Genomic DNA, 123,196 nt, shown 5'->3' on the forward strand with positions numbered 1-123,196 from the left:
TAAGTTTTGTGACAGACTTCCATTTCTGATGATATTTAACTGAAATCAAGCGATGCCCCATGATGTAGCTGATACAACACTCGAAGTGTAGCAGAAACAATCCAGGTGGATTGTACAAATAAATTACAAAATTATACATTTTTTTGCTGTATCTGTGTCATACCCAAATTTGTCTATCTCTTACAGCATTTTCTTTTTAAAAGTGGAAAAAGGCTTTCTTATCTTTGATCTGATGGGTATAATTGTTTTTTGAATGAGTAAGGCACAATTTTGACGCAACAGGCTACCAGGCTAGTCTGCCATGAAACTATTTAGTGTTATCATTAAATCAAGCATATTATATGCAATTATTATGCATATTATTATATTATTATAGCAAATGTGACACCAATCTACAAGAAGGGCCGGAAGGAGGACCTGGGGAACTACAGGCCTGTCAGCTTGACCTCGGTACCGGGAAAGCTGATGGAGCAGATCATCCTGAGTGCCATCACATGGCTTATAGAGGATAACCAAGGGATCAAGCCCAGCCAGCATGGGTTTAGGAAAGGCAGGTCCTGCTTGAGCAACCTGATCTCCTTCTATGACAAGGTGACCCACCTAGTGGATGAGGGAAAGGCTGTGGGTGTTGTCTATGTAGACTTCAGTAAAGCCTTCGACACCGTTTCCCACAGCATTCTCCTGGAGAAACTGGCTGCTCATGGCTTGGACAGGTGTCCTCTTTGCTGGGTAAAGAACTGGCTGGATGGCCGGGCCCAAAGAGTGGTGGTGAATGGAGCTTACTCCAGTTGGTAGCTGGTCACAAATGGTGTTCCCCAGGGCTCTGTGTTGGGGCCAGTCCTGTTTAATATCTTTATCAGTGATCTGGACGAAGGGATCGAGTGCACCCTCAGTAAGTTTGCAGATGACACCAAGTTGTGCGGGAGTGTTGATCTGCTTGAGGGGAGGAAGGCTCTACAGAGGGACCTGGACAGGCTGGATCGATGGGCTGGGGCCAATTGTATGAGGTTCAACAAGGCCAAGTGCAAGGTCCTGCACTTAGGTCACAACAAGCCCATGCAATGCTACAGGCTTGGGGAAGAGTGGCTGGAAAGCTGCCCAGCAGAGAAGGACCTGGGGGCGTTGGTTGACAGCCATCTGAATATGAGCCAGCAGTGTGCCCAGGTGGCCAAGAAAGCCAATGGCATCGTGGCTTGTATCAAAAATAGTGTGGCCAGCAGGACTAGGGAAGTGATCGTGCCCCTGTACTTGGCACTGGTGAGGCCACACCTTGAATACTGTGTTCAGTTTTGGGCCCCTCACTACAAGAGAGACATCGAGGTGCTGGAGCATGTCCAGAGAAGGGCAACGAAGCTGGTGAAGGGTCTAGAGCAGAAGTCTGATGAGGAGCGGCTGAGGGAACTGGGCTTGTTTAGTCTGGAGAAAAGGAGGCTGAGGGGAGACCTTATTGCTTTCTACAACTACCTGGAAAGGAGGTTGTAGAGAGGTGGGTGTCAGTCTCTTCTTCCAGGTAACAAGTGATAGGATGAGAGGAAATGGCCTCAAGTTGTGCCAGGGGAGGTTTAGACTGGATATTAGGAAATTTTACTTCACCGAAAGGGTTATCAAGCATTGGAACAGGCTGCCCAGTGGAGTGGTTGAGTCGCCATCCCTGGAAGTATTTAAAAGATGTTTGGATGAGGTGCTTAGGGACATGGTGTAGTGGTGATATTGGTAGTGTTAGGTCTACGGTTGGCCTTGATGATCTTAAAGGTCTTTTCCAACCTATACGATTCTGTGATTATATTGGCCTATCCCACACCCTCCTCCAAATCAGCTACACTGGAGGTGAGGGGTGACCTGAAAGAGGTATTCTGCTGATCTTTTCCCTGTGACATAGTTTTTATACCCAGCCAGATTCATTCCAGGACTCAAAAACAGCAGCATAGCTGCAATATCTTCTTGTGTATCTACAGCTAGGATTGTTATCTTTGTCTGGGTAAACAGCCAGAAGCTCTGTAGACTTTTCTCAGCCTGAAAATACATCCCCAATGTTCATTACAATTTTTTTTTTTATTTTAAATAGCATTTTTTTGTTTGGAGGGACGTAATAAACTATCAAGCCATACTTTCTATTGCCATTTCTTCAACCTTTTTCTCACTTTCTTGGGGAAGTGGCTATTTTGCTTTAGCTAGCCCATAAAGATTCCAGGTTTCTAACCCAAGAATGGAGCTAATTCCTCAATCCTGCTGAAGAAGAAAGTGAATCTCTTCTACAGTACTTATGTGATGCACATCATGGCTCTAACAATGGTGGTTTAAAACGCTATTTGCCTGTATTTTGAGTCTATTTCATTGTTTTTCTTAAAGCACCCTAACTACTTTTTGCTAAGACATAACCATAGTTTTGACTTCTAATTGTTCAAAAAGTGAAATGTATTAGACATGTGACATCTCCACACTAGAGTATTACTTCTATCTAGTGGAAGTACTCCTATGAAAGCACCACAGAAGACTTACAGCTTTGCAGATAGTCATTATGATCAGAGATGAGGAAAAGTGTCTTAATGAAGGATTCTATTGAAATTAATTTTCTGTATGCAAAGTAGGATCAATGTTTTACTGTTAATTTTATAAAGAGTTTCCACAAGTCATGACTACAGAGAGATTTTCATTAGAATGGAAACAAATAATAATGCATGTGAAGTGTGATAGCAGTTTGGGAGTTCCTGCCAGGAACCAAGATTTCATGACACTATTGAAATTAGTCACCAATTAAACTAATGTAATTTCATGACATCGTTTTGTACCAATGTAACAATATTCCACACAGGAAGAAAAGAAGGGCTGTTTGCATTTTAGGGCAATATTTAAGCACATTTGAGAATTTATTTTTTTCTTTGGTCATGATTTGCTGACAGTTATCTATATATGGGCAAACCCTTTTGATGAATGCCATTTGGACTCGACCTTTGCATTGATGCTTTCTCTATGCCACATCCAATTTAACTGGCAGCCAAAGCAGTAACAAAGTTGTTACTCAGCAACTCATGAAATTGTACTTTACAACTTGTGTTAAGATTGAATGCAGTAGTGATTCCAGGTGGATTTAATTTACTAATAGATAAGTTTATTAGCCAAAAATAAAAGCCGAGTCTTGTACAGCTAGATAAAATTCACTGCTACGTTTTGATTCCATTTTACATTGAAGAGATTACAAGTTTTCTTGACGGATCTTTCTTCCTGTGTTTGGAAGAAAGTGTCTGACTTTTTTTTTTTTCCCTTTTTTGAATTACACTAATTTATGATATTATTAAGTCATTGTTTATAACTGTATTGTTAATTTTTCAGTGTGACTAAGAGTCTAGCTTGGAGTGTCTGCCCAACTAGAATTAGTACTATGTCTTGGGCAATATTGTTCTGTGGTTACTTCTTTAGGACACACAATACTCATTGTGTATATCTTACCTACCAGATGGTAGATTGTATTTGTATCTCCCACTTTCCATTCAGAAATCTTTTACTGCCTACTCTTAGGCAGTTAATATACAAATACAAGATACTAATTTGTCTGTAATAATTGTATAGTAGGTATTAAAAAACAGTGTATTGTGGTATATACCCACAAGATGGCAGATTAACTTTAGCATATGTGACCTTCAGCATTTGCTGAATTTTCGTTTTAGACATGAAGCCTTAATGTTTTATTGATGCCGGAAAGACTCTGCCTGCCTGTTAAATGGGTATATGTTGGAGAAAGAGTGACTATAGGCAAAGTGCATAAGCACCTCCCCTTTGTGCAGTGGTAAGGATTAGTCAAAATTGAACCAATAACATATTTGAGGGAACTGAACCACTCTCTTAATTCTTCCTGACTTCATCAAAACTGTCTTCTCTGCTAACCATTTGAAAGATAAATGTTTACTGTTTACAAATGATGTAGTAAAGGATGGAAGAACATCTTCCATGCTGCCTTCCACACTGAAAGAAGTCACCCACAGTGATGGGAAAGCCAGTGCATGTGAATGGATCCATAGGAGCTCTGGGCGTCCAGTAGCTCCTGTGCATTTAGGGAAATAGAGGTCCAACCCATTTCAGCAGCGCAGCCTCTGGAAAATCTACATACGCTCTCTGATGGTAAATCTAAACCACAAGATGGAGAATTCTGCAGCTTGCCATTTAGTCCTCGCCCTTCAGTCACCCATTTCAGGGAACCTGTTGAACACTGAAAATCCCTACCAGCCTGCATTTCTTTTCTGGGGAAACCCAGTGCGCTGGGAAGAGAGAGGAGATACTCACTGTGTCTTGCCCGGTGTAAGGTCAAGCTAAGGTAGGAGCATGCACCCACATCTGAGAGCTGTGAGGGGCTCCCTAATTCCACAATGTATGCATACCCTATGGGATAAGAAGGACAAGTTCCTCTGCTCCCATTCTGTTTAGGCTGTCTCCTATATGTGCTGGGATGCATTTTGCCTGCTTATTTCATTGTTTATACTGTTTACTTCCTTTCACTGAGTGGTACCATGATAGTAGTTTAGCCACTTTCTCTGTTTTTGGTCAGCTGATGCTTAGAATCTCATAAACTGGCAAAATGCTGCAAGCTGGACACTGTTCACTACAGGCAAACAGTATATAATCATCTGCGTGCACTTCCCCTGGAATAAAAGCAATGTGTAGTACAATTGCAGCCCACTGTAAAATCTGTTTCTGTAATGCCTGCATTTTAGACTTTCGGACATAAAGCATCCTTTTTATGATTTTATTCTTAAAATTGCATTTTGAAGAATGTGAAACGTCCATTCGTGTAAATTTTCAAGCCACTGTTTGTTTTATTGATTCATTTTCATAAGCCTTTAATAATAAATCTGGAACTTTCTTCAGATTTTATACTTTGAAAACTGTTTTCATTTTCTTTGGTTTCTGTTAGGATCAGGTTATTTGTAAATGTGCTGTATGCACCCAGCAGCAGGAAAACAAAGCTTGGTATTGTGGCTCATCGCCTCTGTTGCAAGGGCAGACAGGTGGTGGTGTCCTGTCGCCATGACTACGTGCAGCCCTTAGGGGAGGGCTCTTGTAAGATGATAGTAATTCCTGAATGGGGGGAAGGGCATCAAGATATGCTCCTTCTAGCTGTGGGTTCTTTTGTATGGGTTGCACTTGATTACACGCCTACCCTGAAATGCAGGAATCTGAAAGAATACGTCCTTGCAGACAGTGTGACCGGGGCTGCTCACATTTACCATTTAAAGTCTTTACACAGATTAGAAAGGCAAAAGGACGATTACAGTTAGACTGCCTGAGTTTCTGCATTGTATTGACTGTAGGTTTTCCCAGAGTTAGGCACTTCAGAAGGAAAGGTATACCTGTGCTGAGGTGAAAGCAGGTTAATATGGCAGCAGTTTAGGGCATTGGTCTGAATGGGAAGGGAGGGCTCTGTGGCTGTGACCACATCTGGTGACAGAAAGTAGACATGCCGTGGTGGGAAATGTTAATGAGAGTAAATGGAAAAAGTCCTTCAGCTCTATCTTCCCTCAGTATGTCCCAGCAATTTAAGTAAGTAGGGTTAAGAAGCTGGACTGTGCCTAGCACACACAGACCACCAGCTTTCACTTGTGAAAGAGGTCTAATAGCATTTTCAGTGATTAAATGCGGTTTGACCTTGTTGATGTCACAGCTGAAAAATGGGCTTGCATCATCTTTGGCTTTGGATTCGAGTAGCTCAAAAAGTGCCACCCAGTGAATTGGCAGTATTTTCCTTCTGCAAGCTTTTCTGTGGCCTGACCTGGCATGGCCTTGTTTAAACTTCTGAGATCTGCCAAGACCGCAGCTGGAGTTGGTGTTGCTGCAGTATACTTGTTTCAATTCCACTCCTCCTTTGCAGCAGCATGGGTAAATGTCTCTGCTACTGGAGGAAGTAATGTGTTTGAGTAAGGAGAGAGAAACTTGAGAGGGCTGTAAGAGGGTTAAATAATATAAACTGAAAAATGGTAAAGGACTGTCAGACTTGAGGGGATAGAACAAGCTAAATGAAAGCTGGCCTTGTGGTTCAGAAGGGATTTTTTTAGTTGTTTACATGTTTGAAATTTTACTTTAAGGACCACGCAGCTGTCACTCTGTATGTCTGCATGTAATACCTGGTGAAGATGAATTGTGGAAAAAAGTTTGTAATCTGTGATGTTACTAACATTATTCAGTGTCGGAATTTTCAGCCTAAAGTTCAGCCAGGAATGCTGTACACAGACAACAGGAAGGTCTCCCTGATCAAATTTAATGTGGGCTGACAGAAAGGAGGAGAGTATAGATAGTGCATGAGGAGAGTAAAGATGGGAAGAAACCCTGCCTTTTAAATGGGGAATTAATTAGAGAAAATTGGCTAAATGGAAGAAAAGACTCCAGCTAGTACTTCCTTGAAGCGTTAGTCCCTGTGGTGAGTGAATGAAAGTTGCCACCTGGGTCTTAGTTTCCCAAGAGAAAAGACTCTGTATGTTTTCAGTGCTGTGGAGGAGTGCGGGTGCAGTGGCAAGCTGCGGAGAACGATTGGTCTCCTTTGTATTCCATCTTCAGATGCAGCAGTTCCTTCAGTCTGCTGTTTGCTCCTAATGATTCAGGAACAGAAAGAAGCAGTGACCTAGAAAATACAGAAATATCATTTTACTGTAAAATATTTACAATCTCTAGCTTCACCTAGACAAATTCTGCCAAATGATGAATTGGGAGCAGCCATGCTAGTAAACTGCATTGTCTTCCAAAATTGTCAGTTACATATTTTAATCTGAAGTACAACAAGGAGCATTCTTGTGTATACATACAATCTGTAAAATAGAAGTAGAGTGGTTAGAACAAGAAATACAGGCTTGCAAAATTGCTTTGAAAATTTACTAGCCCAGCCATCAAATTGCCCTGCCTGCTCCATTGACAATTAAATAGCATAAATCACCCAGCTAAAAAACATTACTTGTTCTGGGCAAGTATTCTGAGACTAATAAAACAATGGGGGCTTTGTATTTTAGCTACCTAGTAAGTTTTAGGACTTGTTCTTGTATGTCAATCATGAAGACATACAAGGTGTCAATATCAGAGTTCTGATGAACTCAGATCACGGTATGCAAAAAGGCTATAATCATGCTGCGTCTGGGAACTGAGAATTCCCGTATAGGGCTGTCCACTGGAGGACAAGTACCCCTTAAGGCTCTTTGCACTCGGTATATATTTACATGTATATGGCCAGCAAGTGGGATGCTGCTTCATGTCCCCATTTGGAACTCTTGAAATTCATCTGCTGTGTAGCAGAAACCTGGAGGGCATAGGCAGAGGATGCAGGTAATTTAAATACCACTGCTGCCTTTCTGCATTTCCTATTGCACAACTTGGATGAACCAGATAATTTGTTCTCATTCTTTGGAAGAAAAGAAGGAAAAAAAAAAAGAAAAAAGTGTGCTAAGTAGAGCAGTTACAGGTTTTTATGTCTAAAACATATAATTGAAAATACATGTGTAAATTAAGCATTTAAAAATATAGACTCTGGGTTAAAACACTGCATTATGAAATGAAGATAACAGTAAAATAAAAATCATTGCTTGTCCTCATTTCTGCACAAACTCTGCAACACATGAATTAAGGATGTGCCTGGTGCAGATGGGAGATGTTAGTAACATCCTTTCTACACAGCGCACATTCATGGAAGTAGCATATGCTCTGCCAGTTTTGTCCCTTGTCACTTTCAGAGTTTGAAAAGAATGTGCTGTTCCCTGGTGCCTGGAGTTGCAGTAGCAAAATCCCGTCCAAAGAATAAATGATACCTATGATATGTGTCCCACATGTTAGGATCTGACTATGCCAATTAAAGCTACCATCCCTTTTTTCTTCTGTATCTTTTTGTGCTTATGTATTTCATTTAATGTTTCTTAGTTGAGAGAGAGAATTTATACAGCTTTCCTGTTTTATACTTTCACATGCTTCTCAGATCTTTCTCTGCTTATTTGCATGAAGAGGTAGGATAAGGCCTTGGGTATTCAGCAGAGACAAAAAGCTGTTATTTTTTCTGGGTCAATCAATTTCCTTCCTTAGATCAGAGCTGGGATCTCTGAAGTGTATACCAGAACTGAACTTCCTGCAGAGTCATAAAATTAGACCCATCGCTGTCATCCCCCTGTAAGAGCAACAAGAGGAAAAAATGTGAAGAAGTGTAAATTTTTGTGGCTGTAGAACTCAGTCAATCAGTTCCAGTTCTCTGGGAAAGAAACTCATAATACAACCACTTACAGTGTTTGTATGACATAATTAAAAAACCTGCGCATGTTATCTTTGAATATAGCTGCTATTATATGGCATGTTGTTAAACTGCTTCTTTTGGTTTGCTGGATTTGATATCACTTCATTAGACTGAGGGGAAAAAACGGCATGACCCACTTTGATTTAGGATGGCCGATTTCACTCATTAAGACTGTACTTTGCTGTAAGCACATACCTGGGGCTGTGGTTCTGAAAGCAAACCCAACATTTCTACATTAGGAGACTGGTGGGGCAGAGTGTTTGTGATCCATGTACAGGCTGTAAGGGTTTTAGAATAAAAAGTAAATACCCCTCTGATACTGAAATTCTCATGAGAAGCTTATAGTTTTATAAAAAAACAGGAATGCCATGTAAGGTCTGGTAAATACTTTTGTATTTTTTATGTGTTTCCTATAAGAATGAAGAATACCTTTCAGGGCTGATACCATTTTCCCCCTTACCCCGTAATGTAGGTTATGAGAAAAAACATTAAATGGCTTTTATTATACAGGAAATGTACTTGAAGTGTAGAATGCTTGGGAACGGATGCCTGCTTTACCGCTATAAATTGTTCATGATATGTCTTTTCTTATATGCATCAAACATAGCACTTGCTGCAGAGATGCATGTGATTTGTCTTCTCTCCTGAGAGATGGTAATTGGCTTCAGTTTACTTAGGCTACTGCAGTACAATTTATTTTCTTAGCTTAGCTGAGGTTCATGTTGCAGCATGTTTTATTCTATGAGAGTGAAGTATTTAATTTGTAAAGTGGTGGAGAGTATGCGTTGCATTACAAAGACAAAGCACATCCCTCTCTGTGGTGTTTAGTGGAGGCAGACCACAGCACTCCACCATCCCCCTTTACCTTATCCTGTCTTGTTATTAAATTGTACATAAACTAATAATGATCTTTTAGAAAACATCCATTGTAACTCGCTCAGTAATTTGAACACATGACTAATGAACTGTGGTTACTATTTGCTTTGTCTATTTATAGTGAATTATTTCTGTGGTTTTCAGCCTCAGTCACATGGTGTTATTTCTCTTTTCTGAGTCTTATCTCTGTCTGGATAACCAAACATTCTTCAAACAGGCAACAAATAGAAAATAATGAAAACTTATTTTAAGTATAAGGTTTTGTTGTTAGTTCAGTGATCTTTTTTCCTGCTCAGATTTCTTTATGGTTTTTCAAATTTATCTACCTAGATGAAGAGCTAAAGAGATGAACATAAAAATCACAACAAATGGCACTTCAAGAGAGTTAAGCTCTTCAATGTAAAAGCATTCACACAGTTGTAACAATTCATGTAGCAATAATAATGATGTAACATGTAAATCACGTACTGGAGAATGAACCCTCTGAGTGAGGGCTTTCTTGATTTTATTAATTCCCATAATAATTTTACCTTCTAAATGATTGACTTTTTTTGTTTCCAATAAAGTACAGTATGCCATTCATAATGGACTAAGAAGTGCTGAGTACTCACAATTTGCTTTAATGGACTAATGAATTTCACAGTAAATACATTTGACTACTGGGGATCCTAACTTGCCATAATGGCAGTCCCACTTATCGTTATTGTGGCCAGTCTGTTCCTTCTTGGAGGAAATGTGGTTTGGTTTTTTGTTTTTCCACCACACACTGAGCTTTCCTCCTTTGGTAATATTACTTCAGTGCTGAATTAGCTTCAGTTAATTCTGCAAGCTCATTACTCTTTTATGACTGTACACGTTAGTACTCCTGCATTAGCTCATGTGAGGCATTAGGACTTCTGGGAACACTTGCTTGGGAACAGCATTAAGCTGTGCTGCCCTATGAATTAATTTGCAATGTACTGAGTAAGAATATGTCTCCTTTCTGGGCATCCATGTGGAAATTTTTTAATCTAAAAACTCATTAAATAAAAGCAGCGAGTAATGAACTTGTACTACGAGAGTGACCTAGCTCTATTGTCAGCATTACTAATACTCTCGTTTTGGCAATAAGTGACAGGTTAAGAGGTTTAATACATAGTGGAAGGCATTTTGTATGTGATTGGACACATTGAAAATTCACCTGTTCATGGACATGGATCACTATAGCCATACAACAAGGACTTTAGTAGCCAATAAGGGATCTTCCTTTGACTGGAAACTGCAGAGGGGAACTACAAGCACAATGTGGTACGAATATAAAACCGTGCTTGACTAAGATAACCATCACTACTGGCTTGCCTAGTAGCATGTAGGGAGTTCTTTCAAGTGGCATTTCTGTTCAAATGCTCTGGAAGCATAGGAGAGGAGTGTGTAATGTGAGATTTAAATTATACAAACTCCATTGATTTCTGTGGAAAAAGGAATAGGTAGAAGGGAAGGGGAAGTTCACAGAAGCAGCAAAGGGTAATTAGGAGGACATATGTGCCCTCAAAGCAGTGAGCCTATTTCCAGTCCAGGTTAAACCAGGGCCCTCAGCCATTCCTGCTGATCCTGGCCAAAAGCATTGTCAATGTTTTCCCACATACAGCGCTTGGTAATGAAGCTGGGTACAGTAATCTTACTTTTACAGAGTACTGTAAGAGACTCCAGGTTCCTGAAAATGAATGATTAACTGTCATTCCTCATCAGAACACTTGCCAACCTGTTCACAGAGCAGAAGTTCTGCAGATTTTAGGTGCTGTTTTGAACAGGTAATATGAATAGGTATGAGTAAAACACAGTTGTTAGATGTGAAGTCAGGGACCAAAGAAGCAGAAGAGCTCCAAAAGCCTCTGGAAGTAAATTGAGTCATTTATGAGGTTAGATAAGGTAATCAGAGGAGTGGTGGAATAAATAATGTACATAACTTTGACTTCAAGGATTTACATATTGACATTAACACAATGTGATTAGAGGATTTTCTCATTTGGGCCTGGAGGACAGGTACTTGTAAGGATTCCCAGACAACTGTGGAAGGCCATGTGTTGAGCTTTAACCCCATATTCTAAGAGGGCCAGGGACCAGCTCCAGGAACTAATGGTATGAGCAGGCTAGACAATTCTGTCTGGTTTTGGTAAGGCATTTTTTCTGGTGTAGCTAAAGCCATTCCTGTAAGCAAATATGGCTTCCCTATTGCATGGTATACCAGCTCAGAGACTCTGCTGCAGCGATTGCTGATGCTCATCATATTAGAGATCTTAACAGATTGTAGTGTTAGAATATTCCATCAGTTATTTCATGGCTATCCAAGCAATTTAATATTCGGCCAAAATATGGCTAACATGGCATAATATCCACAGATGAAGAAAACACTGAAAACATGCCGGTGAGCAAACTCCAGGAATATTGTATTTAATGCTGATTTTGAAATATAATATTTTAAATTCAATAAGATAATACTGTGTTTCAATGTACTGTATCTTTCTGCCCTTGAACAGCATGAAGACATCCATTGTAAGTCAGAAGTTACTACGTAACACCTGGGTATTATGACTATGTACACTGCTTAATGCAGCAGAGTTTCAGTGCAGTCCCTCTCTTGTGAAATCAAGTGAAATGGTATTTATTACTTTTGAGAATTACTGGAATAAAAGGAATCACTGTGTAATCAAAAACAACTTCTATCTGTTTGTGATGAGCCCTTTGGCTGAATGTTATACAGGACCAAACAGGGCCACTTTGCTGGAGAGTTTGTTTGCATATTTAAGACTCGTAAAGTGTGGGCAGCTTTGGTAGCAGCAGTGTGGCAAACTAAATACCTTAGATACTGAGCAGTTCCTTTATGGTTCAGAAGGGCTCTTGACGGTTTACAGAAAGGCTGTTGGAGCAGAATGCATAGATGTCCTGTGTTATCCCTAGACAGTATGCTGGTGACAAAGAAGTAGAAATCAATGGGGTGTGCTCAAAGTTATCAGATTTTTAAAAAAATTGTTTTACATAAAAAAGTTAAAATGTGAAGAATAAGGTATTTAGCTCTAGTGATAAAGAAAGCATTCTTTATTTCTACCAAAGCCAGTTTTTATCTTGCTTTAACCAACAGAAAGATAGAGACAAAGAAAAATAAATACAATAAAAAATGAAATCTTTATTTTTTGGCTCATTTGTAATATTGTTTACGTTGTTTATGATAGTAACAATTTCCTGCATGCATTTCACCAACACATTACAAGTCAAAAGCATTTGTAAAAGAAAGATTCTACATTTAATGTTAGCTTGTGTATGAAACACAAAATGTCCTGATGTCCTTGATTATACAAATGTACCATTTTGTTCTTGGGAAATATTGTGGATCCTATTTGTACAAGTCTAGTGCAGCGTGATTCAAAAAGAATAAGAATAGGCTGTGTAAACAGACACTGCAAGATAGCAAGGATTTCATGAACAATGAGACTATCTTGGAACTTCTGATGCAAACAGTGCTAGAAATTCGCACATTCTCCTAATACTTTCCTTGCTATGTCCTGTTACCAGATAAAACTATTTGGAAACAAGCTGGGTTCCAGATTTACACAATTTACTTCACATTGAAATATATGCAAATATAATATTAAAACAAGATAGTCTACAAATACTCACTTTTTTTCTCATAGCGTGATGATGTCAGTTTGAAATTACCATGGTTAGAAAGTAAGCCAAGTGAATGAGGAAAGAAATATAAGAAACAGTGATCTAAACTTGAAAAAACTGTTACCAAATGGTATTTCTTTACATTATTTATATATGCTAACCACATTTCCAACAGGTTAAAGAGTTTGCAATATGGCCTGTACAGTCTGATTCTACACCATATAGTAGCCACTTCAAATTTAAAATGCAAAACTAAAGAAGCTCATAAATAGCTGCAAACTATTGCTTAATGGTTTGAAAGAATGAGGTCTGGTTGGACAATTTGATTCACTTCACCACTGACACATTGCTTCCTATAGTGGAGACTGTGGACAGTGGAAAGAGCAAGATATAGCAGCAAAAGCATTGACATGCATCAGTGATACTCTCCAAACTATCTATAATGACAAGAATACAATAAGTCCTGTTGAGCTCTTGCAAATTACCCATACTGTGGTACATATCTGATGCAATTCAATGTGGCAAAGCCGTTTAATTCCATGCTCAAATATGCACGACAGTATGCCATTAAGATTTATATGGAAAAGGTTATTTTTTTTGATTCATTGGATGTTGGCCATAATGAGAGAAGACAGTAACTAAAGAACAGTCTAGGAAAAAATTTGAGTTGTTTTAAAAAAAAAAGAAAACAAAAGAACTCCCAGGTATATTTTGGTGAGGCTATTTTTCCAGTGCAGAAACTGCACAATATTTTTTAAGCTGTGAATATTTTAACAAAAACAGGAACTTGTTCATGTTTAATGATTTGCATAAAAATAAGTCATTGCAGATTCCTGTAAATTAGGGGAGACTTTCCAGGCACATTAATCTGGATGGACATAATCTGGATGCAGCCATACAAGTAGTTAGAACACCTCAAATTTAAGAGCAACCCTGAAACATGGAAGTTCTTAAAATCTTTATCTTTGTGCAATGTCATATTTTTATTTAGGCATGATTGACAAGTGCAGCATGCCTATGCAAATCACTTCTATCTGTCCATTATAGAGAATCTGAGAGTAGAACACCTGGTCCTCATACCTCTTTCCCCAACATAAAACCTATTACAAAAATAGTCACATATAATAATAAACAACCTGTGAATTAAAAAATGATAAATACACTAATACTGATTTTGTAAAAATATGACATATGTAGCAGTTGCATTACAGTGAAGAGAATTACTGTTCTACGTGTTTTGCAGTATGTGAAACACAAAAAAGTATCGCTTTGCACTCATTTCATGCCCCGTGTTCTCTGTGGAGCCACTTTTTCCCTCATTCTTAGCAGTGTCAGCTGTAGTGAAAACAGTAACTTTTTGTCAAGTTTGTTACCCTGATTCACAGAGTCACAGTTTGATGATGAAGGTTCACTGTTTTGTTATAGGCACTGACCTTAAGTATATATATAACGTATATATACGCACACACACGCGCGCACACACACACACATATATATGTGTAAAAACTGTCAGTTTGGCATAAACCTCCTGCAGGAGTCCAGTTGATGCTTCATTCTCAAAGACTGTAAACAAGTTGTCCCACAAGCAGAATTCTTAGATCTTTATTTTTTATTTTCCCTGACATCTTTTCCTTTGTAGTTCTTTTCTGCTTTATCTTTTTCATATTTTTCTTTGTCTGGCTTTGTTACACTGTCATAAGAAGGTGGGGAAGTTGTAGAGGAACTCTCATCTGTTTTTTCCGGAGTGGAGTTCCCATTTAGTTTATCAATAATTATCTCTTTTATAACTGGTCCATCTCCTTCTTTGTTTTTATTTCTGTTATATATACTAGACACCTTTTTAACTTTTTGCCTTAAAAGGTAATGCCTGTAAGCACGCTGAATAATGACAGCAGATACTTCCTCCTGTTTTCTTTTCAATGTGGTTGTAATTGGTTCGTAGGAGACTTTTGAAGGATTGGCTGCCATAAACCGATCTTCCATCTGTATTCTGAGGGCGTCCATCTCCCCACTTTCCCCCAAAACACGCTTTGTGAAAGCAAACAAGATGTCAAGGCAGTGAATTCTGTCGCCGCTTACCATGGGCAGATCCATTGCAATAAGCTGGACTTTGTTTGGTTTTGCTATAAGAAGAGGAGGATCTAACGAAGCTGCAAAATCTGATAGCTTACTGTATTCTATGAATTGTGTTGCATCGGGATCGAACTTCTCCCAGACTTCATAGAACATCTCAAAGTCATCCTCACTCAAGGGTTCAGCGCTTTCTTCAGTAGCAACACTGAAGTTCTCCAAAATCACAGCGATGTACATGTTCACCACTACCAGAAATGATATGATAATGTAGCTGACAAAGAAGAAAATCCCAACGGAAGGGTTGCCGCAGTCGCCTTTCACAGAGCTCCCCGGATGATCTTTATGGGGGTCACAGTCAGGCTCCCCACTGTTAAGAATTGGGGCTAGCAAACCATCCCAGCCAGCAGATGTGGTAATTTGGAATAGGCAGATCATGCTGTTGCCAAACGTTTCAAAGTTGAACATGTCATCAATCCCAACTTCCCTCTTAACATAGGCAAAGTTGGACATGCCAAATATCGCATAGATAAACATGACCAGGAACAGCAGCAGACCAATGTTGAACAAAGCAGGGAGAGACATCATCAAAGCAAAAAGCAGAGTGCGGATTCCCTTAGCGCCTTTAATGAGACGCAGGATTCGACCGATTCTGGCAAGTCGGATGACTCTGAATAGTGTGGGGGATACAAAATATTTCTCAATCATCTCAGCTAAGAACATACCTAGAGAAACAAAAGTGAAACAAATTTATTTACTGCTGTCTCCCAAACAATCAGTATAGGGAGTCTATGTTATAGCAAAATGTCATACAAGTTATTACATTTTATTGAAAGCTGTTATTAAGGTGAAAGCACCTTCCTTTTGTTGAAATGCTATGTAGGAGAAGGGAAGTAAGTAAAATAAAGAAGACTGCTTTTGGCAAGGTAGCTTGTCTAAGCTTTCAGTTATTCCTAAAGCAACCTGGAAAGAGACGTTTCTGTCTTAGATATAATTAGTTCTTGAAGCTGAGCCTGTTACCACTGTCTTTTATGAAGGACTATATTGGCTTAATTTCTGCAAATTAGTGACTCTTTTTACCTGAGGATCTACACTGTATCAGCACAGCCTCTCTCAGGTTGTATCACTCTTTAAGACTTAAGTTTTGTCACTCTAATTTGCACCTTGGAGAGTGTCGTGGTTTAACCCCAGTTGGCAACTAAACACCACACAGCCACTCACTCACCCTCCCCCACCCTGGTGGGATGGAGGAGATAATCGGGGGCGAGGGGGAAGTAAAACCCATGCCTTAAGATAAAGACAGTTTAATAGGACAGCAAAGGAGGAGAAAATAATACTACTACTAATAATGATGATAAAAGAATGTACAAAACAAGTGATGCACAATGCAATTGCTCACCACCTGCTGACCAATGCCCAGCCCATCCCTGAGCAGCAATCGCTGCTCCCCAGCCAACTCCCCCAGTTTATACACTGAGCATGAGGCCATATGGTATGGAATAGCCCTTTGGGCAGTTGGGGTCAGCTGTCCTGGCTGTGCCCCCTCCCAGCTTCGTGTGCACCTGGCAGAGCATGGGAAGCTGAAAAGTCCTTGACTAGTGTAAGCACTGCTCAGCAACAACTGAAAAATCAGTGTGTTATCAACATTATTCTCATACTAAATCCAAAACACAGCACTATACCAGCTCCTAGGAAGAGAATTAACCCTACCCCAGCCAAAACCAGGACAGAGAGTCATTAGCTTTTAGTTGACAGAAATCTAAATATTCACCAAGAACTTAGTTAGCAAAAGCAATTAAAAATCTCATCCTCTTCACATACTTTTCAGTTTTAGTACTGAAAGCAAATTTGTGGTTAGTTCGCATATACCACTAAACATTCCTTTTTATATTTGTACATGTTAATCTAATGTGCCAAAAGTTCCTTTATGTCTTTTGATGTGGAAGATGACAGTGAATGTAATGGGAGAGATAAAAATCTTACATGCAACATTTCATATATTGTATGCTATAAAGTATGAAGATCTGAATCAACACGTAAGTCATATAGGAAACTGAAAATTTCATATTCACTATCATAACATTCTTGAAACAAATGTTCCCTTTTCCTTCCACTAGTTCTTTCTTGAAAGGGACTTGCTCTTACCTACTATGGAGAGAATCACAACCACAAAATCAAAAATATTCCAGCCTATAGTGAAGTAGTAATGGCGAAGTGAAATCAATTTCAGGACACATTCTCCAGTGAAAAGGATAATGAACACAAGGTTAATCCGGGATAAAATTGTTTCCATTTCTTTACTCTGGTCATCTGTTTCTACCATCATTGTGACCATGTTAAGGCAGATGAGTATCATGATGCTGATGTCAAATACTTGTTTGGTTACAAAATCAAAGACCATGCCTTGGAATTTGTTCTGCAAAAACAAAGACGGAATGCAGTTTATACTCTGAAAATATTTGTCTTTACAAATGCTAAATGGGAAAGCAAGTCCCCACAAGATTTAGGAGTGCAGAGCAAGACACATTCACAACACATCTGTTAATATACACCCAACACGTGCTGGTTTGCGTCTCATCCTGTTAGAGCGGATCAAAAAGTGTACCACTGTTGGCTGAAGGGACCGAAAGGGAAACAATGCAATAATAATAGTAATAACATTGACAATTGATATTATTGGTGTAAAAAAAGTGGTGTAACTTGATACCCAGCAAGAGTACCAGCCAAATAGAAACTTATTTTCTTATCCTTATTCTTAGCTGGTTTTAGAGTACTAACCCCCAGAGATGTCTCTCTCTTCCTTAAACTAATTGTGCTTGGTGAGATCGTTGGACCGCTGAAGTTGCATGACTCAAACACACCATGACTGCAATATTGTAGTTTTCCTTTAGTACTTAACTAAATGTTTATTGCCATATGTCTCTCCCTAGAAAGTCTATTTTTAACCACTCGGTGCATAAGGTGCAACAGGTATTTTTTCCAAACACTGTAGGAGTTCAGTAAATAACAGAATAGTTTCTAATTTTAGAGACAAATTTATCGTAGTTTATACTTTAGTCCCTAGGGCATTCTTTTATTTGGTAAGATTATATCTGCATCTGTCTTTCTCTTTCACATTGGGTGACCACTGCCCCCTTCTGTCTTCAGCAGCAAGGGCTAGTGCATCCCCATTTCCTACAAATTCTCTGGGAGGAGAAAAAACAGAAAATTAAGTTTATCCATGGGTCACAAGAACCAATAAATGATCCAATCAACTCTACTTTTGTAGGACTTAGGCAGGGAATTATGAAATTTATCACATTAACCTTATTCAATCCTACAGTTCATACTTCAGAGTGTATGTTTTTAAATGAAACATGAACGATCTAGTCTGCTGCATTAAAAAAAAGGGGGATGAATTCTACCTTTACAAGAAAATAAATGGGAAAAATATTTTCTTTCTAGACATAGAACCTTTTCTTGTTGGCTAAAATCATATTCCCAAATAAGTATTTAATATTACTGGTATTAAAATCAAATCACTCTTACCACTGGCCTCGGGATAGGTTTCTGTGGCTTTTTGGATCCCAGTTTTTTCATTGCATTGTAATATTTCTTCTGTTCTTCTGTCATAAATATATCCTGACCTCCAAAGTAAAGAAATAATATCAAAACTAATTACTATCATGTCCACACATACAACACTTAACTACAGTATGTCTCTCTGTAATATAATATTACATTTATATTTGATTTATATAACAAAAGTGATTTTTTTTTCCAGGTATTTATAGTGTGGATGCTCATATACATTCCTAAAACACCAAAAAAACCCTTACTGGTGCCTTGTCAGGCTGACAGTTGACTTTTTTCCAGTGTCTTCATGCTCGCTTTTGCCGATATGGCTAAAACAGTTCTTACTATACTGATACTGTTAAATAACTTGCTGATTAGGTTATGTTTAGTGCATAGGAGCCTGACTGGTGCCTTACATGTCCTAAATTCTAGATAGATTTTTAGGATTACAGCTAGCCAGGTCTAAAAGTGGGGTAATTTTGAGGGAGAGGTTGTGTCCAGGGAGAGTATTTAGGTCTAATCTGAGGTATTTAATGACAGCAAAAAAAATCACCCTTGATATAAACTTAAGAAAAGTAATCCAAATCATGCCACAGCAAATTATTAATTAAAACATCACTAGAACCTTGACTAACTCAAATGAGCCTTTGTTTGCAGATGCAAATGCTGCCAGTCAGATGTGCAGCTGACTGACTGAATTTCAGTATAAAGTAAATTGTGCTTATTGATGAGTCTGAACTAAGTCAGATGGAAACGCAATGTCAAAGTCACTGTCTGCTAAACTGGATATTGAAGCCCAAAGCTTGGCATAATCGATGGAAACTGAGGAAGTAACCCCAGACGTGTTTATGGCTCTTTTAAGAAGCTAAAGAATGTTTTCACAAGGAAAAATTTCTGTAGTTCACAATTGACTTTTACCATAGCTTCTGTTTGGCACTGCTCCTTTTTATTTGGTGATCGGATAAAACCAAATCATATCAAACTGCTTTTTCACAGCATACAAAGATTTAGAATGATCCTGAGGTTCTAGTTCTTTTTGGCAGTTGAAGGCTAAGAATCGCGAGATTTCAAAATATTTTAAATGTGCTTATTTGTATTTTTAAAGTTATTTTAAGTAAAACTGTATGCATTATCAATATAATTATTTTAAACATACTTGTATGTCAAATGTATACAGAAAAAAATATCCTTCCTTTTATACCTTTGCTATATTACTGCTAATAAATTATAGGTTGTATTTGTGTCTAACAAGTTCATCTCATTTCTCCCAAAAGTGTTAGAAAAACAGAGCTTTTTTGTACACATTTTTACTTGTATCTTTAAGCCTATTCATGTGAGGTGTATTGGACTTCCTCTTTACCCACTGTTTAATCAGTTGGCAGAACTATTATCTATTGTATGAACACAGTGCCATATTGTATCTTCATTAAGTGTCAACAGTTTATAAGATTAATTAAAATTAATTTATCTTAAATCTTTAAAGTTCATTAAAAAGGAAACTCCTCCATGGCAGACGTTATTACATCTAATCAAAAGAATAATGCACATTCCCTTTTTGCATCATCATTTTAGCTCTTACACAATTTGCAAATTATTATGAACTGACTCGTGATTTGTCCCTCTTCGCTTGTCAAAATGCTGAAATGCAAAGGTCATATCACATCCGTAGATTTAACACAGATTATGTTAACAAAAGAGACATTTCTATTCAAGGACTTGAAATAACTTTTGATTTTTATTAGTTTTACATAAATAAATTATTAATTCATGATAGCTAATCATTTATAGGACTATGGAAACATTTTAAATACTTATCTTCTTTTTTTGTTGGTTGAAGTTGTCTATAATGACACCAATGAAAAGGTTCAAGGTAAAGAATGATCCAAATATGATAAAGATGACAAAATAAAGATACATATACAAGTTGTCCTCATACTTAGGCTGATCTTCTACCTACAAAATATTATAAATTTTATTACGCATGAGAATGCTAGATGTAAAAAACAATGTATATAATTTATGAATAGGTATATGCTATCTCAGCTAGAAAAGCTATAAACTGCACTCAGTTATTAAAAAGACCTGACATGTCCATTCCAATCAATATTTGGAGAACTGGAAGCTGACAGAATCATTACTCATATGGAATTTTAAAGTAAATGTGCACACAGATATGTTTATGTGTGTACATATACACAAAGTTCCTCGTATAGAAGGAAGAAGCAATGCAGGACTGAGAACAGTCATTAGCACTTAAAATTTTAACAACACAAATCTAAATATTTTATATTGTGTTCAGTATATTTTCATGCAACATTTCATGCAACAGACTCAATCATTTTTACTATCACCTAAATCTCCCTGGAACTCTTCTGGTCTTACATGAGTGCTCTTAGGTCCAGCTAAGAACAGATGCTTTCAATAAATTTCTAGTGAGTATATGTTTTGTGAAATCCATTAAATTGAGGTAAATTTCTAAGGAGGATTTTGTTATTGTCTCAATTCTTCCAGATTCCACATCTCAATGCCTGCACCTCTACTGCACAATGTGCTAGAGTGTAGAAGTGCTGAAGTTAATGAAACAGGATGTATTACTCTGGGAGACAAATATCACTGTGTGATGATGATATCACTAATGTGACTATAACCTAGGTTGTATAGACTAGTTGAGGTGTCCATGTTGCACTTTGTTGTACAAGGTAAACATAGTTTTAGTTTTGTAGCCAAGATAAAATTCTAATCCCTAGAAAACTTAACAGATGATCTTCAACCTAAAATCTAATTGCACTTAAATAGCTAGATAACATAAGTGCTCAACGTAAAGAAACAATGAAATGCACAGTTACAAATTATAAAACAAGGTTAATATGTTCAATATGTAATAATTACATTATATAATCTTAAATTAACTCATACTCATAATTACCAAAAGAAGTGGTTAAAAAACCTCTGCTTTGTTTTTTTCATTAACATTAGCTTTTCCAAAAAAAGTCCAGTTAAGTTAATTTAACTTATTTGGCTAAACAGAAGGAAGTGGGATTAATTCTTTCCACTACAAATTCTAAGATTCATGAAGTTACATAAAAGTTCCTTTCTAGACTAAATGTATGTGGAAAAAATATGTATTGGTGCTGATTATAATTCTTCATGTTATTGTATGTGTAGCTGTTTAAATTCTATACTCTGTATCAGAATATAACCAAGGGATGATCTTTGAAAGTCAGACTTACATCTCGTGAATCAACAGCAGCATACATAATATCCATCCATCCTTTGAAAGTAGCCTAGAAATAAAATAAAAATCTTCCCTATAAAAATTCATAATGTAGAAAATAACTAGGTCACAGCATTTGGACCTTAACTTTTAATAAAATCATATCTAAATTTATAAACCACCTCTAATAACACAGGCATAATGAAATATTTTTCATAGTAATACTAGGCTTTTTGAGAAATTATTTTTCAGGTATTCAAAAAATATTAAAAATCAGGCTCTGAAGGTCTCAGCAAGGGCACAGTGTGCTTAGAGCTGCAGATGCTTACTTTGCAGATGAAGAATGGTAGACTCAGATAGACATTAATGGTGGAGATGTTCAGGTAGAATCTACTAGAATCACTCACGGAGACAGCCATTTTATCAAGTTTACAGCATGAATTGATGGAGTCAGCAATACAACTTCTGGACAGATACCAACATGCATCTGAATGTTTTTGCTATGGCTAAACTGACAAGGTATTTTTAGAAATGTTTTAATCCCGTATAACTAAATGGAATAGACTCTGTTCATAATCAAAATATACATTGGTTCTTGAGTGATAATATTTACAGAAGATCAAGAAGTGAACTGTGAAAGAGCTGTGATTGATTAACTTTTATAAAACTTTGGGCTGAGTTCCTATAGAGACCTTGTCTAGATAGAATAAAGAGTAAAAAAGATCTGCCATCATTGCTCTAAGGAGGTGATTTTCATGGACAGGGAATGTCTGCTTTCTGAGGAACACCAAAGGGTTGGTGTGACATGATAGTTGAAGGTGTGAGTGCCTGCTCACTAGCCAGATTTCCAAGCTTATTCACAATAAAGAAAAAAAGAGTTAACAAGCCTGTGAAATGAACAGATAAAGAGCATCCCTCCCGAGGAGATTCAGGAGAAGAACCATCCCAAGGAGTATATTTGCATCTGTGCTTGCCAGAAGTGAGCTCTGGTACTTTGGTACAGCTGCTCGTTTTCACAGCAGAAAACTTGTACTCCGGGAGTGTTCATATCCTCTTGAATCTTGCAGTCCAATACAAATTTACTGAAAAGGTGTGCTTGGGGCCAGGCTTCATAGTTGTTTCTGGCTCAGTTGGCAATTGACAGCTCTTTGGTGTGCTTTGCATAGCACCGTTAGAAGAGGAGCAGAGTTTGATAAGAGCAATAAATACAGAAGAGCAGGGGGAGAATGTTAATGTGGACAATCAGCTGAAGAGGTGACATGATACATGCTCAAGGATCCCTTAATCTCTGCAGGAAAAGTAAAGGGTGGAAGGGAATATTTGAAAGGGAAAATAATGAAAAATCAGAACAAAAAGAAATAAAGAAAGAGAAGAAGAACAAAAGGTCCACAGTAGTGATGGAGTAATTAAAGACCAACACTGTCTAGATGGGTGACATGGATGACATTCAGACACAGCTTCAAGAGACTAGAAGTTTTCCTTATACAACTTCAGAGGCAAATATTGGTAATAAGATGGGTCACTTTAATCTCTAGTACAAGGATAGCAATGAGATCTGAAGTCAGAGAATTAGAATCATTTAGTACTACTACTCTGCACATGAGAGTCACATTGCCTTTAGAGGCAAAACATTTTAAGCCAGGTAGTTAATTTGGGAATCAAGGTCAGCTAGGGATACTGACCTGCTCCGGGATAGAAAGGACAAGCATATCATTCTTAGATAACTTGGTGATACCAGAGCAGAAACAATCCCATGATATTTCTGACATCTTTTCATACAGTGAAGCTGTATATCAAGTTATAGACAAGTGATTCTACAGAGCTCAATCATCTAAGCATAATTGCTTGCTTTCCTGCTTGTGTTTTGGATCAGATATCAGCTATCAGAAGCTCCGTTCTAAGCCAAGGAGCCTGTAAAGAGCTAAGGTCTTTATTCCTCTGGCATAATTAAAAGGTATGCTAAGTACTAGAACAAAGACATTTCTGTATCACAGTGCATAGGAAATGGACTTGAAGGGGAAATACAATTGACAGACTTTGTATAAGTAGCTGTAATTAATAGAATGAATATGCCTGCAATACAATAACATCTAATACTTCACAAGTGTAATACTGTAAGTAAGATAATATTTATTTAGTATATTATAAAGACTCTTTAACAAGCGTTAATGGAATATGATAGTTATAAATCATGAGTATTTTTTGTGATAAAAGTATTTTACATTTTCCTATTTTACCTAATTAGCATCTGTGTATCAGTAACTATCCATATTTTTCCCATGGGCAGCTCCTACTTCTCTCAGAGGATTTCAGAACTCTTACACAAGTGTTATGATAATAAAGAATTGGCTCCATGCTGCATGAAACACTTGGTGCCCCAATCTCAGATCTTGCATTATTTATGATTCCTTTCCCTAAACCCACTTCCAGGTCTGGAAAATCAAGCCCCTGTTAAACAAATATCTGCACTGGAGACACGAGGTTGATATATATTTATTTTTACCATCTAACTCACAAACTGGTTCTTTAAATGAGTATAGACATGAAGAAAAATCTAGTCTACCTTGACCAGGCTGTCAACAAATGAAAAATTATTTCACAGTGCCAAAAGTGCCTAGATTAATGGATTTTGACTGAAAGATGTTGCTGTGGATGTGTAATGATACCTAGGAACAGATTATGTGGGAGGCATTGGCGGTAGTTGCTCACTTCAGACCAGACAGTCCGTTAGGATGTCTGCCCTCTTTTAAGCTGCTGTCTGCCCTTCTGTCTTACAAGGTAACTGAGCTCATAAAGGAGAGGAGAGACCTTTTTAATAATTAGAGGGACCTCTGAGCCTTATCCACCATGGCAAGACTCATGAAATGCATTCCTGAAGTTTATATTGTGCACCACTAAAAAGATTCTTGTACGTCTTTCACTTATTATTTTCACATTATTATTATCATGATGAGACGGTATTCCCTAGCCTTGGAATGGAAAGTTACTCTACTATCATTAACACAAAAATTACAGGTAACAATACAATAGAGTTGTGTAAGCTGTACATCATTGCTATGAAGAAATTATTCCACTACTGAACAGTCTTAACTTGCCCATTTTTCCTAAACTTCTTTAAAAAGAGCAAAAAGAAAATATATAAATTTACTTACTACTTGAAGCAGAGCAAGATATCCAGCTCCTACATTATCAAAGTTTACTTTCACATTTTTCCATCGGGCACTTTGATTGTTTTTTATGAGTTCCTCACACTGAGTATAATTGTTGACATCACTGACATCAAACATCTCACCAGTTGTGGTGTTGACACAGTGATAGAATTTGCCAGCAAACAGATTTACTCCCATGATGCTGAAGATGAGCCAGAATATAAGACAAACCAGCAATACATTCATGATAGATGGAATTGCTCCTACAAGGGCATTTACAACCACCTAGTGTACAAATTAGACAAAATAGCCACTTAGTTTATGAACAGAAAAATAAAAATACTTTAAAAATGTTAAAACAGTATTAATATGGAATGGACAGTTAAAATATTACATTAAAAATTTAAGGAGGAAACATTATTTAAGGTTCAATAAAACACTAATGAGATTGCAAAAAGCAAGAAATAAAATTATATGGAAACCAAGACAATGCAAAAGTCTGAAAATAACTCCAAAAGCAAAAGAAAACCTGTTAGTAGCAAGATGGATTCTTAGAATTTGTGTGCTCTAGAGAAAAAGAGAGAAATAAAGGTTAAATTCCAACAATACAAATCAAAATCTATAAATAGAAAATAAACCAGGAAAAGATCAAAGAATGATGATGTGGAAGACTGAATACAAATGTCTGCGTGTGAAACTATCATTACTAATAATTTTATTCTCAGAAACTTTATGTATATATTGGCGCCAGTGTATTTTCACATCTACATACAAGGTAACATAATTAAGCACATCTTATTTAGTTTTTATTAACAGCATCTGCTATAAGTCTTGGTTTTAAATTGCCTGGCTCATGATAGTTGCTTTTACACTTATCCATTAGGGGTTTTTTTTTATTGTCTGCATTTAATACAATTGAGCTACTCTATATGGGCAAGTGGCAGTAAAAGATCAGATGAAACCCCTTGACAAAAATTTTCTTTTACTTACTTATTGTGATTGAACTAAAAGAAAGCTGCAGATATTCAGACAATAATTTTCTACCGAATCAGTAGAGACTGCAGTAGTTTTTTGTGTACGGGTTTGAAACTAGTAGTATTTTTCAATTCACTAATTTGCCTGAAAGTAGTCGAAGATCAATAGAGGTTTTGCCCATTTATTAGATAGGGACTTCCATGTTGTTTGCAATGCCAATCATGTAAAACATAGTGGAGATGGTGGTGTGCCACAGGACACACTCCCCTACACTGGCTAGTGTGGCCACCTCTAGAATATCAGCAACCTCAACCCTGACAGGAACCACACTATTTATTTGGAAATTTAAGACCTATGACCAAACTATAAACATGTATTGCAGCATCTGGGTATTTTGAGGTGAAAGATTAAAAGGAGATTTCTCAATAAGATTACCTGGTTAATTTTTTATGCATCAGTTTTTCCAGGAAGTAACATAGTCTGCATTTTCAGCAGACAGCTTGGAATAGTTTGGGTTGGTTTTTTTTTGTCAGACTGGCAGAATATGAAAATAATAATTTCCTCAACAGGAAGGATTTAGCTGTGTAGGAGGAGAGGTAAGATGGCAGCAGATGCATTCATATGAAGTAAAGGACACTAGCTGAGAAAATGATTTCCCATTTCTCCCCTTCTATACTTCCAACCCCATCCTTACGTCAGGTATCTGTTCAGAGAACCTTTCCCTAATACTACAGCATTTATTGTGGGATTTTTTTTCCCCAGGCAGGTAGACAGGGAGCCACAGGGAGGCTTTAGTTTCTGGTGTGTCACTGTTGTCAGCTTCTTCACCTTTTTTTGTTTTATTTTGTTTTGCTTTGTTTTATTTTCCGGCTAATCCTGTTCCACCCTGAACCACTGACAAACTAACAGAGAATAGAAGTTAGCTACAGAAATTTATAAAATAAAGTCCCCAGCTAAACTGGAGAAAAAAAACCCAACCCTCTGTTCTAAAATTTCTCATGTCCTTTTACTTTTCTATATAGGTCCACAAATCAATGGAAATTTTAAGAGTTAGGGGGCTGGGATAACACAACTATGCAGCAGTGAGCAGGCAAATTTAATGAGCTCAAAGTCTAATCTCCAAATGTAAGCTGTACACGTCTTGTGTATAAGGACATGTTGGAAGGCCTTTTTTCCACACATGTTTGCATGCATTCCCATTCTGGAGTTCTTTGCAGAAGGCATGAGTGTCGCCCTTCTACATTAATTTTTGTATGCATACATTCATTCAGACTCATTCACTTTATCTCACCCTCATTCCTTCAAATCGTGACAAGGCTCTTAAAGGTCTTAAAGCTCTTAATGTCCGAAGCGATTTAATGGCACCAAGTTCAGAATAGCCCAAAGCATTGGCTATTAAACTAACCAATGAGACCTATAAACATACAGAAAAAATATTATTATAAAAATTGTTCTACACTGTTTATTTTAAAAGAATACAGATTCAATCAACAGAAAGGTCAACAGTGACAAATGGAAGAACACCACTCTTGCTTATACTGATATTGGAAGCCCAATCCCACAATTTTCATACTTGCTGGAAAGGCAAGAGGTCATATGAAGGCCTGTTTGAAAAAGGAACATATGCTATTAAATGTCTGTTATAGCTGGATAAAGTTTAACAGTCAGATGGAAGCACACTGTCGGTGAAGGATAAACTTTTCAGAAATATTTAAAGACAAAATAGCCATACTTTCAGTAACTTCATTAAGGTTCAACCTTCCAAGCAATTTAAAATTCTGAATACATTAAGATAGTTTATTAACTACTGACAATATTATATTATCTATAATCACTAATAATATGCTAAATAATGTAGTGGTTAATTAGCTTTTGTTATAAATATTACTTCTAAGTCAAACACTCAGTTCATAGCAACAATAGCCAGGGTATCTATGAAATATGTATTGACAGAGGTGGTACTTTATCACTTGCCTGACAACTCTCTCAATAATTTTTTTTTCTCTTCTAAGTATAGGAAAATATTATGGGATAGATATTAACAGGTGCTAACGTTATACCAGTAAGTGCTTTATTATCTACAACAGTAGTGAGCTCCTGATTCACATTACGGGGATTTTATTATAACCCAATCCACTTCAGGAAGGAGCAATTAATTTGCTTCTCAAATGAAACAGAGTTTTAAACAGTGGTAATGTGAAAGAAATTAATTTACTTACTTTGAGCAGTTTTGGCAACAGGAGTGGGGAAATATCATACCTTACTCATATTTTATTCAGTTCTACCACCACAAGCATAGAAGACACATAAATGAACATAGGCATATTTCAGTCCTTGAAAAAATCCCTCAAATGTTCATTTCTGCACCTCCATCTAGAGAGGTCTTCAAATAATTGGCTGTACAGAAATAGGCATTCACCAATAATGGTGGTAAGATTTTGCCCATTATATGAAAAGGTGGTTTCCTATGTTACTTGTATCCATAAAGAACAATTAGATGAATCATAAACACATGAGTTACAAGATCATGTCTCAAAAGGACAATCTGAGAGCAGATAGAAATCAATTATTCATTACTAAGTTGCTATGTAAATTAATCTAACAGAAAATAGTATTTTAGTGAATTCATATCACTGTACCTTTCAACTGGATTACATGTAAGGATGTAATTCTTTTTATCAAAGGAAAGGCTTATTTTATTGCTGTAATAGATAAGTTTGTAAAGGAACTTGCTGTGATTTATAAGCATATTAAGAAGAAAACTTACTGATTTTCTGTAGTCTGTAACTGAAGTCTGTTTGCTTAGAAGAGATAACATTCTTTCTGCCATTACATTAATTATTGTCATTGTTATTAATAATTGTCATTAATAAAATTTATTTGTCCTGTGATTCTACAGTGAGAGAGTTCTTTTTTATGCTTAGCCACTCTTAATATATTACAGAGATAACAAGACATGGAATTCTCTATATTTTTAAGAGAATATTCATTGATTCACTCACATCAACAAGATACCCAGACATGACAATAAACCTTAATGTAAAGACAGCACATTTTACAGATTAAAAATAAACTATGAAATATATATGAAAAAAAAAATGTCTCTCACTGGGAAAGCAAGACATTTCTTTTAAAATTTAACTCACATTAATGGCTCCTTCATTTTATATTTTTCTCCCCAAACTAGCACTGTGCCTTAGTTATCTTTCGCAAGCAAGACTCCATACAAGCTAGTTACATAGCTGTAGCTCCTGTAACTTCAGTGGCACTGTGTATATTGGCAGTTTTTAGGGTCTGATTGTAAGTCATTCTCCAGCCTAGTTTGTGCGTTCCATTTCAACCTATTTGCAGCCTTCATACCATGGTGCTAGTGCTCTTACATCATAAACCTGAAGTTGTTTCACAAAGAAATACTTTGTCTATTGTAAACAACATGTTTTCCTCTGAAAGACAGTTCAAATGCGAGGCAAAGATTTGCTTGGAATATTGTATATACAGCATAAGTATAGACAGCTGTTCTGTACTGCTCTGGTTTTCTCATTCTTAGCTTGGTCTTCTGTCATCTGTTCCACCTGTTTTGTAGCTAGTAGGTGAGAAAATAAATGTCTCTATACACTGATAAATAGATACATTTATTTCTTTTGAGACAAGAAGGCATGCAGATGCAGTAATTTTAAGAAATGAAAATGAACTCCAAAAGGCGGAAAGAATTTTTACATTCATCTCCTAAAACTGGAGAGTTGTGTGTACACATTTTTGTGTACGGATCTTCTAATGTAGACTATCTGTTGCAAAAAATGTTTTGAAACTTAGCAGTCACAATTAGCCCTGCTCAAGATCTTCAGTCAGGGTTGTCATCTGCGCCAGATCATTGGTCATACAGCTCCACATTGACTTTATTTCTATTTAGGCCTAAAATTTTAATCCATATGAATTCTGTCTTACTTGCTGAGGTGGCTAATTTATGTGATTTGATTCCAGGTCCTCAGTGGCATATTGCCCTCCTCACTTCCAACACTGCTTATCCTATCTGTTGTGTAGTTTAAGTGTTCAGGTATTACACTTAACTAGGAATACTAATAAAATGCAAGATTTGGGAAAAAAAATCCAAAGATTTTTCTTTCCATTTAGAAGTTAATGATTTTTCTTATTTTTGAAAGATAGATACTATATTAGCAGTTTTCCAGGCAGGCATTTTTGACACTCTTGGAGACAGGACATTGGACCCAATGTAGCCTTTCTTACACCTTATGTAGCCTTTCTTATGTTATGATCCTATGCTAAGATAATATCACTTTTTCTATATGTACTTGGTGAATAACTCTAATTTATGGTATTTTAGTGGCAAGTATTCAAAATTCATTTTGTTTAGATGCCTAATTGCAAGCATGATTCTGTTCCCTAACTTGCTGAACAAGAGCCTTAGGTTTCATGCATATATCATCTGAATATCCCTTTGAATTAATTAATTAATTTCATTAATTTGTGGATTATCCAATGTTATTATAGTGTACCATGTTAGGATACACATAAAGACATATGAGACTGTCTAGGAAGACAAAGTGATGTCTCTTTCTGTATCTGTTTTCCCAACACATCAATATGCTCATCTTCCTATTTCTTCTTATTTTTATGATTAAGTTGTCAGGGCAGCAGTTGCCTCTAAATGCCTCTGTGCATTCAGCGTTTAGTATATTAGTATAATGTGACCCTGATCTTTTCCAGAATATTGCTGCTGAGTTAATTGTTCTGAAAAGCTAATAAAAAGGTTGAGAGCACAGTTTAATTAAATTACTTTAACTGTTTTAACAAATAAGCATGAAATATTTTTAGCTATATGAAGAAATATTATATAAGCCATCAATATGACCAGCTTCTAATGTACTATACAACAAGCCCAACTGGAGGGTTGTTTTGCTACACTTAATTGCTCAAAAACTGTACCCACTGGAATTTTATCAGGCATGAGCAATTTCAGGAAGGTCAAAGATTTCATTCCACTTACAGATTCATTACTGCCCCACAGTATTTGGCAAATACATGATTTGTTTTAAGTGTTACGTATTTCCATTTCATTCAAGTACAATTTATTAACACAGTAATTTAGAAATAAAGTGTCTATACCAAATTATAGGACTACCTTATAAAGTTTAAAAATATACAGCATAAAACAGTATCCACTTAAGATTATCTAAGATTACATATCATAGCAGAAAACTATACAAACAAATTTAATAACTGACAAACTCATTGGGTATTCCCAGATTCCCTATCTCCTTCCCTGATATACTATCTCCTAGCTTTGTATGAGGTAAGGAGTACTTAGAGTCATTACAGCTGTACATCAAAACCTAGATGTAATAAACTCATGACAGATGGCTTCTGGAAAAAGGGGTAAGAGCAAAAACCAAGGTACAGGATGACATGCTCTATAGCATCTAGTTGTCCTGGGTTAAGATATTACTGTCTCAAGCCTTTACTGGATAGTTCTGCCAGAATTAGTCTCCCCCAAAAAAGCAAATACGTCCCTGCTTCTCAGCTGCCTGCATCCAAAATCCAGTCTCTTAGCTTAAACCACTGATAAATGTGTTTGAACTGATTTACCAGATTGTGATTGTGGGTAGATATAGCACTCCACCCAAATATCTGCTCCTTGCTACAGATATTGTTGCATCCAGCAGAAGAGTGGCACGGAGAGGTGGCATGATAAGGTCTTAAACTGAGGTAGCCAGATGTACCAAGAGTCATCTGTCATGGCTGTAAACCGACAGAGCTGAAAATTGCCATTTCTTTGTGTAATTATTAAAATCTAATTTGGTCACAATCACTGAGAGCAACTATGGCTATTTCTCACACTGAGACACTCAGGTATGTAAGATATTAAAGGTCAAAGCCCTAAAGGACTATCAGTGTTTACTCTTGAATAATTTTAGAGGATGGAATTAAACAATTTGATTAACTTTAGTCTCTTCTAATGAAGAAGGGCTCACTGGTGTTCTCACTGGGAGGATGCCACTGAATCACACCTGTTTAAACTGCCTGTTAAAGCAGTGTAGATTCTCTGCTTTTCTATAGGAAGATAACATGAGTTCATATATTTCTTTCAAGTGCTGTCTGGTGGTGCTAAAGGAATTGCTGAATTAGCCTTAGATGCAGTAAGACATTTTTTACCACTTTCTGGAACATTGAGTATCATTCTTCAAAAGTAGAAGGTTCCAATCTCATTTAGTCATGCTTTTGTTTATAAAATTAAAAATTATGGGTAAAAATTTGGCAAAATAAACTGCTTTATTTATGATGATGTTCTTTATAATTCTGAGAGCCTGCTCAGATAACAGCATCTCTGAGGCTGAACTATGGTTAAGAAACCATGGAGTATGGCTTAGAATAATCTGTTTAGGTTTATGTTACAAAAAGAATAATTAAAACATGAGTTGTAGTTTATCTAAAAAAAAATCCCTTCTTAACATAATCCTGGAAGGGAGCATCCATCTTCTGCATTAACATCCTCTTAAGAAAACCATTCACACTGTTCCATTATAGTGTAGATTTTCAGGACAGAGCTAGAGATTAGCAGTATAACAAAACTAAATTGGGCAGGTTAAAAAAAAGATAAGGTCTTCCATTTTGAGTTATGGGCCAATCTAGCTAGGTTTTTCCTCTGGGAGTCACAAATCTGATATATTTCTATTATATTTTCATAAGGAATAAGTATTTATGGAACCAGGATTTATGCAAACTTCTCAAGAAATATGGTAGCTTAGGCAGAAATTACTATAAATGCACATTTGCCCTGAGATGCCATCTCTCAGTTCCACACTGAGGACATGTATAGCCAATGAACTGGGTCAGATAATGTGTGAAGGCAACAGACCAAATTATTCTGGGAGTAAAACCAGCTTTGATCCCTTCTGACAACATAAGCAAGGCCTTTGCACAGAAGTATATCACAGCTGGGAAGGCAGCCAAGAAACCTTGTATTCTTTTCTATCATAAACCCTGCCAAGTCATAGCTGATTTAACTATTGTAGATTGTCAGCCCATTAAAACTAATTAATTTTTAGTCCAAATAGCCACTGTCTTTCTGTTTCACTAAAAATGATGACAGAATAGTTTGGTGGGACGAAGTTCTGAGAACTCAGAGGAAATCTGGACCAAATGTATTGTTTCACGTGCAAAGCTGCAATGTTTGTAGAAGAAACTTGCACTATGTAGTGTATTATTTGCTAAGGAATAAGGTAGTATGATCAGAGTCCATTAAAAATAGCATGTTTCAAAATTAGGTTTTTTCCTCATAAAATCTCAAGTTTGATACATCCTGGCAACAAAATTATTAACCACGAAGAATGAACAAACTGATGGCCAGCAATCCTTTTCCTTCTGGCATATAAATGTACTTTAAATAACACATCCAGATCACTGCAGGCTATTACTAATGCAGTATAACTATACAGTGTGAATTATTTTTGCATGTTTATAAGAGGATTACTTAGTAGTAATGAGTTTTACAACATAATGGACTTTACTATAGTGAATTTTACAATATTAAAGACTGTGTACTTACATCAACAATCAGGAAGTCCAGCCAGCACCAGGCATTAGTAAAATATATTTGAAAACCATATGCTACCCATTTTAAAAGCATTTCCAAAATGAAAATATATGTAAAAACTTTGTCAGCATATTCCAGCATGGTCTTGATAGTTTTGCGCTGTTCAATATATATATCTTCAAAGGCCTATGAAAAAAATATGTTCAGGTATTACTAATGTTTCACAGAATATACATGATAAAAAAAAGGAATAAATAATAAAAAATAAATAGGTCAGAGCTAATCTTTCCCCTTGTTCTTCTGCATCCTCTTATTTTACATATTTCCCATCTTTAACCATACTACAGTTTGGAGCAACTTTATGTATTCTGCCCTGTCTGGGGTTGAATATATATATACATTGTATTTTCCTAATGAATGAAGAAATAAACTTAAAGCATGAAGTTTTGCCCACTGTGGTATTAAGAAACTTTCACATACACACACAAAAAAACCCCTTTCTTATACAAAATCTGTTCCAGATATGGATATTCCATTCTAGAAAGCAGTTAGGGAGATTACATTTCTATGCTCCATCAATCAAACTTATGTCTAAAAGTCAAATTAAAGAGCAGTGTATTTGCCAGAATGTGCACTATGCACATTGATACTGTAGCAAATGTTCAACTTGAGTAAAGCTGGAAAGGTGGGTAATGTAATCTTGTTGGAAAGTGGTTGTTAGGTTTAATTTGCTGTCACACTCTTCCCTATCTCCTGCCTCCAAAAAAGGAAAAGAATGAAGTCATCATTCCATTTTTTTGTAAGGTCTTTCGTAAGCAGAATCCAAGGAGTGGCTGAGCCTAGAAAGAATTAGGGACTTAAAATCATACATTTAGCTATATATTCACAGTTAACAGTGGTCCTTTGTACTCAATCTCTTGACGAACATGCTGAAAAGTGGCAGGCAATTTAAATCTTGAGTAGCTGTGCTGGCTTAAATAAAATTGCGCCAGCTTTACAGCAGTAAACCAAAAGTATCACTAAAAAAGTGCATGTGAAATTTAACAAACTTTTTCAAGTTTGGGCCAAGTTGCATTCCATCCTGAAATGATGGAATGCAGGTGGTTTTATACAGCTCCATGCAAAACAAGTCTTTCTGAAGCAAATCTGAATTTTGCTGTTGCTTCTAAGGAGATATCTAAATGTTTCAGCATCTGCAATTTTTTTCTACTTACTAGTGCTCCACTGCTGAGGAGAATCATGAAGACAATGAAAGTCTCAAACCAGTTGTGCTCAACTATGCTGTAGCAGGTTTTTCTAAGATTCCACCAAATTTTTCCTTTGCCATCCTCTATACTTACTTGACAACATGGAAATTTCTGCACACAACCTACATTAGATTAAGAGAGATTAGGATCCAAAAGCAAATTATTTCAAAGTCAATATTTACTGTGGTATCAACATTGTTAGAAGCTTTAACAAATTTTGTAATAATTTTTTAAATTAAACACTGGAGTCTTATTTTATAGGATGCTGAATATCTGAATTTAGATAAGCAATCTGGAGAGAAAACAGACAGTAGTAGACATAATTATGAGTATGGCGTGTAACTGTTCCATTTGTTGATGGAGTCTCACAAAAATTAATTTGTTCCAAATTTCAAGGGCCTTTTCAAACAACTGAAAAGCATTTTAAGAACAGAAAAGTTAATAAAGTTTCTTAGTTACAAGATGTATGCAGTGGCCAGGCAGATAAAGTTACTCAAAGTCTCAGGAAACCTTGTTTTGGCATCTGATTTCCAGCTTCCTAGGCTAAGAGTATTTTCTTTTGATTGTTGAGGTCATGAACGTCCACCAGATTTGAAAGTCTCGAGAACTTAAATATGCCTAGTAATAATGCCATTTTTCTAATACATTTCTTAAGTCAACAGTTATTCTACAACCTTCTGTAAAACAGGCTTCTGGTTCAAGAGCTTCTTCACTTTCAATTTCTGCTTGCTCGCCCTCTCCAGGAGGAGCAATATCAACTGTGCTGCCTTCTGATGAACTGGATGCATTTAGTTTCTGCAAGTAAAGTTCCACAGAACAATTTTTTCTCATTAGATACATATTCTGTAAAAAATGATACTGAATCAAATCATGCCAATCTCTGACTTTTGAAGAATGCTAAATTTATACTGATAAATATGCATCACCATAAGTAAAAACATAGTAATGACATGTATGTTGTATAGTTCTGTTTCCCAGTTTATCTTCTCATAGGGAACAATTAAATATAATTTGGCTACTAACCTGATCCACGTATAAGACTTCTGAAGTATCCTCAGTGGTATTAAAACTGGAGAGCATGCATGTACCACACTCTCGAGTTATTTCATTTTCTTTACTATACTGGATTACACTGAAAATGTGTCTTAGTTTTCCCAGTGAAATGAACTAACAGAAAGCTCCACACATATCTTCATGTCCACTAAAGATGGTGTTTTCACAAATATACACCATATCTGGATTAAAAAGTTGTAAATTTAATGGCATTTAATGGCAAATTTCTGCACAATTTAATTTTTGGAGAAAGCAAAAATTACCGGATCCGAAATATCGTCTTTGCTTTCCAGTCTCCTGTGCATATTTAGAGACCTCCTGAGGTCCTTTCCATCCCGATTTTTTCTATCATTCTACTACTTTTGTGTACAGTGAAATACTATGGTCCTTACTACGGTAAAAGCACTTCTAGATCTGATAACTGCAAGAACTGGAGAGTGATATAAAGGAACTGAAATTAAGTAACTTTTTACCAAGTACATTGAAATATGGATCAGGTCAAGCTGTTTATCAGTCATGCAAGACTGCCCATAATTTTGTCCTTTTAAGAAAGCATATTTTGAAAGGACAAACCTGCTAAAGATGCACACAACTAATGCAATAATTGGACATAGAGTTTGTAACTTTTCAGTTGTCAATACTGTTTGCGTCTTTAATTGCTTTAATCCAAAATACATTCTCTTCTACTGTGAAATAAGGCTTGTAATCAGAAAACAACATTACAAAAAGCATGGCAGTGAAATACTTCTGGTTTATACCATGTAGCAGTAATGCATAGGAATTTTGAGGGGGATCTAGAATGCGCCTCTAACTTAAATAAATACTTTAAATTGTACAGGCACTGATGTAACAAAAAGGCATTTGGTCACAGATTGGATTTGTGGTTTCAGCTGAGCAGATCTGGTCATGCCCTTTGACCTGTATGAAGACCCTTCTATACAAATTTTTGAGAGAATGCTTAATACCCATTACTTTTCACATTTAGTTTTCAAGATAGTGACATTTTTAGAATATTAAAAAAAATACTGTTCAGATGATTTGAATGATTTTGCAACAAATAATAAAGAATAACTTTTTAAAAAGGCATTTCCATGTATTCTCTTCCTCAGAGACACTGCTGCAAATTAAAACTAGTTATTTAACTTTTCAGTTAAAACCCAGTCCCTTCAGGAAAATGCATTGGGAGCGAAGGGCTTTTTTCTGCCAGAAATGAAGTAAATGGCACATATATCTTTATATAGTTTGGTAAGCAGTTCTTTCCTCATATTCTACTCTTACATGAGATGAATGAAGTTTAAAAAAAAATTCATGTTGGGTGATGGATAATTTCAGGGTTAAGTTTCAAGAAGCTGCCCTTCACACACACGTGCAAATGTAGTCAATATAGGGTCACTCAAACCTCAGGTTGCATGGCTGTTACTGCATTGTGGCCAAAAAAAAAGGACTTGTCGCATAATAGAAAATATTTCTGACAAGCACACAGGTATGAGTTTGAAAACCATTATTTGCCTTTTTAAATATAATGATCTGTCATACATGGAAAAACACACTGACAAATGTGAAAAGATTTGGATAAATACATTGAGATTTGGATGTTTCAATGGTTAATTTTTGCTTAGTAAACGTTAAAATATCATGTTTCCTTTTTCATACTGCACTTCCTCTGTGATTTCCAAAATCTATATATATAAAATAGTTACAGCCGTATTGCCTCTAAATTGAATCATTTTATTACTGGTCCTGTAGATCAGTAAGTCTGAAATAAAATATTGTGTACCTCATATAGTGAGAATATTTTAAACTTCGCTTTCTGTATTACATTTACAGACCAAAATGCACATTAATGTACACAATATTAAGCATTATTAGCACACCACCTTATTATCCACACATCCTCTTTTAAAAAAGAAATAAGACTTGTGAATTAACTCTCTTCTTATATATCATTGTAATACAAAGAAATAAGAAGTCTGAAACCTGTCACTGAAATTATAGGCAGTTTCTTCATTAAATAAAAAACAAATATTGTAAAAATAATAATCTGTCACATTCAAGTTAGGAAAATTAAAACTAATTCATGGCCTGATCCATCATCATTAAATCAATTACTGACTTAATAGTAGCAAGATAAAGGTTCATAGTAAGTGTCAATTATTAATCTATATGAGTGCCAATTAAAAGGCAGTCAATTTTTTAACTGCATCTTCCCATGTATACTGTTGCAGATAGTCCTGTCATCATAGTTGCTAAAAACCAAGTGACAGAAGTGCAATTTATAATCAGTACAAACAAAACCTACTAGAATTCTCTTCATTATTTTTCACAGAAAGTATTCTCTTCATTATTTTTCAAATTATCTCAAACAATTGCATTATAAAAAAAACCTCATTAAGTTAATAAACTCCTCTTCTTTGCTTCAAGACCCTAAATTAGGAAAGAACCATTGCATTTTAAATAAGGTGACTTTAATGATCTTTTTTCCTAGCAATAAAACTAATACGAAACTCAGATACATGATGGATTAACACAATCTTCTTTTCACCTCATAAATGTGATTATCAGCCTCTAGAACACGCCATGCCCTGTAAATACTTATTTGCATCTTCAGTGATATCACATTTTCCTTTACAAGGATACATTTGAAAGCAATTGCTTATGATGCAGCATTCTCAAGGCCTGAATCAGCAAAACAACATGCTTGACTAGAGCAGAAGCCCGAGCAATACTGTGGAAATCACACACAAAAATAAAATAAAAAATAAGACTACCTCAGTGGGATTATATTTTTCTGAAAATAGTATTATAAATATTATTGTATAGGATATAACATAAAAAAATGCTTCATCACCAACCCAAATACTTGGTTAACATATGTATAATCAGCCTCCATACTGTCCTTTCAGAGCAGTGCATCTCTTTTCAACAGCTTAGATCATTAAAACAAGCTTTGACCAACAGCATGTTAATGTGCCCATTTACAAGAAAATGCATTCACTTAACACCTGGTCTTGCTCTCATTTGATTTTATTCTAGATTTCAGTAAGAGCAAGAGCAGGCTACTAAAATTTTAAGCTTTACAAACGGCTTCATGATTCAAGTGACAATAAAATAAAGGGATTCAGCCATTACAAATTGTCTTTAGTAATTCAGCCATGTGGTTTTATCCTTTGAATCTTGAAAGCTGCACTGTAATTGAGTGAAAAAATATAAAATAATGGCAATCAATGATCCCAAAGTGATTCTAAACTGACTTTAAATCTCAGATCTTATGATATTTGACTTTTATATTATATTAAGAAAACCACTTTAAAAATCTCTTTCCTTAAGAGTTTTATTTGATATTTGAAGCATATCTTGGTTTAAAATTTAATCCGTAAAATCTGAGAATTTTCAGAATACACACCAATATGAATTTCTTTTGGCATCTCTGGACAATTTATACTACGATATAATATAGGTAGCTCATACTACCCTATAATCAATGGTACAAAACGAACCATTTGGTTATCCTTTTGAAGCCAGTGTGAGACTCTGCCTGAAGGAAACAGCTTTGAATCTTGCTATAGGACGGAAATCTCAATCCCAACAAAATTTTGATGCCTAGTTTTACCAGGATAATTTGACCTCCTTAGTTTCATGTAACTTTGGCTCCTGTGCAATATTTGCTGTCCCTATTCCTGACAGCTCTGCCAATTATGCATCAATGGAAATTATACTTGCCTATAATGAAAAAAACCAGGGTAAATACACATGGAATTTTATAAAAAAGATGCCAACTACTCCATAGTCTTTCTAATTTACACCAAGTAAAGTCCCCCAACTCATTCACAGACTGCTATCGTGAAACACATTCCAAAATACCACTATTTATGCAGGAGTTTAAAGTTTAAGAAAAGAGTATTAAGAGTATTTGTGAAATGCTTTGCTTTGAGAGTTTTTTAAGGGGGGTTATTTGCTAAGTATAATTTTAGCAATTACGAAACTGCTCTGCTTACAGTTTATAAAACTCAAGATATGCACTGCCCAAATGAATACAGCATGTAGTTTGTAGCATCTTGAAGATCTGCATTACAGTGCATTGTAGATTTAAAAGTATAAAAGTGTAATTTTTATGCAAGTAGCTACTGCAATTGTTTAAATGTTATTCATTAAGGAGCTGAAGTTGTGACAGTAATCATTACATAAATCACTTAACACATTTCATTAAACATTTACATTTATAAGGGCTGAATCAAAAAGGGTTGTTTTTATTTTTTAAAAACTGTGCATGCTCCCTTTTTCTTTGGCCTCGTTAACGTATAACATTCCAGTACTTTTATTATCCATACTTCAAAACCTGTAGAGCATGCAGTTATTGCTAAAGACTGTATTAAAATATCCAGAAAAATCACTAGCAGAGTTAAAAAATGTATGTCGGGGTTGCCAGTCCCACCTGACCATGCTGTGATGTGAGTCTCATGACTCAGCAGAGAGCAGCTGTGCATTTTTCTACTGTCTTGCAATGGATAGGGAAGGTACATAGCTGAATAGCATGCAGGCCAGTCAAAATCCATTAAAAAGTGATTATATATATATATACATATATATGTATAACTTGCTTAGGTAACCTGTGTGAAAGTGGTGACACGTTGCTCTACCTGGTTAAAAAGCACCAGAGCTGCATTCTTGATTGCTCCAGCTTGGTTTTACCCCTGTGAGAAGTAAGAATGGTAGGTAGTGAAGTTCAAGACACAGGATCTCTAGTTTTCCTCTTTTTGGAATCTCTAATTCAAACATGGCTTTAATAGAATTAAAACATAATTATTAAATATTTTATGATCAGTTGGCAAAAAGGGAAATACATACCACCGGAAATGTTCAACAAACTTTTCTACAGAACTTGTTGGTTTATTTTAGAGAAATAAGAAATGCAGAAGCTAGACCTAATAATCCGCACTCTGAAATTGTGATTCATAAATAAAAATGCAATTAATTAAATTAATAAAGACACGGTTAGCAGATTTGAAATGTATTCCAGTATTTATATAGTGCTTAATGCATATTAATGAAAATTTTAAGGGTTTTTTTTGTTTAATGTTCTAGTCTTCATTTAACTGACTATGTGATTATCTCTTTTATTTGCAAAAAATGTACGTACAGTAAGCAAAATACTTTGAAGGTGTATGTCTTCCCATTCCTCCTTCATCCTCTAATAATGGTGGTAGAACTTATAGATCTCTATGAAAATAAACCTCCTTAATTTCTGTTCAAATTAAATGTGATGAAGTATTATATTGTGTAAGTTTCTAGTTTAGATTTAGTATGCTATATAATTCGGACTCTATAATCTCTCTCTCATTGTTTCAAAAGAGGACTGGATTGGTGTCTGGACAGTGGCCCATCAGTGTATCCAGAGATATGGTTTCATTCATTAGTTATCCACAGCTGGTCCATAACTTAAAGAATTTGTGACTTTTGAAGATAGTATCCCAGAATTGGTCAGTTTTAGAAAAGGGGAATTTAGATTGTGGGATATTTTAAAGGAAATGTGATAAAAAATCATCCAACAAATTGATCAAATCACTACTGGGTATGTTTTGGCTAAGAAATTTATTGAAGCCCAATGGCAATGCTTAACTTTTGGGAATGCAATAACTGTGTTCCTGTCTTTTTACTTCACCTAGTCACAAAGGCACTAGTGAAGCCAGTCAGAAAACTGAACTTATTCCTTGTTTTGAAAATTCAGTGGATTAGATGATGAAGGATATTTTTAATTTTATTAAAACCATCTGTTGTGATTTCAGAAGTTAATAGAGCAGCCTTACTTCTCCAATCTGAATTTGTACTTACTGTACATATACTGTAGATAGAAAGCCTTTTGGAATTCTGAATTATAGAGACCTGGAGGTATATGTATTTCTTTAGTTGTGAAATAAGCTTTCCATAACTTATGAATATCTTTGAAATTACTTTTCCATGTTTAAATTCAAACTTTATTCATAAAGTTGTGATTCAGATATAATGAACAGTTGTTAAGTGGTACAGAAATACAATAGTTAGGAGTCATATTTGGTAAGATTAACATAGTCTGTTCATTTCACTGATTAGCAGGCATTTTTTATAATAGAAACAGCATTCACAATGCTAACTTTAAAAAACACCAAATTGTCCCCTTTAGTTACTTCTAATTTTCTTATTATCTTCAAAGTTAATTATCTCGAGTATCTTGTTTTCAGAGCAGAAATCTGTTATTTCTGATGGTTATTTCATTGGGTATTGCACTTCTGTTTTCTGATAGTAGATATAAAAAAAATCCTCCTTCAAACTATCAATAAAATGTTCGCCTCTTTCAAGTACTTACAGACAACTATTACTCTAAAGCAGTGGGTAACTTTTAAATCTAATAAATGTTATTGTTCTGTTTCATCCAAACAGAGACTTCCCAAATTTCTAGTGATATGTATTAGAAAGATCTTGTTTAGGCCTGGAAATTGCAACCAGGTTTCAGAATAGATTATGGCAGATTTGGGAAGTTATTAACTAGCAAATTAATTAGAAAGTGTTTTTATGAAAGGGAGAAGGGAAAAAAAGGAACCAGCCTCCCAAAAGAAACTTGGTAGCTAGAGTTATTTTGTACCATAGTATATCTGATAATAAAAATAGGACAAATTACAATTTGTTCCTCAGTCACCCACAGTTACAATTTCTATAGTAATTACCTGTTCTTGGCATATTCCTCAGGGGCATACAGCCCCTACCCCACTTCTAGCATGACCTGTTATTGCTGACAGACTTTAAATAATCATTCTGCTCTTAACATCAGTGACGGTCAGTAAGACACCAGAAAAAAATGGTTCATTTTACAGTTCCTGTGCAGATCTAGCTTCGCACAGCTCTGTTGTTAAATAAAAAGTTATTAAAGGAGATACCTCCTGAGGGTATTTTAAGTGCTAAGTACTGCCACAGTTAAGGCAGGGAAAGTTCTGCCCCATCTCTTACCCCTCCTTTTGCAGACCAGGCCTTCTAGCAGGAATGTTGTCTCAGTGGTATCCCTTGAGAGGCAAAATAAAGCAAATGATGGTGTACTGTTCTAGAGAGGTAACTTAAACACTGCACCAATATACTCTTTATCTTCCTCAAAAGACAGTCAAAGGCAGCAATCAAAGATTCAACAGTACTGTTGACTTGGTAGGAGAAGATTGGAATTCTTCACAAATTCCTGTCACACGTCAGAACATCTGTTCATATATTACCAAAGCAGGTGGATTTTTATACACACGATTAAAAAAAAGCACTTTATCCTTTCCCTAAAAATCATCCAGAAGGAATGGAATAAGGAATCCAGAACAGAAACTGCAATTAATATAGAATTCACCATTTTCAGGGCACTGGTAAGAAATTCCTGTCTTATTAGATACTGTTCACAATATGTACACTTGCACTGTACAAATACACGTCAAACAGTTAAACGCTAAACAGTTGTGTGTGAGCAGAACTTGAGGGAAGCACTATTGCTCCAGCTTCGCAATGGTAGTGATTATTACATTCTATGGAAATCTTGAGGCTCCACAGAAGTCCTAAACTTATCCTATCCCCACTGAAGATTTCTCCACGAGTTCTTAATATAAACACCATCCACCATTTACTGGTGGATTTCCCACAGTGACCTGAAATTTTCACTTTCAAATTGCTTATACAGACTTTTGGATTTGGTTTCTCTTCCTAAAGACATATGGATACATCTAAAGTCCATAAAAAAAGGCAAAATCCCTTTTGATTTATTACGGTCCTGAAACTTCAGGATGGCATTAGAAGAAAAAAGCATGATGCTTGAATCAAGCAAAGATGGGAATGAACAGAGCAATTGACTTGTGAAAGTCATCTTGACATTGGTATCATTCAGAACTTCTCAGCACAACAAGGGCTTTTACTCCATTTACTTGGGATGTACTTACATCATATATTCACTTGGAAAGCAGAGGAGTTTCTGCCTTTGCATTGCATTCTGTTTTGTCCTCAGCTGTTCTGATAGAATATATGGCAGTACACTGTAAACTGAACCATTCAATCTATCTTAAAGAAGAAATGAGCAAATAATACCTATGGGATGATGTTATTTAACTTATATGACTCCAGTGACATGCCTTATAGTATAGACCCACAAGCAGTACAGCAGAGAAAGTGGTAAAGACTGCCAGGGGATCAGGAGGTGGATGGGAACTTCCCAAGCCAGCTCTGCTGCTGAGGCTAACATGTCGCATAACCACACATTTAGCATCTGCACAGCTCATAAGCCTCCCAACTTCCTACTGCATATTACAAACTTTTTAAAAAAAGTAATATATTCGGGAAATTTTTAGGCATGTAACTTGATAAGATGGAGTTACTAGGAAGGCGTTCATCACTGTATTTATCAAAACTAAACACAAGGAAAGCAGAAAATTTATAGTAAAATGTCATTTTAAAGAACATCAGAATGTATAAGAAGACTTAGAAGACTTTGTTAAAGGTTCATTGGAAAAGACAATTAACTTTTATTAGATCAGCTTACGTGAAAAATACTTAACTTTCAGACCCAGAGTCACTCTGAAAGCTTTTTTTTTATACTAGTTGATCTCATAAATTACATCACTTTACACTTTCTGTATCTCATAGTCTTAAATCGTCATGGATAAGCACTACTGCTATACTGTCTTATACATCTGCATTGAAAATGTCTCATAACTGAGCAACTCAGATGATAGAATATCTTGCTCTTAATCTTACAATTGTTATGCAGAGTAACCTTCTTTGCAGTTGCAAATAAACACACACTCTTTATGTTCCTGTATGTTCTTTAGCAAAAAAACCGTACTATGATTAACTGGATCATGGCTGTCCATTAATGTTATGTGGTATAGTTTGGTATTGCTGAGGAATAGAGCATTATTTGCAAATATGGCAGCTATACAGCTATGATACAGTCATGAATGCAGGGCTTCTTTATAGAACTTTCTTTATGGTAAACAAACCCTGTTGTATTAATGAGCTATCACACAACATCATAGCTTCTAATCTAATTGAAAACATATTTATCCATGGTTCCTGATCCCTTAAACCTCACAGTTCCTACATTTCTAATGGCATTGAATATAATTATATTCTGCTAATGCATTTATTAGCTTGTCATTGATCATTACTCCAACATACAAAGTTTTCCTTGAATACCATTATCACCTCTTCATGATCACTTCTGGTATTTGAGCCACGTATATTTTGAGACACATGGCTTCTGGTTTTTAGACCAACTTCTGTCTCTTTGCACAATAACAATAGCATAAGGCTTTCAAGTAAACTGTTTCCACATGCATCAAGATTATTCTGCTCTTCAGGATAACTTGAGATACTGCTTTACCATGACATTGATTGGTATCTGGATTACTTTGATTCAGCCAGCCATAGTCTCTGAACCCAAAATCTATACGAATATTACTCACAAAACTTCTTAAATAATCCAGAATACATCATTGATTTATGATGTCTCAAGGTTCATTTTTAGAACTACCCTAAATATAGAAAAACATTTTTTTTCTCCACTTATATTTGATTGGGTATGCAAAGCTGTATACTCTTGATTATTCCTTAGCCTTCTACAATACTTTTATTCCATAAATCCTGATCGCATTATAGGTACTACAGAAAGAATGCTTTATGAAATGTGTGCTAGTCCTAAAACCTCATAAAATTGTGAAAGAAATAATCATACTTAAAATTATACACTTCCAAATGCTAATAGAGTATTAAAAACATAAACGCTAAGGACCCCCTAGTATACCATCATGTAGGGTAATTTTTTTCTTGAATTATAATTACATATAATAATGAAATATATATTTACATGGGATAAGACGGTTTTTAAACAATTCTAAATATGCAATTAAGAAATATGTAAATGCATGACTACAATTTAATTGTTAAGATATGAAAAATTCTACCTGTTTGCTTTCTTCCATATCAGATTCGCTGCTAAATTCTTCTGTATTTAAATTTTCAAAATCTGATTCTCCAACTGCAATTGGCACTGTCACAGTGAGGCCTGGGTTGTTTATGAATGACATGTAATCGTTTTCATCAGTTACGTATTTTTCCACACTGCTGCCTGTGCCTACACCACTAGTGGTTCCATTCCCATCTTTAAGATAATTCAGATCTTTGCTTATTTCAACAGCAGTATGATTGGAAATGCAGCTGTCTTTCTTGTTGTTTAGCTCTTCAAGTGCTTTGATTTCCTCTAAAGCTTTCTGCTTTCTAATGAAGGCTTTTTGGATGAACTCCTGTATCTTTTTTTTAACATAATCTATTCCCTTCTGAATCCTTGCCACAGCAATCTGTAGATTGTTCATTTCATTATCATCATCGGTAGCAGCAAGGTTGTCTGAACTAAATGAGCTCAGCAGCAAGGCCAGAAATAGGTTCAACACCTAAAAGATGAGAGAATACAGCTGTATAGTAAATACATACATATAAGAAGTGAGTATTTTTACAGGTTACTGTCAAATAGCACACACTGTTTTGAAAAACAACATTCACTAATTTTAGACAACCATATAGGACCTTAAATTACAAAAGATCTCCTTACTTGTTTTGATCATATTCACTCAGAAGATGAAAACAGACAAGCTAATACTTAAATATTTTAAACTGTTGATATTTGTTTGAAGCAGCATGGTTGCTTAGACTCTAAAATTTAAAAAAAGTTACAAAAATGCTAGCTATACACATACATCAGAGGTTTGAAAGGCTTCTGTCTAAATCTCTTAAAATCTCTTGGAATTTAAGTAGACTTAAATAAATTCATAAAATTAGATGGGTTTCTGTGATGCAGATATTTTAGAAACTTATATCAGTTAATGCTATAATAACCTACTTACACTTTCTAACTACTATTTGGAAGATTATACCATGAGACTGTGATTTTCTGTTAATTCTGGGCTTGTCTCTCAAATTGTATAAAGCTTGTCATAAAAGGATAAAAGGAATATTTAAAAATTAATTTTACACTTTAATCTCTATTATTTATAATACTACTATATTATTTGTAATTGGATTTTTTTCCTTTTTCACTTAGCAAAAAATGAAAATTTTGTTTGCTCTTATGTAGGAATTCAAAATAAAACAGACTTCTTCCATCAGCAGTTAACAATCTTAGCACCAGTATTGCCTGAGAACTGTGGGGTTTTGCCTCAGAATTCAAACATCATTATTGTTGTTTTAATATAATCTCCTATAAACTGTAGCTATTTCACTAAAGCTTACAAACAGTTAATCATTTCAAACTTTCATTCTGATATACCACCAGGCATCAAAAGTTGTCATGATATGGCAAAACAGTGTAAATAAACTTCCCCATTGTTAAATGTGTTAGGTCTCTCATTTGTACTCTCTATGAGATTTAATTCTGCAGACTTTCACAATTCCAGAAAAGAACCTGAAGGTAAAAAGACACTTGGAAGAAAGAAGACAATATGAATCTGAAACAGTATTTCTATGCTGAAGCTAATGCTAAAAAAAAATAGTAGAGCAGGTTACTGATCATAAATAGCTTTCTGGGGCTCTGCACATTTCTGCTGATATAATGTCGAGATTGCAAGGTCATGGAAACGACTAGGATACAAACATTTTGAATTCTATTTTATAAAAATTTAAATAATGTTAAAACATATCACTAAAGGAAGAGAATTTTGAGCAGTAATGAAATATAGTTTTTAGGCATATCAGAATGAACTGCAAACATTAACAGTAAAAGAAACTTTAAAATAAAGTAAAAATGGTGCATTCCAATTATAATCCTGATTTCTAAGAAGTTCTCACCAATTCAATATTTATCAATTGAACCTTTGGCATTTTAACTTGTCAGCTTGAATTAAAATTTTCTATAAAGGTTTCTTCTATAATTTTGAGTTAGAAGCTTTCAAACACCTTTTTAGGATGGACGTCCAATCACTCTGTATTTCGTTTTTGTTTTTTACACCTACACAGGCCAAAAAGTTCAGTACTTAAATTCAAGATATTCTATATAAGAACAGCTACATTATACTTTGCTTTTATTAAGTCAGAATTATTGGTGCTGGAATTAGCTGTAATGGGTGTAAGAAAGTCTGTTAGATTTTCTGTTTCTGTAACAGAAAGTCTGTAACAGATTTTCTGTAAGAAAGTCTGTTAGATGTCTGTTTCTCCAAAGAAGCAGCTGCCCAGGAGCTGGTGCAGCATAAGCTTTATTATTTCAAGACTAGTTAGGAAGACATTTGGATTTAAACAGCACCTCTAAATTAGCTGCAGCACTCCCATGATAGGGTGTTTGATTTGACATTTTGGTGTATTCCTAAATTCCTGGACCCATAGTGAGAGTACTTCAGTGTATGGAAATGAGTGAAAAGGGGGAGAAGGGAATCATCATGTGTTTTTACCCCAAATCTAGCACATTCAGATATATTTTTTAATTCTAAGCAGAAGTATGACAAAAATTCTCTCATTGCCTAGCTGTAAGTTATGTACATTTTGCATTAGAATTAATGTTCAAAAATGTTCATCACGTACCACTAGGTTTCCAATCACCATGACCAGCATGAAAACAATAAGGCACATGGTTTGGCCTGCAACCTCCATGCAATCCCACATTGTTTCTATCCATTCTCCACACAGTACTCGAAATACAATCAGGAAAGAGTGGAAAAAGTCATGCATGTGCCAGCGTGGAAGCACACAGTCACTGGAGATCTTGCAGACACATTCCTTGTAGCTTTTCCCAAACAGCTGCATGCCAACCACAGCGAAAATGAACACGATGATGGCCAGCACGAGGGTGAGGTTACCCAAAGCCCCCACTGAGTTGCCAATAATCTTAATCAGCATATTTAGAGTTGGCCAAGATTTTGCTAACTTAAAAACTCGAAGCTGAAAAACAAAATCGCAGAGGAATCATTAGTGTTAGATATGAAATAGAAGCTAGGTCCAAGTTGTTTAGCAGAGCATATCAGTTTCTGTAGATTAATTTGTTCTTCAGTAGGAACATATTATTATTTTAATGGAAAGCAGGGAGCATGGAGTATTTGCCTAAACTGCAGTGTTCAGCATTTCATCTTAGTGATGCACACAGAAAAAACCTCATAATCTGTTTTTGTAGTAGATTTGATTTTAATATTTTTAAACATCCACTTACAGATGATTACTGAACAATTCTTAAAGATATTTTAGACTTTTGTACTCTTTTCATCACCTTCACTACACCCTCTTTGCTGGCTTGGTTCCACATTTCCCTCAGCACCACATTAGGTCTTCCAGACTTAGTTAGAGGACAATTTTTGAAGCAACAATTTGATGCTGATACTGTGATGCCCATTCAAATCATAAACACTACCTTAAAAATAATATTCAGTAACCAAACTATGGTATGTGAAGTTGGGTACCATTGCAACTGGTGCTAATAAACTAAGTCACTACTTCCTGCTCTATGTATTAGGAAATAACAGGTTTTCAAGTAATGTGATAACTATTAGTAATACAGACTTCTAAATCATGAATCTTGTGCCTGCAGTAAACATACCTAAAAATTACTTTGTGTACAATACTAATTGCTATGAAAAAGACATTTCTAGTAGAAGCTGTTCAATTTAAGTGTTATCCTAAAGTCAGATTGTTATGACTCAGTTATATGTAATGGAGTTACTAAATGTTTAGTCTTGGTGCCCATTAAAATAAGTGTTGTGAAGAGAGGATCTACTTAGGGGCTTTATGAGTAACACAAAGTAATGTTCACAATATAAAGACAAAAAATTTTATGATTCTTTATGGTGGTGGCAATATGTATGGTTTTAGAGATATTCAGCTTTGATGAATGTTCATAAAATCAGTATAACAAAGATTTATGAAATTCTCAAAAGGTAGCAGCTAGTCTTATGCTGGCAAAGGATATCAGTAGGATAGGATATCAATAGGATAATTTTGTACCAAAAGATATAAAAGGATATCAATTGACAAACACCTTAAACTTGTACTTATCAAATATGGCTTGCAAATTAGGCATATATGAAAAATAGTGTGAGCCATTTAAGCATATAATATATCTTTACAATACTGGTAATTATTATAGACATCAGCACATTTTTTGAGAGTGAGACAATTGCATGCAAATATTTAATTATCAAGGTATTTACCAATCTGAATGACCGAAGAACAGATAATCCTTCAACATTTGCAAGACCAAGCTCCATTAAACTAAGGCTAACGATAATACCATCAAAAATATTCCAGCCTTCTTGGAAATAGTAATAAGGGTCCATGGCAATTATCTTTAGTACCATTTCTGCTGTGAATATCCCAGTGAATACCTAAAACAAAATGTAATTATTAGTTGAGTTGTTATGAGAAATTTATATACCTGAGTAAATTTTTCTGATCCAGCTTTCTAATCCATACCTGTTACTTGTACCTGTTACTATAAAAAACAGCTGATTGCTATCTCCAAATGGCATCTAAGTATTTCTAAACACTGAAAACTGATAATTAAAAAACAAATTACTAAATCAGGACAGATATAGGAGGGCAGAGGTTTGATAAACCTATAAAAAGCTATTCACCAGTCAGCAGCTCAGCTCTGGTTCATATTTGACTGATATGTGCTGGACTATCCATCCAGTAGATGATGTGATATGATCCAGTGTTTTCAGTCCTGTTTCTACAAGATAGTCCCAGTAAATCAAAAGAAGACTTGACAGCAATTTTTTTCCTTGCCCACAGTCTAAACAGAAGTGTTAGAAGAAACTCTCTAAGGACAGACTCTCTAAGGTCTGTATTTTAGGTCAGAGTTGAAGAGTATGGGTGGAATAGACAGGGGAAGTTGGAGTTTCTTGGACCGGGCTTTTGTAAGGATATAGAGCTTTCACGTACAGCTACTATTTTGTGTGATAGCTGTTTCCTTTTGGGAAAAAGAACTTCATGATGGTAATGTTCTTTGAAATATCTAGAAGTGCCAACTGTGAAATTATGAACGCTCCTTAGTGTTTTAAAGTGCAGAATTTAACCCAACACTTTCTTGCAATGAGCAGTGATCAGTGGTTTGTGCAGCATAATACAGAAGTTTTTGAGCATAATGCAAAACCACTAAAAACATATGAATATTCTTCACAACACTCAAAAAGATATCCTAGATGATCCAAAAGTCTAATAAAGTACACCAACGTACTCTGCCATTGCCTTATGATAGTTCTTTATGCAGCTTGTTCTCAGTCCTCCTACAGCAAGTTTTATGGAAGCAAAGCTGACTTTTTACAACACTATATAACTACACTCATGGTTATCTTTTAATTTAAGAAGGAGGTGGATATAATGCTGTGGAAACATTCACCATTATCAAAGTGTAAATATTAACATTTTAAAAAGTGTATACTTTTGAGAAATTAGAAATATAGCAAGAAACACTATACTATTAAATTGATATATGAGAGATGTTACCATATAATCAGAAGAATGTAACAGGTGTTGCTATGTGTGGTAAAGAGAATGCAACAAAGAAGATTATTCTTGATGAAACTGTCATATTTGTCAAAATAATTGAAAAAAAAAAAGCAATGAAAAACATTTCATTTTAAAATATTTCCTTCACAAAATAACCCATTCCATCCACAAAATACTTTTTCTTGAGCATAACTGCATCCCCAAATACACAAAAATACATTTTAACAGAAGTAAACTCAAGTTTTCTTATAATTACTTAGGACTTTTGAATACTGAATGAATTTTAGTATTATGAAAATGAATCATTGCATTTTAGAACTATTTCTTCCTTCTCATTAAAATGCTACAGAAAAGGCAGAGTCATATTTGTCATATTTAATTTATCCTCAAAAAGACCGTGATGTCACAAGCAAAGAGTACATTAACATATTTTGAAGGGAAATCAGAAAATTAAGGTTAATAGATTAATACAGTGAGGAACAGAGAATTTAATTGAAACCAGCAGGAATAGTATTCACTGCATATATATAGTCCTAATTAGGGATACTGGATTGTTACAAAGGTAGTTAAAAATATGACTGTTGCTAGCTTAGAGTAAAGAAAATAAAAATATGAGATGGGAAAAGGCAGAAGACCTTGTAAGTATAAATGGTTGGAGAGAAATAACTCTAACAATATGACAGACCAACAATATTTTGGTAATTTAAAATATGATATTCTGTAATCTGTGATGAATATAAGAATATGCCAGCAATTAGAACTTTGTCCAGGAGAAAGGAAACTGTAATGCACACAAGAACACCTAGGTAGCAAATTCAATTTTAGTTCTTATTTTTTAAAAAAGTCACAGAAGGATTTATTACCAATACATATAAGGAAAATGTTTAGACTTTAAAACATACTCTGACTGAGAAATCTATTACTGCTCCATTTAAATATTAGCAGACTTTTCAAAACTAATCTTTTTGAGTGATTAGTTCAGAACAGTTGGTTGGTTGGTTTTGATTTTCAGGACTGCATGCTGTGTGAGTCAATCTAGACCTCTCCTGTGTAAACTACAGGTAGTTTTGTGAGCTGGCAAAAAATTAAAAATGTATGAATCTTCTGAAACAAACACTTGCAAGGTTCAGTCCTCTGCTTCCTGAGCATTAGAAGCAAATGGAGAGAAACAGACAAGAACATGTACGTGTTCTGCCACATTTAGGTATCTGCTCAGAAAAGGAATTACATGTAACCCTATATCTCTGAACCAGGTTAAAATCGGCATCACTAATAAACTTACAGATACAAGGTTCCTTTTGGTAGAGAATAAATAATAATCTTCTAGTTTATTAAGTATTTTTAGTTACCTAAAGTGGCAAAGAGTTACTGCTAACAAGATATATGCCTTTCTTGGAAATGTCCTTTCATGGTAGTGTAACTGAAAAAAATTCAAAGATAAATTCTGACGTCTGAATATTTCATCAATTTCTTACAGAAGAAAAATATTTTCTCTGATGGAATATCAGTACCATAGTAAAAATTAGATAATCTACCTTAACATTTTAAAGAAAAAACCCAAAGTAAACCTCAAGAAATCTGACAATCCAGTGAAGACTCTACTTCCACACATACTCAGTTATTTCATTATAGTAGATACAAAATAGATTCATGAAAGTTAAAGGCTCCAGCAAAAGTCACTTTATCTATGAAAATCATATATACAGTTTCTAAACTGATTATAAAAACCAACCGGGAATAAATTTAAAACCAATGCAATGCATTTATGTGTTTCTTCTTTTAGAAAAGGGTATTTTTACATGAAGTAGTGCATGACAAACCACTTACCAGGTTCCCCACAGAAAGGACACTGCTAAACTGTTCTGTCATTGGGTAATGTTCCATGGCCATAAACAAGGTGTTTAAAACAATGCAAATAGTTATAGCAAGATCAACAAATGGATCCATCACAACTAAATTGACGACGTGTTTTACTTTTAACCATGGGCTCCAGCAATCCCAGATCAAGAAAGTATTTGCAAATCTGTACCAGCATGGTGGGCATTTCTGTCTGGATTCTTCAAGCTCTGAAAAAAATTAGAAAAAAATTAACAAATAATGAATATTCCAATTATATCATCTGGAATTTCTTTTTTAAAATATGTAAAAAGATTAAATGATTCAAATAAACAGCTCACACTAACATGGGATTTCCCTCACCTATATTTAGGCTTCTTAAAGTTAAGCTTCTAATTTATTTAAGCTCCTCTACAACCACGTCCTGGTTTCAGCTGGGATAGAGTTAATTTTCTTCCTAGTAGCTGGTATAGTGCTGTGTTTTGGATTTAGTATGAGAATAATGTTGATAACACACTGATTTTTCAGTTGTTGCTGAGCAGTGCTTACACTGGTCAAGGGCTTTTCAGCTTCCCATGCTCTGCCAGGTGCACATGAAGCTGGGAGGGGGCACAGCCAAGATAGTTGATCCAAACTGCCCAAAGGGCTATTCCATACCATATGACCTCATGCTCAGTATATAAAGTGGGGGGAGTTGGCCGGGGGGACAGCGATCGCTGCTCGGGGACTGGCTGGGCGTTGGTTGGCAGGTGGTGAGCGGTTGTATCGCTTGGGCTTTTTCCCTGGGTTTTGTTCCTCTCTCGCTCTCTTGTTGTTTTCATTCTCATTACAATTTATTATTATTATTATTATTATTATTATTATTATTATTATTATTATATTTTATTTCAATTATTAAACTGTTTTTATCTCAACCCATGAGTTTTCTTACTTTTGCTCTTCCGATTCTCTCCCCCATCCCACCGGGGGGAGGGTGAGTGAGCAGCTGTGTGGTACTTGATTGCTGACTGGGGCTAAACCACAACAAACCAGTGGACAGTGAAGTGACCTCTAAAGAGTGAATCATCTCAGACATCTATCTAAAGAGAGAAATGTGTTTGTCTCTTTCCCATGAGAGTAGGGAGAGTCTAGACATGTATTTTAGGTTAGTTGACTTGCCTACAGCAGATGTCTTAATTTTGGATATTAAAAGTTAACATCACTCCATCGTCAGTGAGCTGATGGGTATAATTTGTATAAGCTTCATAAAATGTAAAATTTTTGTGTTAAGTATGTAACTTGCGTACATATTTTGATTTGTGCTACTACAAGTATTATATTTGCTACTACACTGAACCACTACAATATCATAACAGATAAATGACTCAGTGCACATACCTATCATTGCTTATTTGAATCAATTATTTTTAATATACAGAATGCCTGTTTTCTTATTTTGAAAATTATCATTTGACTTTGAAAATGTCTTGTACAGTTGCAGTGTCTATCAACTGAGAAACAGAACAATCATGTTAGCATTAGCAGAACAACTCTGCTCTCAATCAGAATCTTTACAAACTATTTTTTCTCCATTTTACTGTCAATATTGTCAAAGTTACGGAAGAATGCTAACTTCTACTGAGTTAATAATAGCAAGGATGAATGTCTAATGTAATGGGATGTTTGAGGACAGCCCAAAAGGAAGATGGGTACTTGCTTAAGTGAGAAATACTTGGACTACAAAACATGTAAGAAATTGCTACAACAGTTTTGATAAAATTTCTGCATAGTGGCATCAACCCAAATCAGAAATTTGCCAGTTTTCAGACATCCCTTAGAGCACAGGGAGGTCTTGATCATCATGACACTTATGGGTGATTTTGCTAAAATAGCAAACATGCTGTTTTACAGTATTTGCTAATAAGGATTTAGTGCTTAACTCTACACTTTGAGGACCAGTGGATTGATTTTTGCCTCTAATATGGTCCTATATGGGTGGAATTACAGGAAGTTAAAAGGTCAGTTGCCACAGTTCTCAAACTCATCGAAACTAACAAGCTCTCCCGTTACATCAGACTGTAGCCTCCAGGCAGAAAAGGGTATCATAAGTAGCAAAAGTCTTCTTTAATCTTCATAAACCATAACAAAGACAGTACTTCCGAAGAAATATATGGATTGGGTGGAATAATCACATTTCTGAACATGTAACTCAGAATGCTGAGAGGTAGGATGGCAGTGGCCTTGAACAAAAGTGGCCACTCACACTGGACGCTGAGTTGGCACAGAAGACTCCATTGCTTGCACTTCGCAACTTCTGAAATAATGGAAACCAGATGTGGGTAGGAGGTGACTATCAGGACGATATAGTCTACATTGACATGTTTTTCTTCTGGCCAGAAGAATGGAAGGACAGACTATTCAGCTGGATGAAGAGAGCAGCACCCTCTAAGGGGATACCCTCTCTACCCGGGAGGAGAACTAAGAATTGCACACCGAGAATCAAGAGGTACCAACAGTTCACGCTTGCACTAAAGTAGGAAGATATACTCAGAAAGATACATGCTTGTGAGAATGGATTGTGAATATTTTTAGAAGAAAATAGGTGGTATAAGCCTTACATTTCTGACTACAATTAGTTTGGGATCTATTTGTTTATCTGAGAGCAAAGGGCTTCAGAACTCACCTTAAAAAATATATTTCAATTCTGACTTAAAGTAATCTTAAGAACACTTTAAATTTTCTTGGTAATTTCTTGTCCTTTTAGAATATGTGTTGTAGGACATCCGCAGGGTTTGTCTTACTGTAACAGCTGTCACACTGTGCCAGTATACAGTAGATAGATCCTTTAAGCTCATAAAAATATTTTAATGGCATATGCATGAAGTGTGAGTGTACTCCGTTTCCCTTAAATAAGCAAAGCAATTCCAACAATGTATGCTTTTTCATATAGTAAATATAATATTTTTTTATCTTTTATATACTTACCTAAGAAAGTTTAAGAAATGCTTGAGGAAGGCAGTTCATGTGCATTGGCACGGGTTGATTACAGTTGGTTGTTTTCTTTAAAACTATCTTTTTCATTCCAATTTCCTATTACCTATCCTTGGATTTTAAGTCTAAGGGAAATGACTGTTCTAGCACATCACTGCCTTTATCATAGCTATTCCTGTGTATCTTGATTGGTTTTTCCTGTTGATGTCTTATAGGAAGAAAATCCCTGTATTCTCTGTTTGGGGTTCTGGCAATCCCCTAGCTATGATTATTTTGTCTCTGTTAGTCCACTCAGTAGAGTAATATTTTGGAAGGTCTCACGAAAAATAAATGACTAAGCATTTAGAATGTGTAAATGATCTTAGAAATGCTCAATAGCCTTTTGTATCTGATGTTCAGAGATTTCACATGTCCCGTTTTACATTTACAAAGGAAATTATGTAAATGATTGCTCTGTACATCAGTTAGCAGAAATTCACTGAACTGCCTGTCAGATAAAATGCATCAAATACCTTCCATTGTATTTGTAAGTATGCTGGCTATACTCATTGCTCTTTGTCTTGCAGCAGAATCTTCCAGCATTTCCATGGAAATTTGATAAGAACTCAGTCTTCTTTTTCTTATTTCTGTTTCTGTAGTGGTGCCCTGTAAATGAAATACTGAGGAATTAAACCATCCTCTTCAACAGCCAATTAACAATATTTATTGTATAAATACTGTAGTGATAATCAAATTCAGCTTTGTGCAGCATACCAGACTTTTCTTACACACTGAAGGTTTCTGTTCCTGTAGGAATTTCTTTGTTCTTTATTGAGGAACTTAGTGGCAATTTTGTACAGTGCTACAAATAATCAACTGGGGGACACAATACCAAGGCAATGTGGGACCAAAGGCGGTTCTCATTTAAATGACTCAGTGAACAAAATTTTGGCTAGGTATCTTTTTGCTAGTGATTATTATTATTCTTTCAAGAAAAAATGATCAGAGTTGAAACCTGTCACCTTAATTTCCAGCAGCTAGTCATGTTAAATAATTAAACTGTGAGTACAGAGAGAGGTGAACTATTATTTAAGAAAGTAACTTTGATACAAGAAACATGAGTATAATTCTAGGAATTAATTATTTCTCTAATACTATGTACTGCGTTCCTAACCTGATAAGTGTGGCTGGAAAATTTTATATGAGAAAAAAATCACATCTTATTTAATATTTCTTCTCCCTAATTCTCACCCACCACAATGCTCATACAGAATTTGTGGTATATTCTTGCAATGAAAATGCAAGTCCTCTCTGTTTTGTATGGCTTCTAATTATATTTTCAAAACAATAATACCTGGCTCTGATTTAAATGTGCCTAATATGTCACTACTCTGTAGCATGTAGGTGCCCTTACAGTTGCTTTGCTTTTCTTCTGGTGTGTGGCCTAGGGATCTAAACACAGGAGTGGGATTAAAAAGTTCCTAAATCTTGGTTCCTGCTCTATCACTGATTCTGTGATTCATGGAAACCACTCACTCTTTTTCTCATTATTCTGTCCCCATCCAGAAAAATAATAAAAAACCTGCAGAACTCATAAGGGATTTCAAGGTTATCTTAGTGTGAAGATCTAAAACCATTTTCAGAATTCACTAGTGCTATTTCTTTAGAGAAGACTTTTGAGTTAAATGGCTAAATCTTTTTTCAAGTGAATGTATTTCTGAAATAGAACTATATACGCATAACCTCTGAGGTAATCTGATTGAATTTCTGGTATGAAGGTCTATATCAAGATAGGAGAGAAACAAAAATAAAAAGAAATGTGTAACAGTAGTAATTAAATCTCAATACTTATTTATAAAGAAAATATTTTTCAGGTTAAATACAGTGCTATTATAGCCACCAAAATACCATACTGAATCCATATTAAAATACTGTGTATGAAAAACTTGCTTTTTTGAAAGTTTGAAAGAACATCTTAGCTTACAGAAGTCTAAAACTGACACCAAAATGTAATGTAATTGCAAAGGTACATAGGAATTGTATGTATTTTTCTCATTAAAGTTATGAGAAAAATTTCTTCAAGATAAATTCAGTAAGGGGTATTTCTGTTAACTATCATGGGAGTAGTAACTGCATTCTGCTTAATTTTGCAGGTGTTTTCCTATATGTATTTCCTAGTTATAGCCTTAGTTATATATCACATGTCTACCTTTGTTGATGAGGTGAAACTATATACAGATTGTCAAATTCAGTTTATGTTTTTTCTTTCTATGTGCAGATCTCTTGCTGAAGGCAAGAAGAATATAATACTTTACTGAGGCTCAGACATAGGAAGTTGAGGACTTTTTTTCCCTTATGTTCTGTTATTTAGAAGCTATTGCAAGTTATTTCTCACAGCTCAAAAAAATGGTAAGGCATGCAGATGTGAGCAGCAAGAAAAAATTCCATGCCTGAACCAAAATGTAATAATTACTGGTTTACTTATAATTACCTCTGGTATAAGCTGACCAGTAGGTGAAGTTAGAATTGAAGGTCCTCCAACCAAGGAAACTACTCCATTGCAATCCACAGTGCTGTGCATCTTCCCATTTACTGGAAGGGCTGGTACCATTCTAGAAGACACACTCGCTTGACTAATATTACTGTTGCGCCGTTCTCCATGTCGATTTGGAACAAAGAGAGAATCTCTTCTGCTCTCATTGTCTTCAAGAGTGCTGTGCTCATCATCAGCAAAGTCATTTTCAGATCCTATATCCTTTGCACGACCTCTGAAACTGAAAATGCTTGTTTTGCTGTTGCGCCTTGGTGAGAACAGGGAACCACGAATGCTTAGCAAAGACTGTAAAAGATTTAAAACAAACCAAAACAAAACAGCATTAGAACTGAAGTTCAAAGTTCTTGGCTTTTCAAATAATAGTTACAGGAGGAAGGATAGTCACTTTTTTCTTCAATAGTATCAGTGTGTCTATTAGGGGAATGTGCTTATTAGGGGACCTGATGTAGAGGGGAAAAATTATTTTTAAGGTAGTGTAGCAGGACTGAGGAAAAGTTATGCAGAAGACGTAAGGTTGGACAGTTTTGATCAAAGAAGGCAGGTTGAATTGGTATGGACCCATGACTGTGCTGGAGACAGTTCTCAACATCACTATCAAAGTTTTGCAGATATTTGTCTTTTATTCCTTATTCTATTAGAGAACAGAGCTAAATATCTTTTATTTTTCTTCCCTTCTTCATCCCCTGGATTCCTAGGGATAACAACTGATAACGCTCACTGATCATTGTTTTCTATTCTATTTGCTAGAGGCAGAAATGGTCTTAAGCTTGGTATTAAATTCAGTCTAAGTTGACGTAAAGAACTTGTCTGCCCTCTTCACAATAGGCTCAATAGTGTGGGAACAACATACACAGTACTCTAAAACTAGAAGACAGAGGCAACAGCTTGGGGAAGCTCTGGAGGTACAGTGTGAACATGACTAGTAGCACTCTTGGGCATAGCACTCTGGGGGCTATAGCAGGCTGCACACCTACCAGAAGGTATCACTTGGCCATCAGGCAGCTCAAAGCAAGAATTCACCAAGGACACAGTTACCTAAAGATATCCTCTTACAAGTGAGAAAAATAAATCAGTGGTTGTTGGTAATTCATCTTTTAATTACAGTAGAAGTTGGTTAATGGAATATTCTTCTCCCTTGCTACATATTTTATTAACAGCATTCATGAATAAATAAAATGAGGACTAATTGTGGAAAAAAGAAACCTTGCATTAAGCTTTCTTCAATTCTGCATTTGTACAAATCTTCACATCTTGGTACATCAAAAATGTGTTTTGAGATTATTCTCAATTTTTCACTAGTTTTGCAGGTGGAAAGTGCTCATATGTAATAGCAGTGGTTTTTATGCCAGGATAATTAAAGTGAAAGTGAAAACTGCATTATAATATATAAGCCTATATTAATACTGTGAAAACCAAGCACAAATATATACGTATACGAATCCATATGTATCTCTCTATATGCATACTCAGATTTAAACAAACACATAGATAATGTGCGTGCTGAACTGGTAGTACCGCCTGTTATAAAGGCTGGCAGGTGTTTACCATTATGAGATGTATTCTTTCTGCTCTTACAGCTACACCAAATTTTAATAATTTGGGCTGAAATTTTCTACGCTGGCTGTCAGCCTCAGGCTGTTACTTGAAGAATATCAGCCAAATGGTTTTGCTAACCCATTTATGTAAACTTGGCTGGAGGAAAAAGTGCTGTTTTGCTTATGCTGAAAGATAATTTTATCTAAAAAAAAGCTCTAGCTGCTATAGAGCATGACACTGAATTCTGACAAAGTGGTAAACTAATTACTGCACCCTTTGTACATTTCTTTGTAAATGTATTTGGCCAACCTACAGTCCTTCAAAAAATCACATGCTCACTAGGTTTCGTCTGACTACCACCGCTACCCTTTTCTTTTTACAGAATGTTTCCATGGCTGCTATGTTTTGTTTGTAGTCCAATCTTTCCAATATGTGTTATCATGCTCTGAGCACAGCTAAATGGATCAGGCCCCTCAGGGATTTGGGAAGAGTAATGCTGCTCCACAAGTCCCTGCTGGACTGAGACAAAAGATACAAACCAAAATGGCTGCAATTCTAACACATGTAGAGGCAGAAATATTTGTGTCTACGTGCTCCTGAAAAGTAAGGTCTGAAAGTAAAGCTTGGCTTTTCTTGCAGGTTGCATCATTGGCACACGGAATATTGTGTCAAAGGACAAAAGCTCTACAGGGGCTGACTGGGCAGATTATCTCCCCTTACCATTCTACACGTTGTTTCATGCTCTGCCACCCTGTTTCACCAGGGAGCTAACTGCATGGCTAACAAGACAAACCAGCTCTTCTTTTACCATTTCTACTGCCTATAATCTTTCCATTCTTGTGGCAGCTCAGTATTATTTCAGTTGTATGCAGGCAACGTTTGCCCCAAAGCATTTTTACAACTGCAAAACCAATTACCAAGACAGTCTTTAATTAATAAATTATCCTCAATTAGATTATTTGCTTGATACAAGTCTCTTTGTATTTTAAAATTTTAAATTAATTTTAAAACAATTTATTTCATATGGTCACATTTCCTTCCTGCTGTGTAGTTCATGACGTCTCAAGATGAGCTGTTTCCTGTCTATGCACCATTTCCTTCTTTTCTTTCAAATCTAAGACATATAAAATATTTTTTCACATCATTTTAATGAATTTTAATTATTTATTCTGCATCATGAATTCTTATTTAATTTTCATGTTATCAAAAGTAATTTGAAATGCCTTGCTTTCCTAAGCTTCTTAAGTTTCTATGGAAGTTTCATAGTTCCTCATGACAATTGACAGGATGAAAGCTTTCTGAGTTTCAGAGTATGAACAAATACGTGCAACAATGTTTTACTGTATGTTAATAAAGCTACAGAAAGTTTATTATCTATGGAATCTCTGTCTCAAATTCTCCTCCCCCTTCGTATACATGCTTCTGTATTGAGTATTTTTTCTGTGCCAAAAAATGTATTTAATATAAACTTAATATATTCCTTAATCAGTCTCTTCATCAGAAGTATATAAAAGAGCATCAGGGAATTTAGACTAGACAATGGAGAGACCTATTATCAAGTAGTTAAAGCACAGGGACTAGCAGTCAGAAATTCCTTTCTGCTCAGACTTTGTCAGTGACTCTTCTTTAGTGTGGTCAAGTCACTCACCATCCTCATCTATGATGCACAGACACACACACATATATATATACATATATATATATATATATGCATAAAACTAAGTCAAGCAGGACTGTGCAGTCTAAAATGAGATCTTTGGCTGCAGCTCCCTTGTATCAGCCTGACTCAAAGCCCGTTCCAATTAATGAAAGATTTTTTGGAGCAGCTTTGGCCCAAAACTAATAGTACATTTTATTAGATTGGAAATACGCTTTTACAATATCACTTAAAGGAGTTGAGATAGATTTAGTAATTTGTTTTTCTTACATTTTATTTATTTCTTACATTTTATTTATTTCTTTATTTAACCCTAACCCTAACAACCTGGTCATTCTTCTTAATTATAATAATCATTACTTTGCTTCCTTGGAAATGCAAATATATCTTTTTCAGACCAGGCATCATCCCTTATACTTGACTAATTGCTGAGGCTTTGTCTCAAATTAAGCTTTCCTCCCCTCAGTGTATACATTTCAGTGTGAAGTATTTCTGCCACTGAATCTCATCTTTTATATGAGTCTGTAAACTAAGACACGTGATATGAACATTAAGTAGGACAAACAATGGTAGTTAAACATGGGTAGTATTGGTAGGTAAACGTCATCTATTGGCTGAGACCAGACATGATCATTTTGAAGAGATGCATTGTCCTGGTTTCAGCTGGGATAGAGTTAATTTTCTTCCTAGTAGCTGGTATAGTGCTGTGTTTTGGATTTAGTATGAGAATAATGTTGATAACACACTGATTTTTCAGTTGTTGCTAAGTAAAGTCAAGGACTTTTCAGCTTCCCATGCTCTGCCAGGCGCACACGAAGCTGGGAGGGGGCACAGCCAAGGTAGTTGATCCAAACTGCCCAAAGGGCTATTCCATACCATATGACCTCATGCTCAGTATATAAACTGGGGGGAGTTGGCCAGGGGGCAGCGATCGCTGCTCGGGGTCTGGCTGGGCATGGGTAGGTGGGTGGTGAGTGGTTGCATCACTTGGTTTTTTTTCTTGGGTTTTGTTGTCCTCTCTCTCTTTCTCTCATTGTTTTCCTTTTCATTACAATTTATTATTATTTTTTAAATTTTATTTTATTTCAATTATTAAACTGTTCTTATCTCAACCCATGAGTTTTCTTACTTTTGCTCTTCAGATTCTCTCCCCCATGCCACCGGGGGGGAGGGTGAGCAAGTGGCTGTGTGGTGCTTAGTTTCCAACTGAAGCTAAACCACAACAGTCCTATTTGGCATCCAAAGTGGGGCTCAAAGGGTTTGAGATAATAACAGATTAACCAGAGCATATTAAGGAATTTAGATCTGTTAATAGTTGCAGGTCACTATATTGAATCATCTGTTCTCTATATTGGTTTATATTCATGCACCATGCTCTTTTTTTTTTTTGCTATACATGTTAAAGATCAGTGTTGGTTTTTGCAGTTTGCTGTGCTCTGCAGTGATTAGTGATGTTTTGCCTGGGAGATTTGTTATTAAAAGTGTCCTTGAGCTTAATCTGGTATTTGGGTTTTGCACTGAAGCCATTACTATACTTCAGGTACCACCTCGTGGAGACAATTAGCAATTATAGTTCTTCCTCTGAGAGGGTTTTTTTATGGAGGAAATACAGAATGGCACCGCCGCTACCTTCTTCTATGATGTTTCCTCCTTCATTACAATAACTTTTCAGTATCTTGAACATCCTTGGGTAGTTAAGATACATCTATTGGTATTTCTTGGGAATATTGTTTTGTTTTTTTCTAAGGTTAATAAGCAATTTAAGAATATCATCCAGAGATCTGCCCCAAGGCTGGATAGTTATGAGTGGCAGGGTGTGTGGGATAGCATGGGCAAATGCCTAGGATGGTGGGCACCTCTGGTGTCTTGGAATTTCACCTCTGAACAAGTGCAGAATCCTGAAAAATTAGTAGAGTATTTGGAAAAAGTATGCTGTCACCCTGGCAATTCTAGGGACGCATAAATCACCGCAATGTGCTGGGGCCTGGCCCATGCTTACTGGGCCCTGTTCAACACTATTCAGAACCCTCAAGGGGAAGAGAAGGTCTCTGGATCTAATGACAAAACGACAGGCACTGTGGCTACTCCAATCCTGGTGACAGGCACTACGACTACTCCAACCCTGGTGACATGCGCTGCGGCTACTCCAACCCCAGTAACAGGCACTGCGGTTACTCCAACTCCCACAACAGGCACTGTGGCTGAACCAGGGAACCAACCCATGCCGGTATTAGTCGCCCCTATACACAAGAAGAAATCTTGGAAGTGAAAGTCAGCTTGTTTAGAAAGGGATGATGAAAAAGCAGGGCCATCACGAGGAGAGGAGGAGGAAGAGGAAGAGCTCATAAACAAGACGGAAACCACCCGATCCCTATCCCCGAATGAGCTGTGAGATATGCGAAAAGATTTCAGCCATCATCCTGGTGAGCACATTGTCACCTGGCTGCTCCGATGCTGGGATAATGGAGCCAGTAGCCTGGAATTAGAGGGTAAGGAAGCCAAGCAGCTGGGATCCCTTTCTAGGGAAGGGGGCATTGACAAAGCAATTGGAAAAGGGCACAAGTCCTGAGCCTCTGGAGGTGACTACTGTCAGCTATGAAGGAAAGATATCCCTTCAAGGAAGATGTTATACATCACCCAGGCAAATGGACCACCATGGAGAGAGGTAACCAGTACCTGAGGGAATTAGCTGTGCTGGAGGTGATTTATGGTGACCTGGACAATGAGCAGTTATCCAAAGACCCAGATGAAGTCAGGTGCACACGACCCACGTGGTGGAAGTTGGTACAGAGCACACCAGCGTTGTACGCCAGCTCATTGGCAATACTCACCTGCAAAGATGGAGGAAATTGAACAGCTGTGCACCCTGCCCAGTCTTTCGGAGGACCCTTCTGTTGTGGGGTTGCTGAGGGTTGAAGAACAACAGGTGCTGATTGCTACCATAAGAGTGCACCGGCAGCAATATCGCACCAAGACTCCCTGATTCCTATCCATAAGCTGATTTGTTGACTGGAGAGCCAAGGAGTGATCAGCAAGACTTGCACACCTTTTAACAGTTCTATACGGCCAGTGTAAAAGTCTAACGGAGAGTGGAGGCTAACAGTAGACTATCGTGGCCTGAATGAAGTCATGCTGCTGCTGTGTGCTGCCGTGCTGGACATGCTAGAACTTCAATATGAACTGGAGTCAAAGGCAGCCAAGTGGTATGCCACAACTGATATCGCTAATGCGTTTTTCTCAATCCCTTTGGGGCGTTCAGTACACTTGGAATTGATTGCCCCACAGGTGGAAACACAGCCCTACCATTTGCCATGGACTGATCCAGACTGCACTGGAACAGGGCAAAGCTCCAGAACATCTGGACATCATCATGTGGGGCAATACAGCAGCAGAAGTTTTTGAGAAAGGGAAGAAAATAATCCAAATCCTTCTGAAGGCCGGTTTTGCCATAAAACAAAGTAAGGTCAAGGGACCTGCACAGGAGATCCAGTTTTTAGGAATAAAATGGCAAGATGGATGTTGTCAGATCCCAATGGATGCGATCAACAAAATAACAGCTATGTCTCCACCAACTAGTAAAAAGGAAACACAAGCTTTCTTAGGCACTCTGGGTTTTTGGAGAATGCATATTCCAAATTACAGTCTGATCGTAAGCCCTCTCTATCAAGTGACCTAGAAGAAGAACGATTTCAAATGGGGCCCTGAGCAACAACAAGCCTTTGAATAAATTAAACGGAAGATAGTTCATGCAGTAGCCCTTGGGCCAGTCCAGGCAGGGCAAGATATAAAAAATGTGCTTTACACCACAGCCAGGAAGAACGGCCCTACCTGGAGCCTCTGGCAGAAAGCACCAGGGGAGACTCAAGGTCGACCCCTAGGGTTTTGGAGTCAGGGATAGAGAGGATCCGACGCCTGCTATGCTCCAAGTGAAGAAGAGATATTGGCAGCATATGAAGGGGTTCAACCTGCTTTGGAAGTGGTTGGTACTGAAGCACAGCTCCTCTTGGCACCCTGACTGCCGGTGCTGGGGTGGATGTTCAAAGGGAGGGTCCCCTCTACACATCATGCAACTGATGCTACGTGGAGTAAGTGGGTTGCACTGATCACACAATGGGCTCGGATAGGAAAAGCCAGTCGCCCAGGAATCTTGGAAGTAATTATGGACTGGCCAGAAGGCAAAGATTTCAGAGTATTGCCACAGGAGGAGGTGATGCATACTGAGGAGGGCCCACTGTACAATAAACTATCAGAAGATGAGAAGCAATATGCCCTGTTCACTGATGGGTCCTGTCGTATTGTAGGAAAGCATCGGAGGTGGAAAGCTGCTGTATAGAGTCCTATACAACAAGTTGTAGAAACTGCTGAAGGAGAAGGTGAATCGAGTCAGTTTGCAGAGGTGAAGGCCATCCAGCTGGCTTTAAATATTGCTGACCAAGAAAAGTGGCCATTGCTCTATCTCTATACTGACTCATGGATGGTGGCAAATGCCCTGTGGGGGTGGTTACAGCAATGAAAGCAGAGCAACCGGCAGCGCAGAGGCAAACCCATCTGGGCTGCCGCGCTGTGGCAAGATATTGCTGCCCGGGTAGAGAACCTGGTTGTAAAAGTACGTCACGTAGATGCTCATGCACCCAAGAGTCAGGCCACAGAAGAACATCAAAAGCACCAGCAGGTGGATCAGGCTGCTAAGATTGAAGTGGCCCAGGTGGATCTGGACTGGCAACATAAAGGTGAATTATTTAGAGCTGGGTGGGCCCCTGACACCTCAGGCCATCAAGGAAGAGATGCAACATATAGATGGGCTTGTGGTCAAGGGATGGACTTGACCATGGACACTATTGCACAGGTTATCGACGAATGTGAAACATGCGCTGCAATCAAACAAGCCAAGCGGTTAAAGCCTCTGTGGTTCGGAGGACAATGGCTGAAATATAAATACGGGGAGGCCTGGCAGATGGATTATATCACACTCCCACAAACCCACCAAGGCAAGTGCCATGTGCTCACAATGGTGGAAGCAACCACGGGATGGCTGGAAACACATCCTGTGCCTCAGGCCACTGCCCAGAACACTATCCTGGGCCTTGAAAAGCAAGTCTTATGGCGACATGGTACCCCAGAAAGAATTGAGTCAGACAATGGGACTCATTTCCGAAACAACCTCATAGACACCTGCGCCAAAGAGCATGGCATGGAGTGGGTATATCACATCCCCCATCATGCACCAGCCTCTGGGAAAATCAAACGATACAATGGACTGTTAAAGACTACACTGCGAGCAATGGGTGGTGGGACATTCAAACATTGGGATACACATTCAGCAAAGGCCACCTGGTTAGTCAACACTAGGGGATCTGTCAATCGAGCTGGCCCTGCCCAATCAAAACGTTTACGTACTGTAGAAGGGGATGAAGTCCCTGTAGTGCACGTAAAAAATATGCTGGGGAAGACAGTCTGGGTTACTCCTGCCTCATGCAAAGGCAAACCCATTCGTGAGATTGCTTTTGCTCAAGGACCTGGTGCACTTGGTGGATGATGCGGAAGGATGGGGAAGTCTGATGTGTACCTCAAGGAGATTTGATTTTGGGTGAAAATAGCCAATGAGCTGAATGTTATTACATTAATTGCTATATAACACTGTATGTCATCACTTTTATGGTTGCTATATGCCATATCAACAGTATCACAGTAAGAATGACCCAGATTAATGAAGAATGAACTTTGATGAAACTTTGATGAGCAAAGTGCAGCGGTGATGGAACCAGAACTGGCTTCAGCATGCAAAAATCCAACACCACACACCATCTCTCCTGCCCTGAAGGACTGTTATGACAGATGGAACCCAAAGTCATGGACTAAACAAACTCAATGGACATTTTAGAGGGATAGCCCATAGACTAAGGGAATGATATCTGTGTGTATATATCAAAAGACAGGGAAAGTGGTGGTGATTAATTGGAATGTACAGGAAAGTGTAGGACCTGGGCATGACATAGAAGGTATAGAATAAGGGGTGGATACTGTCCTGGTTTCAGCTGGGATAGAGTTAATTTCCTTTCCAGTACTTAATATAGTGCTGTGTTTTGGATTTTAGTATGAGAATAATGTTGATACAACACCGATGTTTTAGTTGTTGCTAGTGACTATGTTTACACTAGTCTAGGACTTTTCAGCTTCCCATGCTCTGCCAAGCACACAAGAAGCTGAGAGGGGGCACAGCCAAACTGCCCAAAGGGCTATTCCATACCATATGGCCTCATGCTCAGCATATAAACTGGGGGAGTTGGCCAGGGAGCAGCAACTGCTGCTCAGGGACTGGCTGGGCATCAGTCGGCAGGTGGTGAGCGGTTGCATCAGTTGTTTTTTTTTCTTGGGTTTTGTTCTTGTTTCTCTCTCTCTCATGGTTTTCCTTTTCATTACTATTATTATTATTATTACTACTATTATATTTTATTTCAATTATTAAACTGTTTTTATCTCAACCCATGAGTTTTCTTACTTTTGCTCTTCAGAGTCCCTCCCGCATCCCACTGAGGGAGGGAGCATGAGTGAGTGGCTGCATGGTGCTTGGTTGCCAAGTGGGGCTAAACCACAACATGCATTTTGAATGATTTTTCTACAAGTACCATAACTGTGTGTAGACTTGACATAAGCAAAAGTATCCTTAAGCGATGGAAGAGATCCTTTGATTTAAGGGAGTAGAGCTTTGAAGTTTGGACTAAATGATTTCCAGAGGCCATTCCTAAACTATTTTTTTCTATGATTGCAATGATTCTCCATCTTTTATAATAAATTTCTAATTAAAAAGAACAGTATGACTAAATCCTTATAAATATAAGCCCAAACGATCCCTGTATAGTTTGTCTTTATTCTGGACTACTAGAGCTACTTTTCTTATTATCTACCATTTAAAGAAACTTATTAAGGAAAACAATAGAAAGTAATGCTAATGTGGAATTTCCTATGCAGGGTATTTTGATGATGTGTTCTGCTAAAAACCCCCACATATTTGTATAGTTTTGAAATGGATGCAGAATAGAGAACCTATGGTTGATTAATGCAACTATATGAGTACTAATCAAAGAGTCTTTGATTTGTTCTCCAATCTGCCAGATACATCTTCAGAAATACATTTTCAGAAATGTTTTACTTAAGTTTACAATTATCCTCGGTATGTTCTTTTTATCCCTTTGCTAATAGAATGGGTCAAACCATATCAAACTGTGACACTGTTAACGGTACTACCATTGTTTTTTCCCTTCACTCACCTTTTACTTAACTTCCAGCATGTAAAGCTGCTGTAATTTCAGTCAAAACCAAATTAGAGTAGATGTACATGATTTAATAAAAAGAGTGCTGTACCTGGTGAGGAGATGTGAACCTTTTTTCATATGTCAGTTGACTTCCTTCTGTGGAGAATCGGAAACTTTTCCTTCTGATACTGTCTTCTGACTCGGACTTGGGGAACTTATCGATATCTCCTTTGTCCTCTGCCTCAGACATTTCTTTCTGTCTTCTTTTCTTCCTTCTGTTTCTTCTTTCTTTAGCACTCTTTGAGCTCAACTTTGACGCTTCTGAAGAACTTTCCAAGAGTTCTCCTAATCCCCCTACACCACTGAAATCTCTTGATGCAACTGATGCTGCTGCTACTGCTGCTGTTGCCTGTCAGGTTACAAAGCAAGATATTCTTAGTAGGCCAAAAATGAACAATTTTAGATCATATTTTATTATCACTGTGGTAATACTGATGGTTGTACACCCTTGAGTATGCAAATATACACAAACAAATTGAAGATAAACTATTGAGTTGTATAGCCCCTCATTGTTTAGTAGCATGAGCTACTTGAAGCATCAACTTCAGCAGAACAATAGCATCACTATTCCTTAAAGACTTGCTGCACAAGACACTGGTCTAAAATTAAGGTAGTCAGAAAAGTATAAACATGGTGTTTTTTCATGTATTTCAGACTTGCTTCCCCATTTTCTCTCAAGAAAAGCCCCACATCATGCTCTAATTCAGATGATCCCTTCTGAGTCCTTACAGAGAAAACTAATCCCTAACATCCACAATACGAGTTAATGTATCATAATCCAACTAGCAGCCTGCAAGTAGTTGAATCCAGCCTTTCCTCACTGTCTTCACAGCAAGGACACTCCCCTCACTTTCCTTCTACGTCCACTGGCAACAGGCACACCCTTTAGACATGTCTTCAAGTCCTACCTCCCTCTTCCTGTTTCCCCTCCCACATTTCCCACTGTAACAGCACTCTAGATCTTTGTTATAGATACACAAAGGTACATTTATTGCCTGTGGCTGCTGCGGCCAGAAAGAAGAAAAAGTTTGAGTTTCTTCTCTGATGGAAAGGGATGAGATGACTTACTGGAACGAAGAGCCATCCCAAAACTCCGGACCAGTATCTTCAACTACAGTGGTCAGCATATCTGATTTGGTTCATTAGGGTAACCGGTTCATTTAGTCATGAAATAAAGGAAGAATTGGGAGTGTGTCCAGTACTTTTCCTAGAAAGATCTATCTGGGAGATTGCTATGAAATTCTGCAGTGGAAAATACGTTTGGGAAGATGATAGGCTGCTGTGAGCTTACAAAAAAGTGTGGTGTGATAAATGGCAAGAGACTAGGGTGATATAACAAAGATGACTAGTAATTATCCAGCAAGACATATTATATTCATTGCCAAGTATTTCAGGAATGATGAGGTATCTCTCTACAGCAGGAAAGGATAGTTTGAAAGCTCATAGTATGAATTAATGGCCTTCTGCACCACAATATACAACCCGTGCTATACAAGTTGACTTGATAAAGACTTTTTCTGATAAATGGAGTATTAAAAGGATTCTGAAGTGTTTATCAATTAAAAAAAGTGATACTCAAAATTTTGTCATACTGGTTTCAGAATATCGTCCTTCAAATGCTCTAACAGAAACAAAGGCAGCAGATGCTGAGTCATCACCCATCTACTTCATAATACTAACACCAAAGGTCAAACAAGTGGAGCAATCCAAAGACCACTCTGATGACTTAGGTTTGTGGATGAATAGGTTCAGTGTCAAGGGAGTGAAGAGATGGGTTTCACGCTCATTTCTGTCTCAGCAACCAATTCAGCAGCTCAGTGATCCACCTTGTAACGCATACTTTCTGCTAATATTTTCACATACAAAAGGGATCTTGACTGTAATACTGCTTTTCTTATAATGAATTGAGTGGTCATTCATTTAAAAAAGTAACGGTTTTCCAGGGCCTTTACCCAACCTTCATTGTAGTCTCTGTTTCATATGGTTCTATTCTTCTTCCTAATTCTGGATCAGCTTCATCTCTGTCCCCACTCTCAAACACACAAACATCTAGATGAGCCTTCTGGTATCTTCTGATATAATGTGATTTAGTGCCTTTCATGGATGAAAATAGCAGATTTTTTAAAAAAAAGTAGTCTTTGCTGATCTTTAACTTTTTTTTTAATTTGAACTTTGCAGGATTCTGCTTTTTCTTTAAGTCATTTGGAAGTGATAAGGTTTAATGACTAAAATAGAGATATGCTAATTAGATCTCACAGGTCATGCATAAAGCTTTCTTTTCAAGAAAAAGATGGAGTTTCACTTTCTATTAGCACTTTATAGAATCATTCTAACTTAGTGAAAGTAGTGGTAAAATACTACCAAAACTATAGTTTCATAGAAGATTCTGATCTGCTAGCATTTTATAAACATTGTCCTGTTGAAAATGACTATATGCCAGATGAAAAGCAGTAGCAAATCAGTCCAGAAATGAGACAGATGTCTGACTCATGGAGCTGAATTCCTGCATATATTTTACTTTCACATAAGAAAACCTCACACAAAAGTATCTATTAAAATGTCTTTTTTCTCATAAAACTTTAAATAATTTTCTTCTCTTTTCAAAGAAAACAAAGATTACTTTAAAAGAATTCTGAAGTAATACCTTTGCTAAAAATATTGCTAGTCTGTTCTAAGGATATATAAACTTCTGATTGACTTCAGTGTGCTTGAATTAGGGATACGCTTAAATACCTTGCTGGATAGAAACCTAAAAGAACAGTGATTACAGTCCTTCTCTCTATGTTCTGAATATTGGGGAAGAACTATTAAGTAGAGTAAGCCTGGAAATTCTCACTCAGACCTCCAACCAGAAGTAACGTCACTAGACTTTTTTCATGCTGTTCATAAGTTCTGTAACATAAAAGCATCATGAACTATAACTACTTAAAGTCAGGTTTCTAGAACACTCTTATCACAAATATTTTACTTTTACAGTCTTTTGGTAAACTTAGTACCATTCTTTTCTGTACCATTAGCTCGCTTTTTTGCTATTTGGTTAGTTCCTCGTTTTCATTGGCTATTTCCACTTTCATAACTTTCGTGGTAAACAAGACCTTTTTCTTCTGTAATTCATTGCACAATTTATACATGTTCTCATTCATACAAGATTATTATCCTTGCCTTAAGAATAAGGCTGTTCAGGAAGTACAATTTCCAGCATTACCTGAGCTTCTTCTTGTTGCTTCTTCAGTTGTTCCAGCATTTGTTGAAATTCTGCCTCTTTCTGCTCTGCTTCTTCCATGGTTGCTTGATTCTGTTCTTCATAGGCCATGGCGACCACAGCCAGGATCAAGTTGATGAGATAGAAAGAGCCCAGAAAAATCACGAGGACAAAAAATATCATGTATGTCTTCCCAGCAGCACGTAGCGTCTAGGGAGTAGAAAGTATATCTATATATTATCCCACCACTTATCTTTGTTACTGCAACAGCATTATGCTTTCAGCTCATGTACAAATAAGCCTATTTATATAATTTTGTATGTTTCCTACCATTTACTTTTTATGTCATAAAAATTTCTTACCAGCTGATACAGGTTTTCCCAGAAGTCCTGAGTCATTAGCCGAAAGAGTGACAAAAAAGCCCAACTGAAGGTGTCAAAACTTGTGTAACCATAGTTGGGGTTTCTACCAGCTTTCACACATATATATCCCTCTGGACACTGCCTATGTGAAAACCAAACAGAAGGTACTTAGTCATAACTTTTGTTTCCTTCTAGAACATATTTATTATCTTTTGGAACAATACGCATTATTTTTCAGGAAATTTTTACAGGAAATATAAAAATACATTATTTTACATTATATTATATTATATAAAATACATATATAAAATACATATTTTACATTATAAAATACATTATTTTACAGGAAATCCATGAATTACAATTAAATTCATGCAGAAAAAAAAGTCCTAAGAAATGAACTAGTAAGAGAGTAAATGAAAGATACCCTTTCCATCCGTTCACTGGTTGAAATGACCTAAATATTTGAATTCTCCTCGGTCGCATTTTGCAAATAGAATCTTTATTCCTAATGAATAATTTCCTGGCAGAAATCATTGCTAAAATGTTGTTAAGGTTACAGACAGATTAAACAATATTATTAGCTATATCCAATTGTACTGTTAGGGATCTCCCACATAATGCTGAGATTTGTTTTTTTTTAATAAGCTTCTTCACTGTTGCCAGTTAGGTATCGGAGGTCAGCTAACAATTCTAGGCTCATAATTGGGCACATATGTATGGCAAAATTTGCCAGTAATGAAAAGGAGTTAGGCTTGAAAAAACAGATTTTGTCTTGAACTATGAAGTCACTACTGTGCTTTCTTAATATTTTACGTATTCTCTTTCTCAATTCTAACCTTTGCTTTCATCCTATTTTCTTCAGTCAGTACTTATCCAAAATAGACTTTACAAGAGTTCAGCTTTTATCATTAACACCAACATCATTTTCCAATCAAGCAGGAAGAAAGGCTGCTAATGAGTATTTTGTTTAGCCAGAGAGTAAAATATTTTAACTTAAGTAAGAAATCATTGTTTAGCAGCAAAACTCTGTAAGTTCTGTAACACTGCTAAATAGGGAGTTGCAACTGCTATGGATAGGCTTCATGTTCTTGTTTTTTCTACAGAACATAACAGAGGATTTTTGAAAGGGTCTTACCCTGCATCAGAGCTATTACCACAAAGTAGGGCATCTCTTTGTCCTTCCAAAATGTAAAAATGAGCTGTGTGGAAAGCATTAGAAATATATGTGAATAAATCAAATGAACCTGAAAGTACTACAAAGTAAAATAAAAATACATTGTAATAAAATCAAAGTGGCTAGCTGCTGATCACTTTGTAGTTTGTTTAGGAACCCTTCTGGTTATTGTAGTTGTTTATTTTATGTACTTGATCTCAGTCAGTCAGTGACTGTAAGCAGTTCTACATAAGGCAGAAATATACACCATTCAATATTCTTTGTTTGATCACAAATAGTTACATACTATAGCCAGAAATATATTAAAAAGTTATATCAGTCATTCTTACTTTCATCCTCAATGTAATCCTTCCAGTTAAATGTGCTCACTGTCATATTAACAAATGTACCATTTTCATCCATTGTGCTATTAAAGTAGGAAATAATGTTTCTTTCAAAAGTAAAATTGTCTGGAGGCCACTGCAGGCATTTATTCCTCAAGTTGCCCATGAACAGCTGCAGCCCTATTAGTGCAAATACACTCAGACAAAACACAGTCAGGATCATAACGTCCGAGAGCTTCTTCACAGACTGAATTAGGGCTCCCACGATAGTCTTTAGGCCTGCAAAGAGAAAAGATCCATAGATTTATCAAAGAGTATCTCTGCCCTTCCCTTATAATTAAGATTTCATGCAGACACTTAAAAGAAATTTTTATTTCTCAAAAAGTAAAGCTTCATGAGCAGCCTCACAGCTTGTGAAGATGAATGAAAGAAAAAGATTCTTTTTTATGAATATGCAATCTACATATATTCCAATAAACTGAATATATAATGTTATTCTCAAGCAGGAAATTTTATCAATCATGCTTTCCTGTTATAGATTTGATTTTATTTCTTAATTTTTATCTGCATTTAATATTCTGCCAATAATTCAGTTTCCAGTTAATATTAAATATGACTTCCAACAGTATGAAGACAGTATGAGATAGAATTGCAAGTAATTTTGAGGGAAAAAAATCATTTGTGTTTGATAAATTTTCCTGTGCAATATTTATCTCCTTTTTGGTATCTTTTTTGTTGTTGCTTCGTTGTCTTTAAGACTAATGTCAATTTTAAGTGGTAAAATAAAGGACAAAATTCAAAATCAAGAAAGCCATAGCGTTAAAGCTTTTTTAATGTAAAGGAGACAACTCGTCATAATAAAATGCAGAAAAACAAAGCAAAATAACCCATAGGCCTCATACTTCATGTTTCATGCAAGAATCTGTTAAACTCAAAGGCTGAATTTGCAAAATAAAAGAAGCTAATGCTGAAAACGCAAAGAATCATAATCCAGGCTTATGATCCATGCCTTTTTTTTTTTTTTTCTGGCAACACGAGCAGCGAACAGCAAGACTTATGCTCAAAAGTGAATTCAACTTCAATGGAACGAAAGTCAGCCTCGGTGTTTAACCTAGCTCTCACCTGGAATGACTGATATTGTTTTCAAAGCTCGGAGAACTCTGAATGTTCTCAACGCTGAGACATTGCCCAGGTCCACAAACTCTGTCACATATCTGTAATAGGGGAGTTCACACACAAACACAATGACAGCACACAAATAACAGTTGGAGATACGAGGGGCCTAACACCTTACACAGTTACTTCTTACCTGGAATTACAGAAATAGTTTTCAAAGCTCTCAATACTCTGAAAGTTCGAAGAGCTGAAACATTGCCTAGGTTTACAAATTCTGTTACATACCTGTAGGATTAAATCACAGTTATTCAGAATTGAGGCAGAGCTTATACTAATTATGTGGGTCTTCAAAACCTCTGTGGCAATATTAGCAATCATACTTCAAAATTTACCTGTCTCTTCAGTACACCTCGCTTTTATAATTATTTATTTTCATCAATTTTTCTTAAATTTCATTTAAGTGAAACTCAGATTTGTATTTGAACAGCTAATTAAACTAATTAGCTTGTAATAGGATGGTGACATGAAGTCAAGGGGATGGCTTCCATTCTGGTGAGCAGAAAAATATAGGACATGAAATTAGTGTCCTTCAGCAGTAATTACACTAGTGGCTGACACTCCGTGCTGGCTCCTGCCGTATGTTACTTTGATTTACGGGTACTAAAATGTGTGATACGGTGTCTAAAAGTCACAGGTTGCAGAAATTAAATACTTTTAAATCAATATATTTATTATAATAATATTTGCCACTAATTTCATGCCCTACAAGCTTAAAAAGTTCTCGAACCACTTACGCCATTAAAATGACACTGAAGTCAAGCCAGTTCCATGGGTCTCTCAGAAAAGTGAAACCTTCTAAGCAGAAGCCCCTTGCAAGAATTTTGATAAGTGATTCAAAGGTATAAATTCCAGTGAAGGTGTACCTGAAAAGCATCAAAGCAGGAATAATGGATTTTTGCATACTTATGCTTATAGGCAGTGCCATTCTTTATCAAAGACAACTTAAAAGAAAAGAAAATAAGTATTTAGAAGTGAACGGAGGAAATAATTAACTTAACTTGCCCCAAACACTTAAGAATGTAATTGTTGTTCAGTAGATGAAATTTGAACCTGACACATATATACTATTCATTTTCTAAAAGGTTGATTTAATCTCAGTTTTTGTGCTTGCAAATAATTTCAGACTCTAGTATTTGTAGATACATTTCAGACTGTGATATTTATATGTACATTCTTTGGCACTCACAGAGCTGCCTCTTTGCTTGCATTCACAAATCAGGTAGATGTCTATGTGTTACAAAAAATGAAGATTTTTTTTTTAAATTTCAAAATCAGGGAGTTTTGTGAAAATCAGTTCTGGATAATAACTATACTCATCCCTATAATACAGGTTTATTTAATAAATAATCATTAAATATAAGAAAGCATGCTCAGACTGTTATTCTTGAAGATGTGGAGCATGATTACCAATTTATCTGGTGTGGGAATAACCATTCATTTAAAAGCACAGAATAGACAGTTATAACCAGCGTAATGCAGGGACTTCTTGAGGCACACGTGGGTCTGTGCAGACCTCCAGAATAAAGGAAATCTACCTACAGACCCTACTGCTCTCCTTTCAGACTCTCAGCAACCCTAACAAGTCATAGTCACTGTTGAGGATACTGGGAATGGGTGAATACTAGTGCAGTTTCTACATACAGCATTCAGAGTAAGATTCCTTAATGCAGTGAAATAAATAAATAGAAATCAATAATGGCTATTGGAGAACATGAGGGAATGAAAGAAACCCCAAGTGGTTAGAACTAGGTTTTTCATGAGTAGCATTGTTTCAAAGAAAAACATAGTATTTCAAAGGAAAACATGTATCTGTATTTTGTTAGAAAACAAACATGCATGTATAACCATGAACAAGAAAGAGAAACAGAGATACTTTGTCATTTCCTTACTTCTGTGACCTCTTTATTACTGCTTCGTAGGTAAGGCCCTTTCCTCAGTGGTTTGAGATTCTTGTGGTTTGGGTGTTGTGTGTGCTTGCTGCGGCTGGCACTTGTGACTTCATATCAGTGAGCCACAATGAATGTCCCACTGTGCTAAGATCATGGATACTCATATCCATGCAACATATGGCTGGCCTCACCAATGACGTGCAACAATTTTACACGCACATTTGAAGTTCTGGAGCTCCTTTTCCAATTTACAGCTCAGAATACCCACGGACAAGAGCTCATGTTTGTACTTCACAGTAGAAGTTCAGATATTTCTCAGACATAACTTTAAAGAACAAGGCATTACTCTTAAACCATTTAAATTATTCAGGAGGAAACCAGAAAGGTATTGATGATCTCATGAAATCTGATTCTTCATGACTCTGGAAAAGCCCATTCTGACATGCAACTTTCCAAAAATGCTTCTTGTTTGGAGCCACATGAAAACAAAGTAGTAAAAATGAAGAAGGAAAAATGTTTAACTTACTCTACATTCTTTGTCCAATCTGGAGGGTTACTCATGGTCATAAATACACAGTTGGTCAAAATAGTGCACATGATAAGCATGCTGAATAATGTAGATTATAGTCAAGGGATGTAACTCAGAAAAACATGACAGTTTTATAACACTGAAATAATTAAAAATATTACATGTATAAAAATATGTACAAATAACATGACATTCTAAATAAAATCTGAAAATAAAGCCTTGCACATAATTTTCTCTATTTTAAATGGTATACCATCTGGCATATTACGGTGCACTTACTGTAAAGCAATGCATTACTTTTATAATTATGGCAGGTTTAGGATTTAAATGAAACTTAAATACATCCTTAAGTCTGTAAAAATATGAAATGAGTACCCAAACATAATTACTCATTGAAGCCAGGGGGATCATTCTAAAAGATCTTTAGGCAGAGGCTGGTTGTTTACACCCAGGTTGTCCTTTGGACATGACTGAAATATATTTGAAAATATTATCCTTTATTCTGACCTGGATCTTTTATGGGACACCTACCCCAATGCTGAAAACACAATGCTGAAAAAGTATGCCTGAAAAAGCAGCTCCTTACTCATGCTCTTTTGTCCTTGCTAAGTGAGTCTAGTTCATGAATAGTACTACTGGTCTTGGTAAAAGTGTGACCTTAGATATGTTCAAATGCAATGGTTTGTTACTAATTTGGCCTCAGCTGCAGGGCTTAGTATGGGATCAGGTCTCCTTTTGTATATAAAACCTGATATTTAAACTCTGACAGCTTTAGGTGGTTCAGTAGAGAATTCCCTTGGTAGGAATGAAGATCATTCTGCAATTCACATGTGATATTGCTGCTTTTTAAGTGTGATCAGCATATGTTTAGTTAGCATCGTACACCCACATGGACATACTTTGTATTTCTGTATGAAAAGTATTCTTTCAGTGATTAAATAGTTTTAAATAGCAACCCTTAAATCAACATTAAGAAAAAAGGATATGAATGTACCAAAATCTTGATAGCAATTTTTCTGATGGGATTAAAAGGAGTTAAAATGTACAAGGCAGATGTGGCACTGAATCGGAAAATTGCCTTTCCCTTATTCAATACTATGAAAGTCTGCAAAAAAGAAATACAAAATTAAAATACGGTGTTGACTACATAAATGTCTTTACCTCTTTCTAAAGGATTCCATTCTCCACCTGGGAGGTTCAAGTTCCATTCTACTGTCTCCCTGTGGTAGGAAAATAACTGATTTCTATGAATACAGTGGATTAAGCCTTCCACAGCCAATTCTCCAATTTGCTAAATTTCCCAGCATGTGGACTGAATTCTGATATTATTAAAATTGGTGGGAATTATCAGCACCGATGTCAGCTTATCAATAAAAGCAAAATGTGGCATTTCATGACTAAAATATTTTCAATTTTATTTCTAACCAAGTCTTTGATTAAAGTCAGAGTTTCAAATTAATCAAATACATTCTATCCTGTGAGCAAGCACTAACAAAACCAAAGAGCAAAAGAGCAATTCTAAATGCCAGTTTGTACTTGGAACAAATACTTGACAGAATTATATACACATATATATATGGTGACAAGGACAAACACCTGTCACTAAACAATTAACCATCACTTTAAAATAGTTTTGCTTTCATTTTAGATTTTTAAATACTAACAATATAAATTATATGTATCTTCTAAAAATGTATCTGTGAAAAAATAAAAGGGATGAATGAATTGCCAGCTGACATCATTCTGAGCAGTCTGAGACAAGCGTACACCAGAATTTGGCATCTTATAACAACAAATCTTTTCTTCCAAAAAATGCTGTTTTAATTTTTAACAATATGCTCTTATTTTCCCTATATGTGAGCACCAAATATAGGTAGTTATTATCTTTTAAAATTGGACCTGATAAACCTACGCTTCATGTTCACTTTCATTCTGTTCCTGTTGGCGGTCATCTCCTAAGTGTTTTCATTTTTATTCCAAGCGTATTTGTGTGTGAGGTTTACTTGTATCTTTGGTGCTGGTTGAAATTTCTTCAGGACATGACTATTCTTCATTCCTTTTGCTCTTTGTCGATGGTAATGGCTCTGCTTTGTGTTACCATAATAGAGTCTTTGTTATGCTCTCAGCAGAGCTATATAGTATCACTGTTCTCCATGTTGATTTCCATTCTCTGTAAAAACTTGGCTGTGATCAGAAAAATGCTGCCCTCTCTGTGGCCTTTGCTGCCTATATGGTCTGCTGCCTCTGGGAGAGAAAGCAAACCTCTCTAAAGTGGGAAAGAAGACCGGTAAAGGAGTGTTGCTGGTGCCTGTTCACAAATAACATAAAGCATAGCATTGAGGATGACAGAGAACGGACTCGCGCTCATTGGCATTTCTCTCTGCCCTGCAGTCCTTCACCCAGCTACAAATGGTAGAAGGATGTTGCCTGTCCCAAGGTCACTGCTGCAGCAGAGCCTGAAGACAGACTCCAATTCACATATATTTTCTCTGCATTGACAAGCCAACGATGAAGAGTAGTTTCTGCTACAAACTGGAGGAGGGATGACATTCTTGTTTCTCATTTAAGATGCCCATTTGTTTTCTGCTGGTACGTAACATAAACACAGATGTCACCAGTGACAAAAGATTCTGCAGTTTACTAATTACTCTGATAGACTAACAAGTCCATCAGGAGCCTGATTTTTTACACTTTTGTTCCAAAAAATCTGACTATTTTTTCTGACCATTGGAGCTTAGAAAGTACACTTCAGTACTACTCAGGTTTTCTCATATTTCATTTGTAGAAGACTTGTTTAGAAAACTTTAGTCCTGAACTTATTTATGCAACTTTATTCCTGAATTGTTTTGCAGCTAGTCAAGAAAAGGGCTTAGTGCGCACAATTATATTGTAAGTAAGAATCAGCATGGAATTGTTGATATAACCAAAACCATGTAAATGTAAACAACCCTTGGCAATGCTCCCTCTCTGAGCTTTCATTTCTTTAAATTTCCTTAATAATGTTAATATTTCTATTATCTACAGCACTGTTTATTTAACTTTGGCAACTGTTAGGTTACGCAGTTACATATGGATTCTGCTTTATTTTCCGTTCCTATTACCGAAGCCATAATTTTTAAAACAGTTTTGTGAACAAAAGGCAACCACAAATTTAGCCACAAAATTGAAAGCACTAGTGGCATGATTTTTTCCTAACAAACAAAACAACTTTCTTCGTAGTTTAAAGTATTTTATGTCTTCATTTTTTTATAGTTGCTCAACATCAAGTTTCTTATCTGGATGGCAGCCCGGAATGCCTCAAGCTGTCATCAGAGCAACTGTGTCCATTTCCTTCTCTGTTTCAGAGAGACGAGGAAAGATAATCCCAAGCACTTGTCCATAAAACACCTTCTGGATTTCTGAATTTATGGTTCTTATCCACAGCTGCTTCTTCCTTCACTCTCCTTACCCACAACACTTTGCAGGTCTATCAGGAACTGGGAGAACATCTTGATGCTGCTAAAGGAGCATGCAGAAATAAGCAGATAGAGTACAGAGGAAAACCTGCTCTTACTGTCAGCTGTACCTTTTACTAATCTGTGCAGGACATAAACTGTTTTTAACTATTCCCAGGCTGGACTATTTCAGATCCTGGATGAAACACAGGATCTTTTAACACAGTCTACAACTAATCCCAGCTACGGAGATATACTTGTTTGTTCCTTGTCTTTCTCTTAAATCATATAATGGTAGTCTGTTCCCAGCTTGTATGTATCATTGCTACAAGACCAAAACCCATATACTCTATTGCAGATCCTGACTTTTAAAAAGGTCAAGGGGCAAACTTTTTACTTGAATGGATCTGTTTGAACTAGCTTTTCTATCTCCAAGTCCCTGGCTTGCAGATCATGTGAAAGTGAGGATTTCATATGACTGCAAATCAGAAGGGGAAGTACACCTCTTTTAGGGGTTTAAATTCTTCATGGAGCACAACTACGCTATTAATAGTCCAGTTATGTTATAGCCTTACACATATAACTCAGTCACATTACTTTTCTCTCACAACACATAACTCTTCGCTCTGCTCTTTCTGCATGAAAACTCAATTAGTCTTCAGAACAACAAAACTGTCTTTTTTCAATTCCTTCCTCAAGACCTAGCTTTTCTGTGGTGTCTGCCACAGACTTCTAATTGACAGCTGTGCAGCAGAGAACTAGCATAGCAATCCCAAGCACCTCAAGCAACAGTTTTCATTGTTTGTTTGACCCAAGTTTTGTATGACCCAAGATTTACACAGAGTCTCTATGCTACATATATATAGAGAGATATTTTATACATACATATATAGATATATGTTTACATATGTTATATAGCTATAACAGAAGCAAAGAATACAGTTACAGTCCTTTATCTCACTAACTTGGGTGGATGCTACCTGCATATCTACAACCATCTCCACTGCAAAATCATGCTTGGAACACCTCGTTTGCCATATCCAGTCTTACTGCTGCATTGAAATCAGGAAAACTTAGTCATGTTCTCAAGTTCAGGCAAGCTCAAGGAAGCTATATCTTCCTTACACTGAGGTAAATAACAAGTAACTCAATGGAAGTTGAAGGATTCACAACATAGAAGCGCATAAATCAGTTTTGTTAGATGAAAGGATGTTTCTGTATATTTAGTGGCTTGATGGCTCTAACCATCATATTTTGTGATTAAACTTTTCTAATGTAGAACATAATATTCTATTTTGTGCAAAAGATTATTCACTCACTTTTTTATTGATATAATATGGGTCCAGGTCTTCCAAAGGTTCAGATACCATTCCTGGAGGTATGTCACCGTAAATAAACGGCAGTGTCTTTCCTGCCTCCAAGTCACTGTTTGGTTTTGGACCATTTTCATCATCATCATCGGTATGTTCTTGCTTGGGCTTTTTAGCTTTTTCTTCTGCAGAACGCTTTTCAATAGCTGCGAGAGAATCTCTAGTAAAATAGCGGAAGCTTTCAGGTCCTGGTGGTACCAGCAGTGCCTGTGCCATGTTTTCATCCTGCAAATTTAATTACTTTTAGCCTCTTGCATAAGAATGACCTATAAAAGAAAATTAGATAATTTAGGAAACCTAGATACTACCAACAGAAAAAAAAAACCCCAACATTTGCTCAGAAACGCTTTCCAGGACTGAAATAGAAGCAGCATATTTCAAAGCTGAATAAAAGTTAAAAGCAACTGCTCAGAATTTATTTAGATATTTTATAAATTATTTTTCAGCTTTTTCCTGCTGGTCTAGAAAAAGACACTACTTCTGCCCACAAACACTGCTTTGCCTATGTTCTTAGATTCTGCCAGTTAGAGCAAAATACTGATACAAGTTTTTTAACAGTATATCTTTTTTTAACAGCAAGTATAAATGCATATTCTATGAAGTACTCTTGAAAATTGTAAACCTAGTTAATACATTTTATCTTCCTGTATTTTTTCAAGTATCAGTAATCCAACTTTATAAAAGTAAATACTTTCATTAAATGAAAAAGAAGGTTTTGTACAATTAATGCTGTTTAAATGACAGCAACTGAATTATGGGAGGAACAAGCATAATTCTTTCTTGCTGACAGTTTACTGTGCTGAAGGTTAATGTTAGATACCAAAGCAGGTTAGGTTGCATTTATTGACTGTGAGCTGTGAATCAAAACCACAAGCCTTTTAAGTAAAAGGAAACAGGATGTACGATCAAGACCATGTGGGAAAAGAATGCTGCCCCTGATTTTTTGCAAGGCAAGTGTCATAATATTATTTCAGACTAAAACTAGTTTGAAATTTAAGACTCTGGTTCTCTATGAATGTCTTTGGTGTCAGTGCTGGCTGATGTAGTCCCTGCTGCTTTTTCCTGCTCTCTCCACTGTACAACATGTCTCTTTATGAAGAGCTGCAGTGCATTGGCTGAAAGTAATGTTCTGTTCTTTCTTCCAAGTTCTTCTGCAGCAGGACCAGTTGCTTAAACTGATGCACTGTACAGCACAGTGGAGAAGTTTGAACGCCTGGAGGGAGGGAATGGCAGAAGGAAGGCAGATCTGGTTAAGGAGCAGTGCCACCAAGTAAGAAATGATAGCTTTATTTGATGTCTACTTTGCAAAAGTTTGTGGCATAGTGGAATAATAATTTTAATTATGTAAACCAATTTTTAGGAGTGAGTTTCAGTGCCTGAAATGAGTTCTAATTGTGTTTTCTGTACATGAAGACATGTAGCCTTCCCTATGTTAGCTCATGAATGTGCAACACCTGTATTCTGGAGTTACCACGTCAACATTCGAGACATAATATTGTATTCATTTGCATTCATCCAATAGTCTTCCTCCTAAAGCTTCTTGTCTGTTTGGAGTAGTTTGTAGAAATCGCACACACACACAAAGTGCCACAGTAATGATCTTATGAAATAATTGATTCCTTTTCAAATGACCCCCAAAAAGTCAAATCCTGTACAAAGGTAGAGGGGGATGTTAAAAAGTGCTTGAAGAATATACAATAGAAAACTGGAGGAAATAAATGAGGCTGCATATTCCTAAATCTGTATTACCAGTCCAATGACATGGCGGGTAAACCTGCTCCTGTGCCACCTCAAGTCTTTGTCTCTGAGTGAGTTCACAACATAGCATCAGTGTGTACAATCAGCACTGAGATTACTGAAATAATTTAGTCGGTAGATTATAGCACCAAGCATCTAAGTAACACAAGACCAGAACTGAGGTACCTGACCATAAATTCATAAATAAAATACACTGTAATGTAGACATGGAGAAATCTTTTCTCAAAGAAGAGCCTGGAGAACCATGAGTTAATGTAATGTGTAGAATCATAGAGATCATGGAGGGGCTTGGGGTACTGATGCAGTATAAATTGAAAAATAAATTGTTAAGCCAGCCAGAGTCTCCAGCAGGCAACCTTATCGCATGTTGCTATACTGAAACTTCTGCTACTAATTTTTAGTTTGGACAAGATGGAAGCCTTTGCTGATATTTGTTGTTTATTAATGTAACTCCCAATTATAAGGATCCTAAACTCAAAATTGTCCTTTATTTGAGAATTAAAAGCACACACATTGTTTGCATACAGTCCACACTTCTTTGATTATTGCTTTTGCCCATCCAGGATTAATAAACTAAGATGATATTTGAGGTTTTCCTTTGGTCTTTCTGAATAACTGATTCCTTTATTACACATTTTACAGGTCTGTGATTCAAGTTGTTGACCTAGGTGCCTTTTCTGTTAAACCAGTCTTAAAAGGTACACCCTCCTAGAGTCATCAGTGGGTCCATCTTCTCCTTCTAGTTCAGTGCATTTGGTTAGGCTGCTTTTCATCCGTTAACAGTTATGGTTATGAATGCTATAACAAAACAGATTGTCCTCAGTAGAAATAGATGTGTTTGTTTTGCTAGAAGTCCACAAAGGGGCCGATGAATGACTGGGAAAAGTAATATTAGCAGACTTGGGGTTTCACTGTATTTCTCAGACAGTCATAAAACATGCTTTAGAAAAGTTTTCTTGACAAGTTGGAAACATCACATGAGTCCTGCCACTGCTACTGTCTAGTGCAGTTATATCTTTCCTGGCTGCTGCTATTACACAAGAAGTTTTTTCCTATCCTAAATATACCCCAAGTGTTTTCATTCAGATTACAGAGCTTAATAGAACAACACACAAATATGTGTTTGATTACTGTTGCTATACATGCAGTAGTTTAACAGAACTATGAAACAAAAGTAATTCTGTTCCCTGCACTGAGCCCTGAACAAGCTCTTAGCAACCCTGAACTATGAACCACTTGGGTTTTAGTGATAGCTTCCCTCTTCTTCCTTCACTGGTTTGAAAATTGCTTGTTATCCTGTGACTAAACTGCCAGGACATGAATGATACTGGGCAGAATTCAGACAAACAAAGAATTCTGTCTATCTAATAATTTCAGAACACCTTTCATTAAAAAACTATCTTTAAAGGAATAGTCTCAAAAATACATGTAAGATCTGAGTGGTCCAGGCCCCTCAGTACCTGATACCGCTCTGCAAAAAGAATTTCAAGTATTCGAAATACAAATTGGGCCTAGATATCATATGCATAATGTTCTACAATTCAATTGATTTCATGAGAAAAAATAAGCTCCAGTTCATTAAAGACATGCTTTTGCTAAATAAATCCATTTAGTTGTATTTAAGCATTGTGTTCCATAAATCCTTATCCAGTTTTTCTTCAGTCCCTTCCTTTAAATAATAAGATTGAACAATAAACACTATCCATATGTTCTTAATTTTATCCATATTTCAGTTAATTATATTATGTCTATGGATAACTTGTTAAATTTTATTTTTCAATATAATTATATTCTCATCATTTACACAGAAGATGACTCAGAAAGTAAATGAAATATCTGTGCTAACGATGTCAAATTAATTTTTGTGTGTCTCTGAAAAAGCCAGAAGAAGTGGCCTGAAGTATCTATTTTTATGATATCTTAAATCAGGCAAATGGTAAAAGTGAAACTGTAAGTGTAAGAACCAGGCGGATGCTATGATTATTTATTAAAATCATCAAGTTATCTAACAGATTATTTGCATTCTGCATTAAACAATCCACATATACCCTTCAAAATTTTCAAGGTGGAGAAATAACAAACCTTGCAGTGTTTCTTATGGGCTGGTTTTTTGGCTGGCATCCGAATTATTTTCCTGCTAAAACCTTGAAAAAGCTGACTACCAAGATTTTCATACCATTAAAACTGAAACACTGGCACACAAGCATGTATTTGATTAGAGTTGGAATAAGGGAGAGGCTAGCAAATGGAAGCTGTAAAATGACCAAATATCATAATTTTCTTATGCTAATCTTTTATTTGAGAGGCTGTAATTTGGGAATAATATCTTCCTCTGTGCCAAGCACAGCAATAGCCTCTCAGATGCTAAAATCTGGATTAAAAACTGCTCTCAGTTCCTAGTGTTAATAAGACTAGCTGTCTCACATTAGGCCAGTAAAGATACTTGTCCAAATCAAAAAGGTGGGGGTCCCATGGTAGGAGAGATGGAAACAACAAGGCTAGTGGCACCACTTCAGCATCAGCTAAAGATTATTTTCTGTAGCTTTCGAAGTAAAAAGCGTAGCTGTTGTGTGCTGATGTCATCAGAAAATTACCTCAACTCACACTACCACTGTCCTGAGGAGGAAAGGTGTACAGAGGGAGTGTATGCAGGAAGAGTCTAAAGAAGTGAGTCATCTTAACTCCCTGTCTTAGTATTTGGGAAGTTGTTTTGAAAAATTCAGGTATTATTCTTCTGGAAGTGAAGATAAGTTATGTTTAAGTTACTATGCTCTGATCAAATTCCAAATTGGGTAATGCTGCATTCAATTTATCCTAAAAATAAAAGGATGGATAAATATTAGTTTGTTGTGAAGACGATCTAAAATGAAATATTTTTATTGAAATTTCTCATGGCATTTGTGCACACAGAAAAACCTATCCTTTTATCTGCTGAAATGCTTTGAAGTATTTTTTTACAGTTATAGATTATTATCTTTTCATAACTGACACTTACCTTGTTTTTCCTGGCATCTTTACACTATTTTTTACTGCTTTAAAAATATTTTAATAAGAAACAGAACTCCAAAAAGATAAAAAGAGCCCCAAAAGGTCACTGCTGTAATTCAAAGTGGTAAATACAATGTAATGCAGATTTACTCAAGATATCTAAAGAGATATCCAGTCAAAACTATCCATGGGTCCTAAACCAAGGAATCCATGAATATTGGTTCCACAAAAGTAGGTATTTTCAAGGAAAGGAGTGACTTCCTCAAAGCTGAAAACAGCCTCCAGCATTTAGCACCTGCTCAGAACCTGCCTCTTCTTTAAACTGTAATCTACTAATTTAAGATACAATAATTTGTGTTTACAGGTCCTAACTGACTAATATGTAGGATTTGTTTTCCTTTTTTCCATTTCTTCCAACATTTATCATTCATCTATTGTGTCATTTTCCTTTGACTATAATTTATCTGTAGCAATGACTATAATTTTTGTCTGGATTTGTACAGTCAGCCTCAGTAGCCTGTAGGCATTAGTGTTACGTAACTATTCAAAATAAAAATAATGAAATCACCACCAGGTATTTATTAATAAAATTAATAAATCACAGAATACAAAAATACTTACTTGTTATAAGAATATGAAATCAACTAATAAGGGTATGTAACAGAAATAATATTTCCTTAATAAAACCTTACTTTAAAAAGATTTAGAATGGGGTAGTGATAAGTGGCTGAACATGAATTGGTAGTTCACATTGGCTGAAACCTGACCAAAGAACAGTAAATACAGGAAATATTAATGAATTAATATTAATATGGTGCTTCAGGGATGTTACATGCAATTTTATTTAATGTCCTCAGTAATGACTTGCAATAAGGTGTGAAAGCACATTAACTAAATCTTAAGAACCCCAACCTCAACAAAAGAAAGTACTGTAAGAGTTTGGAAATCTGGGCAGAATATAATGCCTGAGGTTCAATCTGACTAGTGAAAGACTAGGCAGGTGGGAAAACACTCAGATTAGATTAGAGACTGGAAAGCAATCTCAGACCTGTCTGAAAGATCCAGAAGCTGCTTCTTGGGATATCTTTGGACACTGCTCTCTCTCACCAAGACTTTGCTATGGATAGTCTTTCCCCCTGCTTATTTGCCTGTTTGTGCCCACTGCCGTTCCACGCTCATCTCTTTTCTTCCCTCTCTACCTCACTGCAACATTTGCTTTTGAATTAATTTGTTCCTATTTCTTCTCTCCTCCTACCTAGGAGTGGAAATGGTGGCTCTTACATCAAGGCTAACGTATGCTGTACCTAGTAAACTGGAGTAATCAAAAATAGGTAGGTTATGTAAGGAAATGAACCTGGATTCCTCAGATATGTACCTGCAAGTTGCAGAACCCCCCATATAGATCGTTTGACCTATTTATTCATAAAAATTGACAAAAACCTCTAGGAATTCTTTAAATGCAGGCCTGCCTTATATTTTCTTTAACACCATAAGTTGCCTCTGAGAAGGTGTGAAAAGAGATCAGGTGTGCATGCTTGAAATATTGGAGAAACCTGAAGAAGGCCAAATGAAAACCCTATGCAATTTAAGAGGAAGACGAAGGGTCTCTTTCTTAGCCCATCAACCTAGTTGGAATACAGTACTTAATTAATATTTTGCAAATAACTTCCAATGTTAAAGATCCTTACATTCTAATGGAAAATAGCCACAATACATGTAACACACATTTCTACAGGTAGACCTCATTAAAGATGTTAGTTTCATTTTCCCACTGGTATTTTAGCGAAGATATATAGCACTATATCAAATGGCCATCTTATGAAGTGAAACATTATTTCTGGCTGAGAAGAAAAGATAGTCTTACCTTTATTTTTCTGAGAAATGCCAAATCTCAGAATTTAGCCATTGGATCTTTTGCTATCATGAAAACAAAAAGGCTGCATTTCTAGCAGAAAATGGAATTGGTAAGAAAAGTTCCTCCTTGGGAGCTGAAGCTTCTTCAAGACTGAAGTTTCTTCAAGACTCTCTCATTCTTTGTTCCTGTGTCCAAAACTTCTCAAAATTAATTGTGGTAGACAAAGCTAAGTACATATTCACATAGACACATTTTTCCAACCTAAGAGCAAAGAGACGAAGGAAAAGCAGGACGGAACATGGGTTAGTCCACAAAACCTAACACAGACCAAAAGTATGCTTAAGAATATCTTTTAAGTGATATGAGTTTCAAAAATTCCATTTATTCTTCTACCTGCATGCTTTAACTAAAAGAGAAAAATGGGTTTTGTTGAGATTACTGCATGACTAGTGCAGTCTTTAGTAGACACAGGATAACTGTGCCCAGGCTAACAGGAGTGTTCTCATCTGTCACTTAGGGAACTGCACAGTATCATTACTCCCCACTGGATTTATTGTCTTTAACCAGGAAGAGAAGTTACTTCTGTCTATATTTGCATGAAAATATGGATACTTCTGCATGTTATTTATCTTAGAGAATGTTGGTATAAGTGTTTTTCTTTGTGTGACAAAACTTCTCTTCCATCTCAAGCAACATAAGAGCAGAAAAAGATAATTTCTTATCCAGGTTCTTCAATTTAAAGATTGCATCATTACAAGAGCTGACCAAAGGTTGGCTATGGCTTCCTCAGTCTTTAAAGCTTTAATAATCTGAGTATCTAGTTCATTAAATTTAAATAGTCTAGTTACAGCTTGCAAACTGTAGTCTTCAGCCATTGAGATTGAGATGAGATGTCTTTGAGACATTTATTTTCATTTGAACTAGATATATTTCTGGCTCTTTTTGTACTTTTTTAATGTTGTTGTTATTTTGTTTTTATTCCTCGAGAAGAAAAGCAAAAGAAGACATCCCTCTCTTTTAGGTCTCTGGTCCTGCCAAAGCAGCCCTTAATAATACTTTTCTCCAAACGTAGTGAGAATGAGCAGCCACTGTAGAAACTCTGTAGATAAAATAAAGAAAATCTGTGTAGACACAGATCAGGTCAGAGAGAGCACAGAAGGTGGGAAATCAGAAAGTGAAAGCTTTCTACTAGGCCACTGCTTCTCTTATTTATATAGATAGAAGACCTCCAAGTAATCCTACAGAAAATATATCTAAAATACTAACCTAGAATTTACTCAGTACTGGTTACTATTACTCTAGAATTACATTTTCACAAAGATACAATAAGTGATGCCACAATTAGAGCTTCTATTTGTTTAATAATGTAACATAAAGTCATTCTGACGATTGCTAACAGCAAACTCTTTCAATGTCCTGGTCATTTTGAGTAAGGGACTGATTCAGCATGTCTTACTGTGGTGAGTCACTAATGGAGAGGCTCCACTGAAGACATCTGAAAACTGTGTCTCCAGTACTACCCTCAGGGGATCATGACTCTCATACTGCCACCAATGATACTTATTCACCAATGCATATTTTCCACTGAATGCAGCTTTCCCTGGGGGTACATAGGGGATTTCCCCATCCCTTTGCCTATTGGGTGCATCTGGATTCTGCCTCTGAAGTGGCATTGTGGCTGAAATCTGATCTCATGGTCAGATACAGTGCAAATAAGCAAAATGTCTAAGTAAGTGCTGTTGCTTGCAGGCTTTAAAATAATATGAAAGGGATACTATAGCTTCCTAATAAAAGACTAATCGCTAATACTAAGCATTCATATGACATTTATTTCCAAAAGAGGGGGTGTAACTTCTACCCAGTTGTTAAAATATTTGCCAGTTTGCAAAATATTCAGGAAATCATCTTTAATGTGTGTTGAGGAATTAATCCTTAATGTGAAAATTGTTAATAACACTAGCAGTGCAGGTAATTTCAATAAATCTGTATTTTGAATTAGGGCACAAGGTGGTCACAGAGAAACTTTTTTCACATGTAACCCTATCACCTAGTCTCCATCTCCCTATTTATTATATCCTACGTATGCTTGTACTGGCTGCATCTCCAACAGTTAAGGGATGCAGCTTTGTATCTACTAATGCTATACATCATGGTAGTATAGTAGTATCAACGGTAGTCACAGCAAAAATTGAAGGAAGGAGGTTGGCAGAATTGTGAGACCTTTGTCCTGAATTTATAATACGTCTAGGCCATGTCAGAGTAATTTCATTACAGAATTTCAATTAATAACTCATCTCATATAGTTTTAAGCATCTCTCTTCTGTATAATGCAGATATTTGCAATACATTGAAAAAAATGTTTTACTCTTTTTTTTTTAATCTAGTGTCTTTGGTTCTCACCCCAAGACTAGAAATCTTCATAGGCAGGTCAAGATTATACAGTTTTACTGTAGCTGAAGGTGACGATAGAGAATTATTTTAGCTGATATCGTGTTGACCAAAATCGTTGTTATTTGGGGTTTATTTACCAGATTATCCTGGTTCAGCTTCCAAGAGTGAATCATAGGTAAAATCTCAGGCCTAGTCAGAGGTGATTCCTGATGGACAAACTATATATATTCTTCCCTGTGGGACTCTTTCCTGAACTCTTCTGCCTATATGGCATCAGCATTTATTTTAAGACTGGTTGGAATATCCTTCAGATTCTGAGACATGATATTGCTTTAAAGTTTCAAACTATATCCTCATGCACTTGAACTCCCTTTCAATGTAATGATGAGCTGGAAAAGACAGTTGCATATTATTGTCACATTGTCCCATGGCAAAATGCGTTGATTCCATCTGAAATGTGATTTAGAAAAGAAATGGGGCTATGCAAAATTAGACACTCTTATAAAGACCATTATAGGACGATACACCAGTGGTAGCTTCAACTAAGTGAAATCTCATGTTAGAGAAAAATGCCAGACAATGAATGGAAATCTTGGGCAACTATAGGGATATTTGAAGTGTTAAGTGATTATAAAAATCTTAACCCAATTTTAGATTAGCAACAAACAACATTATCCACAATACTTGTCCAGATTCAGAATTACTTGTTGCATGTTCCCCATATTCTAGATTCAACTAATTCCTAATCCATTTTGTACCTGAAATTTACATGTGCTCACAAGTGAAACACTAGAACGTACACCAGTATCCACTGTGGAGGTGTTAAAGAAGTCACAATAAAGTATCAGTTAGCAATATCTAAATACATCCCAGTATCAATTTTGCTTTGTAAAAAAAAATAGAAAGCTCTGTTTGTAAAGTAATACTCTTTTCTAATTTTTTCTCTGGAAACTTATGAAAATGCATTTGCAACACAAAATACTGCTTATGAACCTAAAAAGAAATAACAAACTAAACTTATAAAATTAACTGAATCATTAAGAACCATGCAGCTGGAACACTTACTTTCCTAGTCTTACTAAGCCCCAGAAACTAATCAATACAAAATATGAAAGAATAAACTTTGTATAGCACAAGATTAATGGATTGTATTTAGACTTTGACAGTTGTCTAGGAAACTGAAAGGGAAAAAATTGGAACTTCTGGCTGAGAGGCTTACACACAATTCTCGGCGGCATGTGATCGTTACTACACAAGGAGGAAAATGCACAGAAAGTCAACATGAAAATAGAGTGCTTTATACCTGTGGTTTAACACAGCCTAACAAAAATGTACATGAATTTTTTCAAGGTGTTCATTCAGGCATCATGGAAGTGCCTAATAAAACTTAACCAAGCCCTAAGTTTGAAACATTTTCCGAATAGATTATGGAAGTAAGATTTTGTTCTAGTCGCTACATGTGTGTGTAATAAAGCCAAAGGAGCACAGCCTCTGAGGTACAAGTTCTACCACCTCTTTAAAAAGGTGTCTCTTGTAATGTTGAAATTTAAGTATATTAACTAAATACTGTACTAATTAGAGGCCTTTAGCTTTAAGTAATATACACTACAGTATTATAGCTAGTATTATAGCAGATACTAGAATTCTAGTATTCTTCCTGTTATAACACAAACTAAAGCAACTTGATATGTAGGAAATACATGGCAAGTAACTTAAACTGGTGTTAGTAAAAACCTTTCAGGAAGACTCCTTTAATACTCAGTTACAGCTTTACTCAGTAGGAAGAAATTCCTTCCTAACACAGGTTGAATTTTTTTTATATTGCTTTCGGTCTGAACTTCAGTCTCAGGTCAGACTTTTTCATATGAACATTTTGGCCTTAGATATTAGTGACAGGCTTTTCTTCAGACATTTCATCTGAATGAAAGTAAACATTAGGGTTGCCCTCTCTATTCTTTCAGTTCAGTCTGACCTTGGACTCTTGGGCCCTTTCGAGATTAACTACTTATTTCTGTCATCAAGTTTATTTCACTTAGACCTAAAATAACATTATAAATAGATTGTCTTTCTTACTGTAAACTCTAGCACTTTTGCTTTTATCTGTTGTACACAAGTTTTACAGATGATTGGACTTTAAGTTAAAGTGAAACAGAATTTTTAAAAAAGATTCAAAGCTGTTTGTGATGAGTGGAATTTGCTTTGCTCCTTGATAGGATGCCAGAGTGCAAGTTAGGCATATGCCTTCACTCATAATTTAAAAGTGCTCTGTCTCTCTCTGTGTAACATAAATGTTATAACAGGAAAATTGAATTTTTGGACACAGTTTAGATTTAGGGAATTCTTTTCATCTAAAGAGTGATTTTCAATGGAGAACACACTCAAATTTCTGTTCAAATAAGAACAATTTATCTGTGGTTAAAAATCTCTCTCTGACTGTGAAGTTAGGTTAACTTTTATGAAATGTATAGGGCTTCTTCATTCCTATGACTTTGTCCTAATTTTGTAGTCTACCAGCTTGATCGTTATTATTTAACCACTACACAGTTACATATCCATTCAAAAGTAAATGCTCTTAACACTAGTAACTGTAGAGAAATCTCAGTGCTCAAGGAAATCAAGTTGGTATCACGTTACTACATCTGAGAAAAAAAAAATCCTGTGGTTTTAGGTGGGACAGAGGCAAATTCACCTTCAGGTTTCCAAGATCGCCACACATATATTTCAAATATGAATAAAAAGGGATACAAATATTCTTGTATCAAAGTCTTGGTACAGTCACACAGTTGTACCTTGTGACTGGCTTTTGAGAAGACAGCGAGAGCTGTTGCATTCATTTTAACATCTGAAAACTTCTTATTTGGACATATTTAAAATTAGACCAAGAACTTTGGTTTTCTGAGAGTATATTTTTAACCAACATAAATTTGGAATTCCTCAGTGTGTCCTAATATTAAAAGATAGTACAATAGCACATAACAAAGGGAGGACTTTTCAGGTTACTCGAACCAATGTAGGCAAGAATTTGGGACATGTGGGCCCAAATTCAGGCTACATGGGCTCAGGAAATGTCTACTCCTATCCCAGGACTACCAGACAGTCAAAGGACATGATTTATGAGAAATGATGGCAGTTTTTTTTCTAAATGAATACAGTAGCCAGGCCACACAGTGCTATGTTGCCTTATATAAAAGGAACTATTTTTCCTGTGAACAATTAATTTCCTTTTATTCCTCACTCATTTTAATTCTTCATCTGCATTTCTGTAGTGATTTTGAATACAAACTTGTAACTTCTTAGAAACCTACATATAATCACACATAATAATATTTTATGGTTAAGCAGAGCATGCAACAATTTGTGCTAGCCTCAAATTTCACACACACATAAAAAAGGAAGTTTCTCACTTCACATTGTTCTTAAAATAAATTATGCTGAAAGACCAGAAACATTGCTCCCCTCTCATATCAAAAAGGAGCACCTAATATTAAATAAGCAATGTCTAATTTAAGCATAAATCATCTATAAATGGAAATTTCCTGCTATGTATCTCTATCCAAAGATCTTCCTGTTAAGTGGTTATACTGGGGTATAGTAAAGGGGATCACAGAGCCAATAGTACTGATACTCTTCCAAGCCATTTTCCATATTGGCATGTGTGATATCCTTTCAGATTTACTAGTGTCCCTCATACTTTCATTCAGGAAATCCTGCAAAGAAATATGAGGATGTGCCTGATGCAGTGTAGGTACCAGGAGTCAGCTGTATGTGCTGTTCAGCTGATCTATACATATGTGGTAACTTCAACACATGAGAAACACATCATCTTTGCTGGGCATGTAGCTCAACAGTACAGCATGTACGCAATCAATGTATCTGGGATGTGCCAGACTCACTGCGTATGGACTACACAGTCATATACACATATTCAAAATGTGATCATTTGATAAGTTTATATGACATCCAGCAAGTTGACGGATCAAATCAGGAATCCAGAGAAGTAGCAGGAAAAACAATTCCAGGTTGAAAAAGGGCACACAGTAGCCCTATGATTACACTTGCCTAAGTAAAACTGCTCAGTAAGAAGAGATTATTAACAATAAAGAATGAATGACTAGACAAATAATTAATCTGAGCATAAATAACCTTTTCCTTAAGGTTTTTACATGTGAAAGCGCCTCATAAAAGCTTAAGCTCTTTAATTAAATTTTAACTTTTTAGTTGCATTTTTTACTGTAAAACATTCCATTATCTGTCTTAGTTGGTAGAGTGAACAGTAATTTTTTGTAGGAAGACCCTACCAAGATTGGTGACCACTTTAAAGTTTAGCAACAATTTGAAATGACAGTTTTTTGGGGGGGTGGCTGGTGCTTTTGGTTTGTTGTTGGTTTTTTTTTTTGTAATGTAAAGGAATCATTTTGGGATGGATAATGAACAAATGAGAGACCAGAATTTGTGACCTAGAATTTAACTTTCTTACTCCTGTTTAGGATTACAGTGATAGTATGCACACATTATGGTTACTCAAGAGCATATGGTGCTCCTACTCTATATTTATATTTTGAAGTAATACAGTCCCTGCCTGAGCTGCTCTTATCCCTAGTCCCTCTGCTTTACCTCGTCAGAAGACAAGAAAAATCAAGCAATAACACTATCACAATAATATACTAGGGATTCCAGTTGTCCATAAAGAAAATTTTGATGAAAGCAGATGAACTGGTTGTAAGATACCACCTCCAATATCAAGGTCCTATGGGAGAGCAGCCAATAGAAACTTAGAGACAGATGCCATTGGCAATGTGCTTCAGAGCTTTTAATCAGGAGTGGTAGCTGTAATGAATAACAGCAGCTTTCCACTGAAGAGGATGCCGTTTCCTATAGATGGATTTTATCATGGTTGACACTTGATTTGACGGGCTCACTGAAGCCACAGCTCAGAGTGTGTACATTTGTTCTGTAAACAGTCTGAACTAGTGAGCATCAATTTTATTATGATATTTTAAACCTTTTATTTATTCAAGTGAGGATGAAAAAAACAATATTCCCTGCAAATGGCAACAGTATATATTACTGATTAACAGCTATAAGGTAAAAAAATATAGAAGAGTTACACTGAGTGATAAATAAGCTAATTAGACTTTTGAAAGTTAAGTTTCTAACTTCTAACTAGAATTTTCTGATAAAGAACAGACTAACTGTAACTTCCTGAAACTTACTTTCAATAGTCATTTTGAGTTCAACAAATAGATCATTTTAACAAATAAAGTGCCAAATATCAGAAACTTACATTTCTTTTTCCTTAGGTTTAACTCAGAGTTCAAGCAATTTTTTTTCACTTGTCTCCTTATGGCAAGAACAGCATATGGGTAAAAAGGGCCAGGATTTGCACTTTAGAGAACAAGGTCACAACTTTCTTGCCTTGTACAAAGAACTACCTTAGTATCTGCTGTTCTCTGATCCATCAGAAGTTGTGGGACTCCAGCAATGTAAATAATACATAGCATACACATAGCAAATTATACAGGGTTGAGAACATCAGCAGCAGAAGAAAATGGATACCATCAGTCAGAAAGTTCCATCTTACATCCCACCATCCTTTTTGCGTCTAAAATCCTCAGTCTTCTGAGGGCAAATAAATTTATCTCCATGCCTGATCTTCATAAGGTACAAGTTAACTCATCTAATGCTATCTGATGAAGAAAAAGAGGTGAAAACACAAAATTTGTCATCAGCATATTGATTAAAAACCCCACACTTCCTATACTTTCTCCTTTCCCTTGATCCCTTCCCACTCCAAGTTACCTGATAATAAAGAGAAATGACGAAATTCCCACTCTGACAGAATCTGAGAGGGCACAGGGGAATTGTTTCATGTTCTCCAATGAAAACGTGGAAGTCTCTACCTCTGCTAGCATCTAGTATTATCTAAACAGAACTTTACAATACCAAGCTTAATTAGCACAGCTAAGAAAATCAGTATGGGCTCTTAACTTCTGCTCATTAGAGGGAAAACTCATAAGCTAACAACACAAGCATAATGTCTATAAATATCAAGGCCTAATAAACAACATATCTGTTTAATAGGTGCTATGAAGCTTCAAATTACTGCAGCAGCTCACATTCTAGTCTTTAACAATCTTTCCTCCCAAAATGGAGACGTGTAAGAGAGCAAAAATTAAATATTAAACTGTTAGAGTTTAAAAGTCTTCTTCTGAAACTGTTTCCTTAACAAATCAATTAGGAAAGCACAAATGTGGTATGTTTTTAAAACAAACATCACCGTTATTATTATTATTTATTTATTTTGAAGTTACAGAAGGATGCCACAGGCACATTGATTTGGCACCATAAAAAATACAAATTAAAAACTTCATTCTTTCATATCACTACTTCAGGTACAGGCCTCACTTGCTACTCTGAGTACCACCTGAGACCCAATCCTGCTTTCTTTTTCTTATATGGATTGAAATGGTGATCTGTAAACAGTGGGCTCCTTATTCTGTTGTACCTTTTTTTGGCATTTTTTTATTTCTACTGTTTTCACTTGGAAATGATTTCCAAATTAATACTATGATAACATATATAGTTTTAATATGAATGTGTGTCTGTAGAACGACGACTGAAAAAAGAATTCACATATCAAAGTGATCTTCAATAGACATTTTGCTTTTACCTTTAATAACTGACTGCTTTAATTATTGCTGATTGATAACAATAAATGAGACAATAGATAAATGGAGAATAACATGAAATATAATAACCCTTGTGCTGATTTCTTTAAATAGTCCTATTAAGAAGCATATGTTAAGCTAGACAGTAATGTTACAGACAAAATGTGAACTGTATCATCGGTGTGGACCTCTGGTTAATTAACAGTTGGTGAGCCCATTCTCTCACACACACAGACACACAACCATCCAAAAAATGGCACAGAAAGAAAATATTTCCTTACATATCTTTTACAAAGTCTAGCTAATAAGGGAATTTCTTCAAATACCATACATACATATTGAAAATAGCAGTAACAAACCACATAGATTTTATTCCTGGATCATCAGAATCTGAGATGCTCAGAATCTTATGAGACATGGTGTTCCCGAGCCTGAATATCACCAGATTTTTCTTCTTAGGAAACAAGGTCACTTCTATAAAATGCTAGGAATTAATTTAGTATACCTTGATTATAAAATGATCTGATTTTGCAAGTAAGACTCCTGCATTGCAATATCACATTAAGAGGCCAGATACCAGATTTAACAAGGTTAAAATGAAAAAATCACACCATCATCACAATCAGTCAGTACAAAATGGCTTTGAATTCCCCATTCCATCTTTGACTCTACCTTAACAGCAAAGCAGAGGGTACAATCCAATTCTGAAATGTGGAAAAGATCATATTGCTAAGATTTATTATGGGTACAATTAAATGTTTTGCCAGCTTACCTGATTGAAAGAGAATGACAAATCACTGCAAAGCCCAGCATCCAAAAATAAAATTATAATATACGTCTCCTCCTGAAATAGTCCAGACTTCCATCCACAAAGCTTTACAAATTAATTATAATTTCTCTATTCTCAGTGGAAAAGAAAACACAGAGACCTTTCCAGAATCCTCTCTGATTCTGCCTCCGCTTCCTGTTCTCAGTCTCACTCTATGGTACCCAACATATATCAGAAAACAGCTTATTAGGAGAAGGGGAGGGTGAAGGGTGGGGGAATGGAGGGGGAGAAGAAGTGAAAAAAATGCAGCACCTAACGTGGCAGCTCCACCTACTGGTAAAGATAATGAATACGTACAAAGCATCGGTTTATCAGGCATCTTTATTCCAGTTCATTCTGACCTACACTTCAGACAGCTCCTGTGTAGTAAGTTCCTCCAGGCAAGAAGCAGAACAGACCAACAAAACCACACTGATTATTGAATAACCCTTTTAAAGACTTTTTCTTAAAATAATTAAATTTAAAAACAGTTGTCTATATACATTCAGCAGAGCATTTAGTTTTAAATGTGTTTCCTTTAAAAATCCAAGGGAAGAGAGAAATGTGTAAATAAGAGAGCATAGAGACTGACTGCATCCCTAACTGGTGTATACTGAACTTGCTGATTATCCTGATACTGTCTTATTCATGAAATACTACCATGCATTTTTGGCATCATGTTAATTTCTTTTATGTGCATAAAATGTACTATGCTTATGTAAAAAACATAGCTCAAAGTCTTTCCCTTACACAGGATTCCTGGGCATGTGCAGATTTACATCTGGTTACCTAGGATTGCTCTGGCCATCCTGGGAAGAATTATTAGAGCAGTGGCTCCGACATCGCCTGGTCCACGGGCAACAGTATTGAGTGAATAATGTACTTCAGGCAACATATTATTTTGTCTTGCATGTCACTTTGGAGGAGTATTGTGTCTGTGGAAAGCAAGATGTAGAAACGCTGAGCAATGTCAGCAAGTGTGTGCAATATATTGACTCATAGCCTTGGGTTAGAGACCACTACAGTTCCCAACTAATTTAAAATCAAGCTACCAGCTTTGTTCAGTCATGTGGGATTTAATGAACAAACATTCCACAAAACAAGAAAAAACAGTATAAGAGCCAATGAATATTTTGCTATCTGGTAGCTCCTGATTTTCTTTAAGTACCCTTCAGCAGTGGCTAGAGATAGCCCCATTCTCTGTCCCACTGGTCACATACTTTGTTTTGGAAGCGAGGACTCCAGGGCAGCCAGCACGTATCCACCCTGACGGCCACTATCAAAGCACAACTACACAAAGCAGCAGTAGTGGTGACAACTGCCTACAACTGATGTCCCTTATCTCTAACATCATACAAATATCCCTATTTAAATTAGCATAATTAAACCACAATCCTTAAGCACTTGTGTCAATTTGTGAGTAGTCCTGTTGATTTCAGTTAAGCTTGCTGCGTGCTTGACAGATATAAATACCAAATTCCTGAATTTGGCTAATAACAGCAAACAGAAATACATTTTCAGAGGATGTATGTATTCTGTATGTACAGAATAATCTTTGTATATTAAGTGAAAGAGATGTTCCCCCAGCTTGACATGCAGCTGCATTACTTTCCTTGTTTGTTTCTGTAAAATGGGCACATGGGGACACTCCTGATCACACTGTTCAAGCAAATCCCCCCTTCATTTCATATACCACAGTTTTATAAGAAAAAAAAAAAGATGTGTTCTCCCTTTGATTTTAACATTTACAAACTTTCAGAAGTTAAGAAGGAATATATTTTTAATATAAATGTTCATTTTCTCTAAAGCATTGGGTTTGCTTTCATAGGATTATGTTAATTTAGCAAACCCATGAATGAACAGAAGCTGGTGTCTTAATTTAAAACTGCTTAGGAACATTGTTTTGCAACCATATTGTGTTTTGAAAATCAAACCAGTCTTTGGATAGGACTTTCATTTGCTTACATGCTGCATTTCTTTTATTTATTATTTTTAATCTTAAAAATTTTTGTTAGTAGTCTTCAGAATTTTTCTTTAGAAAGTCTTTATGTCATAGCCCAAATGCAATCATCATCTAGTAACATCCTAGTTAAGGGTGAGTTATACATGTTGAATCTGTTTCTCATGGAAAAATAAAGAAATTCTAATCTACATAACAAACTATTTCAACTTCATTAAAAATAGGAAACATAATCCTTAATACCAGCAGTGTAATTCCAACAGAAAAGGGTGTATAAAAAGCAGTTTTGAACCTGAGCTTTTTTCAAGATTTGATTCTCTGATAAGTTTTATAACAGCATATTCTTAGAATAACTAATTGCTGTGTGCTGATGTTCCAAAAGATGGTTAGATTAACATCCTATTACTAGAGAACCCCCAGTCCTGCTTTTTTGTGGTAGTACCCCTCTATTGATTGCAGTCTTCTGTGATGTACCTGTTGGCACAATGACTATACATAATGTATTAATCTATACCAAGACAGCCTTCTCATATGTGTAGGTCTGATATTAGAGAAATGTTGTCACTGATTTAAACAGTTCAATTATCAACCCTCACACTAAAAAAAAAAAATCCAGAAAAGAAAAGTTTTGTTTGTAGAAATGATCATACCACACAAAGTCATGGTAAATATTCATTTATGAATATGGCTCACATATGGCTCATATTCTTCTTTAATCAATGTACAGGATTGCCTGTATAGTGATTCAAATTAATTGAAACTAGTCAGAGTCTTTGATTTACTTAAACAGAGTTTGAATTATGTTCTTAAGAATTCCTTAGCACTTTTTTAATCTATCAGTGGAACAACAGGGCAGAAACAAATAACTATGCAATATGCATAAGTATACATTTATACTATAAATACATCAAACCATCTATATGGAACAACCCCCACCACCACCTGAATTTTTAAACATGAAAATCTCATTTTAAAAAATGATCTTTCACCACAAATCTGTATAAAATGTATATATGTGATACATACTATGTAGTATATCAAATGCATACATAACTGTGTATACAAAATCTCTCTCCTTCCTTTCCTCTGCCTCACTAGATCCCACTGAACAGTCGACTGCCAGATCTGAAAATCAGAAGTGGTCATTTAAAAGACAACAAATAGACTGCTTTGACAAAAGTAATTTATGACAATGCCAGCCTGGCACTTGTTTCAATTTAAATTATTAGTACAACTTTTAATGAATCATCACTGAAAGTTCATTTCAGAAATTACATTTAAAAACATAACTTGAAAAGCCCTGACATTTCTAAATAATCTGTTTGTCTGGGAATCCTGCCCCGGGTGAAGCTATGCTCTCAGTAATGAGTGAATAAATGCAAAGCTATTCAGTCACTTTTAACTGAACAGCTGAAACAGAAATGTTGAAGTATTTTAGTTGCAGAGAGAAAAACAATTTTGAAGTCTTATACATGAATGAATACAGCCCCTGTAAAAGGTCTCATACAAGGGCAAGCCCTGTACATAGCTCACATGCAACTTCTCAGCAATGCAGTCATTAGCTTGTTTTGACATCAAATATTTTGTTTAATTAATACCATTATTTTTGGACAATAATTCTCTTTAGTAGTTCTCAGGCACTTTTGTGAACACTATACATTACACTACTTACAATTTGTCAAATTTACACGTACTTAAAAGCACCAAAATATAAGACGTGCTATCATATCTGTTCCTTTGACTACTTACCTGCACTAGCCTTTGAAAGTGACCTAAATTGCAGTAGTTAGCTAAGTGTGATGGATCTGACTTTCATTCAAGACTGGCTGATATAAATGTATAAACATATTTTTCCACCTTTGGTTTCTTTCTTTTTTCTCCTTTTTGTCTCTAGAGTTCAGAATCAAAAGAACTGCTTTTAAGAAATTTTGTACCAGAGTTACTAAAGCATATTTACAATCTATGGACCTGTCATAGTGGCTTTCCAGCTAAGAATCTGCACTTTTACTTGAGAATTTATTTTTATTTGACTCCCGCTTAGGGTGGCAAGCAAAATTTACGGAAGGCAATACACTCAACTGCAGTGGAAGAATCTGGTCTAACATTTCAGGAAGACCAGTGGTAGCCTTGCAAAGGAGTTTCTACAGTTTCTTTTTATTCAAAAACTTGTACGTTGCACATGTGGAATTTCAAAACTGGGAAAGGAAATACAAAATGTGGCAAGGAGTCAAATGCTATAGAACAGAACTTCAGAACTTCCTGGGGTAAAGAGGAGCCTGAGGATACACCTCAACTCCACGTCCTTGCTGTATCATCCGTAATAACATAATATTCTGTTTGTATAGGATCACTTAAAAGTATAAGGACTTCATAGTAACTTAAGCCTTTGACTGCTAAAATGTTTTAACAGGCCATAGAACATACTATGTGAAAAATTATCTGCTTTAAGGTATTCATAATAATATAATGAAGATATGTGATCAGCAATCTGTACTTTAATGGTTGTAGCTTTCAATAATAATACAAAATTATTTTAACATTAATGTTACTAAATAATAGTTAGGCCCCTCCTACTCTTGTAGAAAAACAATACAAAGGCCATACCCAAATGGCCTCGGACAATGCGGTCCCAATAATTCCATTGTTTTAGTAAAAATGAATCAAAAATAAGTCTCAAAGCATAAACCAGCCTGACCACCTTCCATACATGCCTAAGTGCTTCCAAAATATTGATCTCTAGTTACAACTTTCCTGTCATTCAGATGAACTACAATCACAATTATAAAATTATTGTGAGTTGAACAAAATGTACACAACAACCACAGCTTGGAGATGTCTTAAAATATTTCCATTATATATACAGTATATATATATATACACACACACACACTTTGTGTATATCCATAGAAAGAGTAGGGATCATGTGTATCTACATTTTGAATAAATAAGATCATCATGTGAGACTGATATCTCTTTAGTCCAGTGGTCTAACGGTGGCCAGTACCACAGGCTTCTAAGTTCAAGATAATTAGCAGCAGAAAAGAGTAAAATAACTGGTCAATAAAAAGATATTTTGCTTATGCCAGTGATCCTCAAGTTAGAGGGGGGTCTAGCTGGCACACTACTTGGTGGCAGGAGCTTCAGAGCCAACTTGGCATTGTTAATTACTTAGTGAGAGAGTTGGTGAAAAGTTCCATAGGTTAACTGGAAAGATGTAGCTCTCCCACCATATATGTGCTAGATGTTTCTATCCTCTAGCATGTAGCAGTGCTAGAGGCACTGCACCGAGGCACTGCACCTGCTGCCTCTGCAGAAGTAGTTTATAAATTTCTGGGTGCTAGGAGCAATATTCCTTCTAATCTTGTTAATCTTGCATGATGAGACTTTTTATTTTATGTGTATTTCAGCATAAGACAGGAGAGTCATAGAAGGCAACCAATTCATAAGGAAATACTTTTTTGCATGACATATACCTTAAGAACTTACAGATATAAAGGCCAACAGCCTAGGAAGATTCTAAAAAACACTAGATATTTATGTGAGTAATAAGAGTTAGAACAGGGAGCAGGCGCTGACTCAGATAATAAGGATTCAGTATCTAAGGCTTGCAAGCTTCTTGTGTAACTTCCAGAACATAATGTATGTTTGTATCTCAGTTCCTCATCTATGGAATGGGGATAATAATTCCTGACTTCAGAAGAGGCTATAGGATAAATTAATTCTGTTAGCCAACCATGCTGTAGAGAACAAGACTGAAGAGGTATTTTAATATGCCCTGTAATGTCCAAAGAGGCCAGGCCTAGGAAGCTATTATTTTAGGCACTATATATTCACAGGACACAGACCATGTTCAAAAGAATCTACTCTCTATATATGACAAGACAAATAAACAAAGATGAAATGCAAGCAAGCAGTTTCAGAGTGAACAAATACAATTTCAGATAGACAGATCTTAAGAGGTGAACAAATGAATTAAATGATACCTCAGCAACAAGTGCAGTAGTGCTCTCAGAGCTAGTAACAAAATCTAATAATGTTCTCCCAGGACACCTATAAACACAGAGATTGCGTTCATATGTTTTCATTCCATTTATTGCTACTGAGTCATGTGGTTTAATTGGTCAGATGAAAGGTAATCATCACTTGGAGAGAGGGGAGGTTTTGTTAAGCAAACCTCAAGTTATGATTTATTTATTTGCTAGTCTTTTAAGGCTGGAATGCCTAGAAGAATTGCTCTGTTTAATAACATATGCTTGCCAAGCTGATTTTGCATTAGAAAGTTTATCTGCATCTCACAGTATGCCTAGCAGTTATCCGCACTGAAAATAGTACCTTTATAATTAAACCGTGAAAATATACTACACTGAGAGAGATGATACTAAATTTCAAACAATTTAATGTGTTAAAGAAAAATAACTTTACCTTGATCTGCTTTTGGCCAAGAATGATAAAGATACAGAACATGTAAACCGTTCAGTGCACTGAATTGTGAAGTAAGCACAAGTTAATGCCTTAATGGTTCTGACTATAGGCATACTAATGTCTCAGAGAGCAAAGATGGAAGTGATATGTACTTTCAAAAACTGTTGTACACATTCCTTTTCAAATCTGTCTTCATCGTCAGTCATTAAAAGTGACTTCTGTGTTAGCCCCAGGAAGGCACGAAATGACTGGCTTTACATTTTGAAAATATTATGAATGTGATTTAAAATACTCCCTTCGTCCAAAGTAATTATTAAGACCAAATAGTTTCCATTACATAGAAAAATGTTCAGAAATCTTTTAGCTATCTTTCTTCTTAGGTGGAGGTAAAAAAACTGGCAGCCTGCACTAATACACTCAGATGCAAAGATTTTAGATATGAAAGAAATGTAACAAAATCAAAAGATTGCTGATGTTTAGTAGTTAACAGGGTAATTTCTGTTAAAGTAACTCTGGAACAGGGAGAAAAATATGCTTCATATTTAGAATCACCTTCAAGTTCAGTTTCACTTCAATGAGTAATTTGCAAAGGTGACTCTCAGACTTTAAAGGCAAAAATGATAGGCTTTATGATTTCATCAGAACTAAATAACAAAGGCTGATAACTTTTGATTGAGATTAATTTATGTCTTTTAATAAGATGACACATCAAGGAACCATGAACCTGTTCACTCTGCAGACCTGTCTTTTGCCTTAGGAATTTACAGGTTCAGGTCTAGAGTTTGAGAGTTAAGAAATTTATGGATTGAAAAAAGACAAAAAGGAAAAGTAAGGGTTCTAAATATGTGAAATAGCTATTTCTTTGAGGCATTTAAAGGACAGGTGTAGATAAGTGTCTGTTGGCCAGAATAGCTACTGGCATTGCTCCTTAGGCTTAACATCCCATGTGCTGTGGAAATTGGAGTTTGACCTTTTGCTCCATCTCTTCTGGGTAAATGTTTTTGCATGATTTAATAGAATGGTTATTTTTTATGCACATGACTGTTAGCCATGCTCTGAGAGGCAAAGAGAAATTTCTGGTAGAAATGAGCTCTATCAGCATGGTTGAATAAGCAGAAAGATTCTTCTAGCTATCCTAGTTTTAAGACACTTAAATAAAAAAAAAAATCAGAAAATTACATTGGTTCAATGGGTATTTGTTTTCATTCCTGTATAATTACTATTAACGTGATTAATAAAGCCATGAATAAACCATGTTTGTAGGTGTTGTTGGAGAGCTTTAGTAGATTTAGAATAATCTCTGAGAGATTTACTGGAATTTGTTGATTCTCACCGTGCTCTTCTGAATTTTTCATAGAAAAACTCTTTATTTTCTCACATACTTGTAACTGGGCAAGTTTGTGCCACTGACAAATGCAGTTTTTATAAGAAAATGTAAACTTAGAAAATTCCTGTGAATTTCAGGAGTTAATTTTTTATTGTCTTTGACTTATTGTGGCATTTTTTTGTGGTATATGTGAGATATTATCATATCACATTTTTATTGTACTCATCACAGAGGATACAGAAAAGCAAAGCTAGCTTTGCCAATGAGCTTTACCATTAAGATGTAATTGTCATATACCTACAGATTAAAGAAGTGAGAGAGTGATAGACTGTAGAAGGATTAAGATTACAGAATATACAGAATTTAAAAAAAAAGTTTCTCTGAGTTTGGGAGAGAGAAAATAGTGTTCATAATGGAGCTGAAATGCATGTTTCTTCCCAGTACTCCTTGAACGAAATGGTTATTCTACAGCTAAGATTTCTATATTAGTATTATTATAAGTAATAAAGATTCATACAATCTCCAAATCTCTTGTAATACTTTTATCTTGCTTTTAACATTTCGGATTTTATTAATTCAGATGATCTCGGTTTTTTTAGATAGCATAGAAATTCTTGTTTGGTTTATGAAGCAGGTTAAATTAATACTCAAAATGTTAATGTTACGTATTCCAATGAAATGATTGCTTTGTGAAAAGTACAATTCAGCAAGTGACTTAATTAAAGTAGGCTTCAGAATATCAGCTTCACCAATTTAGGCCTATAGTAGGCCTATATTCATTCATGGTGCCTTTCCACATCTACACAACGTTGTCAAAGTATATTCGAAAGCGTTGGATGTTGCGGGCGCTTTGGGCTGCGGGCGCGCTGAAGTGCAAGGCCCTGCCGGAAGGCGCGGGTGCGCTCCAGCACCGCGGACAGCGCCCACCCCGCGCCCTTCCGCGCAGCTGTGAACGCCGGCAAAAACTGCCTGTACTTTTCAGTGAGACCCTTTCTCAAGGTACAAATATTACTTTTTATATAAGATGGCATTTTAGAGAAAAAATTCCTTAAAACAAGGTCAAATGAGGGTGTATTTTTTTGTGCCAGTAGGATTTCTAAAACGCTCAGGCCATGCTCACACAAGAGGTATTTTGCCCTATTAGTATCATCATTACTTGAACTCTTTTAGTACTTTGGAGTTCTGTCATGGTCCAGGATCCCGTTGTAGGGATTGAAGAAGCATAGCAATTGATCTTTTTACTGAAGAACTGACACTCCAAGGGTTTGTGATAACCGTGATGAATGCTTTAAGCTGATACAAATATAAGTTGCTACTGAAAGGGACAGTCTCTCCGGCAACTTCCCTGTGTGGACATTAGTGATTTTTGTGATGAGTTAGATCATGGATCCTAATTAAAAATTCCATGGTTTTCATCTAGATCCATTCCTAGTTAACTCTTGCACTTTTCCCTCCCCCAAACCCCATATTTTGGTGCGATGAAATTTTCCTCCACAGCTGAGAATTGTTGAGCCAGCCCTGCATGCAGGTGGCTGGTAGCTGTTTGATGTGACAGAGCAGGTGTAAGAGATAGAAAACTTGTAAGGAAATAGAGAGATAAAAGTAGACACACTCAGCTATACAGCATTCTGCTGTAAGGCATCCTTTAGTAACAGTAAATCCAACATTGCTATTATGGGGATCATGGCTAGAGACAACTGGGGTGAGGCAGTCAATTTGCATATTAGTCTTTTATGCCTAGTAGTATCCAGAGTGCTAAAGAGCAGTTTCAAGATGCTATAAAATCCAGAAGGGAGTCTTGGATGAAAATAAGTAAAACAGATCACCATAAAAACTCTTTATTGAGCAATAATGTAATAGTCCTGGCTAAATTCAAGCATCCGTTCCTTTTGTCTCACATAACAATTTTTTTGTTTTATGTTTTTGTTATAAAGGTATAAATGTACTTTATATTTTGCAGAATCAATAATCAAAGGGAAAAAAAGCAGGCAGTCTTATTTTCTACTATTTTGTAGTGGTGCGTTCTGAATAAAGAATGACTTATTTATTTTTAACATAACGTGCATTAGTACCTAGTAAAATAAAGATATCTGGCAGAACCTTGAGTTTTCTGAAATTATTTGTATACAGATGTATCCAAATACTTACCTCATCAATTAAAAAAAAAAAGTTGTGACGTTTAAATCTCAAACCATTTTTAAAAATATGTAAGTATTCATTAGTCCTAACCTACTTACTCTGTTTTAAAGCTGTATAATCAAGGGCTAGCATGCGATTTAAAACTAAAGCACGGTTGGTCTGATCGGGTGTTACGAATCCAGCTGAGCTCATTTCCTTGCCAGCAGGTGGAGCTAGCACGTAACATGCTGCCTCCTTGTTTCCTCCCCCTCCTCTCTTCCCCCCCTCCTCTTTTTTCCCCCCCCAGCCAATTTTCTGATCGATGCTGGGATTCAAAGACTGAATCTCAGAACAGGAAGCAGGCGAAGAGACTACAGAATACTGCAGAGGTTCCTTTGTTGCTTTGATGGGGAGGTTCTTTCTTCATTTCTTTCCTGTTTCATTTCAGTGACATTAAGAGTTTACAAGCTGCTTTGCCCAGGAACCTGAACCTGCTGTAGAAGGAGCCTCATCATCTACAAGTGTATGGATATTTCTTATGCCATGATTGGTAATTCTCTTTTAATCAGGTAAGACAACATGATATTTAATTAAACTGCTTAGGCAACAAATTCTAGTTGTTTTGTACCAAGAGTCTTTTCTTGTGGTGCCACACCTAGTTTTCAATTAATATTAATAGAGCAAGAGGAGAGGAAATAATAGCCATCTTTGCCACTGCATGGATTTTTCACAGTATTTAATTAGGTCTTAGCACAACAATAAAAAATGTTGTTCTTTTGAGTTCTCTGGTCCTATGGCTTTTCAAGATTGTGTGTCTATAATTAGAACTACTTTTGACTTTGTATTTTTCATCTTAATTGTGGTAATTTGTTGCTGTTGTTTTGAAGTGGTCATCCACAAGTGTTTCCTTTTTCTACTGGAGGTTATATTGGTGCTGTATCCAAAATACAAATTGGAGTGTATTTTAAAGCATATGAATACATTCCTGGGATTGCCCAGTTTTAATGCAGAAATGTGCTGTTGTGTCTTTATACCATCTTCAGTCAGAAGCTTTCTTTACTTCCTAAATTCATCATTTTTTTTCTGTGAGGTATAGGAGATGTACAGGATTCTCCCCTCCCTCATCTCCCAAAACAGCCTCTCCCTGATGGAAGACAGAATGGAGGACTTGTCTGTGACTAAACATGGTTTTGCACTGCTGCAAATATCATATGAAACACATGTGTTTTGTGAATCATTTTATATATATATAAGAATGAATTTTTATTGCAAAAGCCTCATTCCATATTGCATGAGAGAGAAAATATTCTTTTCATTATTTTTTTAGATGCATGATACACACTGGGAGAGACAGCAGAATGACTCAGGAGGTGGGAAGCTCATGCAGCACCCCCTGACTCTTCTTTCAAATCTTCTGGGTTTTTTCTTACCTTCCCTTAGTTACAGCAATAATCTATTTAGTCAGGAAAAACAACATAGAAATACATTGACTTGCACAGTCACAGATCAGAGAAAAGGCTCGGTAGCCAGTATGTGAGGAAAAAGAATGTGTGATTAATTTAAATGCATTTTACTTTATATTATAAGGTGGTAAGTAGGAAAGCACTGAATCAAATTTTTCACACACCTGTGTAAAGGTAAACTGTTTTTTTAGCAGTGATTAGTGAAGCAACAGAAAATTGCCTGTTGGGATTTGAATGCTAGATGCTGCCTTGGCTTCAGACGATTCCTTAGATACATGTGAAATGTTAAGAAGGTTCAGATGCATTCTTGCCATCTATGCATGTTGCCTGCTTAGTTGTATTTTTCTGATCAATGTTTACAATATGTATATGTGGGTATGGCTCTGCCATTGTAGTGTCTGAAGATATCTTCACTAGATGGTAAAGGATCATCTGTTCTTGAACAGATATGGAGAAAATTCTGTCCAAATGATCTGCAGTTTCCTCCAGTGACAAATGCATTAAATAAATGATGCTCTCTTATATCTATAGGCCCCAGTTCAACAACAAACAGGCGTGTCAATGGGATGACTCACATTCTTAACATTAGGCAAATGGATAGGTACCTGGTTCTGTTCTCTTGATTTTTAAACTGCACCAATGTTCAGGGAGAGAATAACTTTTTTTAAATCACAGCGATTTTGCAGTGTTCATAAAATGCAGTTAGGAGGCCAAACTAGCATATAGCTTCAAAGACAAGCTATAGACTTACATTTAAAAAACAAAAAGAAAATCCACTAAGTTGTTACAAGCCTTAAAGGAAAATACTGAAGCTGAATTCTTGCAGGTTTTGAGTACATTAATTGTGAACGCTAGTCTTTGGGAAGGCCACATAAATGGCAATATCATATCAAAGCATGATCCAGTTACCTTTCCGTAGCAATGGCTGAAGTCAGATGTTTCTGGAGGAGTTCAAGAGAAAGCTGGCCCTCCCTACCTTTTGTGAAACTTAATTTTAGGGGATATTTAAGCCTTCCTGGGTTTTTTTTTCACCTGAAATACTCTAATTGAAGTGTGCTCAACACATATAAGCATCAGATCTCTGCAGCAGAGACCAGCAGACCCACTCTGCAGCCAGAGCAAGAGCCCAGGAGCAGTTACTCTGCCAGCGCTGCTTGCTCGATTTCTTCATCATGGACCTTGATGAATGGATTTGCTGGGTCACTACCTGCAGCCCTGCTCTACCCCTGAGCAGCCCCTAAACTCTCCCCCCGAGGGGACAGAGAGGATGCTGAAATCTAATATAGCCTATCTATCTGCTTGAATTGTACGAGACACCAATGAATGCAACCGTAATCCCTCCTTACGCATGCAGCTCTCAGCTGGGGCGTGAAAATCACAAACAAGCGTTTTACTGTGTTTCTTCCATTGTTTTAAGGGCACGTACACACACCAACTTCTCCAGAGGACAATGTGGATCCTTTGCAGCAGCAGACCCTGTTCCTGTACTCCCCCAGAGTGGGGGCAGCCTCTCGTCCATCAGAACCCCCCTGTTCCTCTCTTTGCCCTCGGCCCCAGCTTGCTGAGCAGCAAGCCTCCTTTCTAGAGGCTTCCTGAAGCCACTCGAAAGAATCCATTTCTTGTTCCTCCTCTCCTCTCACTGACACCTACCAGTCTGAGAAGTACTGGGTTAAAAGACACTTCTGCCAATGGTGACCTGAATCTCCTGTTCTTCTCTTACTGTCTTTGAAAGACAAATAATGTACCTGATTTCAAAGAGGTGTTAATGAGGGGAGGCAAATGATGTTGTGAATCACTAAATACCATAAGAGTCATTAAAAAAAGCTACGGAGGAAACTAATAATTCTGTAATCACTGTATGTTTGGGAAGATATGCAGTAAAGAAGGTTTGGGACCAAAATACTGAGAGAGGACAATTCAAAGAACCACTCAATAATTATATTCATGTTACTCAGTTCAAATTCCTATTGTTTCCCAGGTTGCAACTTTACCTCTCTTATTTCTGCTCCTGAATCTACTATTGTTCCTTTTTCTGCCCTTACCTCCGATTTCAGTGAGGCTGCTTCCTCTTTCTGCCTCTTACTGGTTTGGGACGAGCAGAAGGGCTTTGCTTCTGCTCCTAGTTTCAGCATTTGATGTCTCAGCAGCTATCATTATCAATTGCACTGAAGGGGCTGCTAATGCTAGGCAGAAACACAGTCAACACGTGGCAGCTCTAAGTATTTATTGCAAGCCGCTAAGAAGCTTTTTCTGAGCATATTTAGAAATTATTTTAGAGAAGTGCTGAATGGCCAGATTTCAATAAATTTAAACAGGAGCAACAAAATGCAAACTCTTATATTGCCTGAGCAGCCTACTTAACAAAATTCAGTGTAAAGAGATTGTAGCAAAACTTCTCAAAAAAAAAAAAAAAAAAAAGAAAAATGGCTAGAAATATATTTTAATGCTGCAGTATTATCAACATACTCATTAAATAATCGCAAAAATAGTTTTTACTCTTCCTATTAAAAAACCCAGCAACATAGAATCATTGTTCTTTCCTTTTGGTTTTTAAACTTGTGAATTAGTGAAATAACACTTTCAAACTTTTCCCAATAAGCAGACTACAAATGCACTTTTTTTATTAAATGGTGAAGTTTTTGTTTTTATAAGTATTCAAGCTGAAAGTAATAAGAAGTATCGTGAGGACACATGGATGTGCATTGTCAAGTTAAGCTTTTCTTTCTAACTTTATTGAAAGAAGTATCTCACCATTTATAGCGTCATTAAATAAATCAGGATGAGACCAACAGCATAAACAAATTCAGTCTCAACAATTAAGGTATGGCAAAGCTGAAGGCATTAGAAAGAGATTCTCATGATGGAAAACTATTGAGCAAACAAAACTGTCAGCTCCATTCATACTATATAGAAAAAAGTTTAAAAAAAAAAAATTAAAAAGCAGCAATAACTTATTTTTTAGGTCTCTCTATCGGAAGTTCAGTGATTGTTTCTATATGAAGTTTTCTTAGGTTTTGTGTAAGTGTGATCGCAGTTGCTTCTTGATTCTTAGCTCGGCTTCCCTTAAACGTGGGCAGAATCTGATTTTGGCCAAATGAATCTTCTTTTGACCTGCTAATGCTAGCCAGTTCTCACTCATCGTCTTTTCAGAGATCCTCACAGGTACCTTTCATTATGTGGTGAAAATGCAGACTGTCCCCATCAAGAAAGGGGATCATGTTCAATAAGCTAATGATTGCTCCATGCAGTGTATAGTTACCTTACTTGGACAAACTGGTAACATATAACATTAGCAGACATGCATTTTAGGATGATGGATGTCCTGGTTTTGAACATACAGCAAGTGGTCTTCTTGTGGTCTAACACAGACCAGTCATACGACAGGAGATGCCTGATTTTCATGCCATATGGTGCTGCTTGTCTGGTCTTAAATGGAGTTGTAATGTACAGCTTTTGAGTGCTTAGAAGATGTCAAATGACCCACTCCAGCCAAAAAAATTGGGTACCATTCAACCCTGCAGTAAAAAGCATGACTACAGTAGGCTTAGCCAGCTCTCAGCTTAGTCCTTTGGTTTCAAAGGCAGTGTATGTGCTTTATGGAACCACACAAAGCCACCTGATTATTTTGGCTACTTATTTGGCCTGCTAGCCTATCACTCCATAGCTTTCCAGTTACTGGTACTGAGATAACGAAATTAAAGCTACATGTCCTGGTTTTGGCTGGGATAGAGTTAATTTTCTTCCTAGTAGCTGGTATAGTGCTGTGTTTTGGATTTAGTATGAGAATAATGTTGATAACACACTGATTCTTCAGTTGTTGCTGAGCAGTGCTTACACTGGTCAAGGGCTTTTCAGCTTCCCATGCTCTGCCAGGCGCACACGAAGCTGGGAGGGGGCACAGCCAGGACAGCTGACCCCAACTGCCCAAAGGGCTATTCCATACCATATGGCCTCATGCTCAGTGTATAAGCTGGGGGAGTTGGCTGGGGAGCAGCGATCGCTGCTTGGGGACTGGCTGGGCATTGGTCAGTGGGTGGTGAGCGGTTGCATCACCTGGGGGTTTTTTTTGTTTTTCCCTGGGTTTTGTTCCTCTCCCTCTCTTGTTATTTTCCTTTTCATTACAATTTATTATTTTATTTCAATTATTAAACTGTTCTTATCTCAGCCCACGAGTTTTCTTACTTGTGCTCTTCAGATTCTCTCCCCCACCTCCCTGGGAGAGGGGAGGGTGAGCGAGCAGCTGCGTGGTGCTTAGTTGCCGACTGAAGCTAAACCACGACACTACAATATTTCCACATCTACTGCTGTCATTCCTGACAGCAGTGCGAATTTTGCTTTAGTTAAATTATTACCAGCAGGCTTTCAGAGTGGGACAGAAAGAGTCTTCCTGTTTGAATGGCTGTTAGTTATACTTTTTTTTTCTATACCATCCTCACCATCTCTCACCCTCCTCCGTGTACCTGCAAAATCCTCAGCAAAATTTGACCCCAATATATTTTGTTTGATGATAAATGTAAATGACTCACTCTGAAATTAGGAGTCTGACTCAAGTTCTCTAAAGCAATACACCATGTTCTAGACTCAGCCATTTGTCTCGGTAGGATCACAGATATAGTAGGAGCCAGATTCCACATATGTGTACAAAATGGAGTCACGTGCATGCAGAAAAATTTTACAGTCTGTGATCTCGGGAATAGTGGCCAGAGTTTAATGCATTGTAAACTGCATACAGATAGAGCAAGGTCAGAAAGAAGTGTCCTTTCCCTAGACACCGTGGTCTGAATTTGCTCTTTAAAAATGAGCTCCATATACAGGTGCCAACAAAACAAAGGTTGAAGTAGCACCCGAGTATCTAAACAGACCACATGCTTATGAGGAAGTGTATGGCAAATTTCTACACAACCACAACTATTATGAAATGAGAACTCTGCCCAGTATACTTGAAATTTGACAGCCTGTCTCTAAGTATACTCATTGTATTTTGTTTATTAGTAAATATTTGTGCCAAATGCAAACCAGTGGAAAATCCTACCTCTTGGGCCACAAGGCAAGCTTTGTTAGATCAGTTTTCCCCACTGGAAGTCTCTGGAGAGCTTATTCTAACTGGGACTGTGGCATGCAAGGTCATATCACAAGAGTATAACAGGTGTATTTGTAGAGTGTGTGAGCTCCATATGTTTTCTCTTTACTGAGAGTCAATAATGAAACCATAGAAACTAAATGGTAAGTGCTGATACCCGGCAGAATGAAAAAATCCTCCATCTGTAGTTGCGTTAACCTGAAAGCAGACATGGGGCAAACACTGCACAACTGCTTCCAGATTGAGACTTCAGTGATGGCTGCACAAACATCCTGATGGCAAATGCATTCGCAGAGGTTAGATTTTGCGGTGCAGGGGCAGGTTTCCATTTTGTAGAACGGGAAGTACCACAAAAGTGCTGATGGTAGACAGCCTTCTAGGTACTAAGATAATACTACTGAAAAATTCTCCTAGTGAAGCAATGAGAATATGCTTTGAAAATAGTGGGGTGCAGGATGAGCTAACGTTTTATTTTAATTTGGCTTCTGGAAAATACTAATAGACAAAACGGAAAGCGCCCAATTTTACTGTCAGTAGCAATGGTAAGATGCAAATCTTAAAGTTATTAAGGAAATCAATTGATTAGGAAGCAATAGACTGTAAATGTTACTGGGACACATTTGTGAGAGTCACTTTTCAACAAAATAACATTTTGCATCTTGCAAACACTTTGCTTTTGTAGTTTTGTTGGCTAAACACATGCAACAGTCAGAACATTTTCAAGAGTTCTTGTTTCAAATGATTTTTTTTACAATATTTTCAGTTAGAGTTAACATTAAAAGCACTCCACAGCCTTTACAACATTTGTGACTGTAAAAAGATATTTGTGCTTTTGCCAGCTGTAGTTTTTATGAATTGCATGATCTTTGATCTGAAGCAAAGCTTCGGCCCTCTAAGCCAAGCCGAAAGCAGGTTAGCCTTCACACAGAAAGAAATCTGTTACTCTACTCCACCAGTATCCTTCAGGAAAAAAAAAATTACTACATTTGTATGTAAGCCTCAGGGTATGAAGATGATGACCTTTAATATTATATAGGACACTCGGGTGCTATTAGTCATGCTGATATCTTGCTCTGTGGAGCGGCAGAAGCTGGGAACCCAGAAGCATTCTCCATTGCTGGGAAAGTGATTATATTGCTTTTCTCAGTATTGACCTCACTTCCAAATTAGTTTAAGGATTCACACATTCTCAAAATAAGCTGTCCTTAGTGAGAAAGATGATGGATATGATGCAGAAATTGAGTGAGCTGGTATAAATATTGTGAAGATGGGCAAACAGCTCTGAAACTGTGATAATGAAAGGAAATATCCCCTGGGAATCTAGAGAAGAGAGACTGATTGGGAGGGGAGCAATCAAATGTAGGGGGAAAAAGAGAAAATTTAGGAGGGTACACAAGTTCAGATCTTACAAGAAAAAAGCAGAATCCATTGTAAAGTAAATATTGAAATGTTATCCGTGTTCCTGTACAGAGGTGAGCAGTGTGGCGTGCATGGCTCCAGTGGGAAGATCCTCACAGGGGTACAGCTCCAGGTCGCAGGTGATACTGTGAGCAAGGAACGCTTGCGAGAACTCTTTGGGGAGCTCTTGTATTCCCTCTAATCAGAACCTGTTTTGCTGGCTCAAACATAGTGGGAAAGGAAAAACTCAACTGAGGAGGTTTGCAACATCTGCTCCCTTGCTTTATTCACATGTACCAACAAATGCAAATGGAATACACTCAAAGACAATTTACAGTAAGGAAATTATTCCAAACTGGAGTATACTGTCAAACTCCACTGAACAAATCTCGGTTCCAAATCACCCCGCTATAATGGGCTGCAGTTGTATTTTAGCTTAGACTTTTGTAGATTATCCTGAGCAATCCTTCTTTTCCTTGTAGTTATAAAATGATACTATAATGAACAAGCCTCCTCTCCCTTTTTTTTTTTTTAAAGTTACTTTGAAACTGAATCTGCTTTTTCAAAGATAGTGACTGAACTTTACAGCTGTTGGTTCTCTGTGGTTTGTTTCATGATTCTTACAAAAAATTCAGGAGCTAAAATAGATTAGTTTTGGGCAGATACATGGTGTAACTGTTCAGCTTTCCATTTCTGGCACATTCCCATACTTAAAAGGAGAAGTGGCACAGAAGTTTTCTTAACTTCACTAACCAGGAAAGTGATGTCTAAGTATAAAATAAGGCACCCATTTTACTGCAGTAATATTTTGCCATCAGGTAACTTACTAAGGGTTTCTCATGAATTTGGCATTCTAAAAAGGTATGTTCCAGTGAGGCTCATGTTAAATCAGGGGACTGTTTAAGCCCTACTGTGCAGAATGTCAGAATAAACACTCATAATGATCTCCTGTGATCCTACATTTATGAATGTGTTGCTCCCTCAGGCCTTTCAAGGTCCTTGATGGAATAGTGATATTACCTTTCTGCTCTTACTTGACTACATATGTCTGCCATATGCACTTTGTCCCTCAGGATAACTTGATCCATAAAGATGTTTTTATAGTGTTCAGAATATTCTCAATTAATGTCTTGAGATGAGTTAGGTTATCAGGACACTATAAAAGGCAAGCAGAAACTGGGCCTGGCAAGCTGTTTCAGGGCTTTTTTTTTTAATGGCATTTCTATTTAATTGTGGGCCAATTAACTACTCAGTTTCCTTTCAGATAAAAAAAATCTTTTAAATTTAATAGAGAGTTGTTTAATGCTTCCTAATGTTGTATATCTGACTGAGCTTTTCATTACCCAGAGAAACAAACATGCTGGCCAGGTCACCACGGAGTAGTGGTGATGTTTGCTGTTTTCTTTTGCATGGGAGGTGGCGGGGATGAAGCTGTAGCTCCGAAGTTTTCTAATGATTCCTGCATGATGGTCTGGGAAATACTATGTAACCCCTCGGCTGTGTTCTGCACAAGTCAACAGCCATATTATTCATCATGGGATCTAATTTCATGCTGTTTGGTTTAACTTTTCCTTTTTGGTTGCCAAATTTTGAATATACATCCAGCCTTATGTGCCTCACACTGGTGACATCTTCATTTAAAAGACATACTTAATCAACTGTAGAGATGCCTGTAGTGTGAAGTTTTGGACAGTTGACAGAACTGTAATAAATCATAACTATTAAAATTACAGTAATTAATATATATGCTAAGTACTACAGCAGGAATATTCAGTTCTCACCCTGTCTCTGTTAATGTGTATCAGTATGCAAACCACATATATTTTCATATGTCATTCTGTTTCCAAAACCACATGTGGTTCTGTTTCTCAAAATGCAAAGTGGGAATAATGTTGATAGGTGCAAAATACGTGGCTGGTACTTAATAAAGACATGTGGAAGTACAAGGTTCCCCTAAATATTTCACATTGAAAAAATCACATTAAAAGTATGTTTGTAAGTGGCAGAGTTGAGCAGGCAGTTATGGGACACTGAATTAAGGCTGTCTTTACGCTCTGGAAATCAGACATACGATTTGTAGCCACCTGTGAAAACAGTGATTAGAGTGAATTGCCTGCCATCATATCAGAGTACTGAGTAGGATTCATCTCATCTCCCTCCCTTTATAGTCAGTGGAGAGAAACAGCCACTTCTAGGGCACAGCTTGCCTCACCTTAAGGTAGATATCTAAAATAGGCCAGAAGAATTGCCTTTTAAAGGAACCATTTTTCTCCAGTGAATATGCAAGGAGTTCAGATTGGCTTAAATGCAGGTGCCTACAGATACAGACATCTGACAGCAGGGAAAGTGAATCCTATTTGTGACACAGGCAGAGGTAACATCCAGTTCTCCAAGAGAGCATACAGACCTTACACAAAGGACAGTACTTTTTGCCTACATAGTTATCATCCTTCTTCCCCTTCCCACTAGTCACTTCTCCCAATCCATGTGCAGCACCAATGAATCAAGGAAGTCTCCTCCAAAACAAATCTCGCTGCTTTTGAGAGCTTGTCCATATTGTGTACTACAGAAGATGGTGAATGTTGCATTATAGTATCTACTGACAAATGGACCAGAAGTAAGGCAGATCTCAATTCTAGCATATGCTGTCATTTGAGTCCTTCTCCCTGCAGTAATAGGTGTTTTTTATTGGAGTGTTTGTACACAATTTTAGGGAGACCATATAGATACCCATATGAACAATTAGGAGGTACTGAATGCATGTTTACACATACTTCACAGACCTCTGAATGTGTCATTTTTATAGTTCTCTATAAACTCATTTTCAGATATTATTGTCCATCCTTCCAAATAATTCCAGTCCAGTTATCTCAGCTTTTTATTCCTTCTCTTGTCCATTCAGTCCCAGCTTTTTTGCTTTGTCCTACCTTGGCTTGCCCCATTATAACGGCTCCCCCTTACCCCCTTCCCCTTTCCTTCTCTTTTTCCCAGCCTGGTCTCCTGTGAGGTCAAACTGATCAACCTACATGATTTTCTTGGTTATAATAATCTACAAGTCTTTGAGCTTTTCTTGTCTCTCCAACCAGCCTCCAGGACTACTACAACTAATTTTGAGACAATCTCTTTATCCCAGCAGACAGTTCTTCCACATATCACTTCCCTGGAGGCTTTTTCTGATGCCTATCTTCAATCCCAGATATGTCTCCCTTTCTTCCTACCTTCCCCTTTTCCTTCTATATTTCCTTCTGCATTTTTTTTAATAACCAACGTATAGGATCATTAAGAACACAAAGATGAAAGCATTCCCACTCTTAGGTCAGTACAGTCCACAGAGACACAGGCTTCAGCTGCAGGAAAATCCCCTCAGCTGGACACTGAAACACTAACAGAACAGGCATTATCTCTGGAATTCACACCTTTAAACCTCTGGGGTGTTCTTCCAAATATATGCAAACTAATTTTTCAAAATTTTTCAAGTCTGGGCAAGTGTTATAGATATCACTCCAACAGAAAAGTCCAAAATTCAGAATGCTGTTCTGCAAAAAGTTCTGCAAGACTTCATATTTATGCTTTGAAAATTGGCAGCTACAAAATTTTAAAGAGAAATATGTATCTGTAGCTTTTTCTTGGAAATAGTTGCATCATTTCAGTTGAAGCTTCCCTCCAAATATCAGCCTGAGGCAAAAATGGAAAATTTTAGCCCCAGTGCTTTAAGTTTGGCATAATCAAGCAAGGGGAACGGGGGGGGACACAACACACGACACAGGTCAGGCATCTCAGTAATAAATAGTACCGCCAGCCCCATCTGTAATTATCATGAAACATGGCAACCCGTAACTAGGAGCTGGCTTGGACCCATCTGCACTCTATCCCTAAGGATATAGTAACAACTGCTAACCCATAAACCATCATAAGACTAAAAGAATACTTAGAAGTAAATATGGGATATCATCTATAACTTAATTTCCAGAATCACTGAAACCACTTTGCTTCTGGCTTACTTGAAGTGGCACTTCCCTGAAACAAAGCCAGCTCTTCCATTCCAGTGGCAAAGGGAATCTGGTGGAGACAACGCATGGGGAAGGGAGTTGTGCTTTTTAGTTGTGCTTTTTGCTGTTTCTGTCTGCTTTGGAGACCTTGGTATGTTTCCAGGCACAGCTACATAGTAGGACATGCAGGTAGGGGCATGAGTAGTGCTGATGAGGAAACACAGTCTGTGGCATCCTGCCCTTGGAGGCTGATGGATATCCGGGGAGTTAATACTTCTTTCAAGCTGCATTAACTCCTGCAGGATCCCTCGGCAGCTGGTGCTGTGCAGCTGCAGGGAGCCTGTCGGTGGCAGCGCAGTTCCCTGGGGAAAATTCTCGTATGTTATCCATGGAGATGTTTGTTTCCCCCATGTGGGATGGTCCTCACGCTTTCTGTGTCTATTGTGTTTTGTGTTTAGAAATAAGTTCCTCAAGAGGCAGTTGTGTTTGTTACTAATAAACTATCTTTGAATTGCAGGCCTATTTAGAGAGTACTCCATTTAGATTCAGATTATCTTTGTTTAATTTGCAAAGTTACCAATTGGATACGTACCTCCTGATGCTCTCTCACATATACCAAACGTAAACTCAGGGTTATTTGGCATGTGGTGGAGGAGGTTATTTTTCCTTAAAAACATACCAACAACTTGAAATAAAGGCAACATCTTTAAAAGCAGAGATGATATAAAAACTGTCCCAGCATACCCTTCCCAATGTCCGTTTCTATGGTTTTATAGTCACCTTTTTCTATTTAAAACAAAAAACCAAACAAACAAAACCCCCAAAAAACAAACACCCCCACGTGAAGAATGGGAAATAGCCGAGTGCAGACAGTGAGCAGCATGGCTATCTGTATCCAATACAGACGGTAAACAAACTTAACAGAAGGCGGGATGATGATCCCCTGGTTCCTTCCCGCCTTGGTGGTAACGCCTGGATTTGGCACCATCCCTGCTCAGCTCCTGGGGCAGAGGGGACCTCGCTCGCCGGGGCTCCAGCCTCCGCCCGACCTGGGGCTGGCCCAGGGCCTCAGCTGTTCCTCGCTGTTGACTCCGGAAGGCGGATTCACCTCGTTCCCGCGGAGGGAGGCCCCCTTCTCCACAGCACTCCCCCGCCACTTCTGCCTCTCTGTAGCCCTGGCGTTATCTATCCTACGCTAAATGCCTGCTCTGTTCCGCCCCTCCTGCTTCTCCCGTTTGATTAGGCCTCGCTGAAGCAGGCAGGGGAAGCCTTCCTTCTGGACAAAATAATCTGCCTGGAGCAGGATTTCACGGGAGCCTCCGCAGCCCGCGGGCGGCGGCGGCGGCGCTCCCCCTGCGCTGCGCTGTCTGCCAGGCCGCAGCGCGGGTGCCGCAGCCGCCGGGCCGGTTGCTAGGCAACCTCCCCTCGGCGCCGCTCCGTGCCGGCGGGCCCCGCCGCCATTGCAGAGCCGCGTCCGTTCACAAGCCAACAGCTCTCCGGCCGCCTCCGCAGCCGGCTTTTCACTCGGTGTTGTCGTTTCGAGCGACATCGGGCTGCCCGTCTTCCCTTGTTGTAGTCCGGTGTGGCAACGGGAGGTGACGAGGCCCAGGGCGGAGGTTCGGCTGCCGCCCCTGAGGCGTCCGGCGGCGGGGGAGGTGGCACCCCCGGTGGGCTCGGCACTGCGGCCTGCGCTCCGCCCTGCCTTCCCCCTCGTCTTTCCGCAACGCCCGTGTTACCTGCTTGTTGGCTCTGCGAGGTTAAAAGGAGCCGGTGGAAGTGGTTTGGGGTTGAAGTGGAAGCTGGTTGCAGCAGTTTACTGAGGTGGAAGGGTCTTCGGCCCTTTGTCCTTGACTTGAGGGGAGTTTGGCCCGGCTTCGCTGTTAGAGCCTGACCTGGGCTTACATAAGTGATAACTGAAAAAGCACGGGTTTGTTTGCAATAGAAGTCAGTAAGAGGCTATAAAAGTGGAAACGCACAGTATTTTCCACGATCACTTGCCAGTAGGTTCCGAATCATGATTTATGTTGCTCATCCAAAATTGCTAGGTAGTTGTTAGGGGGATACTAAAATCTCCAATCTACCTGGTGTCTTTTATCCAAAAGGATATAAATTACATATGATAGAATTTTCTGTAGCCATGCTGTAGTCAAGATTAAAGGAGATTTCATTCTAAACATCTTTACGTAACACCCATACTGGGAATGTTAAACTCAGGGTTCTGGTTTGTCAGGAAAGAAATCACAGCATGTTTTATTAACAGCATAAGTAGTCAGCACATTCTCCTATTCAGGCATCTGGAAATATCTAGCTCATCCCATACATATGGCACTTCTGTTATCATTACATCTTTGAATTGTATAGTCACTTTCCCCACACAAACACACTAAAAATGGATGTATCTCTAGCCTGACACTTACTTATACAAGAATGTACTTGTGGGGACACATTTCTCACAATGGGTATCAGGGCAAAGAGTGATTTGATTAAAAGCCCACCTCAGCTAGATGGCTGAAAGGCCTTAATCACTTAACCAGCTTCATTAGGGATTTGGTGAATGCTCTTCTTGCATTACTTTGTCTCCCACATTGCTGTTTGCTGTGGAGACA

The 123,196-nt window shown here is 36.7% G+C and overlaps 1 protein-coding gene across 16 annotated transcripts; it reads right to left on the reverse strand.

The window, feature by feature from the left end:
* Positions 1 to 14,374: 14,374 nt before the first annotated feature.
* Positions 14,375 to 82,581, reverse strand: LOC140657264 (sodium channel protein type 2 subunit alpha-like). 16 transcript variants are annotated; one of them, XM_072874033.1, is made up of 28 exons: positions 82,315 to 82,581; positions 78,548 to 78,666; positions 77,559 to 77,648; positions 75,878 to 76,006; positions 75,090 to 75,181; positions 73,974 to 74,246; positions 73,606 to 73,669; positions 72,468 to 72,609; positions 72,109 to 72,315; positions 68,994 to 69,252; positions 63,676 to 63,695; positions 61,350 to 61,373; positions 58,335 to 58,682; positions 56,377 to 56,509; positions 52,886 to 53,124; positions 49,759 to 49,932; positions 48,143 to 48,499; positions 45,541 to 46,026; positions 35,209 to 35,329; positions 34,502 to 34,656; positions 33,300 to 33,473; positions 27,027 to 27,149; positions 24,764 to 25,045; positions 21,628 to 21,681; positions 20,213 to 20,350; positions 18,371 to 18,475; positions 16,988 to 17,258; positions 14,375 to 15,567 (listed from the first exon to the last, which is right to left on the reverse strand). In XM_072874033.1, exons 1-28 carry the CDS (start codon positions 82,579 to 82,581, stop codon positions 14,375 to 14,377), a joined length of 6,039 nt encoding a protein of 2,012 aa, XP_072730134.1. The 16 variants fall into 16 exon arrangements, with proteins under 16 accessions (XP_072730134.1, XP_072730135.1, XP_072730133.1 ...); XM_072874034.1 differs by lacking the exon at positions 75,090 to 75,181 and adding an exon at positions 75,277 to 75,368; XM_072874032.1 differs by lacking the exons at positions 61,350 to 61,373; positions 63,676 to 63,695 and adding an exon at positions 71,637 to 71,640 and having other exon boundaries at positions 68,953 to 69,236.
* Between the last annotated feature and the right edge of the window lie 40,615 nt (positions 82,582 to 123,196).

Source organism: Ciconia boyciana, chromosome 10, assembly GCF_034638445.1.
Source record: "Ciconia boyciana chromosome 10, ASM3463844v1, whole genome shotgun sequence".
Lineage (NCBI taxonomy): Eukaryota > Metazoa > Chordata > Aves > Ciconiiformes > Ciconiidae > Ciconia > Ciconia boyciana.

Bases quoted from the DNA above. Each gene is read 5' to 3' on its own strand.
- LOC140657264 (XM_072874023.1), bottom strand. From the start codon at position 82,581: ATGGCACAGGCACTGCTGGTACCACCAGGACCTGAAAGCTTCCGCTAT. The intron at 76,007-77,558 runs GTAAGTTAAACA...GATGCTTTTCAG, and splicing joins GATTGGACAAAGAATGTAGA to GTACACCTTCACTGGAATTT. The intron at 74,247-75,276 runs GTAAGAAGTAAC...TTCTCTTTGCAG, and splicing joins AACTATTTCTGTAATTCCAG to GCCTAAAGACTATCGTGGGA.